This window comes from Notamacropus eugenii, chromosome 5 (assembly GCF_028372415.1).
Source record: "Notamacropus eugenii isolate mMacEug1 chromosome 5, mMacEug1.pri_v2, whole genome shotgun sequence".
Taxonomy (NCBI): domain Eukaryota; kingdom Metazoa; phylum Chordata; class Mammalia; order Diprotodontia; family Macropodidae; genus Notamacropus; species Notamacropus eugenii.
Genome location: NC_092876.1, coordinates 297,937,749 through 298,081,927, shown reverse-complemented (window position 1 = coordinate 298,081,927; position 144,179 = coordinate 297,937,749). Strand labels below are relative to the sequence as shown.

Below are 144,179 nucleotides of genomic sequence, written 5' to 3'. Positions count from 1 at the left end.
ACTCTACAGGATTTTGCATTTCTCCTGCCCCAAAATCTTCACTCGCCCCACACCCTCACGCTACAGCTTCTTTTTATGCGTTGGCTTTCTCCATTAGATGTTGAGCTCCTTGAGGGCTGTCCTATGCACTTAACACAATGTCTGGCTTGCAGTAAGTGCTTAAATGTTTGTTGACTAGTCAGTCAATAAACTGAGGAGTCAATAAACAGTAAACTTTGTTGCTTCACAGGTAGGAGTTGATTGAGATGAAACTTCCCTCTATTCAGAGAATTCTCACTGGTTCAGACCCAATGTAATTTATAGAGCCCATCCAGTTACATTTCCCAGATCACTGTTGGATCTTATGTAGAATGAGGGTCTGGGATCAAAGATATTAAGACAGTTTTTGCCCAGGGGCTGATTCTGTGGGTGTTTTCTATACTATTTAGCTACTGAAAGACAAGACTAAATCCCTTCCAAGGTGTGGAATTCTGTCCTTGGGAGCTGAAAGGACCTAATCTTTAAGTTTCTTTGTTTCTATCTTTGCCCCTTTCGACCATCTACTTTGTAAAGTTTAACTTTGTATCCTCTGTGTATTTGGTAGTGTTTCATCGATCCATCTTTGTACTTTCCCCTCCCAAATCACTGTCCCTACTGGCCAGCTCTCTTCAAATAGAAACCCTTCCTTGTAATGCATCAAAACAATGGCCAAGTCTGGAAATTTATGTCTTACTCCACAGGTATAGTCCATCAACTCTCTGCCAAGAAGTCTTTTAAAGTCATGACTGGTCATTACATTGTCTGCACACACATTTTTTTTTTTTATCAGAAAACTTCTGTCAGATTTCTGCTTATAGCCTTTTCCTTCCTCTTGCAGCTCAATACACTTACTAATCCCACTTGTTCAATCTATTGTCAAATTTTATAATTTCTGCATTCACATCTCTCATCATCCTAATTCAGGCCCTTATCACCTCCGATCTATCAACCAACAATCAATCAATATTAATTTATCAAATTTATCAAATTAAATTTATCAAATTTATTCTATGTGCTAGGGCTGAAAGGATAAAACCCATTTGAAATGAGATTATATTAATAACAACAAATATAATTTATATAGCCCTTTAAGGTTTGCACAGCACTTTATAACTATTGTCTCATTTTATCCTCACAACAACCCTAGGAGGCAGGTACTATTATTATCCCCATTTGATAGATGAAGTGAGGAAACTGAGGCAGACAGAGGTTGAGTGACTTGTCCAGGGTTGTACATCTACTAAGTGTCCAAAACAGGCTTTGGACTTAGGTCTTCTTGACTTCAAGCCCAGCGCTCTATCCACTGCACACTCTACCTACCTCTATACTCTAACAGGGGAGACAATTACCTATTAAATATATGTAGCATAAATAGAAAATGAACAAATCCAAATGTAAATAACCTCCAAGAAATTAAGTCACCCAGTTATTAAGTGGAAGGCCCTAGTGCTGAAACTCAGTTCTACTGGCTCTTCCCATGACATCATTCTGCTATGTGTAAACTGTCAACTTCCATAGATCAGAGACCAGGTCTATTTAATTCTCTTCAGAGTCTGACACACATTTTGGGTAGCCAGGAGCTTGAATAAGTGATCTTTGATGAGCAAGACAACAATATAGCTCTCTATTTACTTATTTCATTGTCAGATATTTATTCTTCATTAGTACCCCGGGGGAACACTAATACTCCAGAAGCAATATTGGAGGAAAGCTTGTTATCCTAACAAGGATCCCCAGATTCCTGCAAGATGCTGTGTAGGCTTATCCTTTGTTGTGGTTTGGCCTGAAAAAGCCCAGATTCTGCTTTACAAGCAGGGCATTGATCCAATTCTGTGATTCAGGAGTCATTGTGACAGAACAAAGAATAATTGAAATATCAAGTGAATAATTTTTTTCTTAAATAACTTTAAAAAAATTATTCTCAAAAGTCAAGTGAAGAACTCTCATGTCTCATTGAAAGTTAGACTTGGTCACAAAAATTCCTTCTTTTCTAGTGGGTCTGTCATCTCTATTAAAAACTAAAAATCATAACAATAATAACCCTACTGATGTTAATTTTTAAAATTTTGAATTTGGCAAGTTTATATCATTCTTTGTTATACTTCTGCATATTCTATATTTTAATGGCTTTTTAATTTCCACTTTATGCATTTCCACGTCCAACATTCGTATAGAAATTTTAAGTTTTTTAAAGTAATTCAATAGTCTTATATGGGATCTTATTCTTTTTCTTGTTTGAATCTTTGAGATTAAAGTTTGCAATAAACTTTTTTTAGATGTCAAGGACTTTTCCCCTAGTCTTGGTTTCCCTTTCCTTCTCTCCTCCCTATTTTGAATCAATAACTACTGATTCTTCAAGGCTGCTGCTCTTCAGGAACCTTTCATTGGACATGATGTCCTTCCAGTCCATTCTTCTTTCCTCTCCTCTCAGGGTCTATGATTTATTGATGTATGAGACTTCCCAACTTCAGTCCATTAACCTCACCATCTATGTGACAGAGAATTCTCCCCCTGAAATCTTTTATTCTCAGTGTCTGGAGATGTCTCCCTGTATGTTGTAGCACCTGAAAAAAACTCTTAGACATAGTTGCTAGTCAACAGACGTTTTTACTTGCAAAGCAATGATGATACATTCAAATACACCTGAATATAACTCAATCAGATTTTGCTATAAGGCTTTAAAAAAATGAAAAGCAATAAGATGATAGGAAATGCTTGCTCTGTTCTGATTGGCTACACTAACAAAAGTGAAGTAATGCATGTGAGTCTAGAAAAAAAAAGCGTAGTGAAGACCTGCTTTTAAAAAGATAGAAGTGACATGTAATAGAGACTATTAGTTAATAATAATCAGCGAGACATCTATACAAACAGGATATAGGTGATATCTTGTATAGGGAAATTAACTGCAGAAAAGAAATATCTCTTGGAAAAGGATAAACGGTATTTTTCAGGTACACATTGTTATGTATTGTACTTATTCTGCAAACCACGGCAGTTCTGTCATTGTTTAAAACTAAGATGCAGTTACTTAGATTCACATAGTTAGTTAAAACACCATTTCAAGAGACCTAACTGAAGTCCCCAATGAATTGCCTAAATGTTCATAGGTGTCCTTGAAAAGAAACATTTATTATTTTTCTAGATTTGGATAATTTCTTTAAAGGAATCAAGGACAATTCCTTCTGAGTACTCTCTCATCACAGAGGGCCTTTTATTCCCACATCAACTCCCATTGGACTTTTATCTTGGCAAACTGGTGACAGGAACCTTCTACAGACCCAGTCCTTACTGAGTTAAGCAAGTTGCGTTGCCAAGACAACCATCGTAATCAGGAACTGTTAAGCCTGTTATAAAACTTGGCTTTGTTTCTTCAAAGGAGCTTATGTCTTTTTAACTTACATAGTAGAATAGGTATTGAGTGGATGATGAAGCAAATTTACAAGTTTTCTCCCACAGAAGGCTTCCTGGTCAATTCTCACCATTATATGCTTGGGCAATTCTTACCACAAGGCCAAGTTGTTTTTTATTTTTATAATTGTACTTCAATGTAACTGATTTCCTTTGTAATCTAATGTATTTTATTTTATGCAGTAAGAAACATTATTCTAAGGAGGAGTTCATAGGTTTCATAAGATTGCCACAGAGGTGCATATGACAAAAAAAAAAGATTAAGAATTTCTGATTTGGGAGGAATCTGGGAGATTTCTTTTATCCAAAGACTGTCTCTGATATTACAAGACTTTTCCCTGAAATTTTTTAGTTTAAATTTTATTTTTCTCAGTCAATAAAAATTTATTTCTCTCCCTCTCACCTCCCCTAGCCCCAGTAAAAACAAAAACAAAATCCTTGGAATAAATGTGCATAGACAAATGAAACAAATTTCTGAAATAGTCTCATCCTATTTTATCCCAAGTCCATCACCTGACAGGAAGTCTTTCCCCTAAATTATTGCTCTAGTGTGTCATGCATTACACTGATATTTTAAAGAAAATAAGACCCTGAAGGGCAGGGCAGGGACTATGTCTCAATTACCTTTGTGTAGGTCTCAGTGCTTGCCACAATGTCATGTATATTATATATAGTCAGTAAAAAGTTATTCGTTGAATTTCTCAAAGGGTAGACCACACAGCTGCCATTTATTACACTCAATTCCCTGATGCTCTCCATATTCTTACCCCAAAGTTAGTAGATCAATCAACAAGCATTTATTCAGCTCTCACAATATGCCAGACACAAAAATCCAGCTTTTGTGGAGCTTACTGTTTAAATTCTTCACAATTTAAACCTCCTCCCCTCTATTCCCCTCCCCCCCACCATAGGTATCTGGCTTGGCCACTTCACATAATGGAAAACCACAACAGTTCAGGGAGTAATTTCTTCTGCCAAGACACACAAGAGCATTGTAAATGTTCTCATCTAGTTCCTGTCAGTTGACCTAGGAGGGGCAAGAATATTTTTATCTAATACTGATGAAGAATCAGCACATGAGAGTCTTGGGATCTGTCCTGAAAGAATTCACTTAGACTGTCTCCAAATTAATAAAGGCAATTATTGGGGTGCCATGATCTGTGGGCTCTGTTCCTTATGGGAAGCCAAAGCACCCTGAAGGACCAGCTCAGGGTGGAAGAAAAGCACTGAGTCAGGTTAAGTGTCTGATCTATATACAGTTTAACGAAATGGGGGCTGGGGGGAGCTACTACAGTTTAAGAAAATGTAAGGGGGAACAGGAGAGTGGAGGGGGAGCGCTGCTCCAGAATGCCATATAGTCCATACAGATAAGCAAAGGGAACAGGAAAGGGGAGGGAACGAGCTGTTCTGGAATGTCAGGTAGTGTGTGGTGGGGTATGCTTTGTGAAGATACACAGGTAAGTCCATAGTGGGGGGTTTCAATGTATAGTCTTCTTAAGCACTTTCTGGCTGGTCACATCCTGCATCCTGTTTTCTCATCTGCCTCATCAATACAGTTTTGTAGAGGTAATTTTGCATGGTGGGTAGAGTGTTGATCATGTCCAGAGACAGACTTGGGTTAAAATCCCACCTCCGGTTCTTAATTTACAAGCTGAGTCACCCTAGGAAGTCTCTTCACCTTTGTGGCTCCAATAACTCCTAGGATTTATTTGGTAAGTATCCTTTAGTGGAGGACTTTCCCCAAACTGATTAAATAACAGCCCCTTGGTGTTCTTACTTAAAAATTGCAACATCATTATAATGTTAACTTTTTTGTGGGGGGAGGGGTCTGGGCCTGTAACTTCTTCCCTAGAGAGAGTCAAGTGAGGAAATTCCTTTTAGCCATGCAAATTTGCCACTGTTCTGCCATTTATAAAGCCTTAGAAAATTGTTTAGGGCTGAGGTCTCCAAGGAAGGTCTTGAGGGAAGGGAAAGAAAAAGTGTGGTGACGCCTTTCCCCTCCAAGTAGTATGTAATCAATCAATTATAGGACATGAAGACAAAATAGTATCTCGTCCTCAATTTGATAATCAGTCATTGCATTTGTCTCCCACGCACCTACCCCTCTCCCCAATATTCTCAGACTTCAGCCCCTCTGTTGGCTGTGCAAATCCTAATCTCCCGCACTTCTATGCCGGTCATTGGCCCATTAACCCTTCAAGGATTTCAATCAGCTGCAAAAGTGTAATTAAAAAATATTCTGCTCCCACCTTAGCCCCTAGAATCAGGGGTGGAGAACCTTTGGTCTCAAGGCTTCACATAACCCGCTAGATCTTCAAGTGCAGTCCTTTGAATCTAAACTTCACAGAACAGATCCCCTTCATAAAAGGATTTGTTCTCCAAAACTTGGACTCAGTCACGAGGCTGCACCTAAGGACCTAGAAGGCCACATATCATCTCAAAGCCACAGGTTCCCCATCCCTTCCAGCCTAGAAGATCTGATGGTGGGAGTAGGCGTTGAATTAGGGAGGTGTGTGATAAGAGGGGATATAAACCAGTGAATAAGAACCCTTCCTTTTTTTCATCTTGTTCACTGCACAGAATGAGCAGGCATGGGTGGGTTATGACTGCATCAAGTCAAGTTAGCAAGCATTTTTTAAGCACCTACTATGTGCCAGGCATTGCGTTGAGGGCTGGAGCATCACAATGCTGATTTCACTATATGACCTTTTCTACCAAACCCACTGTCAGAGACACCATCATCCTTCCAGGTATTCATATCCTCACAAACTCTGTGTTATCTTTAGAACTCTTCACCTTCTCCTCCAACCCACATAAACGACCATTTACTAAAACTTGTCAGCTCTACCTCCACAAGCCCTCTTCTCTCTGTTCATACAGTTCAGGCCCTTATCCTCTCTCTCACCTGGACCACCACAATTGCCTCCTTTATTGGTTTCCCAGTTTTCATTTTTCTCTCCCCTCTGATTTATCCTCTACACAGTTGCCAAAGTGATTTTCCTGAAGAGCAGGTCTGACCATATCACTCCTCCATTCAAAATCCTTTGGATTTCTATTGTCAATGAGTTAATACTCCCTTTTTATAGTGGTCTTTAAGGTACTCCACTCTGACCCCCATTTCAAAATCTAGCTCAAATCCTACCTCCTCCACTGACTTCCCCTGAAAGGTGTGGTCTCTCTATCTTTTCTACTCCTCCAGCAAAATATTTTGGACCCTCCTGGCTCAGAGTGAAAGTCAATAGTAACTATTTCTCTTTTCATCAGTAACCTTGAGAGTCTTCCCCTCTCAGTTTGATTTTTTGTTGTTGTTGTTGTTTTAAATTAAAGGGGTAATCCCTTGATTCACTTCTTAAAGAGGCCTATTCACTCAATGGTTGTTACCTCACTCTAAGTCAGAACCTGAAAAAACTTTACCCTAAAAAGGTCTCCTGTTGCATCCTGGGCCATCTCCAGTTGTCCTGATGAATATCTGGTCACTGGATCCAGAAGGCTAAGGAGGAGAAAGTGAGGCTGGTGACCTTGCACAGCCCTCCCTCACTCAAATCAACTGCAAGTCATGTCATCATCTCCCTGATGTCATGGTCCTCTTTGAAAACGAAGGACAAACCACACACAACAACCACCTATGCTATACCTATAGCACTTTAAATTTATCATGTGTTATAGTTAATTGTGTTATTGCTATTGTGTTAACTGTGTCATAATTAATATAGTTATTGCTCCTACTTGATTACAAACTTCTGGAAGGAAGGGACGATATTTTTATATTTCTTCATATTTCTTTTCTCTTCTTTAGCACATAGAACAGAGGAAGCAGTCAAATATATGTTGAATGAATAAATGACTCTGCTTTTTATGGATTAAGACATTTTCATAAAAGTAGTCTTAATTATGTTAGCAAACATCAGACTAGGTTATAAAGGTTCTTTTTCAAAAATTTGCCTATTTTACAGGTGAGGGATATCTGTAAAAATGGGTACCAGATAAAAGGAACTAGCTCTCTGGAGAGTGGAGATAGAGTGGGCTAAGTAATTTAACCAGAAGAGATTTAAATGAGGGGACTGGAGAACATTTGCTCTTTTAATTTAAATACTATTTCTTCCAAATAAAACATATTTCGGGAATGCTTTCTCCTTCAGCCTGGAACACTATCTCTATGTGAATAGTTGGCTCTCTTACAACAAAGATCTTTGCCAATCTTTATGTGACGCTCCATGGATTCTATTGACTTCATCAAAGGTGGCAATGGCAAGTCAATTGAGCAAACGTATATGAAGCTATTGCTCTATGAAAGTCATTCTGTTATATGCTGGTGATACAAAGATAAAAAAATGAATTCTTGTGTTTTTTAAAATGTATTTATTTATTTTGTTTTCAACAATCATTTCCACAAAATTTTGAGTTCCAAATTTTCTCCCCATCTCTCCCCTCCCCCCACCCCAAAACACCAAGCATTACCCCACCACCAATCTGCCCTTCCTTTTAACATCCCTCCCTTCCCTTATCCCCATCTTCTCTTTTGTCCTGTAGGGCAAGATAAATTTCTATACCCCATTACCTGTTTTTCTTATTTCCCAGTTGTATGCTAGAACTATACTCAACAGTTATTCCTAAAACTTTGAGTTCCAACTTCTCTTCCTTCCTCCCTCCCCACCCAACCCCATTGGAAAGGCAAGCAATTCAATATAGGCTATATATGTGTAGTTTTGCAAATGGCTTGCATAATAGTCATGTTGTGTAAGACTACCTATATTTCCCTCCATCCTATCCTGCCCCCCATTTCTTCTATTCTCTCTTTTGATCCTGTCCCTCCCCAAGAGTGTTGACTTCTAATTGTTCCCTCTTCCCATTGCCCTCCCTTCCATCATCCTCCCCACCCTGCTTATCTCCTTCTCCCCCACTTTCCTGTATTGTAAGATAGGTTTTCATACCAAAATGAGTGTGCATTTTATTCCTTCCTTGAATCAAATGTGATGAGAGTAAGCTTCATGTTTTCCCTCTCACTTTCCCTTTTTCCCTCCATTGAAAAGTCTTTTTCTTGCCTCTTTTATGAGAGATAATTTGCCCCATTCCATTTCTCCCTTTCTCCTCCCAATATATTCCCCCCTCATTCCTTAATTTTATTTTTTTAAGACATGATCCCTTCCTATTCAGCTCACCCGATGCTCTCTCTCTCTCTCTCTCTCTAAATATATGTGTGTGAGTGTGTGTGTGTTTGTGTGTGTGTATGTGTGTGTGTGTGTGTGTGTGTGTGTATAATTCCACCAACTACCCAGATACTGAAAAAATTTTCAAGAGTTACAAATATGGTCTTTCCATGGAGGAATGTAAACAGTTCAACTTTAGTAAGTCCCTTATGATTTCTCTTTCCTGTTTACCTTTTCATGCTTCTCTTGATTCTTGTGTGTGAAAGTCAAATTTTCATTTCAAGTCTGGTCTTTTCATCAAGAAAGCTTGAAAATCCATTTTTCCCCCTGAAATATTATACTCAGTTTTGCTGGGTAGGTGATTCTTCATTTTAATCCTAGTTCCTTTGACTTCTGGAATATCATATTCCAAGACCTTTGATCCCTTAATGTAGAAGCTGCTAAATCTTGTGTTATCCTGATTGTATTTCCACAATACTTGAATTGTTTCTAGCTGCTTGCAATATTTTCTCCTTGACCTGGGAACCCTGGGATTTAGCTACAGTATTCCTAGAAGTTTCTCTTTCTTGGATGTCTTTCAGGAGGTGATCAGTGGATTTTTCAATATTTATTTTGCCCTCTGGTTCTGGAATATCAGGGCAGTTTTCCTTGATAATTTCATGAAAAATGATGTCTAGGCTCTTTTTTTGATCATGGGTTTCAGGTAGTCCCATAATTTTTAAATTGTCTCTCCTGGATCTATTTTCCAGGTCAGTTATTTTTCCAAAGAGATATTTCACATAATCTTCCATTTTTTCATTCTTTTGGTTTTGTTTTGTAATTTCTTGGTTTCTCATAGTCATCAGCTTCCCTATGTTGTATTCTAATTTTTAAAGAACTGTCTTCTTCAGTGAGCTTTTGAACCTCCTTTTCCTTTGGGCTAATTCTGCTTTTTAAAGCATTCTTCTCCTCATTGGTTTTTTGGACCTTTTTTGCCAATTGAGTTAGCCTATCTTTCAAGGTGTTGTTTTCTTCAGCATTTTTTTTGGATCTCCTTTAGCAAGATGTTAACTCACTTTTTGTGATTTTCTTGCATCTCTCTCATTTCTCTTCCCAATTTTTCCTCCACCTCTCTTACTTGATTTTCCAAATCCTTTTTAATCTCTTCCATGGCCTGAGACCATTGACTGTTTATTTTAGATGTTTGGGATGCAGAAGCCTTGACTTTTATGTCTTTCCCTGATGGTAAACATTGTTCTTCCTCATCCAAAAGGATGGGAGAAGATATTTGTTCACCAAGAAAGTAACCTTCTATAGTCTTATTTTTTTTCCCCTTTTTTGGGCATTTTCCCAACCAGTTACTTGACTTTTGGGTCCTTTGTCAATAGTAGGGTATACTCTGGGGATTTGTAAGATCTCAGTTCCTCCAAGGTGGCACAATGAAGTGTGTACACTGGTCTAGGAGCAACAAGAAACTTTTGTGCCCAGAATCTGTGAGTAGTAGTTTCCTCTCCACAACCACTTGGCATCCAGTTCCACCAAGCCAGCACTGGGCACTGAGATTCAGATAAGCTGCTCAATTCCCCTGGGCCTTTAGGCAGGGGCAGGACTGCCATTCAGTGTGAGATAAAGATCAGCTGCTCAATTCCCCCTGGAACATTAGGTGGGGGCAGGGCCGCCACATAGGGCTGAGGTATGGATCAGATACTCAGATTCCCCAGGGGCTTTACAATCCAGCAATGGATGTGGGCTGACGTGGGAGCTGCTGCTGCCTCATGTGACCTGTACCACCCCTGCCTGAGGCTGGAGCTATGGGAAGACCTTGCTCCCTTCTCCGTCAGCAGAAAAAACCCTCTCACTGACCTTTGGCCCTGTGGGTTGAGGAATCTACAAACCCACTGCTACTGCTGCTGGGGAATCCACCCCTGAGATCTGCTTGGGTCCTCCTCCTGGCACCATGCCACTCAGCCAAGGCTGGGCTAGGCTCTGTTCCATGTCCAGTGAGACAGACCTTTCCCATTGACCTTTCAGGTCACCCTGGCCTGGAAATCTCCTCCACTCCATTGTTCTGTGGCTTCTGCTGCTCTAGAATTTGTTGGGAGTTTTTCTCTACAGGTATTTTATGGGCTATGGGGGAAGAGTTAGTGTATGTGTGTCTTTCTACTCCTCCATCTTGGCTGTAAATTCTTGTTTTTAGTGAAGAGAAAACGTCTTTACTCGCATAGTTAATTGAGGGTCATGATACATGATCACAGATAAATAGAAGTTCCAAGGGGGAATGAGAATTAATAATTGAGAAGATACACACAACTTTGGATGAAGTTAGAGCTTAGGCATCATCTGTGTACTGTTTGGCTTCAGATGAAAATGCTCTTCCTTGTGAGGCCCCTGGAGTCTGACAACCTGAATCCACCATGTCTAGTTCAACTTCTTACCTACTACTCATGACTGAGCCTTTGCAGACTGAGAGCTGGGTCTTGTCTCCTGAAATTTGTTGTGGATTTTTGCTCTGTGGGGATCCAGGGCCCTCCTCTGCTCAGCTCCATAAGCAGGGGCTGACAGCCATTGCTTTACCCTAGAACCTGATGTCCCCACTTAGCCACAGCTTAAGACTTACCCTGAGTCTACTGTTTCTCTCATAGAGCATAAGCTGCTTGGGGGAAGGGACTGCTTCACTTTTTTTCTCTGAATCCCTAGTATGTAACAGCACATACAAATGTCTGCTCTCAGTGGTTACCTCACATTCTTTTCTTAGTATTCCATTCTCAAGAATAGACTCTGAGGGACCATAATGCCCATCTATCTAATTTTCTACTTCCACTCCACGGATAATTCAATACCTAACAAACAGATCCTCAGTCCTCTGCTAAATGATAATCCCCTGTGTGAAGAAAAGGCTTCTAGACAATCTTTTTTAGCCTAGGGTGTGGGTGGGGTTTTTTTTTGTTTTAATGTTTTGTTTTTGAGGGGGATAATGAATGATGGCAGACAGCTGTACAAAAATTATGTAAGGTAGTACTACACTTTCAGTGTGTCACTGCTCTTTCTCCAAAACTTGGAATTCTAGTAAGGAAGATTTCATTAGCCCTAAGAGCCCTGTTCAACTTCTGTCTTTGCCAGTCCATAGCTTAGGGTCTTCCAAGAAACATGTAGTAGAGTACTGGAAAGCACAGTCTTCCCATAGGTCTTTTCTTTTGAAGAAGCTGATAAACTTCAGAAGCAGTAGCTGGAGTATGTACTCTCTATGGCTGACAACAATTCTGCTGAAGAAACTAGCCATGGCTATAATTACAATGGCTCTGATCAAGGTGTCTATGATGCATAAAGTTATTGCCTAACTTGGGAGTTTAATTAGATGCCCAATGAGGGGAGTAAAAAGCATTTGGAGAAATTCTGCCAGATTAGGAATTTTCCCAAGTTTATTACTCAACTGGAACTTTGGAAGTTCTACTCTGAGCATACAAGATTGTTTTGATACCCACTCAGCCACACCCTACCTGACAGGTCAGAAATTTCTGAGAGTTTCTTGCTGGAACCATGGGAGATTTTCAATAGCCACCCACTTCCTGCTGAAACTGCTGCTTAATAGCCAAACCAGCTCCAAGAGGGGAGGAAAGCAGCACTGTGGAATACTATACACCAGTGCCTTCTGGATGCTGGTTTAGGACATTTGATGAAATTGGCTCAGCTCTAGGAGACCAGTTTGTAAAGGGACTGGAAGATCTGGTTTGGGATGAACTATAGAGCTAGCAGATAGGCCTAAAATTGAGGAGTATGCTTCAGTCAAGACCCACCTTAATACCAAGCTGGGTATTACAGTATAGTAATTGACAAAGACTCCTCAGAGCCACAATGAATTCCCTCTCCCAAGTCCTTCCAATATTTTCCATCCCGAGACCTTGTACCTTTGGAGAAGAATGGCCTAACTGGACACCACTGCAACAGTTTGGATACATCACAGAGGGGATTTTTTTTTTTGTCCTGTACCCAGCCAAAGACCTGAGGAGGCTACCAGGGGAACCATATCCTCCATTTATCTATACCTGAAAGTCTGTCCCTGTCCTTTCCCTTAGTACTGCTACTAGGAAGATAGCTAGTTGGGCTATCTACTCTGAACTGGTTTGAGTTCCTTCTCAAACTACAAACCTATGTCAACCTGAAATAAAGAAGACCCAGCAAAAACTGGGGTGTTTAAATTGTCAAGGGAATTATGATTCACGGTGCTGCATGATACCAAGTACTGGAGTGCCCAAGAGAAGTGGAGGGGGCAGGGTTTAAATAACAAGAGGGAGGGAGTGTGGGAAAGGGACAAATGAGATGTCCAGGGTTCCCTCCCATCCTCCACGAGACCACTCAAGGACAGTTAGTATATGTACATGTTATTTGTAATGCATGAAACTCATGGAGTTTTCTTTAAAACATTTTACAAACTTGGTCTTTCTTCTGAGTTGACAGTAGGAGAGGCTTCTGAAATTATTTATGCCAAAGCATCCAATCAGTGCATCATCCCCTTGACAATAGCAGCAGCAGCCTTTCAGTAACTGGGTCCTAAATCCTAATTGTAAAACTGGAGAATTTTCTCATCTGTAAAAATAAAGGGTTAGACTAGATCAGGGCTTCCTAATCTTTTATGGTCTCCATTCCCCTTGACTTTCTGTAAACCTGTGTATTCCTTGGTTTCTCAGTTGTTTCTGACTCTGGACTCCATGGGCCATAGCACACCAAGCCCTTCACTTGTCCCCTATCTCCCCAAGTCTATCCAAGCTCCTATTCATTGCTTCCATGACACTATCTATCCATGTCATTCTCTGCTGTCCTCTTCCCCTTTTGCTTTCAATCTTTCCCAACACCAGCGTCTTTCTCAATGAGTCCCTTCTTCTCATTACATGGCCAAAGTATCTAAGCTTCAGCTTCAATATTTGACCTTCTAGGGAAGTGTATTCCACATTCAATATGAAAGGAAAAATTCTAGAGTTTCCCAAGTGCATATGCATGAGAAATAGATTAGAGAATTTGGTACATCACTGTATCAAAATTTGTTAAACTTTTATCATAACAGTCAAATTTCCTGTACCTTCAGTCATAATTCACATTGGAAACCCCTGGACGAGATGATCTCTAAAGATCTAACTCTATGATTCTATAAGAGGTCAGCAGAAAACTCTAGAACACAGATAGACCACTAGCTGGGTTGAGCATATGATGAAATTTATAGACTGGAATATATTCAAAAAAGCTGGAAAATCAAGCAAGAGGACTTTTCCTTATACAGTTGTAGTTTAGCAATTGTAGCTCTCTTTAAAAATGTTTTTTCAATTAAGAAGAATCTATTTTCTCTCCCCCATTTCAATTCACCACTGAAACAAAGAAAAACAAAACATCTGCAACAAGCATAGTCAATTAAAACAAAGTCTCTTGGCCATGTCCAAAAAATGTGTTTTATTTTGCATGTTAAGTCAGCAAATAGGCAGTATTCTTTACCATCAGTCCTCTGGAATAGTATCTGATCATAGCATTGATCATAGTTTGTAAGTCTTTCAACTGAGCTTTTACAATTGTATAAATTGTTCTCATTCTGCTTACTTTCTTCTGCATTATTAGTTCATACACCTTTCCAGGATTTTTTTTGTTTTGAAATGGTTTTCTTTCTTATAGTACATTACAGTACTGAATTTTCAATTGTTTGCCTCCACAAAAAACTTCTATAAATATTTTTGTACATATGGAAACTTTTCATCTTTCTATAATCTCTTTGGGGTATATATAATGATAATATTTCTGGTTCTAAGGATGTGCACAGTTTAATAATTTTTTGGTCATCATTCCAAATTCCTTTCCAGAATAGCTAAACCAGTTCACAGATCCACCAACAGCCTGGTTTCCTCAGGTACATTACCTCTTTGATATTTGTCATTTTTGTCAGTCTGATAGTATGACCCACAAACCTCAGAAGGCGAGCTCAGAGGCTAGCCTTAGGATGAGGAAGGAGGTCTGGCTCCAGCCTTATACTTGGAGCAATTGAGTTTTTACAGACTTATAACTTGACCCCTCTCCTGCTTTTGCAGTCCTCACCTTACTCCCCTCAATATACTGAATGATTCAATGGCCGCTTATTTATTCCTATTGGTCAGTTTAAAAACAATTATTACTTGTAATAAATTACTTGACCTAGTATGTGCCAAGTACTGTGCTCATTGCTGGGAATATAAAAAAAGGTAAAAGACAGACCCTGTTCTCTGGGAGCTCATGGTCTAATATGGGGAGACAACATATAAACCATGTACAAATAAGATATATACAAGATAAAGGGGAGATTATTACAGAGGCAAAGCATTAGCATTAAGAGGGAGTTAGGAAAGTTTTGTTTTTTTTTTTTTTTTGTAGAATGTAGGGATCTCAGCTAGGACTTGAAGGAAGCTGAGGAAGGAGATGAGGAAGGAGAAAATGCCATGCATGAAAATGCCCAGGGTTGGAAGACAGTATCTTGTGAGGGCAATGGTAAAGAGGTCAAAGTCACTGGATCTCGGTATGTAGGGGTGAAGAAGGTGTAGGTGGGAAAGAGTCAGGTTATGAAAAGCTTTGAATTCCAAACAAAGGATTTAATATTTGATCCTAGAGGTGATAGGGAGCCACTGGAGTTTACTGATTAGGAATATACAAGGTCAGACTTGTATTTTAGGAAGATCAATTTCTCAGCTGATTGGAAGATGGAAGGAGGAGGGGAGAGATGTAAAGCAGAGAAAACAATCAGCAGCCTATTGCAATAACCTAGACGTGAGGTGATGAGGACCAGGAGAGTGGCAAGTGTCAGCGGAAAAAAGAGGCGTAACGAGAGATGTTCCTCATGAGACACTATCTTTTTCTCATCTACAACCCCTACCCTTGCATCTCACCAGATGTCCCCCATTCCTGGAATTTGTCCCCATCTCTGCTGTCTCCCAGATTCCTCCAAGACTCTAGCCAAATCCTACTCGCTTCATGAGGCCTTTCCCAGTCCACCTAGCTACTATTGCTCTCTCTCCTAAGATTACCCACCATCCAGTCTGCACATATCTAGTTACTTACATGTTGTCGTCCTCCTTCCCTGGAAGAGCTGTAATTCTGACCCCTGGGGTAAGTTCAGAGTTGAGGGTGATGAGAGACCTTCTTGGGACCTAATGTCATGTTGGGGGTGTGGGGACGAGACCCCAGGACACCCTGAAACTGCTACTGGGGGAGGAAATGGTCTTGAATAAAAAGGAGTTTGTCTACATTGCTAGAAGTCCTTAGGATCCTACCTCAGCTGACATGTACATCTTCACTGTGCCCAGGGTGCCAAATTCAGTACTCTTTTATCAGGTGGAGCCTGGCAGGGGTGGGGAGGAGCCATTTCTTCCAGAGAACCTAACCTGGCCCCACAGACCCCTTAACCTCTGGAAGGACAAAATGATGGTGTGGTAGAGAGTGAGTTTAACAGTAGAGGAAAGCACTTTATCCATTCTCTCCCTCAACCCAGGATGTGAGAACAAGTTATAATGTGAAAGGCTGCCTGCCAGGCTCCAGGAGAGGTATAGAGCTTTGACAGAACTCTCTAGGGGTGACTGCCATCTTGTATACACAGTATGATCATTCAGTGCACTGCTAGCAAAAGACCACAAGAAGTGGGGGAGAAAATACCCACTGTGTCAGGTACCCAGAAGTAAGGCCCTGATTGTCCTACCTTAGTTATAACTCTGATTAGAATCTACAACAGCCCTCTCCACTTTACCCCCTCCCACCCTGTGTATTTATTAAAGGTGGATGTCCAACATGGATCAAATAAAGCTGGATCCTCCCTGAGCTAAGCATCATCAAACTAGCATACCTTTTGTACTTACTCAGTAGTTCCTGGCTCCATGTAAAACATTACAATTTTGGAACTTAGTTATTACTTTCCTATACCCTCTAAGGGAAATTTAGTTGATTGTAGACTAATCTCACCCTGTTTATTCTTATAGTCAACTCTGTGTAGCTCTGCTGAGCCCCCAAGTTATGTGATATATCCTGGAAAATATGATATAAAAATAGGTTAACTCATTTCTACAAATCTTCCAAAATTTCCCCTGAATAAAATACTTCACCTATTCAGGACCAGCCTAGGGCAAAACTGCAAAGTAGTAGCAAGTTTATCTTTCTCTCACTCTTTGCAGTGTTGCCTTCCTTTCTTGGTGCCAACCAACTTGAATTCTCAATTCTCCCTCTTCTAAGTATTAATAGCTAATGCTTATCTGGCCCTTTTAAGGTTTACAGAGTACTTTGCATATATTACGTCATTTGATTATCACAACAATCCTTATGTGATACAGCTGTTATCTCAATTTTAGAGATGAGGAAACTGTGGCAGAAGGGTAAAATGATTATCCAGGTCAGACAGTAAGTGTCTAAGGCAGCATTGGAACCTAGATCTTTATGACTTGAAGCTTGGGACTCTAGCTACTTTATCACCTATTTTCCTTTTTGAATTTTTGAAGGGTCTTTTCTTAGGCAGCTATTAGGATTAGAAAGTGATTTGATTAACAGAATCACTAGGGTGTTGCTTTCTTAGGGAAATAAAAAAGTTCTGTCTTGCATTATTTGCTTTCTTGAACCATCTGCTCCAACCACAGTGTTCTGACCCTGTCTCCCCACACTTGATAATGACTGGCATTTATATAATGTTTTATATCTATTATCTTACTTAAGCCTTATGGCAACCCCTTGAAGAGGTTTTATGGATATTGTTTTTCTCGTTTCCCAAATTAAAGAGCAAAAGTTCAGAGATTTACCATGGTTCCACAACTAAAAAGTGTTGAAGGTAAGATTTGAACATAAATCTTTCTAAGTCTGGGTCCAGGACTCTAATCTCTGTACCATGCTGCCTCATACTGTCCATCAATCAATCAAGCATTTATTAAGTGCCTACAATGGACCAGCCGTGGTACTAGGTGCTGGAGACAGACAAAATTGAAAACAAGAGAAATAATTATTAAATAACCAATTATTGGTGAGACCCAGGATTTTTTCCCTTCCTATCCCCTCATTCTCTACTGGATCAAGTTGGCATCTGAAGGACATTACTGATAATGAGATTGGATTAGCATTTTCCTCAATCTTTGTTCATACTCCACTCAAGTGGGGAAGTCCATTGTGTTCTAGTCAGACTTGGGGGTGCTTGGGGTTGGTTGGGGGAGTAGAAGGAAAAGGGGAGAGGACTGAGGGTGGGTATAAGGCAACCGCTATGGCAGTGTACTGAAGATTCTTTGTCTAGATTGCCTCCAGGTTGGGATTGGTCTGGGGGTGAGAGTGATTACATTCACTCCCCCAACCCCTCATTAACCCACTTTTGCAAGGGTAATATAAGCATTGAGTGGGTTCCATGAGGGGTCTTTGGCATCTGAGAGTGCCAGTGACCCCTTTTATTATCTGCTAGTATAATTAATAAAATGATTACACAGAAATTATGTCTCTCAAACTTTTTATACATCACAAAAACATTTCTTGTCCTCAAGGAGCTTTATAATCTCTTTGGAGACAAACTCATGTAGAAAGAAGTCTGACACAGTGGCTAGTTAGGTACTTGAGGCCACAGGGCTGGAGACCTGTGCCAATCCCTACCCTTTACCTGATATTACAGTTTGCCTAGGGTTGGGGCTGGGGGAGCTCAACCTCTAGTCAGAGAAAGTAGCATCCCTAATTCTCACATTCATTGGTTCACCTTCACTTCGGTTTCCTGAGCAAAGATGCTAACTACTTCAATAAAGTGACTTTTGAGTCTAGTCTTAGGATTTTCTTAAAGAAGTGGATGAAGTTAAAAGATAATCAGTGTACAAATATAAATCGTTTATTTCCCTATGAAAGGGATTGCTAAGCATAGAAAAGTCACAGAACTTTAAAGAATAATCTAATCATCACTCCTAGTACCATCCTTTGTGAGGCTCGTTGTGACACAAATTTTACAAGGCTACTGCTTAGGCCGTTTTCATTTCACCTTCAAGCAGAATCTTCTCCCTGATGTTGACTCTTTCTTTGTGGCCAGTTTACTCCTAACTTCACTTATGCTTGCTCTCCTTGGTTCCAGCCCACTCCTGTCTCTGTTGCCCCTAAGGGAGAAGGAACAGGAGTGCAAAGAGGGAGACAAATGCCACCAGTTCTCCCAACCCTAAAGACCCATGAGCCAGGAATAGAGAGAGGACCTCTATCTTTCTTTGATGTTACAAATTGTCATCTGGGAAATTGAGGCCAAAGAGGACTGCCAGTCAGAAATCTCTCAGTTTAACATAGGAAGTGGTCTTCCTGCCTTCTGCGCCACAGAGTAGGGGATGACACAAGTACCTCTCAGGGTCTATCGTGTCATTCCTAAGCACCAAAAAATCCTTTCAGAATTGGGCCATTACATGACCAATAACAACCAGGAAGTTCATCATCCCCAAAGGCCCAAGGAAATTTCTAGGGGACCTCTGGGCACATACTCCTTGAAGTATCTTCTATAGACTTATTCATCAGTATACATGTACGTACAAACTATATACAAGATAAACATTAGATAATTTTGGAGTGAAGATACCCATAGGTGGACAGGTCAGGAAAGCCTATATGAAGAAAATGTTGCTGGAACTGAGTCTTCCAGGAAAATAGGATTCTAATCAATGGAGGAAAGAGGGATTCCATCCAGGCACAGAAGTACAAGATGGAAAGTCATATGAGGAACAGAAAGAAGGTTATTGTGAATGGAGGATTAATTAGAATGGAGAGAGACTTGAGGTAAGGAAAACAATTAGAAGTCTATTGCAAGATCCCAAGTTAAAGGTGATGGTGAGTGTGTGAGTAGAAAGAAGGGGATGGTTGGCCAATGATTATGTATATGAGGAGGTAAGAATGGGAGGACAGAGTGACCATGGCAGAAATGATAACTTCCAAAGAGAAATTTGAGGGCAAAGATAATGTGTTCTGTTTTGAGATACCTCTGGGACATCTACTGTCAATTAGGCACTTGGTGATGTGAAATTGGAGTTCATGAAAGAAGCTAAGACTGGTTATATAGATCTGAGAATAGACCTACATGTATATATGTATGTATGTCATATATATACATAGAGATAAGTAAATCAGTAAAAATAAATAAGTAAATCAGTAGGCACTGATGTGGTCACCAAGTGAAAGAATGCAGAGGGCCTGAGATAGAGGCTGGACAATACCCACAATTAGGAGGCATGATATAGAACTCTGGTGGGGAACCTCTGACCTCGAGGCCACATTTGACCCTTTAGGTCTTCAAGGGTAGCCCTTTGAATCTAAACTTCACAAAACAAATCCCTTATTAAAAGAATTTCCCCACCCCTGATACAGGTGATCATCCAGTAAAGAAGACTAAGAAGGAGTGGCCAGGTAGGTAGGAGGAGAGGTGAGAGCAAAGGAAGAGACAGAACCTAGGAGAAGACAGTCCAGAGGTATTTCTATCCAGAAGGGGTGTGCATGCGTGTGTGCAATAGTATCATATACTTCAGAAAGGTTAAGGATGGAAAACACTGTTTCTAACAGCATGGAAAGTAAATGTATAAATTGGTGAAATATGCATATTCTTTACTCTCTTTCTTTTGGGGAAATCATTCCCAGTTTTTCGGTGTTAAAATTGCATTGTTTGTGGTTGAATCATTTTAGTCGTATCTGACCGTGACCCCATTTGGGGTTTTTTTGTCAAAGATCCCAGAGCAGCTTGCCATTCCTTTTCCAGTTTATTTGGCAGATGAAGAAAATGAAACCAATAAAGTTGTGTCTAGCCCTAGAGGAGTCTTTCTGATTCCAAGTCCAGTGCTCTATCCCCTGCACCACCCAGCTGCATTTAAGTTCAGAAAGAAATAAATTAACTGCAATTTAAAGCAGCATGGTCCAACCCTGTCTGAATACTGCCACCAAGGGCTCAGATGGTGCTTTAAACATCTGCAAAGCATCTCTGGAGCAGGCTAGCTCTTTGTGAGTAGATTTTTTAATTATGAGAAAAATATTGACAAGTGTGTTGGTTAGACTGGGGGGGGGGCATGGTTTGGGTGGCTTCTGTGACATTATCTTTCTTTTTTTTTTGGACATTTTCTTTCTTTATGTTCATTTTCACTGGAGTGCACAAATGTAATTCTTCAGTGCATTTTCATTCTTTAATTTTAAAAAATCATCTCTCTTTCTTTGACTTCTCAGCAGGCTCTTCTCCCAACTTGTAAGTGTGGGTATTCCCCAAACTTCTGTCTTTTGTCGTATTCTCTTGATTAAAAATTACTGATGCCTTTTATGTTTAATGCCATAATTATCCCCTTGTGCCACCATATCCTCTTCGCCTTTTACTATGCACTTATCAATTTTCATTTTACCACTTTTTTGATTGTGCATTATGGTGATTTGTGTGTAGCAATGTGATAGACCTATTTTCTCAGAGCAAAGTTAGCTCATCTTCCTTTCAGGGCTCTAGAGGGTACTCCTGAGGGGTAGAGGCATTTTTTTAGCCCCCCTGCTCTATGTGCATGTATCTTACATACCCTGTTAGACTGTAAGCACCTTGTTCTTTTCTATGTCTTGCCCATAGTTAGTTGCAATGCACACTTGTTGAGTGGATTTTGCCAGAACTGTGTAAGTAGTCCAAGTGCACTAAGCATTAATTTTATGCTCTTAATTCTTAAAAAAATGCATCATTACAGTGAATGATAAAGAAGAAAACTTATCTTTTGTAGGCTGAATAAATAATTATTGCCCATATATAGCTATTTTTCAAATATATGGAATTATTATTATGGCTAAACATACAAATTTAGTAGCATTCCTGAATTCATTGTAGTTTCTAGTCATCACAATTCTTTTAAAATCTTATTTTATAATATAATAAATTTCCCTTCCCACACCCTCCCAATTGAAAATGAAAGAAAAATAAAACTCTTCTTCTTATAAACATGTATAATCAAATTTCCACATTGAATATGTCCAAAAAACCCATCACATTCTGTACTCTGTATCCTTCATCTATTTATTTAAGTCTTCCCAGGTTGCTCTGAAATCCTATTCATCAGAGTCATCAAATTCTCACCAGAGGGCAGTGCAAACCAGATTAAAATGTAACTGACAAATGTTTAATAAAAATACAACGCAATATAGACAATAATAATTTACAGTTTTCTAAGTATGCATCCTGTAGGGATCCATTTATATTTTTCAATTTGACACTAAGGTCTTTCATTATTTCTTATAGCACTATAGCATTTCATCACATTTATATACCAGAGTAGCTTTTTCAGCCATTCCTGAGTTGATAGGAAGGAACCCCTTCAAATTCCCAATTTTTTTTTGCCATTCAAAAAATATTTCTTAACTCTTTTGAAAAAAAAAAACATGCTTGCTTTGTCTCTTCAATGAGTGCTAGTTGAATCTGTGACTAAGCTGTTTTTCTTTTGAGCTTTTTTACTTGTAGAGATTTTGGAGTCATTCTCTTCTGGATTTGTATACCCAGACATCTCTGTCACATAATAGCTTTTTATGGTGAGATTCTTCTTCCCCTTCCCCTTTTTCTTTTCCTCCTCCTCCTCTCCTCCTTTCTCCTCCTCCTTTTCCTTCTCCTCTTCTTCTCATCTCAGCCAATTTCCTAACTTCTGATTTGAGGTCAGGGCTGGGCTTTGCTCACTCCTGGGCTGGTCCTGTGCTGCTTTCTTAGGGGGTATTGAGTGTTGACTTGTTCCAGGATCTCAGGGGGGGTCAATTCAGGCTGGGGACCTGCTAACTTTTAGCACTCCCCAAATGATCTGATACAGGGCAAAGTCTGATTGCTGTCTCCCTGAGCTCCGCAAGTTCCTGACTTGGATTTAGGTCTGAGCACTGATAGACTGCTGCTGGACTCATCTACTATCAGCCAGCTGGGAAGTTCTGCTGGTTCAGAAGGACAGAACCGTAGGCTCTCTTTTGATCTGGAAATCTGATCTAGATAAAACGCTGCCTTAAACCCATATACACCCCTATATATAGGTATGTACACATATATAGTATGTGTGTGTATATATATATACATATACACATGTATACATGTATTTACAAATTTTATATATTATATATATATATATGTATGTACATATCTTTAAAATTTGCAAATCACTTTACCTTATCTTCTTTGAGTTCACAATAACCCTGTTAGGTAGGTAATGAAAGTGTTATCTTTGTCTTACATATAAGAAAACTAAGGCTGAGAGATTAATTGATTTGCTCAAGAGCACATTGTGTCAGAAGTGGATTTTGAACTCATGTTTTACTGACTCCAAGTCCAGCATTCTAGATGAATTCTAGAATTTTTGCTTTTCAGCTAGCAATTAGGGCAGGGTGATTCTGGGCAGTACAGCTGTCCTTGGGGCCCTTGGTGTTGCTGCCAGGTAGGTGGTTCAGCCTGGTGTTCATTGACTTTTGTGAAGAACACAGCTTGATTGAAGAGTTCTACATTATCTCTTAATAGTAAGTATCAACCAGGTAAATTGTTTCCACTGTAGTTTAGAGTCCAATAATTACCCAATGTTTCACAGAGAGATAAAACCCATCTTCCTGACTTGAGATTGAAAAAGAATATTTCACACTCCATTTTCCAAGACATAAAAGAGATACTTATTCTTCATGTGCAGTTGCATCAGGCTGTGCAGACATCACAGGTTGACCATCGCATCTTTTATCAGTCCCAGGGGACTCATTACAGGCTCAGCAGATTGGCATGTTGACAGTCATCTCAGAAAGAGATGCATTTATAAGCAACTCAGGTGGAACTGAGAGATACCTTTATTTCTGATTTGGATGCAAGACCACTAAGTTATCCTGAGGCAGTGGAAAAAAAAGAGACGGAGAAAAAAAAGGCTTTCTGTTCTCAGCAGTTAGAGAGCATTGTCTGGATGACATTGAGCAGCTTTTAGTAAGCAATTCACCGTACAATATAACATAGCATAGGAGCCAAGGACAGATTCCACCTGTGATTTAGCCTGATACTAGCTCTGTGGCCAAAGGACTTGAAAAAAAATTAACAGAAATAAGAGATTGCAGTGTTCCACTCTGATTTTTGACTCATGACCTAATAATTCTTAGTATATAGATTAAATCAGTCAACAACACATTTTTGTGGCTCTTAGGAATGGAGTTCTAGGTATTTTGTGGGTCAGATGATCCCTCCATTGATAAATTTATTGGTTAGTTTTAGTTCAAAGGAAAGCATTTAATAAAATAGCATAGTAATAAAAATAATATAACCTTCTCCTACAGATTTGGAACATACTATCTCACCAACACACTTTCACTATGGAGTGTACATATTTAGGGATCACATGTGATCATACACATGTGGTCAAGCCACACATGTTAAGCACCTAAAAGTTATCCCAGGAGTGCTGGGAGTGGTAGCATCCTTCCTTGTCTCCTAGACCACCCATCTTGTTTCAAACCCAACCCCCACAGCTATTATCCAGGGAAGCAACTCCTGTGGAGAAGGGAAGCAAGCAAGTTGTACCAGGAAGTTAAATTATGACCAATACCATTTGGACCACCATCTGTCCTAAGACCCTGATGGAGACAGCCTAGGACCCTGAACCCAAGAGCCTTGGGAATAGTGCTCCCCAAATCACCAGACTTGCTTCCAGCTTAGCCCAAACTGCCACTGATGATGGAAGAAATCATTATGGAAGAGGCTACTTTCAAATAAAGTATTTGTCAAATGCTTAGCCTTGTGCCTGCCACATAGTAGGTGCTTATTTATTCCCTCCTTTACCCTCCCTTATCCCCATCAGCAACAACTGCCGATTAACTGAGTGGCAGCACCCCCTAACCATCAGTCCTGAGTCTACCATAGGTTCCCAGTGTGGGCAATACTACTCCCTGGGGAGCACTAGAATGATTAGGGTGAGACTCAGGTACAGTTGGGGAGTATCGAATAAAAATGAGGACAGTGGAAACATAAGGAAAGAAGAGATAAAAATTTTGAAAAACCATTCATACATGTTTCATCTGTTGTGTAACAGAGTTAGTTATAGTAATTACATTATTTTCCAAATAAACACACAAAATGCAAGTTATAATCGTTTAGTAGTCAAGTTCACTGACAGATCTTGACAAGCAAGTGTTGGCAGGTGAGCACATAGCACATTACTGGAAAGTCCAGCATGCATGGGCAAGAATATGTGCATGCAGTGACTTGTTTACAATATGATACTATGGTTACATTATGCAATATTACATCATCAAAATTTCAAAGCAGGAAACTCCCCCACAAATTTACAATAGATTATTTAATTTAAGATGCCTCATTTAAAAAAAATTATATTTTTAAATGATGTAAATTAAAAAAAAAACAATAAAGGATTAAAGAAAGTACATTTTCAGGTATACACTGAGTAATTTTTAAAAAGGGGGCAGTAGGTCAAATAAGTTTGGAAACCTCTGGTCTAGCCCATCCCTCACAGGCATCATCTGGGGAAGCAACTCCTGTGGAGAAGGGGTCAGCCACCCCCACCAACTACCATAAGAGCTATTACCATCTGTTTTGTCATTACTTAAGGGTCATGGGACTTTTCCATCTGGATTGTAGTGGAAATCTTATAGCTGAAATCTAGTGTTGTCTCACTCATCAGAATGTGAGCTACAGAGATGATAATGTCTGTTGGTCATTCTATTCTCTTCCAGCATAACAAGATAATAAGGAAAATCCTCTCATGCACACCAGGGTACTCTCTCTCTCTCTCTCTCTCACCCTCTCTCTCTCACCCCCCCCCCCCCAAAAGTTGTCTTGATGTGTTTTGTTTTCTTCCATTATAAATACTTTCAGATTATTCCCAGGCTGTGAGAGCTCTCTTGTAACATAATTAAGCAAAACTAAAAATATAATGGCCTCATTTGAACGTGCATGTAATATTCTTCCTCGTTAGCACCCCAACCTCTCCATTTTTAAGGTGTTTTAAAGAAATTAACAAATTTTATTTCCTTCCACTTCCTATCCTTTAAAAAAGAAAACAGACTTCTTTCCACAAACGTGCATAGTTAAGCAAACACATTTCCTTACTGGCCATGTGCAAAACTATGTCTTATTGTGCGCTCTAAATCTCTGATATTTGTCAGGAGGCAGATGTCAATTTCCATCGCTGGTTCTCCGGAATCATGGATTTGTCCCTGTATTGATCATTATTCTTACAGCTTTCAAAGCTGTCTGTCTTTACGGTGTTATTGTTTAAGATGTTCTCCTGGTTCTGCTCAATGCATCTTTCGAGTTTTCAAAATTGATGTTATGGTGTAAATTGTACTATGATATAAATTAGTTCTTCTGGCTCTGTTTACTTCACTCAGCATCATTTCATATGTTTTTCCATATCTCTTTGAAATCACTAGTTTTTCATTTCTTATAGCACAGTAGTACTTTATCACTTTTGTATACCACAATTTATTCAACTATTCCTCAGCTGGTGGCATTTTCTTTTCTATTTTTTTTTGCCATCACAAAATAAACATACTCATATATAAGATTTCTCATATATGTGTGTGTGTGTGTGTGTGTGTGTGTGTGTGTAGATGTATACATATAATTTGTTGTTCAATCGTTTTGGTCATGTCCAAATCTTTGTGATTCCATTTGGAGCTTTCTCAGCAAAGATACTAGAATGGTTTGCCATTTTCTTCTCCAACTCAATTTACAGATGAGAAAAGTGAGGCAAACTACATTACATGACTTACCCAGGCACACACACACACACACACACACACACACACACACTGTCCATCTGTGCATGTCTATCTCTTCCACAAATCTTATACCACCCACGGGGGAGCAACCATGAGTAGTCAGGGCTCCTGTATGAAAGTGGGCTTATAGTTAGAGTAACTATCACTCCTAGGGTTATATTCCAACTAGAATGTTGGGGTTTTTTTTCTTCTCTGTACTAGATACTTTGGGGAAATCCTCTGCTGAGATATTTTTCTCTTCTCTGCTGCCATCTGCTGGTTTTATAGTGAGTTTCAGCTTCTACATAGCTCATTCTTCAAAGAGGGGGAAAGCTCACTCAGCTTTAAAATCCTTTAGGCTCTACAGCTATTTCAGTTCTTTTGTGAGTCAAACCCATAGCTACAGCCATCCATCCAATGAAAGTCCTAGTCTTAGTTTGAATTTGTCTTTTGAATTTCTATGCTTCTGCCTCAAAAGCCATGAATGGAACCTGCTATTTGACTTTGAGTCTGGTTCATTTCCATCCCATACAGTACATTTGCCCAATCAAAGAATGTAAATTCAATATAGAACATTTCCAATAACAGTCACAGTCTTTCTGGTTTCCTTTCATGGTATATTTTAGTGCAAAGCACGAGGAAGGCTAAATGTTTTCTTATCTATAGAAGCATTTTATTCTTATGACCTTGTGATCAACATGTTTAGATTTTATATAAAAAGGAAATGGAAACAGGGTCCCTCCTAATTATAGTTATGAACCTATTATAAAAACATGGTATATTTTCTCTTGAACTTTTTGAAATTAGGATAGTTTGACACAAATTTCTATAAAACAAAATGGTTCTTCCCAAAAAGCACAAAATGATAGTATACAGAAACCTACCAAGAAATTTGTAATGATAGGTTTGCCTTTTTCCTCTAAAATTTTGATTTATCAGAAATTGGAAAAGAATTCATTACTTTGCAAATTCTGTAGCAAAAATCAAATGTTATCTAAAGTGATCACTTGAAATTTTCTTGAGGGAAAAATGTTCTCTTGGTTTCTCTTTTCTTCCTCCTTATGTAGCAATATTTAAAGAAATAAAGATCGTAAAAAGTGTTTATACATGGATTATCTGGAAATATAAAATATCAGTAAGATATTTACTACCTTCATTTTAATATTAGTAAATGTGTTGCCCGTTCAAAAAAATTTTAACTGAAAAATTAAATTACATCTATCATTAAAGTACTTGTGTATAAAATTTAAAGAAAAAATAAGGGAATGTTTGATTTCCATAAAAACCTCAGATGTTTACAAATCAAAGGCATTACTATGAGCCATGCATGAAAACTAACTAGAATTTTATACTATTTTTAGTACAATGAAACTTTCATTACACTAGAAAATCAGTTGGACATGAACTGATATGAGGACAAGTCCTCGTATTTAGCAGACTTAAGCTCCTTTGTGTTTTAATAGATTGTTCTTAGCATACATTTTCTGGAGAAAATTTTGAAATAATACATACAACCTGGATGAAAGTCTTGCCAAATAAAATGAAACTATGATAGAACTTCTTTGTCAAATAACAGCACTAGCTGAGATATTCCCTCAAGGTGTTGACTGCCTAAAGCTTCTAGTCTTTAAGGGAAAACAAATTTTGCATTATTTTGTTTTTAAATATAGTAGAATGAGACCTCCAGGGGTGGGGAATCTGCAGCCTCAAGGCCACATGTGGTCTTCTAGGTCCTTGGGTGAAGCCTTTCTACTGAGTTCAAGTTTTACAGAACAAATCCTTTTATTAAGGAGATTTGTTCCATGAAGTTTGGATTCAAAGGTCCAAGCATGAGGGCCTAGAGGACCACATGAGTCCTTAAGGCTACAGGTTCTCTGCTATAGACCAAGTGTAAGACAAAAGGTAAGACAAAATATGATTTAGGCAGAGTCAGGTTAATTTCATAGCTGCTTCAAAGTGCAGGAGGAGGCAATAGCCTTAGAAACATGTAGTCAGATGGCTATTAATTGAGTTAGAAAACAGCAGTAATAATTGAAAATTTATGAAAATATTTTTTTCTTTATAAAACCATTTAGAACCATTAGTGGTTCTAATACCAATTAAAAGTCTTTCCATACAAACAAGCTCCAAACCTTTCCGTACATCACTGGAACTTATCAGACAAGAGACTTAGATCTTGGCCTTTGGTTTTATTTCCTTTAAGTGAATTAAAAGTGTTTAACTTATGAATTTTCTTATGCTTTTCCACATTCATTGCATCTGTGAAAAGAAAAATTTTTTGTGACTTCAATGCCAACATCAGCTACTTCATATTTTTTGTTGGGAGAGTTAAAAGTTCCATCCTTTGCTTTGCTTCGTCCCTTGGAGGACCTCTTTTTGTCACTTTATTTAGAACAAAATCAATGAGCTTTTTTTATATCTCTGATCTCTAAACTGACTGTGATTTTCCCAAGATAGCCTTGATGATTTTTTGTGAACCACAGTTATGTGCCTCATATCACGTCTCCACTGCGTTTCAAAAGTGCAAAGCAGACATTTCTACAATTTAACATAAATGTTATTTCCATCTGTGTGCAGCTCAATGTGTTTAGCCAAGCTCTGTTTGGAAGTAAATTGGCTTTTACAAGGTTTACAGTAAAGATACTTGAAGTCCAAACCAGTTGAAAGTTTTGGTTTTCTGGTTTTTGCTGGCCACCTGCAGCAGGACTCCTTGAGTTAAGGCTGTCTGAGTCTTGCTTAACTTTATTTTTCTGAGCTGCTGGGGTGTTCTTTTTCTCATTTGAATGATTTGTTCCCTTTAATTCATTTTGTGGAGAATGTGTAATACAAAAGGGTGAAGATTCTACAGTCTGATGGTTCAACTTTTACATTTATTTCTATGTTGTTGACAGTATTATTAGGGCCTTTTTCTCCTTTAGAGTTTATTCCAGTAAGTTATCTTGTGGACAATTTGCTTATGTCTTTTAAGCATTATTTGTGAATTACAGTTAAATCGTATTCAGCTTTTGAATAAGACTTTTGTTTCCAAGTCTTAGATTTTTTGGGAGAAACAGTATACAGGAACAAAGGCTGCTCTGGCTATATATAGCTACATCAGGAGTAATTAAATCTCTCCTCAGTCCTCTATGAACGTCATCAAAATGCATCCTTATATTTGATTTTGTAGTAAATGATTTATAAGATACTGAACTACTCCTACTCAGTGTTATTAGAACATTCTTTTCTCTCTCTTTTTTTTTTTGAGGGGAGAATTGGGGTTAAGTGACTTGCCCAAGGTTACATAGCTAGTAAGTGTCAAGTTTCTGAGGCCGAATTTGAACTCAGGTCCTCCTGACTCTAGGGCCCGTGTTCCATTCACTGCACCACCTAGCTGCCCCCAGAACATTCTTTTTTTTTTTTTTAAATTATTTTATTTGTTTTCAGTGTTCTACAATCACTTCCATGTATCTTAGATTTTTCTTCCTCACTCTCCCCTCCCTCCCTGAGACTGTGTGTTGTCTTATATAGGTTCTACAGATATATTTCTATTAAATACATTTTCACCTTAGTCATGTTGCATAGAAGAATTAAAATGAATGGGAGAAATCATAAAACAAACCAAAACATAATACAAAAGAAAATGATCTGCTTCATTCTGCGATCCAATTCCATAGTTCTTTCTCTGGCTGTGGAAGGCGTTTTGTCTCAAGAATCCATTGGGAATTTTTTAGGTCCTTGTATTGCTATGAAGGACTAAGTCTACCAGAAAAATTCCTCACACACTGTGGTTGTTGCTGTGTACAAAGTTCTCCCGGCTCTGCTCGTTTCACTCAGCATCAGTTCATATAAATCCTTCCAGGCCTCTCTGAAGTCTTCCTGTTCATCATTTCTTATGGCACAATAGTATTCCATTGCATTCATATACCACTTGTTCAGCCACTCCCCCATTGATGGGCATCCCCTTGATTTCTAGTTTTTGGCCACCACAAAGATAGCAGCTATAAATATTTTGGTCCATGTGGGACCCTTTCCCATTTCTATGATCTCTTTGGGATAGAGTCCCAGAAGCGATATTACTGGATCAAAGGGTATGCACATTTTTGTAGCCCTTTGGGCATAGTTCCAAATTGCTCTTCAGAATGTTTGGATCAGCTCACAGCTCCACCAACAATGAATTAGTGTTCCAACTCTTCTAATTCTTCTCCAACATTTATCATCTTCTTGTTTTGTCATGTTAGCCAATCTGATAGGTGTGATATGGTAACTCAGAGTTGTTTTGATTTGCATCTCTCTAATCAATAATGATTTAGAGCATTTTATCATATGACTATAGATAGCTTTAACTCTCAGAACATTCTTCTTGCACACTTTAGTAGAGGACTAGTTCAGATTCTTTAGTGTTTCAATATACTTCTTTAGTTCTTCCATCTTTTTTGTGTGTGTACTTTTCCAAAGTGCCAACGAACACAGCATCTGGAGTTGAATTCTTTTCTACAAAGACAGCAAATCAACTGGTGGCCAAAATTAGAATTCTCAGGAGTTTCCAAGCCACTGCAAGATTCCTAAGGCTGTTCATCAGAAATGTCGTTTCATTTGCAATTGTTTCTGCAGGACAGAGCTCTACGATTTCTGTTCCTGTATCTGTAACTAGAATTGTTTAGGACTGTTCAATGTTAGGTTCTTGCTTGAGTTTGAATCAGGAAAATCACTTGACTTGACCTCAGCTGGATTATTAGTCCTCAAAACATACTGAAACACTGCATTTTGACTAGTTTCTCTGGATTCTAGCCTAATAATATATTTTCTCTTGTCCACACTTAGATAAGTGGCTTCTAGGATATCATTCATAGCTTGGCTTTGTTTATCATTTACCTCAGAAAGGTTGTCAGCCATCTGGAGACTTGGAGGGCAGTAGGATTTTTTATGAGTAATCGAATTTGGTAATCCTGTGAAGAGACTGTGACATAATTTACACTCAATTGAGTCCACATCTCTTAATAAAATGTTTTAGTTGTTTAGTTCCCTAATAGTAGGTTCTATTCTTTAAAGTGGTGAAAATCTCTTGAAAGTTGAATCTGCAAACCTAAACTGATGGAAAGCATTCAATAATTTGTTGAATGCCAGATTTGGAAGTCTGCGGTGGTTGTTGAAACAAAGAAGGATCTCCAGGTTCCAGAATATACACTGGTTCATGACATCCATGATGATGGTGGTCAGTCTGACACCACTTGTCCCTCAGAGGCATTTTCAGTGGGTATGACCTACTTTACTTCTACACTTCCTCATTGTGGCTTTTCTGTCAGCTCCTGGGGCCAGCCTAGAGTAGGAAGTGAAGACTGCATTTGGGACAGAGCCCCAGCCCACCCCCAGGGGCATAGTTCCCTAGCCTGGCAGCCCACTCCCTTGGGCCACTCCACAATGCACTGCATTCCCAAAGAATCCCCAGCCTAGACACAGAAGCGGAGGTGCAGCTTACCCCATCTTTTCACCAGCAGGGAAGCGGCAGCCAGAATCTGCTATTTGAATTCGGGTGAGTACAATCCTTTCAATGCCTGCCACATCTCTAGTCACTTGCCTGTGTTGATGCAAATAATCTTGGGATCTTCATTTAAACCAAAGGTGCTGAGTAGAGCAGAAGATCTTTGTCTTACCTTCCTGCAGGCAATAAAACCACTGTTCCTGCTACATTAACAAATTTCCCTTTGACCTAGATCTTTTCCTATCACATTCTTTTGCCCTCATTTCCTTGAAACCGGGATTGACTTCACCACTTGACTAAAATTTGGTTGTCCAAGATAGTAAATGATCTTTCAACTGCTAAATCTAGTTTTAGATTTCATCCTCCTTGACCTTTCTGCAATTTTTGTCGCTGAAATATTTCTACTGAATATTCTCTTCTCCCTTGGTTCTCAAGATATCACTCTTTCCTAGTTTTCCACCTATCCTCAGTCCTTTTTGCTCGGTTATTATTTATTTTCCTCCCTCTAAACATATGTGTTCCTGAAAGTTCTGTCCAGGGTACATTTTTTTTCTTCATACATTTTCCCTTTATGATCTGTTCATTTCCCATGGGTTCAATGATCATCTTTATGTAGATAACTTCCTGTAATGTTAATTATGTTAATGAGAGTTAAAGATCTTCCCCACCCATTAATGGGCCTGCCCATTGAAGGAATCTTGATTGGGGAGATTTGTTTTGTAGGAAGGTCCATACCTTTTGTTAATTTCTAATGAGGCACTGGTTCTCAAGGGTTGTGATGCTCTCTGATTCGGGAAAAGTGTATATATATACTCTGAGATGAGGGGTTTTGTTTTGGGACTTACTCATTGGAAGTATTTGTTTGGCCAGAAGAGACTCTGCGTAGCCACTAAGGAGCATCCCAGCTTTGAAAGCCCTGATGTTGGTGCTTTTCTCTCTGGTAACTATGTATGTATGTAATGGCTAGACAACTGGATCTGTCTGTTGATCTGTGATATGTATTGCTTATGATCAGACAGTTGGAAGCCCTGTCTGTTGGTCTTTATTTCTCTGTTTGTATTTTCTCTGAAGTTCAGGCTGTTGACTTTTTCCCCTGAACTAAGTGAATGATGTATGTGCTTGAGTAGATTGTTGACCTCTCAAAAGTTGCTTTCCTTTTAGAAAAGCAGATCTAAGAACCTGTGCAGCAGACCCTCCTGTGTATGTTGGGGTCCTTGCTGTTATACTCCCACATTTATACATCCAGTCTTAATATCTCTATTGAGCTCCAGTCCCTTATCACTAACTGCCTGAAGGACATTTTCACCTGGATGTCCTATTGGTATCTAAAACTCAACATGTCCAAAAGTAACCCAAGAGTCTTGGGAATAGCAGTGTCCCCAAGACCACCAGACATGCTTCCAACCCAGGCTGAAGGGACATTCATATTACTGTGGAGAAGGAGCCCTCCTTCCTCACTACCACCAGTAACAGTTGTCGAGCAACTGCCACCAATAGGCAGATAAACATAAAAGTCTTGGGAGTGATCATATGCCCTAGCCCTACCCCAACCACCAGTCTTACCTCCATCACAACCCTCACAGCCATCATCTGGGGAAGCAATTACCATGGAGCAGCCAGCCATCTCCACTAATTGCTAACTAACTGTCTCACATAGGGCAGGCAAGTCAGCCTGGTACCCTTCAGCAAGGAATCCTAAGGAAAAGATAGGAAGCAGCATGTGTTAGGCAGTAATAATAGCTAGCATTTATATATTACCTGCTATGTGCCAAGCACTGTGCTAAGTGCTTTACAAAATTTATTTGATCCTCTCAACAATCCAGAGAGGTGGGTGCTATTATTATCCCCATTTTACAGTTGAGGAAACTGAGGCAAATAGGTTTTATTTCAAAGTGATTTACCAAAGGTCATACAGTTAATGAGTGTCTGAAGCTGGGTTTGAACTTAAATCTTCCTGACTCTATCCACCATGCCACCTAGTTGCTCCATTATTAATTTGACCATCATTTCCCCTCTGAATACAGGGAGACAGACCAGAACCCCTGAATATAAAAGCCTTTGATATAGAAATACTTCCAACACAGACCCCATATCTATCAACCTGGAAAGCAACCTCTGTGGAGATGTCACCTGCTCATATAGGTCCTATACCACATCTATTGAAGACCTAGAATAGAAAATTCTTGCCACTGAAGTCCTTGGAGCTATCAAGTGGTTCAACATTAGAAATCAATACAATTTAATCAGTGGAAATAACATTTAGAAAAGAGGCATCGCCATCTGCTTTTCTATCACACCTCAAGGACTGTGAGGCTTTTCTAGGTGATTTGTAGCTGAAATCTTCCCTATGGGTTGTCTTCCCCATTAGCAGGTGAGCTTCTTAAGAAAGGGTAACAGCACAGAATTTTGTATATATTAAGTGCTTGGTAAATATTTTTTTCATTTTCATTCATGGAACTAAGTATCTTCCCCTATAAACTTTTCCAGTCTTTTGTCACCCAGTTTTACTAGCTTGAGTCATTTTTCACTGTTCACTCTCCTTACCCAGCCCTCTACCCTACCCCGCAAAAGAAAGCACAAACCAAGAATCAAAGGAAACATCGAATAAAAAAACCCGGACTGTGAAATCTTGTGAGTTATACGTATTAAGTAATTATTGTCAGTTTAGGTGAGCTGTTAATCTTACTTCCTAGACACGTATCATATCTCTCCCCTCCTCTCACATAGCCATCATCACACTATCTCAATATTCTCCTAATTAGTCTTCCTGCTTCTAGCCTCTCCCCTCTTAAGTCTCTCCCTTCTCTGCAAAGCCCCTTTGTTCTAAATACACACTTATAGGTTGGATTTAGTGCTGGGAACTTGCCCTGAGTGTCAGGACCTCAAGTTGATTCTAGGGATCCTTGAATCACATAACGAATTTAGCTGGAGGTCTGGACCAAGTCTCCAGGTATCCCTTCTACGTGGAGTACTTCAATAGATCTCTGCCACTACAAGGGCAACCTGTCCAGTCTTTAAAACCCAACTGTAATACTACTTTACCCTCCCCTTTTTCCATACTGGACATCCCATAGTCCTTTGCACCTTTCATATCCATTTAAGCATTATTTTGTGTGACAATTATTTGTGTTTTTAGCTTGTCCTCCTAACAGCTACATAAAGGTAGAGATGACAGATAAGGCATTACCAAAATCGATTAACATCCCCAGACTTTGCACAATGCTCTTATATGTAATAGGCATTTAATAATTCAACTCAACAAGCATTTATTAAGAGCTTCCAAGACACTGCAAGGAGCTGGTGCTATAAAAAAATGAAAACAGTCCCTGCCTCTTGGTGTTTATATGCTTCAGGGCAGTAATAAAACATACCCAAGTAAATAAAGTCCAGGTAGTTTGAGGAGGAAGATAATTCCACCAAGAGAATCAGGAAAAGCTGAGGAGCCAAACCTTGAAGATAAATGAGGATTCTGAGTGGGAGCTATGAGGAGGGATTACAGGCCAGGAGGTGGAAGGTGTTTCTTATTTGTTCAAGTGAATTAACTTATTACCTCAACATCTGTTAAGGCAAAGGCAAGGAAAATCCACTGAACAGATCTCCTTTTATGATCCCCTAATGCTACATGGACTCTTTGAAATTCTCAAGAAATATTTCAACTTGACACCATCTAAATAAGAAATGCGCTCAACAGGGATCAAAGCCCTCAGCCCTTTTAATGCTGAAGTCCCATTTTCCTAATGTGTAAGTCTGGCCTCACCCTGTGTTTGCTTACTTGGTTACATATGCTGGTTACGGTAATAAGACAACCAAAGAACTTGAGTATTAGCATTTTTATGCTTCCTACAACTGGAAAATTCAATTAAGTCTGGAGCTAGAAGAAGTAAATGGCTGCAGATGTGGAGGCAATGACAAATCTGCCTTCAGAGCACGAGCAGCAGCGTTTTGTGTCAAAGGTTTTCCTGCCAATTGAAATGTTAGTGAGAGGACTAAAAGGTAATCCACTACTGCCTGGGTTAGTTAGCGTATGAAGGAAGTTCAGCGTCACTCTGCTTACTAAGTCAGACCAAGCCTCATCTCACTGACTACTAGAAAATCTGCTCTACTAGGAAATTCTGAACTCGAAATATTGTATAGACCATGACTCCCATTTGTTGAAATAGGTTTCCAAGAAAGACTCATCCGGAGGCATTATTGGCTAAATGATGAAGAAAGGGTAGTCATTGAATTTAATTAATTCCATGTCAAAATGAACTGAATTAGGAGCCTAAGTGATTATTTTGAAACTTGGATATTTGCAATGTTTACAATCTATTTGTTCTTAAAGGCAGGAGGTGAGAGATCACTTCAAATAGCATATTATTTACAGGGAGAGCTCTCTAATACAGTAATCAACCTTCTAAGGACGTGAATAATGCACCTGGCTTTTGGCAATATGGATACAAACTCCTGGGAAAAGGTAGCAACAAAGAGATCCACTTTGTGAGCAGCCAATGAGGTAGCTCACTTTATTTTATTTATTTATTTACCATCTATTTATTTATATTATATATTTATATATTATATGTATTATACATATTTTTTATTTATACCTTTTGTTTTCATATTATGATCACTTTTTGGATAAGCCCTTCTTCTGACCTCTCTCCCATGCAACAAGCCTTCCCTTGAAACAAAGGAAAAAAAGTAAAATCACTGAAATACTGTGTTTCACAGAATATGCAACATTATTCCACACCTGTAATTCTGCCCGCGCCTCCCCCCCCCCATACAGACCTCCTTCCTATGAAAGAATAGTGGTACATTTCTTTCATCCTTTTTTCTGTGGCTAGCATTGAGTATTATAGAATGGTAAGTTTCATTTTTACTTTTATAGTTTATATTGTCGTCATTTTATAGATTGTTTTTCTGGTTCTTTACTTCATTTTCATTAGTTCATATAAATTTTCCTAGATTTCTCTGAATTCCTCATATTCAGTTTCTTATAATGTTAAGAATATTCTATTATTGTCAGGTATCACAGTTTGTTCAGACATTTCTCAATCCATGGGTTCCCATTGTTTCCAGTTCTTTGGTTAGGTGGTTTAGTTTAACTAAGCAAAAGTTGCTATTACATATAGCAATAGAGAGGAGAGACATCAAAGAATTTGAGTTGGTATACTTTGGGTTGCCTCTTTTAACCAGAGGATTATTGTCCTATCTCACTTAGAACTCTCCACTGATTCCATAAGAACATGATATTAGGAGAAATGATGTTGAGGGATTATGGAAGAAGCTCAGTTATTTTCATAGCAGTAATGTTATAAAAGGGTGATTAAATAATAAATAAATAATAAAAATAATAAATAAATGATATGGTGAGGATTTTATGAGGTTTGGTTATAAGACATTAATGTTCATAGGATCAATGATCTAGAGCTTCTTTTCCTTAGATGCATCTACTCTAATCCCCTCATAAGAAAATTTTGAGAACAAAGCAAGGTACATTGGAAAGACCTGAATTTGGAGACACGGCAAAGGAGTCCAGATCTTACCTCTGTTACTGTGGGCAAATCACTTTACCTAATTAATTGTTCTGTGGATGTTTGATAAAATTAGCTTGTGAATCCATCTGGTTCAGCATTATTTTCAGCATTATTTATTCTTTAATTTTCAAGATTTCTATTTTGGTGTTTAGCTGGAGTTTTAAAATTTGTTGGATTCCTAATATTTTTAGTTGAATTCCCAATTCATTGATATTTTCTCATTTTTTGTTAAGTGTTTACAGATAAACATTTCCCACTTTGGCTTCACTTGAACATTTGGGAGTGTTGTCTCACTGTCGTAATTACCTTTAATTAAATTACCCATTGTTTCAATTTGTTCTTTGAATCAATACTTCTTTAGGATTGTTATCTACTTTCAGTTTATTTTTAATACTTTTTCAGTAGTCCTTTAATATAAATTTGTTGCATTGTGATCAGTAAAGGAGATACATAATAATTCTGTCTTTTTGCATTTATTTGTGAGGTTTTTATGTCCAAAAACATGTTTACATTCTAATGGATAGGGAGGATTGTAAAAGAGTTCTTTTAGAATCCTAATGTCACATGGCATCTTAGAGGAAGTCAGTTGAAACAGAAGATCTACATATAGTTTTGTTATGTTTTGAAGATGTAAGGAAAAAAAGGTGGGGGGAGAATATAAGAAGAGAAAATAGAAGATAAGTTAGAAAGTTAGAAAAACTTTTTAAGACATAATCAGGTTGTGTAAGTAGAACCATAACCAAACACAGAAGGGGAAAGATGGTATCATTTTGAATGGGATGAAAACTTCTCAGGAATATGGAGTCTTCTCGCTGGAGTGGAGGAGACCTTGGGCCCAGGTTTCCATTCCTCCAGAGTTGGGTGATTTCCATATAAGGCTATGTATTGCTTTAGGATCAGTGATTGGATATGACTTACTAACTCCTCAATGCCTAATTTGCATATAATGAGTGTATTTTTGCAGGCTTTGTAACGTCTAGGAGCAGGGAAATTTGAACCGGGTTTCATAGGGGATTGGTTAGATTTCATACCTAGAATGTAAGACCTTGCTTCTCAGCCAATAAGAATAATGGTCAGTGGTGGGAGGGGGATTTTTGTGTCAGGGTCTATATAAATTGCCATTCTGCTTCTATAAGGCGCCTCCCTACTCCAGCTTTACTGGTGAAGGGACCTCCCGGTTTCTCTCCAGAACCGAAAAAAAAAAGGAGATTTTCTGTTTTTACCTTGAGATGTCTCTGAGCAGTCAATTTGAGTAAGGGGGTTCATGCTTCTCCCCTTCCCCAAATATGAATTTGAACTTCATATTCATCTAAACTGGTCAAAAGAACACAGAACACCCATACAGAGTTTGGCATAGAAACACATTCAAGTTAAGTACTATCTAGATAGGAAGAGGAAAAGGGGGAACAGAGAGAGGCAGATTTAGGAAAGCATTAGTCATCAGCAAAACAAATCTTAAGCTTGGAGAGAGAATTGTGAAGAGAAGATTAAAGAAAAATAAGGGAAAGGGAATAAAGAGGAATATAGAAAAGAAAAAGTATGAGAATAGAATGGAAGGAAATAAAAAATTAACTATCATAACTGTGATGAATTTACCCATAAAAAGGAAGAGTCAGTAGAATGGATTAGAAAATGAAATCCAACAATGTTTTTTACAAGAAACACACTTGAAATATAGATTCACAAAAAGTTGAAATAAGGGTTCAGCAAAATCTATTATGCTTCAGATGAACACAAAAAAGGCATAGGAATTATGATTTCAGATAGGCAACAACAAAAATAGACTTAAAAGAGATATAAGAAGGAAACTACAATTTGTTGAAAGGTAACAAAGACAATGAATTAACATATATATATATATATATATGTAAGGTAACGTAACGTCTAAATACTTGAAGGATAAATTAATTACAAGGAAAAAGACCATAAAATTATAACAATAACCTCAATTTACCCCTATCAGTCCTAGATCAAAAGAGAAGTTAAAAACAAAAAAGAAAGAAGTTAAAGACTTGAATAGAATTTAAGAAAAATTAGATATGATAGATTTCTCTTTGGTGATTATTGAATAGAAATAGAAAGGAGAATACATGTTTCTCAGCTATGCATGGTACTTTATCAGTTTGGGACCATGTTTTTCAGTCTGTAAAATGAGGGCATTAGAAGCTCCCTTCCAATTCTAGCTTTATGATCCAATGTTATTGCAAAATGTTAGGGCAACCTTATAAGGAATATGTTTATAAAAGAAAGGTCATGAAATGGTCTTTCAGTCAACAGTTCACAAAGGTAAACATTATATACTTTTGATATATTAAATGAAACATATACTTTTTTTACATGTGTGGGTTGTCTTTTTTTTTCTGGGAGCCAGGGGAGTGGGTGGTCTGGACCTACCTGGGATTCCAATGGTGTGGGGGGTTTCCAGTCTTCTACCAATGCATGTTAGCAGTTTGTCTAAAACTTGTTTCAGACGGTTATCTGAGATCACTAAGAAATTGTTTTGACTTGCCCACAGTCATACAATTAATAGTCCCAAAGTCAGAACTTGAACCTAGGTCTTTTTTAATTCAAGGCTATCTATCCACTATAAGACACTATCTTCTGATGGTAAGTATATGAATGTAAGAAAAGAAATTTAAATTCTAAATAGCTTTCTCCTGTTTCATTGTCAAAGTCTTCCTTGAGTACCTGGAAAATAAGAAACTAATTCAAATAATTTTCTTCTTTCCCTGACTCCTTGGCAACATGTAAATCTCTCCTCTCAATTAGCCTCTTTGTGAACCCTGTGAATGTAATCTGTAAATTGACTTAGTTTGCCTACAAAGTCTGTTTAACTATATTTGTTTATGTATGAGATTATGATTGTTTAAGTTTGTTCAACTTTTATAACATTGGAGAACGCATGGGATTATGGAGCTGTCTTTTCTCTAACTTCTATGTCCTAAGAGGAATGGACAAGATTGCAATATGGAAAAGAATTATTTCTCTATCACTTGGACATAATTTTCCTATTAAGAGGCCTTGTTAAAATCCTAATGATTGTTCAGATTTATTGTTTTCTCTGAGGTCTGAACCTATGCTTGTGCATAATAATAAAATGTAAGTTTTTACCTTTATGACTTCTGCATTATGGTAAATATATTTCAGCCAGTTATTCATCCATGAACTCAGAAAAGAGCTATTTCTCTCATAACGTTATATTGGCATTCCTATTCTCCAGGGGCAAAGTTTCTGATTAGGGAAGGGGCCATTTGGTTCCAATATCCTTATCATAAGTAGTTTGTAAACCTTAAATGAATGGCCATCTATATGTGAATATTCTCCAGTGTCCCTTTCTGGTCTTGTTTCCACACCTGTAAAATGAGGGATAATTACATTTATACTACCTATATCACAGGGTTGTGGTGAAAGCACATTATAAAATGCTATAAAAGTGGCTCTCCATTATCTGAGATGGCACGAACACCTGAGACTGGAAAAACCTTCCACATTCTAGCCCTAACCTTATTTTGCCAACGTCATTTCACACTCCTATTCTTCATACACTCAAGGTTTTAGCTATTTGGATCCCTGGCCATTCTTTAGTCTTCCCACTTCCTTGCCTTACATGTTTTCTCTCATGCCTAGGTTCTGAATAACCCTCCACATCTGCAACTGCAAAAAAATCCTTCCTCTAGGCCAGGGATTCTTAAGAATTGGGTTTTTTTTTTTAATGTCACAGGCCTCTTTGGCAGTCTGATGCATATGGATGCCTTCTTAAAAAGTATTTGAAAAATCGAAAGAATTGTAAATTTTAGGGGTTACTGAAAATAAAAGATGCATTTTTCCCCCATGCAAGTTCATGGACTTGCTAAAATCCAACCAAGTCCATGGATTCCAGGTTAAGAATTCCTGCTTTATCCACTATTCAACACTATTTCTGAATGGAATGTTAAGATGATATTAAAATGAGAAAAATGGAAATATACAAGGACATATGGAAAGACCTATGTGAGATGTGGCAATTAAAGGTTCTCCTTCAATTGCCAAAACTGTATATATATGCTATACAATTGACTTTAAAAACAAAAAAGCAAGGTAGGAAAACAGGTCCAGGAGTATCAGAATTTCAAAAAAGCCTAGAAGGGACATATCTATAGTACCTAACATAGTGCCTGGCACATTCATCAACAAAAGAACAGAACAGTGAATTGAACATGTAAAAGATAACTATAAAAGCAAAATTTTCCCATAACTAAAGAGAAAATCTGAAAATCAAAGAAATATAGATGATAAAATGGAATTAAAACAAAAACTAGGTGGTTTTTTTTTCCATTTTATTTTTAAATTAAGAAATAATTCCTCTTTCACCTCACTGAGGTAGAGGCCTGGTTGTGGCACTGAGAAAAAGCATAGGCACATTTTAGTGGCTTTTAGCTCCCTAAACTGCTGAATCAATTCACAGCTTCACCAGTGGTGCATTTATGTGCCTATTTGCTTGCAAGTTCTTCCAAAATTTTTCATTTTTGCCACTTCCAGGGTGATTGATATAAAATGAAACTTAAGAGTTACTTTAAACCATTTTTTCTAATGATTGGGTGATTTTAATCTCTTTTCCCCTTCTTATTACAGTTATTGATAACTTGGATGTCTTCCTGTGAGAGCTGCCTGTTCATATCCATTGACCACTTATCAATTGAGAATAGGGGGCTTTCTTTTCATAAAGGCAAAAACAAGTCTAATTAAAAAAAAGACAAAATGTTAGCTAATCTGATTTTTAAGGGAGGAAGACAAATGACTAAAATTAAAAATGAAATAACATAAACGTGAAATGAAATTGTTAGGAACTATTGCCCGATTATATATAAATAAAATGATAAATAGATGAATACTTATCTCCAAAAAACAAATAAAAATAAAGAATTTAATTAATTCTACCTGATATCAGAAAAAAAATATTGAACAAGCTATAAATGACCTCCCACAGGGGTCCCCCAGTTCCAAATGGATTTATAATTCTACATTTACAATTAGGTCAAAGAACAATTCTAACATTACATATTTTTTACAAAAATAGAAACACCTATAACTTACTAAAATTATAATTCCTAAGTTTACGAAACACCTGTAAAAGAAACATGATTTTCACACACAAAACAGAGGAGAAATAGAGAAAACTATAGATTAATATCTTTAATAATTACCAGTACAAAAAGACTGAGTAGGATATTGACAGAGACTTAAAGGACCTATTAAAAAGACCATAACTATGACTAAGTTGTATTTAATTATACTGTGAATGCAGTGTTATTTCAACATTAAGCATACTATAAACATAACAGACAACATTAATAAGATTCATAATCAGCAGAATCAGAAAAAGCTATTTAAAAATTTATTCTAAATTTATGGAATAAAAGAAGCATTCTCATAATAGTATAATAAAGATGATTACATATTATTAAATAAAACTGCAAATCTATTAAGTACAACTTGCTATTCCCTTTAAATATATAATGAAATTATTATGTAAATTTTTTTCCTTCCCTCCCTTTCCCCTCATCCATGAAATGACTACCATTAGACACAAATAGGTATAGATATGTAAATTTATTCTTTACACACCTCTACTTATCAGTTCTTTCTCTGGATGCCGACAGTATCTTTCTTCATATGTTCTTTAATTTGTATATTTATAATATTCAAAATGACTTATTCACTCAGTTGTTCTTAAAACAATATTGATGTAACTGTACAATTTTCTCTTGGCTCTGCTCTTTTTGCTCTTCATTATTTCATGCAAGTTTTTATGTTTTTCTAAGACTGAGCTCATAATTTCTTACAGCAGAGTAATAATCCATCACAATCATATATCACAACTTGCAATTTCCAGTTCTTTGCCACCACATTCACATTCAAAGTTATAATATTTGTGAATTTGTCTTATTTTTACTATTTTCATCCTCAGCCTCTTTTACCCTATCCCTGTTGCCTTATCTTCTCCCCTTACTCTATTCCTTATTCCACGCCCCCCACCCCAAAGAGTTCTGACAAAGTGTAACACCCATTTATGTTAAAAGGCAAATCCCCACTAAAAAAGCATAGGAATAAATAGGCTTTTCCTTAATATGGTAGACACAATTCCATCTAAAACGAAGAAGTAGCATTACTTATAATGGAGAAACAATAGAAGTTTTTCTAAAAAGATCCCTTGCTTTAAAAGTATCACTGTCATTTGATACAGTTCTAAAAATGTTAGCTATTTTAAAAAAAATAAAGAATGAGATCACTGTTGTCAAGAGATGATGGTTTAGAGAACTCACTAGACTTAATTAAAAATTGATATGACTTCAGTAAGGTAGCAAGATGTAAAATAAACACACAAAAATCATCAACCTTTTTGTCTATTGCCAACAAAACCCAGCGGCAAGATTAAAAAAAAAAAATCTGTTAAAAATGGAATGGACTAAGGAGTCCATCTAAGTCACTCCCAGGATTTATAGGCTACTAATTAAAACACTCTCTAGAAATAAAAGACAAATAATTGGAGATGAATTGGGTCTTGATGATAAAAATCATGTCAAAATTAATTTATAGATTTAGTGCCATGTCAAACTGTAAAGGGGGTTACCTTATTCTTTTAAATTTTATTTTTCAGTTTACAAAAAACAGCTCTCTTCCCCTCACTGCCTTGACAACTGGAATAACAAAACCCTAGCTACAAACATGCAGTCAAGCAAAACAAATTCCCATATTGGCTGCATCTAAAAATACCTTATTTTGTACTTCATGTCCTTCACCTTTCTGTCAGGATACAGACTCAGCAATGATCTTCTGGAATCATGGTTCGTCATTGCATTGATCAGGTGTTTGTTTTTACAGTGTTGTCATTGTATAAATTGTTAAGCTCACTTTACTCTGCATTAGTTCATACGAGACTTCCCAGATTTCAATGGAACTATCCATTTCACCATTTCTTAGGGCACAATAGTATTCCTTTATGTTCACGTATTATAACTTGTTCAGTCATTCTCTAATTAATAGGTAATCTGTAAGTTTCTAGGTATTATAAGAACTGTATTTTTGCACATATGGGTCCTTTTCCTCTGTCTGAGCTCTTTGTAGTCCTAGCCTGCAGTGGTATTATTGCTGGTTCAAAGAGTAAGAATAGTTTGGCGATTTTTAGGGCATAGTACCATGTTTCCTTCCAGAATGGCTGGATCAAGTTCTCAACTCCACCAACAATTCATTCCTGTGTCTTTTTCCCGCCTACCTTCTTCAACATGTATCATTTTCCTTTCTTTTTTTTGTTGTTGTTAACTTGTCCAATCTATTGGGTATAAAATGAAACCTCAAAGTAACTTTTAATTGTATTTGTCAAGTTATTGGTGATTTGGAGCAGATTTTTGAACTACCTATTCATATCTTTTTACTATTAATTGGGGAATGGTTCATGAACTTACAAATTTGAATCAGTACTTCATATTCTTAGAAATGAGGCCAAAGGATTACTTTACAGCACTAGATAAATTAAGAAAATTCATCTTTTGGGTGAAGGTCAATAATAGTAAGAGAAATAATAGGGGAAAAGGTAGAAATTAAGGCTACCTAGCAGAATTTGATCACAAACTGTACCTTTAAGTTAAGAAAGCATCAAACTATATGGTAACAGTTTAAAAAATAAAAGACACCAGAAAAATTGATCAATAGAACTGATTAGTTAAACATGATCCAGAAGCAAGTGAACATATTATAAGCACTGCTGGGGAGTAAGAATTCTATTTTTCAAAAAACTGCTGTGAAAACTGGAAAGCTGTTTGGCACTAATTAGGTTTAAGCGAACATATTACACCATGTTCTATTTTAAGTTCCAAATGGACACATGATCTAAATAAACAAATGACATAAACATCATGAATACATTAGAAAAAGAAATTTTTTTTATATCCATGGCTATGAGTAAATTTTTAATAAGGGATAAAGATGACAATAGCAGATAAAATGGACAATTTCAAGTACCTAAAATGGAAAAGCACAACCATATCAATGCATTTGGTATTAGAAAATTAACTGGGTAAAAATATTTGTGGTCTATTTCCTTGATAAAGTCTGAAATCCAAGATATGCAGGAAATTGATAGAAATCTATGAACAAGGAATCCAACAGGTAAAGGACATGAACAAGGAAGTTGTCACTAACCATATGAAAAATTCTCTGACCAATTTTTTGACCAATAGTAATAAGGTCCTTGAGAGGAGGGATTGTTTCATTCTCTGCCTCTCTAGTGCCTATTTCCTGGCACATTGTACGTTCTTCCTAAGTGCTTTTTAAGGGAAAATGCAAATTCAAACAACACTTAGGTTCTCCTTCAGATTGGTAAAAGAGGAAAATAGCAATTGTTTGAGGAAGTATGAGAGGACAGACACACTAATGTACCATTGGTAGGGCTGTGAATTGATCTAACCATTCTGGAAACCAAAAGGGAACTGTCCTTCAAAAACCCAGATATAAAAGTGGTCAAAGACATAAGTTAAGGATTGATTTGTATAATAACATTTATAGTAGGTCCTTTCGTTATTTTTTCTGGTAGCAAAGAATTAGGAACAAGGTGGTGCCTATCACCTAGGGAATGGCTAGATGAATTATGGGATATGAAATTAATGGCATATTAGTTGCCTTAAGAAATGATGACACTGGGGTGGAACCAAGATGGTGGAGTAGAAAGGTGCACATACTCTAGCTCTTCCCCCACATCCTATAAAATAACTGTAAAGAAAGACTCTCAACAAATTCTAGAGCAGCAGAAGCCACAGAACAACAAAGTAGAGATTTCCAGCCCAGGGTGACCTGGAAGGCTGACCAAAAAGGTCTGTCACATTGGATGTGGAGCAGAGCACAGCTCAGCCTTGGCCGCACTGGGAGGAACAGGGCTGGAGAGGGCCTCGGGAGTGGAGTCCCCAGGAACAGCAGCAGTGGTTTGTGGATCCCTCAACCCACAGGTAACAAGGACACTTCAGGGGTCAGTGAGAGGGCTTTATCACCTTTGTGATGGGGGAGCAGGGTCTTCCCGTAGCCAGCAGGCAGCAGCCTGCTTCCACTGTTGAAGCCTCAGTTTAAAACCCCTGGGGGAATTGAGCAGCTGATCTGAATCTCAGCCAGGAGCCCGGCCAGGAAGTAAACTCCTCTCCCTTGATTATGCCACCTTGGAGGAACTGAGTGCCCAGAGTATACCCTACTTTTGACAAAGGACCCAAAAGTCAAGTAACTGGTTAGAAAAATGCCCAAAAAAGGGGAAAAAAAATAAGACTATAGAAGGTTACTTCCTTGGTGAATAGGTATTCTCTCCCATCCTTTTGGATGAGGAAGAACAATGTTTACCAGCAGGGGAAGACATAAAAGTCAAGGTTTCTGCATCCAAAACCTCCAAAATAAATATGCAGTGGTCCCAGGCCATGGAAGAGCTCAAAAAGGATTTTCAAAATCAAATAAGAGAGGTGGAGGAAAAATTGGGAAGAGATGCAAGAGAGAGATGCAAGAAAATCACAAAAAGTGAGTTAACATCTTGCTAAAGGAGACCCAAAAAAATGCTGAAGAAAATAACACCTTTAAAAATAGGCTAACTCAACTGGCAAAAGAGGTGCAAAAAGTCAACGAGGAGAAGAATTCTTTAAAAAGCAGAATTAGCCCAATGGAAAAGGAGGTTCAAAAGCTCACTGAAGAAAACAGTTCTTTAAAAATTAGAATACAACATAGGGAAGCTGATGACTTTATGAGAAACCAAAAAATTACAAAACAAAACCAAAAGAATGAAAAAATGGAAGATTATGTGAAATATCTCTTTGGAAAAATAACTGACCTGGAAAATAGATCCAGGAAACACAATTTAAAAATTATGGGACTACCTGAAAGCCATGATCAAAAAAAGAGCCTAGACATCATTTTTCATGAAATTATCAAGGAAAACCACCCTGATATTCCAGAACCAGAGGGCAAAATAAATATTGAAAAATCCACTGATCACCTCCTGAAAGACATCCAAGAAAGAGAAACTTCTAGGAATACTGTAGCTAAATCCCAGGGTTCCCAGGTCAAGGAGAAAATATTGCAAGCAGCTAGAAACAATTCAAGTATTATGGAAATACAATCAGGATAACACAAGACCTAGAACCTTCTACATTAAGGGATCGAAGGGCTTGGAATATGATATTCCAGAAGTCAAAGGAACTAGGATTAAAATGAAGAATCACCTACCCAGCAAAACTGAGTATAATATTTCAGGGGAAAAAATGGACTTTCAAGCTTTCTTGATGAAAAGACCAGACTTGAAGTGAAAATTTGACTTTCACACACAAGAATCAAGAGAAGCATGAAAAGGTAAACAGGAAAGAGAAATCATAAGGGACTTACTAAAGTTGAACTGTTTACATTCCTACATGGAAAGATATTTGTAACTCTTGAAACTTTTCTCAGTATCTGGGTAGTTGGAGGGATTACACACACACACACAAAGTACAGGGTGAGTTGAATAGGAAGGGATCATATCTAAAAAAATAAAATTAAGGGATGAGAGAGGAATATATTGGGAGAAGAAAGGGAGAAATGGAATGGGGCAAATTATCTCTCATAGAAGAGGCAAGAAAAAGCTTTTCCAATGGAGGGGAAAAGGGGGGAGGTGAGAGGGAAGAAGTGAAGCTTACTCTCATCACATTTGGCTCAAGGAAGGAACAACATACACACTCAATTTGGTATGAAAATCTATCTTACACTACAGGAAAGTAGGGGATAAGGGGATAAGCAGGGTGGGGGGGATGATGGGAGGGTAATGGGAGGAGGGAGCAATTAGAAGTCAACATTCCTGGGGAGGGACAAGGTCAAAAGAGTGAATAGAAGAAATGGGCAGGATAGGATGGAGGGAAATATAGTTAGTCTTATACAACATGACTATTATGGAAGTCATTTGCAAACCTACAAATATATAGCCTATACTGAATTGCTTGCCTTCTCAGTGGGGATGGGTGGGGAGGGAGGAAGAGAAGTTGGAACTCAAGAGTTTCAGGAACAAATGTTGAGAATTGTTTTTGCGTAAAACTGGGAAATAAGAAATATAGGTAATAGGATATAGAAATTTATCTTGCCCTATAGGACGAGAGAAGGTGGGGATAAGGGAAGGGAGGAGTGCTAGATGGGAGGGCACAATGGTGGAAGGGGCAATCGCACAGCGTTTTGGGGGGGAGGGGAGAGATGGGGAGAAAATTTGGAACTCAAAATTTTGTGGAAATGAATATTGAAAAAATGAATCTAAAAAAAAGAAAAAAAAATGACAACACTTTTAGGGAAATCCAGGATGACTTACACAAACTGATGGAGAATTAAAACAAATGTACACAATGACCATAATGACATAACTCTGAAAGACTTCAGAATTCTGATCAATGTATTGACCAATCAGGACTCCATCAGAATGATTAAAAAAAAAATTTGGCTTCTCTTTTGAAAGAAAAGTAGATACCCTGGGTATGAGACAGATTTTTAGTTATGTCCAACGTTTTGATTGCCTATACTTACTTATTACAAAGAAGAGCTGGGGGGAATGCTGAAAATTATCAGGTAGGAATAGTAATGCCAAAAAACACCAAACTATTAATGAAATTTTGAAAACATGGAAAAGAACAAGTTTAAAAGTGACACGTAGCAGTTTTGTTACTATCATGTTGAATTTAATATATCTTAAGAAACCAGATGAAGTAGTCTCATTTATGATCCTTTTTTGTTCTTTGCATATTGAAATGTTCATGTTTACTGATGTTTAAGCTCATAAATTTTACTTTGCAACATCTCACGTACCTCTTCTCACCCTCTATAATGGTAGTTTAAATGGGAAGGCCCATATGACCTGCTTAAATCACATGGAAGCCTAAGGTGCATGTGGTAGGAGGAGCTTGCTGAACAGGTGGAACAGAACTGGGAGGAAGTTGGTGATAGCAGTTAGAGCTGAGGGGGGAGAGGACACAGCAAGCACACCTAGCAGACAGCTGGGCAGATGTTTGTTTATGGGAAAGGGGCTGGGGGAGGGAGAGGAGGCTTAGAAATGTCTTTGTCCCCTGCAGTGCTAAGGTGTATTGGCTTCTTGGTTACTATGGCAGATTTGGCTTTCTGGTGTTTGAACAAATGTTTTTCTTTTACCTTCCTGTTATACTTAATACGATTCAGAACTATGCCGGCATATTCATAATCACCTTTGGTGCTGTGAATATTGCCTTGGCACACCCTCTGGTGCAGGCCCTCATCACCTCATACCTTCATTACTAAACAGCAGGTTCAAATCCAAAATACATTCCAAGTCTTCATAATCTACTCCACCAACTCTTTGCTCTAGTGACAACACTGGCCTCCACGACACTCGTGTCCACATTTTTTCTGACTGTCCCTTATGCCTAGAATGTTCTCCTTCTTTAACTCTATAATTCCCTGGCTTTCTTTTCTTTTCTTCTCATGAAGGGAGAAAGCATGCAAACAAATATATACTGGAAAAATAGGAAATAAAAGGAGGCACTGGAATTAAGAGGGTGGTGGTGGTAGGGAAGGCTTCCTATATAGAAGGTGGGATTTAGTTAGGACTTGAAGGAAGCCCTGGCTTCCTTTGAGTCCAAAGTAAAATCCCACCTTACACAGAAAGCTTTTGCCAATGCCTCTTAATTCTAGTATCCTCCCTTTGTATATAACTTGCATGTTGTCTCCATTAGGTTATAAGCATCTTGAGGACAGGAACTATCTTGACTCTTTTTTTATCTTGCCAGTGTTTAGCACAGTGCCTGTCACAAGTGTAGGTGTTTAATAAATGTTTATTGACTGATAATAAAAAGTAACATTTTAAAAACAGAATTGGATAGCTAATAAAGAGACTTGGAATCCAAGTTTAAGCCACGCCAGCACCTGTGTGACCTTAATCAAAGTACCAATACTCCTGGGCCCGAAGCGTAAAAATAAATGGACTGGACAAAATGATCCCTAGAACCTTCCAGCTCTACCAATCGTTGAATTATTGAGAACTGTGACAAAACCAGTCAGAAGGCTCCTTAACTTCCTCTGCTGCCAAACACACAATACACTCTTTATATTTATTATATTGTACTTTGACAATTCAAGTAAAAAATAAGTATTATTTGTTTCTATTTTTAAAAACTAGAAAAAAGATGATCATCATGTAAATCAGTTATATTAGGATATATCCTTCCTGTGAAAACACAAAATGATATCAGAGCTGTTAAATTCAAGTTCCCACAAAATCCCCCCCCAATAAAAAAGACAATTAAGACCAATTTTAGAATTTTATTGCAACTCAGTTAGAATTTTGACAATTCAATACAATACTTCATTAATATTTTGCTTTTCTACCAGCATTTCCACCTGCTTTACATGATATCTAAGCATAATTTTTTAAAAATTAGAAAGTTACTATTTCCTACTTTTCCCCATGATACTCCAGTTAGAATATTCCACAATATTTTTCTAAGACTGTCTTTGAACATTGTCACAATTGTTAAAAATTGGCTGAAATACTGAATTTTAAGATACAATTTTATGGCCCTTGTAAGACAGGATACAAAAAAAGTTTATTGCACAACTGTAAAGTTTTAAAATGTTAACTGCTTAGAAATTTGATAAAATTTGGGATAACAGAATATGAATGAACATAAATATGAAATCCTCATACAAAATATTTAAGCACTTCCTATCAGAGAATGTCCAAGACAGTTAAAATCACCTCTAAACTGCAGTTAATGAGTCAAAAAAAACTGTGGCACTTCAGAAGATATTTATTCTATTGCATATTCTGAGCACTCAAATAGCCTGATCAACAGCAGGTTACTGGACAGAATAAAAAAAGCAATTATCCCTAAGGTGTTAATCTTTTGGGATCACGGGGAAACATGGATGTCTGACGAACATTGTGTAATCCCAGGTACAGCATGGTAACTCGCTCCAACCCTGCAAAAATAAGATATTTTATCAATCTTTTCTTTTTCCAAAATCTTCTCAGGATCTCACTCACTTAAAATGATCAATACTAATATATTTGTTCAACTGAAATAGACCCCACAGTTGTTTTTCAGTAAGAAAAACAAAACAATTATTTTGAGCTATTGGCACGTTACTTGTCAATTCAGAAATGGAGATTATGCTAAGGTGCTGGATCAGATGATTTTAAAAATCTTCTCCACCAGGTATTCTGTAATAAATTGACCACTAGTGCCCAAAGCCAAGTTACCTTAACAAATGTGACCGTTTCAAAAAAAAAAATATGCTAAGGATAATGAATGAATTCTCTTTTGGTGTACAGAATTTTTTAAAATTTCAAATTAATACCTGAAACTAATTCATTACAGTATAGAATTCAATAAAAATTATGTCACTAGCATCATCTGAGGTCCTTTTTATCATATTCAGACTGCAAGATGGTCTCAGATTAGAAGAATACTTCTTCAAAGTAAGATCTCTCTTTTTTCAATATGACCAAATCAAACATCACATCCTTCACAAAGCATTCTTGACTCTTCTTCCCAATGACACTTTCTTTCTTTGGACCAAATGCACAATACCACCTTTGTAAATGTATTTTATTTTGTAATACATACATAGTTATTGTGTATGTGCCACATTCTCCTAACTACAGTGTAAGATCCATGGATTGAATCCAACATTTATTGATAAAGGACCTAACATCTAAATTTTGTATTTCCTCTAGTAACTAGTAGTGTTGTACATGTTAAAGATGCTTAATAAATATTTAATGAAATGAGTATATGAAGTAGGACTATAAAATATACTTTTCTGTGCAATTCAGAAAAGCAGTTTCATTTCTTTCTTTCGATCCACTGGGAATATTTGTTAAGATAAATGACCAAATAGCAAAGTTGATTGAAAAAAATTAGCAAACTGCTTAATTATTCTTTTTAAGACAATCAAACTAAAAGACTATTGATTATATGTTGTAAGTGAACCTTATGAATAAAATAAGCTTACGTGTAAAAAGTATGCTTCAATTTCCCTAATTTTACATTTTATATAAAAGTGGCAAAGGGATCTCATTTGTGATTCCAATCCATCCTGGATTGGACATTCCTTATACATGGCTATTTGACCTCACCTTGAAAATTTCCATGGAAGTTTTCAACCACTATTCCACCCCAAAGAGCCCAGTCTGTTGTTGGATAGCTCTCATTGTGTTTTTTTAAAATTCCTCAGACCTGGCCCCAAATCTGCTCCTGTAATCTCCAACTGTTCCCGTGTTTAAATTTAAAGCTTTCCAATACTAGAAGACTTCTCCTGTCTCTTATAAATCTTTTTTTCAATTCCCAGTTCTTTCAACTGATCAGTATGTGGGCCCATGTAGTCCATGGTTCTCTATCCTGGTTGCTTGATGCTGGAGATGTTCTAGGCTGCCCAATGTCCTCACTAAAAGCCCACAACAGTACAATAAGGGCTATAACCTTAGAATACTTGTACTTCCTTACTGGAGGGGTTTCTTTCTTTCTTTTTTTTTGGTGGTCATTTCAGTTGATTCATTTGGAGCCTGCAGTTGACCAAAACAGTCAGATCTTGTACATACAACATTTCTTCAGCTGCTTTTTTATGTCTATGATGTAAGACTTTGTGTTTATTTTTATTAAATTTCATCTTATTAGATAAAGGTCCCTTCTAGCTCTAACTCCATGATATTATGATATTTAAAATTAGTTTAACCTTCCCTACACAAAACAGACAAGACAGAGACAACTATGAACAAGTGATCATGGTGGGGGATAAACAAGTAACTCAACTTTCCCCAACTTTCTTCCAAATGTTAATGGGGGGAAAAAAAACAAATCTTACTTTAAACAATTCTTAGTTAAAACAAAGTCAGCAAACCCAATCATAAGCTACAACCCAATAAAATACATTAAATACGTTAAATCCTGTGAAAGTAGTAAAGCAAAACTATTTTTTCTTCCACATTCTGAAAACTGTACTTTATTTTCAATAAAATTCTAAATTTCAACTAAACTCTATTTATCAATATCACAAGGGCTGAATTAAGAATCTTCAAGGACTGGGAAGGAAAACTGGATATTCAATTTATTAAGTACATCCAGTATTTTGAACTTCATTATGAATAAGATAAAATCACTACCTGCTACTCCTCATTTTAGAGCACTGAAAACATAAGAATTTCAGAACACAGTCCAAAAAACTACAGTGAATCAATCTGTAAGATTTACAAATTTTTGAAATTGATCATTATCTGAATTTCTTGTTTAAGCCTTACCAAAACACCTTTTGAAATCCAGTTACAATGTAATTTATATGGGACTGATCATTTCCTCAAATAAAATTCCAATTGTAACCAGGTACAACAAAATAAGAAAAATAAGAAAGAAAATATTACCAATGCCACCACCCGCATGAGGAGGGGCTCCAAAACGGAAGGAATCGATGTAAGCCTTTATTTTCTCCAAGTCTATAAAAAGGGGAAAAAAAAACCAGGCATAATTTTGAATTCATTCAATTGAAAGGTGATCTCCTATGTGATTACTGACATCCCACTATAGAAATGTGTAAATTTGTTTATTTAAAATGAACTCTGCCTTCCCTCTTCCCCAGATACATTTAAGGGAGTTACCAATTCCATGATGTAAAGCCCTCTCCGTTAGCAGCTGAGGATCATGAATTCTCTGCGCTCCAGACAGGATTTCTTCCCCTCTCATGAACATGTCATAAGAGTTGGATTGTTTCTAGAAAAAGCAAAAGTGGCTTTATTATGAATTATTTATCTATTATAATTGTATCTATTACATGGATCTTTCATTAGTATTTACAGCTGTAGAGAGGGTGACAGCCTGCACTGGTTGACTGAGTGTCCTCACCAGGGGATTACCTACACCACTCACATCCTAAGTACAATCCCTGTTCCTATTCACAGTCATGTGACCTATTAACACAAACACAGTCTGGACTCGTGCTTTGAATGGTGAATGTAACTCCTGACAAGGAAACTTAATCACCCCAGAATGGCAATGTTCTGTAACCTACGAACTTGGAGAGCTGTCTAACGTACTGAGAATTAAATGACTTGCCCATTATCACAAAACCTGAGTGCCAGAGATAGAACTTCAGTTCTGGTCTTATCTGCACCAAGGAAGGATATCTATGCACTATATAGTGCTTAAATCTTTTATTAAAAAAAAGAGAAAAAAAAGCCCTACATCTCTACTTAAATATGAGGATAAGAAAATTGCGGTTGGTGAACACTACAGTTCCTAAGGAGCATCTCGATTTCTATGACAAATTAATGGTACAAATATTAGATTATTTTGCCTTAGTGAGTGAACCTTAATTATATTACTGTCAACACTGCTCCCCAACCCCTCAACCATTCCCCAAGCCTGACACTATAGTTGATTCCAGGGAGTAACTAAATATGTGATACTTACCTGAATTTATTTTATCATCAGATATTTTTCTCCCTGTTTGATTATACTACCCTGATCTCAACAGAATACTTTTAGGCTATTATACTTGAGTAAAATATCAATCTGATTCAAAGACTTAAAAAAACAATGATAAAATAATTTTGAATTTTGATATATGTTAATTTATTCATTATCAGATTAGCTGACAGTAACAGGATAATGTAACCTTCTAAAAATAATTCATGTAATAAATTCTATAAAATAATAACTATTTTATATTTGTGTGATCATTATGAATAAAACATAGCCTATCATGTTAATGGTATTAGTATTAAGTTGCATGACAGAAAACTGAAGAAATAACACCCAGATTTCAAGCATTATGAGACCTGCTATTGCAGGCAGACATAATAGCAACAATATATATAACTGCTGTCATTCAAATGAAATAAAGTAATGAAAAGTAATTTTCCCAAAAAGAAAGCAAATTCTTCTCCCAACACTAATTAAAACTAATTAAAACAAAAGTACTTACAGGATTTTTTGGGTCAGGCATAGTATAGAAAGGTCTTACAGCCAAAGGATATTTGTCAAGAATATAAAAATCAGTATCATACTTTAAAGAGAAGAAATATTTTTGAGTGTTAATAAGAAATATATTTAATGGCAATAACATGAAATGAGACCACAATTTTCCCTCTAGAATAAAAAAAATTCAATAAAATAGTTTACTTGCTGTAACACTTTCGTTTAAACAGAGTTTTCCATTTCTGGTTTTTTTTCTGTGAAATGAGATTGTATAAGTTTTTTTATATGGCAGAAACAAAACTACTCAACTCCAATGACTTAATTTTTTTATTTCCAGAAATGTGTCTTGCTTCTAAGCCTGTTTTGTGCTTGTGAACAGCCAGGAGGAGGAGCTCATGGACTGCTTTTAATTGCATTAGATTCTCCCTTCCCAAGTTTGTATTTATGTTAGCACAAAATTAAAACTGTAACTTCTAGCTTTAAATTTCCTTTCTCAAGACATCAAAGAATTAGGTAGAAGACTATGAATGAATTGTTATTTCACAGAGGGCTCTTTCTTTTAAAGACACACAAAAGAAGTTTCAAGGCTGCTAAAGAAACATTATTTCAAATGAATCCCCCAAATTTTAAGATCCTTTTTATATATGCTTAAAATTCTTTAAATTCTTAATTATTTAAAGTAAAGAAGCTAATATTTGGCAGGGGTATCATCTCTGGAAAATCATTTTGTATACCTCTGAATATACTAGTCAACTGCTTAACTCTAAAAGCTAATATCTCTAAAACCAGAATTACCACATTCTGCTAAACAACATCTTCTTAGAAATTTATTCTATTATTCTTATCTTGCTATTAGACACATCTGGAGCAATGCAGTACTAATAATGATTTGTTTACCCTGGACTCTATCTTGTTAGCATCGGAATGCAGAAACATTTTGGTCTTTTGAAAATTCCAAGAAAGAAATTAAATAATAAACGTTACCTTTTCTTTTACCAGACGACCCAAGAGCTTCTCATTTGGTGTACTGAAATAGAAATTTGAAATGTTACTCAAGGTTGAAATACTAAAGGAAAGACCCATTTTAAAAATGACTATGTTGGAACTTCTCTACCTAGCTTCAAATTTAGAGCAGAAAGGAACCTCAGACATTACATAATCCAACTCCCTTACTTTTATAGTCCACAAGCATTTTCTATTTTTAAATTTTGAGTTCCAAATTCCCTCCAAGTCCTTTTTCCCCCCACCCATGGAGAGGGTGAGCAATAATACCCACTGTGAATGTGAAATCATGCAAAACGTTTTTCTGTGATAGCCATGTTGGAAAAAGAGTCAAGAAAAATAGAGAAAATTATACTTCAACTTGTACTCAGAGTTCATTAGTCCCCTGGAGGTGGACAGCAATTTTCATCATTAGCCCTTTGGAACCATCTTGGATCACTGTACTGCTCAGAGCAGTCTTTTCACAGTTGATCATCACTACAATATAGCTGTTATTGTATACAATGATGTGGTTCTGCTCACTTCATTTTGTATCAGCTCATATAAATCTTCCCGGGATTAACCAAGCCCCCTTGTCATACTATAACTTGTCCAGTTATTCTCTAATTGATGAACATCCCCTCAATTTTCATTTCTCTGACACTACAAAAAGCTGCTATAAATATTTTTTGTACACACAGGTTTTTTTCCCCCTTTTTTTGATCTCTTTGGGATATAGACCTAATACTGGTATTGATGGGTCAAAAGGTATGCAGTTTTATAGCCCTTTAGGCATAGTTTCAAATTGTTCTCCAGAATGGTTAGACCAATTTACAAATCTACTAACAATGCCACATCTCTTCCAGCATTTGTCACTTCTGATAGGTGGGTGTAAGGTGGTTCCTCAGATATGTTTTAATTCTACTTCTCTAATCAATAGTGATTTAGAGCATTTTTTCATATGACTACAGACAGCTTGGATTTCTTCTGAAAACTGCCTGTTCACACCCCTTGACCATTTATCAATTTGGGAATGGCTCTTATTTTTCTCAATTTGACTTAGTTCCCTATACATTTGAGAAATAATCCCTTTATCAGATAAACTTTGTGAACAAGCATTTATTGAGGGCCTAGTATGTGTGAGGTACAAAGGGATACATCAAAGGACCAAAAAGGTCTCTGCTGTCAAGAATCTCACAGTCTAACAAGGAAGACAAAATACAGTTAATGAACAAATGAAATATACACAGGTTAAATTGGAGATAACCTCAAAGGGAAGGCACTAAGGCTAAAAGGGACCAGGAAGAGCCTTTTTTTTCTTCCCTAAGGGTACTTTTTTCTTTAAAAAATGTTGCAACAAAGCATCCTTTTGAATACTTCCCCCATCATGAGATTGATATTCTAGTACTTTTTGGCCATTTGTAACATAATAGGGCTTAGCAAATGCAATGGATTCATATTAGTGTTCCATAAATATGAATAGCAACACTTTACCCTGAATGGTCTAGAGAAATGAAGGCCTACTTCTACAGAACAAAGAACTCTCCAGACAGCTCACGTAATTATGTGAGTCTTTCTTTTAAGAGTTTAGGGTGGTTGGCTGTCTTAATTCCCACATCCAAATTACTGGATGTCTTGTAACTTCAGCTTGGGCCAGATATTATTCACAATGAAGAAACTGTCCAAGAACCAAGGAAAAATATTCTCTTTGGAAACCCATTTCTTCAGGAAGGATTTCTTGCATAAGGTAGGACTTTAAGTTTAGAAGTCTGTAGGTGAAGATGACAAGGGCAGATGGACAGACAGAGAGACGTTTATGAAAATGCACAGTGACAGGAAATGAAGTATCTTGTGTGAATAATAACAAGGAGACCAGTGTCACAGGATCACAGTGTATGTGGAAGGGAGTAAGGTATAAAAAGACTGGAAAGGCAGGAAGGGACCAGGTAATGAAGAATTTTAAGAGCTGAGCAGAGGATTCTGCATTTGACTGGAAGGTAATATGGAGCTACTGGAGCAGACTAAACGGCAGGTGGTGGTATGTGGAACATGGTCAGACCCGTACTTTAAGGAAGGTCAAATCTGATAGCTGAGTGGATTGGAATAGGGAGAGACTTGAAGCAGGGAGAACAATCAATGGGTTTTTTCAATAGTCTAGCCATGAGGCAATGAGAGCCTATACTAGGATGCTGGAAGTGAGAGAAAAGAATCATACATCAGAGATTTTACAAATATAGCATTGATACGATTTAGCAAATGACTGGGACAACTAGCTGGTGAAGAGCTTTGGGCTTAGAATCAGGAAGACTCATCTTCATGAGTTCAAATCTGGCCTGACACTTAATAGTTGTGTGACCCTGGGCAAGTCATTTAACCCTGCCTGCCTCAGTACCTAATAGGAAATGGCAAACCTCTCCAGTATCTTTGCTAAGGAAACACCAAAATGGGGTCACGAAGAGTCGGGCACCATGGAAATGACCAAACAACAACAGTAAAAACAACTGACTGGATATGGCAAAGCAGGAGGGAATGAGGAGTCAAGAATGACACCTGGGGTCCAAGTCAGGATAGAGGGAAGTTAGAAAGAAGAGGTGGGGACTAAAGGACACTTAGTTTGAGACATCTGTTAGGAAGCTGGAGATGTAAGACTGGAGATTGGGAAGAGATGAAGAAACTGAGGCCTAGAGAGATCAAAATCACACAGGTTTCAGGTAGCTGAGGCAGGATTTGAACCCAGGTTCTTTGATTCAAATTAAATACCTTCTTCCTTTTGAACCACACAGAGTCAAAACCTTGCTCATTTCCAACAACAATAGAGTACTTATCTTGCCCTTCAACAATAGGAGTACAAAGAGGTTCTACATATTTTTAGTCTCAGAACTGATTATACTATGGAGAATGGCAAGTTTATAGAAAGTCTGATTTGTGAATAAATGAATAATACTACTGTACAAAAGGAAATAAGCTTTAAAATTTTATGGCAAAGATGGCACATTGTTTTGCCTTAAAATAACAGCTGAGCAATAAAAATGACAAGATACCGTCTTGCAACTTTATATAAACTTAAAATTGAAAAGGAAAAACAGGGTTCTTTGGCAGTTTTATTTCCTGAAGGAATTCCAAGGAATAAAGGGAATTAAAATCAAAGTTCCCTTTATCTATGTTTTATTACCTAATGGGCATGGAGTGCCTAAGGAAACTGGCTATCATTTGTTTCTACTTCCTTTTCACTACCAGGCTGGAGCAGACAAGACTACTTAGCAATCACTATTGCATCTCCTTTCCATACATAAGGACAAAACTGGCTACCTACGTAACCATTTTAGGAAAAGTATGCAAGAAAAGCACCTTGTTGAGACATTCTTTATAATCTGTAAGACTAAAATTATAGAAATGCAAATTAAAGGAAATCTGAGGTTCTTTCTCACACACATCAAATTGGCAAAGATGATCAAAAAGAAAAGTAGTAATTGTTGGAGTGGGAAAATGAGCATATTACTCTAGGGTTGGTGAAGTTGTGAACTGGTCTGGCCATTCTGAACAGTCCTTCTGAACTACATCCCTCTCTTCAGATCATTAAACTGCCCCATATCTTTTGACCCAGTGCTACCATAGCAAGGCTGGTACCTCAAAGACATCAAAGGAAGAGGAAGAAGTAACATACATACACAAATATTAATAGCATCCCTGTAGAAGCAATGAACTGGAAACTAGGGAGGGGGTATCCATTCGTAAGGGTTGATTAAGCAACTTATGATATATGAATGTGATGGAATATTATTGTGGTTTAAGAAATGAGTGGATAGTTTCAGAGAAAGCTGGGGAAGACCTTTATGAACTGATGAAAATTGAAGTGAGAACTCAAAGAAAAATGTTTACAATAACAACTTTCAAAGAAAAACAAAAACAACTTTTAGGAGGGAATAACATATACACTCAGGTGGATAGAGAATTTATCTTACTCTACAGGAAAAGTAGGAGGGGAATAGAACAACAGAACGGGGATGGGATGAAGGGGGAGAGCACCTGTTAGAAGAGAAGGCAGATTGCAGTGAGAAGCAAAACACTTTGGAGGATGGACAGGGTTAAAAGAGAGAGAGTAGGATAAATAGGGGGAAAATAGAATGGAAAGAAATACACAGTATTTATAACAGTGAAAAATTTTTTACAGGAAATTTCTCTGATTTTTCAAATATATATATAGAGAGAACTGAGTCAAATTTACAAGAAAATAAGCCATTCTTCAATTGATCAAAGGATATGAAGGTCAAAGGATATGAACAGTTTTCAGAAGAAACCGGAACAATTCATATTCATATGAAAAATGCTCTAAATCATTACTGACTAGAAAAATGTAAATTAAAAGAACTCTGAGGTACTAGCCCACACCTATCAGAATGGTTAATATGACTGAAAAGGAAAAATGATAAATACTGGAGGGAAAAATGAGACATTAGCGCCCTGTTGGTAGAACTGTGAACTGATCCAAACCATTCTGGAAAGCAATTTAGAACTATGCCCACGGGGCTATAAAACTGCATGCTCTTTGATCAGTAATATCACTACTAGATCTATAAACCAAAGAAATAAAAAACAAATAGGAAAGGGACCTATATGTACAAAAATATTTATAGCAGCTCTTTTTGTGGTAGCAAAAAATTAAAAACGGAGTGGATGCCCATCAATTGGAGAATGGCTGAACAAGTTGTGGTATATGACTGTGATGGAATACTACTGTGCTACAAGAAATAATGAGCAGAATGTTCTCAGAAAAATCTGGAAAGACTTAAATAAAATGATGCAAAGTAAAATAAGTAGAACTAAGAGAACATTGTACAGTAACAGACAAAGAAGAATTGTGAATGACTTAGCTATTCTCAGCAGTACCATGATCTAAGACAATTCTGAAGCACTTATGATGAAAAATGTTATTTACTTTCAGAGAAGGAACTGGTGGAGTCTTGAGTGCAGATCAAGGCATACTTTATTAAACTTTGTTTTTCTTGCTTTTTTTCTTTTTTGGTCTGTGAATGCACACACATAACCTATCAAATTGTATGCCTTCTCTATGAGAAAGCAAGGGAAGGAGATAGGGAGAGAATTTGGAACTCTAAATAAAAAAAAATGTTAAAAATTGTACATGTAATTGGGAAAAACTAGAATATTAAAAAAACCAAAATATTAAAAAAATAAAACTTTTGAACTCTAATCAATGCAATAATAAACTATTATTCCAGAGGATTAAAGATGAAGTATGAGACCTATTTCCTGAATGATAAATGCAAGAAATAAAATGTGACATACATTTTTGTATGTGGCCAACATGTAAATGTGCTTTGCTTAACTGTATATTTAATACAAGGGTTTGTGTTTCTTTTCTTTTTCCTGATGAGAGGCAGGCAAAAAAAAATGCAAAATACAATTTTTTTTAAAGTTAAAAAAATTAAAGGTTATGCAAAATAGTACTAGGACAATTATTTACCTATAAGATGACATATCCAATATCTTTTAAAAATCAACAATTTTCAGTATTTATTTTGTTTACAAATACAGAGATATACAAGGTAGAAAGGAGTTTGGTTTGACTACCTGTGTGACCCTGGCTAAATTCGTCCTCAAAAAGTCGAGTAAGTAGTAATGAGAAGAACTGTTACCCTGCATGTGATTCTGACCAAAAAGGAGGTGGTTGCTTAAGTAGAAAAAATGGTAAATTCTAGGGACACGTGTCAAACCATCTTAAGATACGTGACAGAAAAGAGTAAAGAGAAGATGGGAAGGAAGGAAACTGTCTCAGCCTGTTGTTTATGAATCTGACTAAAATGATAAAGTGACGACATGAGTCAACAGACTTTCTTGTCTGTTTGCTTTAAATGAAGAAGATCTAGGAAAACAACAAGATTTTGGACAGAGATCAATATGAAGTTAACTATGGCAGAGTTAAGCATTTAGAGAAATGGCAAGGAGGATCCCGTGACTTAAAATCACCAAAAGAAGTTTACTAAGGGGTACACAGAAAGCTCCCAAGATGAAATTCTGAAGATGCCAAGAGGAACAACTCCAGCGAGGGAGAAGAGGTGCTAGAGACAGATGTAGATACACACAGAATGCACTGGTTAACAGTTTTAAAATACAGAAGATGAAAGCAAAGGCAGTTAAGGAGGTGGCATGGTCCTACAAGAATAACGTGAGCAAGACTAACATCCAAAATGAACCCAGAAGGACAACTAAAGTGAGTTTTATAAAAAGAGAAGGATCAAAGAAAGATGAATATAATGTTCAAGGCAGTTAGGATGATGAAAATGAATGATGAAGGAGGGCAGAGGCACCAACCCTTGTTCTGCTTTTTTGCTGCCAAGAATGGCCCTTACACTGGAAAATTCAGAATGAAAATGGCCAATAGGTAGCTGACACCTGAGAAAAGTGATGAGACAGCAAAGAACATCAAGAACTTGCCTTTGAGTATTGTTTCTGACATCACTGACTGAGCCTCAGTTTTTTCATTTGTGAAAACTGGCATAATAAGATTGTATTACTCCCTCACAGGGGTATTTTGAGTTGAGTTTTCTGCAAACTCCAATTCTTCATATATAGCAAAAATACATACCTTAGATTAAAAGCTGCTGATTTAGGAGAAAAGTAACATATTAGTCAATAAATTCATACTACAGGAGTTTGCACAAAGTCCTTGCAAATTGTTAAACTTTAATAACTTGGAATATAGGTAAGATAAAATGTTTACTGTAAACTGTATTCTATGACTAGCAGATGTGAAGTCCACATCTACTAGTCAAAGAAAACTCCTAAGAATTCTGTCAAACTCGGCTGTTAAAAGTTTATAGTTTTTAAAATTGTAAGGTATTAATGAGGACCCTTCTCATTTTCCAAAGCACAAACCTCAAATCTTCTTCATCTCCCATCTCCACTCCAGCTTCCCTGAGCAAAGCCAAAGCCTCACAATACTCTAGTCTCAAGGTTGGCTCCAAAAACTTGAAAGGTTCGCATGGGAACTGCTTGTTTACTGTTTGAATCTCAGTTTGAAACCTATGAAGAAAAAATATTTTAATAATAAGGCTTAGATGAACATTAATTTTCTCCCCACAAGATGCCACTGTTGCAATACACAAAATCATATTCTGAATCAGAGTACAGACCAAGAATGTTATGGACAAAAAGTTATCTAAGTTAATATAAAACTTAATACAAATACTTTATGTTAAATTTTTAATGGAATTTCTCACACTTAAATCATTTGTCGTCATGACCACAGCAACAACTTTACAATTAAGATTTCTTTACAACCAACACCCAATACTGGTTCTTTTCAGAGTAAAAGTGTGTGGGCTTTCAGCTACCTTAGGACTTGATCAGGAAGCATCCTAACTAGTAAAACTGGTATATCGATGGTAAAACAACCATTTCAAAAATTTTGAAGTTCTACTCTGTCAATACCAACTGGAAAAAACAACTAAGAATTTAAGAACATGAATTTTTCTAATCCAGCTGTTAAGAAGCAGAATTTTTTCCGGAGAGGTATAAAACCTCATTCTTTCGTTATAAATATAGCTACAAAAGGTATATAATTTGACAAACATTATCTCATCAATAGCCCACTGGAACTTTTGCAGAAACACAGATGCTAAGCCAAATGATTAGTTTCAATAATTAAGTTCTTCAAACTGGATTCAAGGTATGAATGTTATATCAAAAGTCCGCATATCAGCTATTGTCCATCAAAAATAAGTCAGTTGATTAATCTAGGTTACCTGATTTTCCAATTTATAATGCTGACAGAAATTTAAAATTATTGTATGGCTTATCTAAATCAGGCTTTTATTTTAAATGGCCACTACAGGTTAACAAATGGTAAGTATATATAATGAAGACAAGTTAAATATTACAAATTTATTATATGATGAATATGTATCCTTTTTTGGGGGGGGGAGAGAGATAAACTAAAGGAGGGCAATGATAATGGTAGCTAGTTATTTTCTAATTTGTAAATGGTTCTTTAATCGTTGATTGATTCAAATCAGATTTATTAAGGAAAAAAAACATGATGAGCTGGGAAAATACCAAAGCAAATTGCTCCCTACACTGCCCCCTCCAAACCCAGAAGCTTAAATGGTTAAGGTACCAATTCTACAATTTTAGAATACAAATTTTTGACTTGCAAAAGTGAAAAGGCTCTTCAATAACGGTAGATCTCTTAACTATAGCTAGAAAAGGGGCATTATGAGTTGTACTGAATTCTAAAACAAAGACTTAAAAATAAAACACGTAAGTATTTGGCAGTATGGGAGTAAAGGTGAGTTGGGGGATAGGGGATAGGGAATAGGGGTAGGATATGAGATCATTCTATAATAAGGCAATGAAGACTGCTGGAAAATATCTGTGCCTATGCTAAGTGAATAGCTATCCTAGATCAATAATTCATTTCTGAGCCCTTGAAATTACTTGCTTAGGTTCTCCTGAGAACAGTCATAGAAACTCATTAACACTTTTGTTGCCCCCTCCCATTCTTACAAGTTCCCTGCACTTAGATATGAGGGAAAAGGGGAAATAATTAATTTAAAGATGAAGGACTTTACAGTGAGATCCCTATCCATAATCCACATTGGACACAGGGAGCCTCTCAGTGTGTGTAAATGAGTTGGGATGTACCTTCTTTCTCTTGGAGCACCAACACCAGAGTTATCGGGCACAGCCTTCTCTACAATGTGGATAATGCGGAAGCCAATGCTAATATTTATATTGGGGAGACCAGCTATATTTAAGCTTTGCCTATGGTTAATGAGAATGTGATTGTAAACAGAATCACTTAGGGTTTTATACAAGGAAGATTTGGGGACAAAAGTGAGGCCTATATTCAGATTATATGGTATTTAGTATAGCCCTCTTCACTGATTAAATCTAACTATCGAAACTTCATTTACACCATTTGATAGTGGTAGCTTAAGTATCTTTTATGTCAAGAGAGCCCTTCTTTTTCTGAGACACTTATACTAAGAAATTAAGGAGGTACAGAGAAACATAAAATACTTACCTTTCCTGAAGTCCTTTAAATATTTGTACCAATGTGTCGGCAATTTCATCTACTACTTCATGGTAATGGTAATTAAAAACCATTTCAATATCCAAACCAACAAATTCTGTCAGATGTCTATGTGTATTAGAATCTTCAGCTCTGAATACTGTAACATTAAACAAGGGTTATACTATAAAAGGTGCCCCCAAATTTGAGGAAGATGACTAACAGTAAATATATTTTATCTGTAAAGGGGTCTAATGGCTTCCACCAAAAATTTTATCTACGTAGGGGCTTAGCCTTGAAGGAATGATTTTACCTAATAGCAAAAAACATGACTTCCAGAGGAACATGTGAACATGGTGAGGCAACTGGAGCCCTGACTCTTCTACCTCCCAGCACCTAAACAGAAAATCCTGTTCCTCGACTAGACTGGTATCTTCTCACTCCTAGACTTGGATTCCAAGCTTAATTTTGTCTCTGTCTTTTCTCATGTTATTTACTTGAACACTCTTCCCACTTCTTTCTTCATATCCTACCCAATCTTCTACACTGAGCCCAAACACCATCTCTACTTCTCAAATGACTCTTGCCTGTAAGTATGATACGTATTTCATCATAGTCTGGATCACCATTTGTAATGCAGTATGAGAATTTATTCCCAGGATTCATGATTTTGGGAGAGGCTGGACTAAATTTCCTGCCTGTCTGTCATTTAAGCCCTTTTTTTGTTCAATATGTTGTCCTGATCAGTGAAAGGATGCTTCTAATACCCAAAGCATACTATTACTTTGGTTAAATACATTTCTAAACTATAATTTTTTTGTTCTTCAGTCGCTTCAATCATGTCCAATTCCTCATGATCCCATTTGAGGATTTCATGGCAAAGATAGTGGAATGGTTTGAGATTTCCTTCTCCAGATCATTTTATAGACGAGGAATTGAAGTAAACAGAGTTGAGGGACTTATTCAGGTTCACACAGCTAGTAAGGCTAGCTGTGGCCAGATTTGAACTCTGGAAGATGAGTATTCCTGATTCTAGGCCCAGCACTCTACCCATTGTGAAATCTAGCTGCCCCCAAATTATAAACATATATACAGTGCTAATCAAATAAAATCAAGCTGGTCAAAATCTTACCTGGTCCAATACAGAAAACCTTTTCAAAATCAGCACAAATACACATCTGTTTATATAACTGTGGGGACTGAGCCAGGTAGGCATTGCTTTTAAAATACGATACAGTAAATACATTGGCTCCTCCTTCACTGGCAGCTGAAAAAAGTACAATATTCACATTACAATAATAGGGCATAAACAAACTAAAGAATAACACATATGTAGCCTCACAAGAAAAACAATTTAAACTTAAATTTTAAACTTAAATTATTTACCGTTGCATGTATTTACAGATACATGCAAAAGTCAGGACTTCTTTTTAACATAAAGCAATCATTTAAGCAACCATTTTCAAAAGTATAATTAAAGTATTAAAGTATGAGAATTTTATGAGATTTCCCTGTTTGTTGTATTTAGTAATTTTATGAAATAGTATTTACTCAAACAAATAGGATGGCTGCAACACCAGTTTTGAAAGAAACCCAAGTAATGAAAATAGTTCTTGATGCAATTTACTTGCTGCTTTGTGGAATATGCAATAATGCTTCACTTTAAAACTACTTTATATCACATAAAACTTCTTAAAATAAGGGGAATGAGTTAAATTTGGTGGAAACACATTGGTGTTTCAATGATAAAAAATATTATGGAGAACAGACTTCTCAAAAACATAAAATAAGAAAAGTGAAATAATAATACTAAGTTTGAATTACCTTAGCCAACATCCTACCACCTCATTTATATCCTCATAATTGAACCCTGGGAGGTAGGTGTTATCATTATCCCATGAGGAGACAGAGGTAGAGAGATGTAAAATGACTTGCCCAGGGCTCCAAAGCTTATTAAGTGTCTTAAGGTTAGATTTAAACTCAAGTCTTCCTGACTGTAGGGCCAGCATTCTATCCCCTATACAACCTCAACTTTGGGGCACTGCAATTTCAATTTTGCAAATTTAAAGAAATACCTGAAATGATTTTGGGGGTTTGAATTTCTACAAACCCTTTGTGAATTAGTGTTTCACGGAAGAGGTGGCAAATGCCAGACTGGAGACGGAAGATTGCTTGACTGGTTGATGTCTATAAGAGAAGTAAATAATGAATTTTAAAACAATTTAATGGATAAATTGTATTTTGTCTGTTAAATCAATAAAATAAGACTGAAGCACAAAGAAATCATTACGGGTAAAATCAAACTATAAGAGGTTTCAGGAAAGTAATATAATTTTCAGCAATTAATAAAGCACCCATTCCATGCTGATGATGTCTTGAATTTAGAAGCATACAACTACTTCTATTTCAAGTAAAGGATGAAAATGCTAATTCAATAAGTAGGATGTAGCACTGACCTGTGCATCACCTGATAAAAAGCCAGCTTAAGAAAAGCAGATTCTTAAAATTTTCTTCTTTAAGAAATTAAAATTTATACTTTAGAAAAATTGCACATTCTTCCTTCACTGAAAAATTTTCATGTATCCAAATAAAAACAAAACCACCAGTACACATTCATCCCATTTATTACCAGCATAGATACTGCTACTTTTGCACAGTCAAGGCCAAAAGGAAATTGTTTTGCTTCCAAGTTATTTTGTATAGTTAAATTTAAAAAGTGAAGATGGCTGCATGTGAAAAGATTAAATAACTTATGATAAAGCTATGAATGGCAATTTTAGTAACTACTGGTGACACTCTATCATACTTGGAAAAAAAAGAACAACACTAAGTTGCCCCTCCCTCCCCCTCGATACCTTTTACTTTCTTATGCCTCTACTCTAAAATGAACATTAACGCATTAACTAGCTCTGTTGATACATTCAGGGCTAAAGAGGTCAATGCCATCTGCACTGCAATTTCTGTATGTTTCTGGCTCACAGGTAGTTCAGTTGTATGACGAGTTTTCACAGCCAAAAGCATGCCAGGACCAATGGTAATGGTCTACATCTTAGGGCTTTAGCCACATATATGACCATTAATCCAACCAGGCCAGTCACGTGAATGGGATGTAGCAGCAAACCTGAAGGGATTTTACTTTAATTCTGTGATCTCATTAGAAGGAACTTGAGAACTGGCTCATTTACAACACTCTAAACTTACAGTCTCAAATGTTTTTCAAACAGTTAATGAAGGGCTATACTGCAGTTATTCCATCTTCAAACTCAAATATGCTACTAATGCTACAATTTTTCATAACCATTTAGTATCTGAGTGAATGTACATATGTATTACTTATTCACATTCTAAAGATATGCTTAAATGCACTTACTAGATAATTTTTCACACAAATGAGGAACAGTTTAAAAAGATTTGCGTCACTCATCACAATGTTTACTTGTTCATTTTCAAGGTATATGCATTTTCAGTAAGAGAGAGACACTTGTGGTTTTCACTTTATATGTGGTTTTGTGACATTCTTTTTATCCAATCAAAACAAACTACATAATCTTGAATTCAGAAAGTTCAGTAACCCATTTAAAACAAAAAGCTGGTTTCACCTTCACTGAAAAAAGAAACATCTTTACCACTTAATTAGATATAAACCATGTAAAATTCATGGGCATTTTACTGCCACACTTTCTTTTATTTAGTTAGCCTAACTAAATTCATTTTGGCCTCTTGCCAAATGGAAGAAGTAAGGAGAGGCAGCATGGCACAATGGAAACACCACTGTATTTGGAGTCAGAAAACTTGGGTGCGGAGTCCTCGTCCTGTCAGCTGTAGAAGCTTGGACAAATCATTTCACTTTTGTGGGATTAAGTTTCCTTACCTGTAAAGTAAACTCTAAGGTCCCTATTCTACGATTCTGGTAAGTCAGCTGTGACTCCTCTTAGTATTGATATTTCACTAACTGTGTTTCTACAACATCAACAGTCTACATTCTTTAACTGGAATATATTAAAAAAAAATTTGAGTTAATGGGAACAATGGAGATGTCAGAGTAACTTCTTCCTTGTTTTTCCTTGGTTATACAGTAGTTAGGCTATTCTACTTTCTGTCAAATATTTAAAAGATGAAGAAAATCCTGTGACTGATTTTGGGAATTTTCATTGCTTTCCTTGCTGCCTGGGGCCAAAATGGCAACCACTTGTCTCCCACTGCCATTCAGAAATCACTATCTGCTTTGGACTCACCCAGCTCTATAGTCCCTTCATGGCCAAGGGTCCAGGTAGGTGGCAGCTACCAATGACAAGGAAAAAGCAGGTACTCCACCAACTAACTACGTTGCTGGCTTGGGCCACATAAAAAATACCAAATTCAAGAGAACACAAATGGTTCTTTTCACAGAAGTTTTTTTCCCATTTTGAGTGACTAACAACTAATTTTTTTCCCATTACAGTTGGAGAATGTGACCGTTAAAACATCAAAATGATGCAATTTCATACTGCAGTATAAAATGAATTTGTAAAAGAAAGTGCTTTTAAGCAATGCAACTGTACATGTAAGCCTGGTCTTTAAAAAAGTTTGCCATTTTATCATGGTGCTAAGAAGTCAGAATCTGATTTTTGTTTTTAGCTGGTAAGATGAAGCACAATTACCTTAGATACCTAATTTCACAACACCACACAGGTTTCAACTTAACAGTAAATAAAAAAGGTAAACACATTATAATTGTATTAATATTTATATGTTAACTTTTAGAGAGTTAATTTCACACATCTACAATTTTTTCAACTTTCTACTAAACATAAAGGCATACTAAACAAAAAGGGTACTTTGGTATTACAGGGAAAATGTCATGTTTTACACAAAGGCACACAGCCTTTGGGAACAGACATTTCTAGTTACTTACTGTCTTATCACAAATAGAGAATAAGTTTGGGATTTAAAAATGTCATAAGGTAAAAAATACGCAGTTATTTAACTAAATGAGGAATATACTCCTTAAAGCTTAATAAGAGTTCTATGATTAAATACTGGATATGTTTCAGGAGGTACTTGTGTGTGTTCGTCCTTTGCTGCCAAAAAAGACTATGCCATGAGAGAAATAATGACATGACTTGCACTTGACTTTGTACTGAGTGAGAGAGGGCTATGCAGGTCACCAGTCTCACTTCTCCTCCAGAGTCATCTGAATCCTGTGACCAGATATTCATCAGGATGACTGGAGATGACCCAGGATGAGGCAATTGGGGTTAAGTGACTTGCCCAAGGCCACACAGCTAGTGAATGTCAAGTGTCTCAGGTGAGATTTGAACTCAGGGCCTCCTGACTCTTGCATTGGTGCTCTATCCACTGTACTACCTAGCTGCCCCCTTCAGGAGGTATACTATAGATAACTGGAAGCAGGGAACTTGTTTTCTTTACTTTTTTTTTTTTTTTTAAGGGGTCAGGTAGGTAATTTTTTTACTTTAAAGATCCCCTTTCTCTGAAATTGGTTCTGTAAGATGCCTACCATTCCTTATAGACAGGAGACCATTTTTCTATTTTACAGCAAAATTTCCTAAAATATGGGCCTTTTTTCCTCCACTAGCGATTTATTAAAGTAATGTTATTAAAATTATATTGGCATTCTGAGTGAATCACAGACAAATCTTAAGAAAAGGAAGGGCAAGTATTTGATATTCAGTATAATGTATTTCCCTGAGGACTTGTGCAACTATTTGAAGATATAAAAAAAGGGGACAATCTTCTGGTTTTTCAAGAGCTCTAAAAGGAGACAGGAAAATGAAAACAATTTCAATCTTTATTACTCAGTCTCTAGTTCTACTAAAATCATTATACTCCCCACAGCCTATTACTTTTATGTTGAGGGAATCTTGATGCTCTAAAAAACATTTATAGTTTGCCATCTTAACTATACTCACCATAGCTTTTGTTTGATACTGTCACACAAAACTTCCTGTCAGTTTAGGGTTAAATGCTGCACTAGATCCTATAATTTTTTAAAGTCATATGGCATAAAGGAAATGGGAAAAGGGCAAAATAATTTTGAATTAATATCTGAAATGTATTTCAAGAAGCTCCTGAAGATCAAAGTGATATGGAAATTTGTTAGGCATCAAACCTAAGACACTATAAGCTAAGGCAGTTTTTAGCAGGAAAGTGTTTCAATTGCTTTTTGTTTTTGTTTTGCTATTGTGTAACTGTAAAGAGAAGTCCTATAACACTCTAGGAACGTATGTGCCCCAACACTCCAACATATGCCTAATTCTAACGGATGAAAGGGAAACAGTAAATTACAGATAAAAGTATATGACTGTTACGTACATGCATGCTAATACACACTAGTTTTTTCTGGCATCATGAAACAATTTCTATTGGTTGGTTTGGTTTCTATGAACAAGTCTCACCTGCCTTCCTCAACTACTCTAGGCCATAATTGTCTCCTCCCTATCTCTTAACATCTGTAACATTTCTCCATTCAATAAAATTTACCATATGATTATAGGCTCGCTGACATTATTCTCAATTGTTGTATGAGTTTACATTTTGTGTCCATCACAAAATCATGAGTTTTTTGAAAGCAGGGACATCATCTTCCGTATCTTGTTCTGTAGTGTTTGGAATATTATGAGACACATATACCTGTTGACTAAATAAGACTATTCCCAGAAAATGAAAACCTAAGCAGAAATGTCCTGTTGTGGTTTTGGACACATGAACTAGATGTGGCCTGTGAGATTTTGCTGAGCAAAAACCAAACACAGTGGCAATTTTTATTCATATTTGCTCAGTAGCAAAAAAATTTGTCTTAATATTTTTTCCCAGGTCAATTTTATGTCAGTTCACTGAAGATGAGAGCCAAAGAGAAAGAAAAGGTAAGGACAGATGAGACAAATGATAATTTTCTTTTCTTGTTTTTATCTTATCTCTATAAAATCTTGTTTAAAATTTTTTATTTAAGTTTTCAACATTCATTTCCATAAAATTTTGGGTTCCAAATTTTCTCCCCATCTCTTCCCTCCTGCCACTCCAAAACACCTTGCATTCTGATTGCCCCTTCCACCAATGTGCCCTCCCTTCCTTTATCCCCATCTCCTCTCCTGTCCTGCAGAGCAACATAAATTTCTATACCCCATTACTTGTATTTCTTATTTCCCAGTTGCACGCAAAAATAATTCTCACATTTGTTCTTAAAACTCTGAGTTCCAACTTCTCTTCCTTCCTCCCTCCCCACCCATTCCCACTGGGAAGGCAAGCAATTCAATACAGGCTATATATGTGTAGTTTTGCAAATGACTTCCATAATAGTCATGTTGTGAAAGACTATCTATATTTCCCTCCATCTTATCCTACCCATTTCTTCTATTCACTCTTTTGACCCTGTCCCTCCCCAAGAGTGCTGACTTGTAATTGCTCCCTCCTCCCATTGCCCTCCTTTCTATCATCCCCCCCCACCCTGCTTATCCCCTTTCTCCCCTACTTTCCTGTAGCGTAAGACAGGTTTTCATACCAAATTGAGTGTGCATGTTTTTCTTTCCTTGAGCCAAATGTGATGAGAGTAAGCTTCATTTCTTCCCTCTCACCTACCCCCTTTTCCCCACCACTGGAAAAGCTTTTTCTTGCCTCTTCTATGAGAGATAATTTGCCCCATTCCATTTCTCCCTTTCTCCTCCCAATATTTTTATTTTATTTTTTTTAGATATGATCCCTTCCTATTCAACTCACCCTGTGCTCTGTGTGTGTGTGTGTGTGTGTGTGTGTGTGTGTGTGTAATCCCTCCAACTGCCCAGATACTGAGAAAAGTTTCAAGAGTTACAAATATTATCTTTCCATGTAGGAATGCAAACAGTTCAACTTTAGTAAGTCCCTTGTGTTTTTTCTTTCCTGTTTACCTTTTCATGCTTCTCTTGATTCTTGTGTGTAAAAGTCAAATTTTCTTTTTTGGTCTGGTCTTTTCATCAAGAATGCTTGAAAGTTTCATTTCATTGAAAGACCATTTTTTCCCCTGAAGTATTATACTCAGTTTTGCTGGGTAGGTGATTCTTGGTTTTAATCCTAGTTCCTTTGACTTCTGGAATATCATATTCCAAACCCTTTGATCCCTTAATGTAGAAGCTGCTAGTTCTTGTGTTATCCTGATTGTATTTCCACAATACTTGAATTGTTTCTTTTCTGGCTGCTTGCAATATTTTCTCCTTCTCATTGGCTTTCTGGACCTCTTTTGCCAATTGAGTTAGCCTATTTTTAAAGGTGTTATTTTCTTCAGCATTTTTTTGGGTCTCCTTTAGCAAGATGTTAGCTCACTTTTTGTGATTTTCTTGCATCTCTCTCTTGCATCTCTTCCCAATTTTTCCTCCACCTCTCTTACTTGATTTTCAAAATCCTTTTTGAGTTCTTCCATGGCCTGGGATCATTGCATATTTATTTTGGAGGTTTTGGATGCAGAAACCTTGACTTCTATGTCTTCCCCTGCTGGTAAACATTGTTCTTCCTCATCCAAAAGGATGGGAGAGAATACCTGTTCACCAAGGAAGTAACCTTCTATAGTCTAATTTTTTTTTCCCTTTTTTTGGCATTTTTCTAACCAGTTACTTGACTTTTGGGTCCTTTGTCAAAAGTAGGGTGTACTCTGGGCACCTGTAAGATCTCAGTTCCTCCAAGGTGGCATAATCAAAGGAGAAGAGTTTACTTCCTGGCCAGGTTCCTGGCTGAGATTCAGATCAGCTGCTCAATTCCCCCAAGGGCTTTAAGCTGAGTGCTTCAACAATGGAGGCTGGCTGTTGCCTGCTGGGCAGCACCACAGCTGCTGCTACTGCCAGCCTGCCACTGCTGCCACCTGGGGCTGAGGCTAGGCGAGGACCTTGCTCCCTTTTCACGGAAGTGAAAAAGCTCTCTCACTGATCTTTGAAGTGTCATTGGCGCCTGTGGGTTGAGGGATCCGTGAACCTCTGCTGCTGCTGGTGATTCTGCCCCCGAAGCCTGCTCTGGCCAAGGCTGGGTTGTGCTCCACTCTGCCTCCAGTGCAACAGACCTTTCTGGTCGGCCTTCCAGGTCACTCTGGGCTGGAAATCCCCTCTACTCTGTCGTTCTCTGGCTTCTGCTGCTCTGTAATTTGTTGAGAGTCTTTCTTTACAGGTATTTTATGGGCTGTGGGGGAAGAGCTTGAGTATGTGCATCTTTCTACTCTGCCATCTTGCATGGTAACAATTTTCAACTTAGGAAGGCCCCAAATTGGAATCTGTAATATTCTTCCTACATTTCCCAGGATTTCATGATTCCAGGAATCATAGTTAAGTCAGAAATAAACTGTTTTTTTCAAAATTTTTCAAAATTTTCATGTTTCCAAGTCAATGCTTACAAAGATTAGTTGGATCTGATTTTAACTCATCAGTGGTTTAGTGATATGCACTGGAATGATACTATCACATAATAATGCTTACCTAAAACTAGAGAATTACATAATAAAGTGTCTTGAAGCATAAATGAAGAAAAGTATGTACAAACAAAACACAATATATGGCTACCAAAGCAAAAATACCTGATAGCTGGGCTTGGGGTTTTTTGGAAAAGGAAAATTGGTCACATGATTACTACTAAGGCTCTTAACAAATGTAAAAAGTGACATAAAAAAGAGAAGAGAACAAAACAAGAGACTAAAGAGTCAAATAGGAGCAGATCTGATTATAAGGATGCAAGAAAGGAAAATAATTACAAAGGGTTTTTAAAGGTAAAAAAAACCAGGTAGAATAAATGATGAAACACAATAACAAATTCCAAAAGGAGGAAGATGTGGTTAGGATATTAAGAAAGAAAGATGACACTGATTTTACATCAATGATGAAACCACTGAACTTTTCATTTGCAAACCAAACCAGAATCTGAAGGGAAAAAGAAGACCAATAAGACTACTGCAAAAAACCACTAGCACCAACTACTTTTGCCATGTTAAATTATTGAGTCCAGTATTTCATGGTCTAGCCAACATCAAAAAAACTTTTAATATCAATTTAGCACGTCCATTTTAAAACTGGGTCACAACTTCCTTTATGAAAATTTATTAATAAATAAAAACAAGAATTACTTCTCAATTCATCTTAACATTAAACTACATGGAAGACAATATTGATATGATAAACTGAAACTCAAGGAAACTTACAATCTAGTAAGAGATAGAAAACACATACACAAACTTTAATACAACTCAGAATATAGTGAAAAGAGGAATTCCAAAAAAATTGGTGAGAGAAATCACCAAATCACTAGATTTGGTGAAAGAAGAAAGGTTTCATGGAGAGGGTACCTTAGCAAGGTCATTATAAAGAGAAGTATAAGTATGATAACAAATAAAGATGATAGGGTTTGGTGAATTGAATTTAACGGTGTTGATGGGGGGAGGAAGAATCCTAGGCATGGATGAAAGTGTGAACTTCGGCAAAAGAGTATATGAAGATATCAAGAATGAGTAAATTAATTTGGTGAAAATGTAGAGCATGCCAAAGAAATCACCGTGATAAAGTTGGAAATGCAGATTAACATTAAATTACAGAAAAACTTGAATGTCACGCCACAAGAGTTTCCACTGTATTTTGTAGAGAACAGGAAGGGAATGAAAGATTTTTGAGTGGTGGCAGCCAGAATGAAGGATACAGATTCAAGAGACAGAATTAATAGAACTGAAAGGACATGATAACTGACAATGTGAAGATGAAGGAGAGGGAAAAGTCAGATGACTTAAATTTCCAGGCTGAGTAACTGGAAGGACAGCAGGGTCTCCAAAAGCCAAAGGAAGAAAAAAGGACAGGGAGGAAGTTTAGATAATAGGTTGTACTAGATGACCTCTAACTTTCCTCTCAATTCTAAGATGTCTTGACTGGGGATGCAAGATTGGTTTTGAACATTTGACACTGAAGTGTTGCTAAGACATAAAGTGAAAATGAGAGGCTGAGAACGTACATTTGGGACTGGAAGTCATTTACATAAAAATGATCCTTAAAGTCCTTTGAGTAGCTAAGACTGGTAAGGAAAGAGTGTGTACATGTATATGTATAAAAAAAGAGGGCCAAGAACAGGACTGTCATATTTATAAGTTAGGGAAAGGATAGACATTTTAGTAAAATCAAGGAAGCCAAAGGAAGGAGGGTGAAGACTGAAGAAAAAAAAAGTCACTCTATTTGAAGACTCTTTCAATGGTGGTACAGGGGAAGCCACACAGCAAGGTTCTGTGCAATGAGTAAATAGTGCAGAAGAGCTGAGTTTAGATCAATCTTTCTTGAAGTCTGCCAGTGAAAGAAGTTAAGTAGATAGAGAGTTTACAGATGGTCAAGGGAAAGTCCTTTTAAAGCATTGGGGAGACATTCCTTATCAGTTATGTTCATTAGAAAATATAAGATAGCTGCTTGACTGGAGTAGGTGTCAAAAAGAAGTGTGTACCTTGATTAGTTCTGTTTAGCTTCATGTCCCTTGGGGGGAAAAATATCTCTATTTCCACATTTTCTGACACCTTCAGATTTTATCTGGATAAAGAGGCAGCAAAAAAGTAAGCTTGATGTATTACCTTATTCATCTATAAGTAAATGTCTAACCAGCTAATATCCCAAAATACCTGTTCCTTATGCCTTTATCTTTTATGTACTTGCTAGTATACGGGGTCACCAATCTTGGCTCTCGCATGGCTTTGCCCAGTTAATAAAAATTCAACAATATGGAAAAAAAAAAGAATCTTACCCTAAGATCGATGACTCTGTTATCTAGTCTTGTATCTTGATTAACAGTAGCTCTTCCTTCCTAAAAACAGATCAATAAAAATTTTCTTGAATTAAGACAAAAAATTTAATTAGAATTATCAGAGTCTTTTATATTTTATTAACTTTCCCCAACAGCTTACAGACTAGTTATTTTTTTTTAAAAGGGCAGTTTGGAAGTATAAAATCAGAAGCACAGAATAGTTGTGCTATAGCCATTGGAACAGAACAAAAACAAAAATGATGATGATGATGATTTGCTAAGATGACTGAAAGCATGCCACATCAATTGCCAAATGGAATGACACTCAATTTCTTTGGGAGGTACAATTGATGGCAATGGAACCTCCTTCATCAGTACAGAGCTAGAGTTAGAATAAAGGGAGTATAATGACATTGCTATTTCCAGACCCTAAATTCAGAATTACTTCCATTTTTATTCAATGTACTGGACTTCCTCACCCAAAAGAATGGCAATACCTGGGGAGGAGGACCAGAGAAAGGCTAGTGATGAAAAGGGACAGGGCAGGAAGAGAAATGAGAAAAAAAGACTTGCAAAGTTAAAAAGGAGAAATGACACTGAACATGTGGTTACAGATTCCTTTTTATAGGCCCTTTTCTATTTCATGGAGTTATTTGTCATTCATAATGAATTTCCCTTTTTTGGATGTAGTAACTCCACATTTCTCTGGTAAGAGCTAGGTTCCAAGGACTACAATGACCTCAATGGTTTGGGCAGCACCAGGAGATTAAAAAAAGGTAGCACATGACATGAAAAAAGTTTAAGATAAATACAGGCTGATCTTAATGTTATAATAAAGTATCATGCCTTCAAATTGTTTCTAACTAAAAATACAGGCTAAAGTCAGTTATTTCTAAGACACATTTTTTTTACCTCTTCTCCCTCTATTTCAGGTCGAATTGCATCATCCAGCTGTAAGGGTAGGCGGGGTTCAGCCAAACTAATTACATAAATCTGAAATTGAGATAATACCACAATGAAGGACAGAGAAATATAGCATATTATGTAGAAAACAGCCTACAGATGGTAAAATATGAAACACTATTTGCATAAATCTTTAACTGAAACTGAGGAAATCTAACTGAGCAGTGTTCGAACTCTAAGCTACTTATCTCCACTTTAAAGGACCAATTTAGCTCAGCTACATTATTTCTCCTATTTCCACTAAAATTCATATGCTTTCCCCAAGTCTCCTTTATTTCCCTTCTACTACATCTTATGTTCTACACAAGGTAACTGCTATTGTCCTTTTCATTCTAAAACCAGTCTCTGCCACGTCCCCAATTTTTTAACACTCTATTGACGATTCATTATCTGAAAAACAAAAACTAAACCCAAGTATTTTTAACTTCTCTTGAACACATGGTAAAACAAAGCTCTTCTGGTTAACTCAAGGAAAAGAAGTTCCAAACTTGGCACTGTTAGCTTTGACAATTCAATAATAGAACAGAATAGAACACCAACAAAGGATTTTTCTTCTACTGTTTTGACTGGTCTAAATAGCTATACTTCAAAATGTCTAACATTCTATAAATGGTATGTTGATAGAGTACTACTGTTCACTCCACACGTAGAGAATTAGATGGTGACAGTTTTTAATTTAAAAATAAATCTAAGTTGAGAATCACAGAACATCAAGTCCAATCTTCTCCCCAATAAGAATGCTCTCTATAACATGATTCCCAAAGGTAGTTATAATGCCTTTGCCTCAAGTCCTCTATTGGGCAGAAGAAGATGGGTGAGATGGCTCTAATTTTTAGGAAGTTTTTTGTTACACCAGGCCTAAATCCACCTCTTTGCAGTTTTTACCTACTATTCTTAGTTCTGTCCTCTCAAATAAAACAGAAAAAGTCTAATTCTTCTTAAAGAAATCAGGCCCCCAAATCAAATCCCTCAAATCTCTTAAGTCTTCCCTTTCCCAGTTCTTTCAACTGATCCTGTATCTCATGATTACAAGGTAATTCGGCATCCTAGTAGCCCTCTTCTGGATGCTCATTCCTAAAAAGTAAATTTGTCATTTGTCATTCCTAAAAAGTAAATCCCAGAACTGAATATAATAGTTCAGATGTGTTATAAACAGAGAAGAGTACAGTGAGACTAGCATCTCTTAAGACCTTACAATAATATTAGCCTCTTTTAATACAACCTAAAACACATTTGCTTTTTTTTGGTTGCTGAGTCATATTGAGCCTGTTTTACACAAAGCTTCAGACCTCTTTCAGGTGAAACGCAGTATTAACCAAGTCACTTTTAATTAAGACTTGTGAGGCTAATGTTTTAAACCCAAGAATGAGATTTTATATCTATTAAATTTCAATGGATTAGTTTTGGCCCAACATCGTACTCCGTCAACATATTTTTGGATCTTAACTGTCATCTTATGTGGTAGTTATCTCTTTTACCTTTGTATCATTTATAAATCTGATAAGCATGCAAATTATAGATTTACATAAATAAAGTGACCAACATGTTACATAGCACAGGGTGCCACACAAATCCTCAGGCCACTTTGCAAAAAGCCCTCTTTATAAATTGACATTAAACATCGTTATAACTGTTTTTTGAGTCAGACCATTCAAACAGTTCTGTCAATCTACCTAGCTGTCAAACTGTTTGGTACACAATGATTCATCTTTTCCAAAACAGGATGAAACTTTATCATTTGATTTTTATCTAGTAACATGTCAAGAAAACAGAAAGGGAAATAAGGTTTGTCTGGCATGACTCATTCTTGCTCTTGGTGATCCTTACTTCCTTTTCCCCGACTAGCCTTTTAATAATGCTTCAGGATTTAACCAGGAATAGAAGTCAATCTCACTAACTTAACAGTCTGTGAATTCTACTCTCTTGTCTCTCTTTTTTATTTTTCAGGGAAATCAGGATAACAGCTACCCTTCTCCAATGGCATAGCAACTCGTTCATATTGCAGTTTTTCAAATATCACTGACTGATTAAGCGATCAAATATGTCACTTCTTTCAGTACCTCTAAACATAGCTTACCTGGGTCAAATGCTCTTTCTACTGCTTTTCCCTATGGATTTTGTTTCAACTCCCCATTAGTCACATATTATTCTGCCCTTTACTGTTCAAAAAACCATTCTCTTTGGCAGAATACATGAAAGAAAAGTAAGAATTCAGCAGTCCTATCTTCTTTCTGTTATCATCATACCTTCTATCCTAACAATCATCCTAATATACCTCATTGCAGTCCTTAGCTTTTCTTGCCAGGCTGAGTTTTAGTGCTCAGTACTACTCTTAAAAAGTCATGCCATGATTTTATATTCAGTCTCTATCTGTCATTCCATTCCCAGTGACTCTCTTTTAAAAATTTAAGCTGGGTAGATTAATTATCTGCTGTTTGCATCCACATCAGTCTTTTAGACAATTTTCTCTTTTTCTGCCCTTTGAACGAGTTTCTTTGTGTCTTCACAAATATGCTTTGAGTTTTTCCAAATATCCTAAACTGACTTATTCCTGTTGAATCTTAAGATCCTACCCATCTCCATTTCCTGAACCCTTTCAAATCAGTTTTTCCAAAAACTAAATTCTTAGCTTTTCTCTCCTCTAGCACAAGCTCTAAGAAAGAAGAGTCACTCTCCCTAAGGTTACCATTACTTCTTCCTTGTTGGTAAGGACCTAATCCACATTTAGAATTTCCCTCTGCTGGTTTCTCTACCTTTTAAAGGATGGAATTCTCATTAAAGTTAAGAAATAATTAGCACCTGTCCTTTTGGTAAAGGGTTCTAGCAAATGTCTAGATAACTGAAATATTCCACCACTACTATATCATTCCTCTGTGGCAGGTTTTGATCCATTTCCCAAACTCCTTACTAATTTCCTTTCTGTAGCATACTCTAATAACAATATTGCTTTTGTTTGTACTTTTTTTAAAAATTCAAATACGCTTTACCATAGCTCTCTTCCTCAGTGCCTGAACTTCCACAAGCATATGTGATACAATATGATACTATTCTGTCCCATTCTTTTACCTACTTGTTCCTTGTAAAAAGATATTTCAAACAGATTCTATCCCACAATATCTCAGTGATGTCAAATTTCCCTCTATATTGATACCTGTACTTTGCTCATTTGTATTTAGACTTCATATACCACAGGCTTTATTACTGGATCCTTTTTAGATTTTTATCTCCTATGAATTTTGGGGCATACCTACAGCTAGTCATCTTTTCAGTTTAGGTTTTGGGTGTTTTTTTATCTTGGTGGATGGAAATTGCTTTCACTGCATTTTCAATAATAGAAGTGATTTATTTTAAATGCCTAATACATATGAATTCATGTTTTGCAATAACTTTTCAAGGTATCCTTTTATCATTCTCTAATGTCCTATTCTGGTGCATCACTTGGGGCTTTGAAGTGACCTGATTTTTTTGAAGACTATATCAACTGAGTGCAAACCTGATAGGTCAGTCCCTAGATAGCTAAAAAGTTTTCCAAGTGTAAAACTGACGATATTCCAGGTATTTGTATCAGGATTAAGTGTAGCTAGGTTCAGAAAGGCTCATTATCAAGTGGGTCAACAGATTCTGAATAATTCTGGTCATAGAAACTAACTGAATCATCTCTTATGTAATAGTGTTCTGTATCAGTAGAGAGAATCATGCAGATGAAAATTTTATATCCATGCAATTCTGCAATTTAGATAATCCTGCATGTTATATAATGTATAAATATTGTAACATGCAAATATATTATTCTGTAATTGTATGAAGGTTACTATGGAAAATATTAAATATGTTTCCAAGAAGCTTATACTTTAAAAACATTAAATATGGCAAATATAATATTGTAGAAGGTGGGCTATCTTGGACTGGATATGTAGACCTATGCACTACTTTTCTTTTTGGCTAATTTAAAGTTAACTCAGTTATAAATTTCTTTTAGAAAAAAAAAAATGAGATTTAACCAAAAGGAGATAATCAATGAGCTAGGTTCTAATCACATACAAGAATTTATAAGAGCAAGGCATTAGAATTAATTCTGCTCATACAGCCCATTCCACTGCCAAAACAACGTCATATCTGGGGACCACTGGGAGGTGGGGGAAGGATTAATTAATAACAAGCACTTTATTTCTAAAATGATCTTCATTTGAAAGACTCCCTAGTTTAGTTCTGTAGTCTTCTTGCTCTATAATGAACATCTACATGGAGTCCATTTACAGAAACCAATCATTATATATCCCTTTGAATTTTTATGATCCAAAAATGTTTTTGTTCTCGTGCTATCTTTTTTTCTGTTGTGTTCAACTCTTCATGACATCATTAGATGTTTTACTGGCAAAGATACTAGAGTGATCTGAGAGTCCCTTCTTCAGATTATTTTACAGATAAGGAAACCGAGGCAAACAGGGGTTTAAGTGACTTACTTAGGGTCACACAGCTAGTAAATGTCTGAGACCTGATTTGAACTCAATAAGATGAGTTTTCCTGACTCCAGGTCCAGCATTCTGTCTGCTGAACTACCTAGCTGCCCTCAAAAAGTTAGAGGATGATTCAATTAAATTTAGTAAGTCTTAAAATGTAATAAGATGAACTAAATTTTGTCTAATTTTTTCTAAATTTTAATTGGTCAGAATTAGTTATTAAGTCTTGGTACAAACCATTAACCCACAACACTATATCACTGCTTGGGAAAGCAAAAATTAAAAATATGTTTTGTTCATGTTAATAATAAAAAACTGGATTTTATTTTTTTCTATGATGAGAAAAAACTGTAGAATCATACCATTGTATATTGATTTTTTAAAAAACATACATCTGATGTGAGAAACTATTAATAAAAATTACTTAAATTTATTTCAGTGTACAATCTTAATTTTTTAAAAAAACATTACCCTTTGAACATGAAGCTCGACATCTTGCTGTGTACAGCTTCCAATTTTCTGATTCACTTTCCTCACAACACCTTCTACATCCACGATGCTCTCTTTGTTAATGCTGTCAATAAAACAGTAAACTTTAAATTCTCATCAGGTGTTAGTACACATTTGGACTCCTACCCTCAGAAAAAAGTACTTAATTTCAGAGATGTCATAATTTAGTGACTGTGAGATTCTGGAACATAAGAAAAAAACAACTAAAAACATGTAATTTTGAGAATGGGGAAAGCTTTTCTGTCAATGACCTGTTCTTAGATGGCTGACTTAATACTAAAATCAGAATTATCTGCAAAAATACAAAAGACCACATAATATATGGAAAATTAATTTTATAATTGTGAAATTAAATATACACATATGTGTGTGTATATATAAATATAGTCTATCTCTGGAAGCTTATTTTGGCATTTGGTTGTTGAGAGGTATTCAGCTGAAATTATTTTAAGGTGGTCCTATTCCCACTGTCTTTTTTCCCTTCATCCCAAAACATTCCCTCCTAATTGTTACCCCTTTCCCTTTGAGGTTTTACTCACTAGTTCCTTTTTCTTTCTTTTTTCCATCTGGTTATATAATTCTTCCCCCATTTTTTCCCTCTCAGTTAAATAGATGTTCCCTTTCCTCTCATCCCCTTCAACAAGTCCTGTTCATTATTTAAAAATTCATTTTTTCACACCCTTTCCCAGAGAGGATTTCTTTATTACTTTTCTCTTCATTATGCATCCTTTCTATCTATTCAAGACCCTCATTCTCGGGTTCATGACCTCTATAATTATTTAGTCTCTCTCCATTCTCTGTATTTCTCATGTAATTAAAACTTCCAAGGTGCCCATTCTGCAATCTCCTCCCTAGGGAGTTTCTTCCATTGCTTCTCCTCCACCGTGCCTCACTAGAACAATGCCAATTCTTTTTTTTTTAAACTTATTTAGTATTTTATTTTTCCTGTTACATATAAAAACAATTTTAAACATTTGTTTTTAAAACTCTTGAATTCCAAATTCTCTCCCTTCCTCTCTCTTCCCTGCCCCTCCCTCCCACTGAGAAGGCAAGTAATTGGACACAGGTTATATATGTATGTAGTCATACAAAACACTTCTGCAAAATAAAACATAGACCCCCCCCCCCCCAAAAAAAAATCCTCAAGGAAAACAAAGAATGTAAAAAAAGTATGCTTCAAGCTGTGTTCAGACACTATCAGTTCTTTTTCTGGAAATGGATAGTATTTTTTCATCTTAAGTCCTTCAGAGTTGTTACTGAGAATTGCTAAGTCATTCATAGCTGATCATCTCACAAAATTGTTGTTACTTTATACACACTACATTTCACTTTGCATCAGTTTATGTAAGTTTTTTCAGGTTTTTCTGAGAACATTCTGCTCATCATTTCTTACAGCACAATAGCATTCCATCACAAATACATACTACAATTTGTTCAGCTGTTTCCCAAATGATGGGCATCCTCTCAATTTCCAATTCTTCGTCACCAGAAAAGAGCTGCTATAAATACTTTTGTATGTATGTGTCCTTTTCCTTTTTTATCTCTTTTTGGATACAGGCCCCAATAGTGGTACTGCTAGGTCAAAGAATATGCATGGTTTTATAGCCCTATAGGTAATATCCAAATTGTTCTACAGAATGACTGAATCAGTTCACAGTTCCACCAACAGTGCATTACTGTCTCATTTTCCCCACATCTCCAACATTTGTCATTTTTCTTATTAGCCAATCTAATAAGGTATAAGGCAGAACTGTTTTAATTTACACATCTTCCATCAACAGTGAGTTGAAACATTTTTTCATATGGCTATAGATAGCTTTGATTACTTCATCTGAAAACTTTGTATCTTTTGATCATTTATCAATTGGGGAATGGCTCTATTTCACCCTGTCACTCCTCAAAAGTGTTGCGCTTCTGACTACCTTCTCCCACAATCTGCCTTTCTATCAGTGCACCTCTCCACCACTCCTATTTTCCTGTAGGGTAAAAGAGATTTCTATACCCAATTGAGTGTGTATCTTATTCCCTCTTCGAGTCAATTCTGACAGCCTCAAAAACTCCTCCCTGGATCCATGTCCTCCCATGCCCCTAAGTGTTACAATTCCTTCCTTTCCCAAATTAGAATGGGTGGTCTTTTCAAGTACCAAATCCCTGAAACAACAACCAGCACAAGGTCCCTACCTCCCCCGACAGAACATGTCTTTTCATCTGTGGGAGCTCCTACCACCAAAGCAAAGCCTCCTTCTTCCACTTCCGCCTTCAACCTTTTTCATTTCCTTCTCATCTACTCCCCCTGCAGACTCCTTTCTTCCTGCAACCACAAGGGTCATTTTCCCTTTGTTGCTAGCCCTTGATTTGAGGGGGCACCTCATCTTTCCTTTTATCTCCTGTTCCTCTCCCTCTCTTTCATGTGCCCCCCCACTTTGCTGTAGTCCCACCAAAACCAAACCAAACCCTATTCACCCACAGACCAGGCGCTGTGAGATGCTGTCCTTAATGTTGCAGGCAGCAGCATCTTCACTGTTACCTCCAGCTGACTTATGCCTTCACCCATGTCTTCTTGTATCCATTTAGAAAAAGGTCTCACTGGTTTTTCTGCTGTCATTCTGCTGCTCTTATTTCCTTGGGAGCTTCATTTATTCACCCCTTTTGCATTTCTGTTGTCTGGGGTGTTCAGGAAGCAAATAATCTCTGTAGGGCTGATTTTCTTTCTAAGAATGCTTCAAATACCTCATATGTATTGAATAGCCATCTTTTCTCATTTATAGTTAAGCTCAAATTTGCCAAGCAGTTAGGTCATTCTGGACTCTATCCTGAGCTGCATTGCTTTTCAGAAGAATACATCATGATGTTCACACCTACATTTTCTGGTAAGTGCAATGTTTGAATGTCTTTTCCTTTGTATTTGAAAGACTTTCTCCTGATTACTCACAGAACTTGATATTTTTTAAATTTAATTGTTAAATATAACCATTATATATCTTGGAGTCTGCAATTATGTTTTTTTTTTCCTGGAGGCAATCTATGAATTCTTTCAATTGGTTATTTCATTTTCAATGTTTAGAAGTTCTAGGGTGTTCTCTTGTATTATTTCCTGCACTTTGCTGTTTTTATCTTGCTCTATTCTTCTGGGAGCCCCATGACCCATAGGCTGTTTCTATGCATCCTATCCTTAAGAGTAGGATGTTTTGCTTGCATAGTGAGCACGTTGTATTTTAGTGTTGCTGTTTTTTTGCTTCTTTTCTTCTAAATTGGTTTTTACTTCTGTGTATATGCATTTTTATTCCAACATTCCCTTTTGTTTCTCTGATGAGACTTGACATCACTGACCCTAGTTTTCCTATTCTGCCCATTATTATCATTTCTCTCGAACCACTGAGGAACATCATGTTGTGATTCCATATTGTCCTCTTTTTCCTTTGTTTTACAGCATTTCTTCATAGATGCCTGAACACATTTGCTAAATTTGGATGCCATATTTTCATCTGCTGTTAATATTTCTCCTGTTTATTTATCTGCTTATGTTCAAGGTCTTCTGAGTTTTCTTCTTCTTGAGATCTTTGGTAATTTCAGTGAAGCCCCATTTCCCCCTATTGTTCACTTTCTGACTCCCTTCCCTATAATGGCAGTTTCCTTGGGGGCTGGATTTCAAGTGTCTCAGCTTCCTCCCAATGGGCAATTCATGGTTTATCAATCTAAGTCTCTGCCAAATACCTTCTGGAAGGACAGAATTGGCCCCAATGGATGCTGAGCTCCTTCCCTGTGGAATGCTACATTATGCTTGCCCATTCCCTAGAGTCCTAACCCAGTCTCCTGTCCTGCTCCCTCTGTTCCTCAATTTTCTGGCCTGGCACTCCCAGTTTAGAGAGCTGATGTGCTGGTGCTACAGGGTTGATTTCTGTAATTTGGCTCACTGAGGTTCTGGGAGGAGGTGGAAGTGGAGTTCGAGGCTGAGGTCTATTTCAAGTCCAGACATGTGTCCTGCCCTTTTCTCTCTGACCCTCTGTTCTTCTGCAGAAATTTTCTGCAGCACAAAACGCTGCCCACTGTGGTGCTGTGGCCTACAGCTGGAATATTCACAGCACTGAGGTTGGTGGTAGTGAAGAATTGAGGTGTGGGGTTGGGTTTTGAGTCCTTAGTCACCCTGAGTTAAGCCTCTTGGTCACAGTTGTTCTTTCTACCCTAACTCCTATATTTATTCTAAGAGTCTTGAACATACAAGACAAAGTTCCCTCAAATATGTTTTCTCTTCACTCAATTCCCATTATATATTCTTGTACTCCAGCTATATGCTACACAAAGGGATGGTCATATCCTCGATCTTGCCAGCACCCATAAGATTCTACTCCCTACCTTTTGTCCTGACTGTAATGTCCAATACTTCAGTACCTTTCTAGGCCACTATCCCCTCAATCCTTCCTTCAAAGTCTCAATCCCTTGGTGAATCAGTTCAACTCCACGTACTATTTTTTACTCTTGAATTCTTTGCTCTCTTGTCATATTACCATGTCTTGTCAAACTCCAGCCTAGATTTCTCTCACTATTACCTTCAAGCCTAATCACATGCTGTTGAATGGAGTGGGAGCAGATCCTGAAACCATGATGAATAGTTACACTACAAACTTGTGCCAGCAAATCACAAATGGGTCCTTATCAGGGTAAAGTAATCCCTTTCCTCCTGAGCTGATTCCCTATTCCACCTGCCACAGTATGTGTTCTTAACGTTTTCTTCCCCTTCCAACCTCCCACATTCCACTCCCTTCCCCCTCAGATGAGTTTTGCCTCACTCTTCACCTCAAAAATAGGGTAATTCACGAAGACCTTCTCACTATGCCACTCTTTCACCCCAGTCCCTGACGATGAGGTGGCCTTTTGCTTTCTGTAACTAAGTGATCAATCTTCTCTTTAGCCCATCCTCTATCTTCTCCATCTGACTGCCCCCACTATCATTACCGTTTCTCTTATCTTTCATCTTGTTCTGATAGATTCCTTCTCTGCTGCCAACTAGCCTACTCAAATATTTACTGTCCTTCAAAAAAATACTCATTAGCTCTTATTAGTACTCACAGAATTTCATAATATATGCTAGTGAGATAAAAGGCAAAGTTGCCTTGGCTTTGTGTAGTTTAAAACACACACTCTACAAAGAATACAAGTTTCACAGTGACCTGACTGGAGCATCTTCTAGATGTACAGATTGAAGATTATAATTAAAAAAACCATTTCTCTTGATAGTTATTCAGACAAAAGCTTCTAGTTTACTTAAGAAAGTGAAAGAAAAAAAGAAAGTGAAAGAAAATGGAAACGAAATAGGTGGTAAAGAAACTTTTACCGTGTATTGGTTGGTTCAACAGTTTTAAAAACCAAGCCCAACTGCATAACATTAAAGATACAGACAAAGTAGCTAAATATAGTGAAATTTTGAAGAGAATAATCAAAGATGGTGGAAAAGTAAGCACAGAAAATTACTGAGATGTAATGATGATGATGATGATGATAGTTTGGGATATGTTGAAAATTGTTAGACCAGAGATGAGATAGCATGTTTGGAGAAAAAAAACATTCTACAGAGAAAAAGCAACAGTTATTTCTATATCCTTATGATTATACTGAATAGAAAACCCTACTAGCCACAAATGTGTCTTTTCAGTAACATACATATGAACACAAAGTTTTATCCCAGAATGTGAAGGATTTAATTAAACAGCTATTTACTAAAAATCTGCTATGGGCAAGGCACCTACTGAATATAAAAAATGAACATGTAGTTGCCCTATGAAAGCTTACTATCTAGTGAAGAGAAGCTGACACCATAACTATGATAAAACAGAGATAACTGACACATATTTACGCTCTGGATGTTTTGTATACATTATCTTATTTGAACATCACAACAATCCTGTGAGGTAAAATGAGACTAAAATAACATTAGTATTTATTTACATAGCACTCACTATGTAGTAGATATTGTGTTAAACAATTTATAAATATTAACTCCTTAGATCCTCAGAACAATCCTGCAGAGTACATACTATCATCCCCATTTTATAGTTGAGAGAACAGGCTGACAGAAATTAAGCAGTGACTGATCACATGCTGTTGAAACATGACCCATTTCCTGAGAGAGAAGTAGTGGCATCATGGTGTAGAATGAGGCATACGTTTTTAGATATAGCCAATGAGGCTGCAAGGTAGCACAGTAGGTAGTGTTGGGCCTGGAGACAGGAAGACCTGAGTTCACATGTAGTCTCAGAGTTCACATGTAGTCTCAGATACTTCCTAGCTGTGTGATCTTGGGCAAGTCACTCAACTTCTATGCACCTGAATTTCCTCAACTACAAAATAGGGATAACAACAGTACCCACATCCCACGAGAGTTATAAGGCTCAAATGAGGCAATATTTGCAAAGCACTTAGCAGAGTGCCTGGAACATTTTAAGTGTTATGAACAGTAATGCTATTTTAGTCTCACTTTACCTCACAGCACTCTAGTTACTGAAAAGACATTTGCAGTCAGTAGGCTTTTCTATTTAATATAACCATAAGGATATAGAGACAGTTGTTACTTTTTCTCTACTAAATGCCTTTTTTTCTCATCTCTGATGTAACAATTTTCAGCATTCTAAAATGTATCAATCTAAGCGTCCTATTGATATTTATTTATTAATCTCAATTTTTACCCAGAAAGGGTTTTAGATAATTGCTTTATTCCAGATCACCATTCCTGATATAGCTTGTCATATCATGTTAAACTGTTTTCTAGAGAATGTCAAATAAAAGCACATAGTTTGCCCAGGGAAGACAACAGTTAGCCTCAGCATTTTGAACCTAGCACTTATAATAGCAAGAGGTGATGGCTGGGGGCTCTCAGTGTGAAATACTTATTTTGCTGTTCTACACCACCCTTCCTGATGCCTCTTGCTCCCTCTTGCTCTCTTACTCTTTGTTATAAGGAATGGATGTGAGAGAGTGACAGAGGGTGTGAGTATGTGAGTGTGTGCGCATGTGTGGAGAGATTATAAAATTAAAGATTATAAAAAATAAAAGTTATCAGTAAAAAAAATTAACTATTCCATTAAGATGAAATTAGTAATCTCTCTAAGAGATTCCCCATTTAAAAGCCAGTATAAGAATTTGAAAGGAATACTCAACTTTAAGAATACCACAAAAGAACCAAGCTGCATTAAATGACCCAGTGCAATTTTTTTACAAGGCAAAGAAAATAAATTATAGTAGGATAGAAATTATTTCAAGGTAAAATTATAATGTCAATTTCCCTGGTTCTTTCAATGTTAAGATGACTAACTGATAGAATATTTAATTTAAAAGGGAAGTTTTAGAGACAAAGGAAATCAAAGAAAAAGTAACATAAGCAATCATTATAAAGCGAGAAACACTTGTGATTCTTCAGCTTTTAAAGCTAACACAATCTTAATAACCGACTACAGTAATTAATATAATAAAGACAAAGAAATCTAAACTAAGGGAAAAAATACCTAATAAGCCCTGATTGCCAGAGCCAAAAAAAAAAAGACAAAAACAAAAAAACCTCTAGACTTTAGAAAATTATTCTAGAAAAAAAGGCCAGATAAGATAGAAAGGTTCGAAGGATTATCTTCTAAAACTTGATACTTAAATAACTTTTAACTACCACATACTGCCATGTTGTTAATTTTGTAGATAATACTCAAAGCTAGTTTGATAAAGGAAAATAGGGAAAACAATGATACATCAACAAGAACTGTCAAAAGAATATCAGTATAAGGCAGAACAACAAATACCAGTTTGGGAAGAAAACTCTATTTCCTGTTCCTACACAGCCTTACTCTATAGACCTCTAAACCTTTAAACTATGTGGATAAATAAAGCAAAAGCAAAAAGTAAAAAGACCAGCATATGTGGATAAACATTCTATTCTTTAAAATCCCAAGTAAATCATATTATTTCTCCTTAGTAATTTACTCAATTGTTTCGTATTTATATGCTCACTCAATTACATAAAAATGAACCTTTCAGACTTACATGGCCTGATACGAAGTGAAATGAGCAGAAGCAAAACATTGTACTTAGCAACAGCAACAATCTACTATGAATAACTTAGCTATTCTCAGCAATATAATGACTTAAGACAATTTTGTAGGATTTATAATGAAAGATACTGTCCATCTCCAGAGAAAGAACTGGGAGAGCCTGAATGTAGATCAAAGATACTTTTTCTTTATTTTTCTTGGGTTTTTTTTGCCTGTTTTCTTTCACAGAATGACTTACATGTAAATGTGTTTCGCATGACTACACATGTATAAGCTATATAAAACTGCTTGCCTTCACAAGGAGGGGGTAGAGGGGAGCAAGGAAGAGAATTTGGACCTCAAAATTTGAAAAAAAAAAACGTTCAAGTTGTTTTTCCATGTAATTGGGAAAACTAAAGTATTAAATAAGATTTTTAAAAATGGACTTTTCAGAAAATTGGATCAGAAAGTGGAAATGGGAACAGTCTTCAAAGCACAAAGTTAGTGAAGTATACTTTTTTCCATTCACATATTATTCAATTGGATTAAAAATTATTTGCAAAAAAAAGTTAAAGCTGACTTCATGTTGAGATTGAATGTAGCTTCATGGAAAAATTCTCAAATATTGAAAATTCTAACATGATATTCTTTCTGAGGTCAATCTTGTCAATAAGGTATGTTGTCCACAAATAAAAGGTAAAGGTACACTTAGATCAGTTGTAGTAACCTACTTATATTTTTAAAATAATTTTACCTTTTAGATGATTTAGATTTAGATTAAATTTAGAAGATTTAGAAACTCTAGCTGGAAATATACATCTTAATAGTCTCAATAATGGTTATAGTCAATGAATACAGATAGGGCCTGACAGCTTACCATATATTTTTTGCTGTAAACATGTTTTGAATATGAAATTCATACTTGCAACAGTATTTACAATGAAAGTTTCTAAAAGGTAGAAATGTATACAAAATTACCTAGCACTGCATATTTAAAATGTTTATAATCATAACAGACCTAAGATAGGATGAAAATTTAACAGGAGCTAGAAATGGGAAGTTCTTCCCATTTGTTAGACCTTTCATAAGAACATATTTCTAGGTTTAATATTTCCTGAACCACAGGCTCTGATGGATTGGTTAGCTGGGCCACTAAGTTGTTTCCCAAATAGTAGGTAGTTAAATATGCATCTAAAAGGTTTATCTTAGTTTAGTGGTATTTGAATCAAAATTCAAGTCAAGATAAGAGTTTCATATTGGTAGCAGAAACTACAGTTATCCCTGCCACATTGTGAGAGGTGGGTGGGTGTGTTAGGGATACAGAGCGCCTGTAATCTGGAAAACCTGTGTAAAATTTTTTGGCCCTCCTTTTGCACCAGAGAAGATGTCTGAAATTTTTCTTTTTCTTTTATGGGTTGTTTACAATACCTTATTGTAAAATTTGGGTTAAGTATTTAGTCATAGGTTCTATGTCATCTGCAGCTTCCCCAAAACTCCCCCCCAAAAAAACCATTTAATTTCTTATGCTAACCTGTAACATATCAAAACTGAGATGTGTAAGTTACAAAATGGAAGGGATAATTGTACCATTTTTTGGAACCCCTCCTCCTCCATGGTAAGGACAGAAAGCATTAGAGAGAACAGAATTTGATATATGTGAATGCTATTTTCACAATGTGATACTTCTTATTCTTATAATTTATATTTGGATTAAAATCTGTATTTGTCTTACCATAAAGTAAGATTCCCAGCATTGTAAATTTTGCCTTATGTGCCTTATTACTTTTTTTATTAAACAATTTTCAGGGTTGTATTTGATCTTTGTGAATATGTATACATACAGATCACAACCATTACAAAGGACTTAATTTGATTACTCAGAGACAGAAAAACTTACTTTGTTCTCCAGATTTTTAACCTTTCTCAGCCAGAAACAGGGTGGTTGGGTCACTTTTGCTTGCACAGCAAGCTAAATGCTTGGGGCTGACCATTCCTATGTTCATACTCTGGAAAACAGACTCTAAGAATGTAAAACTTTAAACCCCCCAATCTCAATTTCTACTTTCAAGTAATTCTCAAATGAAGTCTCTTCACAATTATCATCATGTATTTCTGCTTTGCTTTATATACCTGGGCCTTTGAGAACTCCTATTTTCTTTCTCCACATTCTCTTCATAATGGTCCTAAGTTCCATGAATGCAACTATCATCTCTATGCAGATGACTTCCAAACAGACACATCAGTCAGTCAATATGCATATGCATACGTTAAGGCTTACTACGTGCCAGGTACCATGTAACTGCTGAGAATACAAAGGAAAGCAAAAGTAGTTTCTGCTCTCAAGATGCTTGTGTTCCAATGGGTAGAGATGGTACATGTAAGATTCATATACAAAGTAGATGGGAGACAATCTAAGTGGAAAAGTCATAAGCAACAACATATGGAAAGTAAAAACTGAGGATGACAACACAGTTTGAAGCTGTCATTTAATATCTTCCTAACTGGTGCTAGAAGGTTAAAAATATAAACACTGGCAAGGGTTAATACTAACATTAGCTGTGAAAATATTTGTGTGGGTGAAGGATTTGAGAAGTTGGTTAAAAGAGAGAAAGGGTTAAGAAAGCAAAAACCTGAGGGAAGAACTTTGTTTTAGTTCAGTTTTTTCATTCATGTCTGACTCTGACCCCATTTGGGCTTTTTTTTTTTTTTTTTGGCAAAGACATTCGAGTGATTTGTCTTCTCCAGCTCATTTCACAGACGCGGAAATGGAGGCAAACAGAGTTAAGTTACTTGCCCAGGGTCACAGAACTACTATCTGAGGCTGGATTTGAACTTGGGTCTTCCTGACTCCAGACTCAGAGCTCAATCTACTGTACCACCTAGCTGCCCCTGAGGGAGGAGAGAGGGAAGGTAAAAGAGAGATGGTTTCCAAGGAAAGGAAGGGTAGAGAAATGGGAAAATTGGGACACAGATAGCAGATTCTGTCTACTTTAAAATGAAAGTTTCTAAATAAAACAGCTTTTTCTAAATCCTGGTGAAGGGTGCTTTGTCAGGTGATACAACAAATTCTCTATTAAAAAAATTGCACAAAAAATTAAGAGCATATATTTAGAGCTATTAGAGATCTCAGAGTTCCCAATCCCCTCATTTTGTAGGTATCAGGGTGTGGAGAAATGGAGAGGGAAAAGGTAGATAATCTGCCCAAGGTTATGCAGGTAATTATATTCCCACTTTCTGTCCATTATCTTTCATGTTCTCTCCAGCCTCATCTCCCTAAAATATATCAACTATCTAAATTAACAGGAGCTTAAGTGCTTCACTCAAGATTATTGAGATTAGATTTAATACAATTCAGAAAACACTCATTAAGTTCTTTCTATAAACTTGGAAGGATGACAAGATTAAGGTAATGATATATACATAAAACTGGCTATTTTCTTCTACTAATTTTGCCAGTGGTAGTGTGGTCCATTGGTAAGTACGATCAAAACATCAGAGTTTTTAGTTTTGATTGTCACTTCCTAACCCCCGTGACCGTAACTTCTTCTAATCTCATTTTACTTATAATTTCCAAGGAAACTCCCGGGTTAATATTCTAAGATTTTACATCTTTTTTTTTTTTTTTTTTTTACAATTTCACTAGAGAGGCCAGATAGAAAACTTTTCTCCTGCTCACTAGGAAATGCAAATACTAAAGTGGTTATTTATAATAAAATTTATCACAATAAAATAGTTTGGACATTGTAGGGGATTTTTTTTTACAAACAAAATTCCTTTAATATATAATTTTTAAAAATCACATTCCCAGCATTCAGAGGAAAGGGATTAATAAGATCTGTACCCAGTCTGGTAAGAGGTAGCAAACATACTTACTGGGTGTTGTTCTGACACTGCAAGTACAGGAATCAGTAAGATCAAAAAAGTGAAGGAGCAAGGGAAGTATCTTTCTAGGGAATAAGGAAGAATACATCTGGCTGAAGCATTGTATACAGTATGTGGAGGGAAAAAGTATGAGATAAGGTTAGATAGATAAGGTATCTGACTGTGTAGGACCTTCAAAGCTTGGCTAGAGTTTGAATATTATTCATTAGCCATTAGGAAGTCACTTAAGCATTTAGACCATGTGCACCAAGAACAAAACTGGACATAGGGAAGAATATGTCAAAAGTACATAGGACTGGTTAAGATGAGGGTGGAGGTAAAAGGGTGAAAGTCCAAGTAGGAGGTTTTTGTAATAATTTAGATAGGTGGTAGGTAACAGTGGGATGAAAAGAAAGGTAACAGAGTTAATAGGACTTGACCTACTCTCATCAGACTTCATCTAAGGTGATGGTTGCAGACTGCATAATGATTTGGAAAATTGTAAATTAATATTATCTACATTTGTATTGCATTTTCAGTTTTTTTGTTAGATATTTTCCTGGAGTAATGCAGCTGCGATGACCCTAACCCTAAATTCTAACCCTAATTTGTGCAAGCTTCAAGTTGGACAACTATAATCCTAGGATACTATGTTTATTCAGAACGTAACAGTTTAAGAAGGACATTGAAAAACCGGAGAGTGCCTAGAGGAGGGCAACTAGGATGATTAAAAATCTTTAGTCCCTATCATGAGATCAGTTAAAGGAACTATGCATATTCAGCCTAGAGAAGAGAAGACTCAGAACTGTCTTCAAGTATCTAAAGGGCTGTCGTACACGGAGAAGAGGTCAGACCTGTTCTGTCTGGCTCTGCAGGAGAGAACCAAGAATAATGAAGAGAAGTTGCAAAGAAGCCAATTTTGGCTTGATGTCAGGAAAAATTTCTTAATAATAAGAGTGGCTCAAAAATGGAATGGGTTGCCTTGAGAGGTGGTGGAAATAATGTAGGAGCACATTCTTGTCACAGGGGAACAGACAGTGCTTAGATCTGACCATCTGACTCCCCTACTCAATCAACTCCAGTGAGTCCCTATTGATTTTAGGATAAAGTATCAACTTTTTTGATTAGCTATTAAAGCTCTTCACAATCTGGCTCCAACCTATCTTTCCAGCCTCACTAAACATTACTCCCTCTCATATACACAAAGCAGATTTTTAATAACTGCTTGGTGGGCTGGATATATAAAAAGGAAACTGTTAATAGTGCCAATAATCAAGGACTTTTATTCGAATGGAAAATTCAGCAAGAAAAAGCAAGGCCAAAGATCACACTAAAATGGCTAAGTTCTGCATTGTTATTTAATTTAAAATAACCCCCTAAAAACAGATTTGTCTTAACACATATAACGGGTTAGTTTGAAAGACCTTCTAAAAGTTAAGATATTATCACTGGTATGACACCTGAATAACACATAACAACAACCTGGCATTCTAAATTTGAAAAGTAAATTTATTAAAACACAATAACTATTTCTATAATAAAAATATTAAAAACATGGCAGGGACTTGCACAAATATTCAGACTATAACAATGAGTGGTAGTGGCAATGCATACATTCCTTAAAACAATCCTTTTTAGGGGTGTTCAGACTAATATAAACTAGTAACTGTTTAACTTTCTATTTTACAGCCTACTTTATTAGGAGCTTGGGGTGTGTGGGGAGATACATAAAGATGTCTAAGACAAGAGTCCTTTCTTCCAGGAACTCAATCAAACAGAAAGAAAGAAAGAACTGATAGTAGTGTACAGGACAATGTTTGGTGTTGTTGATCTTATCTGGATCAATTAATTTGTCATATAGAGGGGAAAAAAAAAATCTGATTCACTTTCCCTACAAACTTGACCAGTTATCTTACAGAATGTCACTGAATATATACTACAGAACAATGGATAGAGAATCACCAATGTTGGGAGGAGAAATACCAGCCCAAAGTGAGTATGAGTATTATAATGACAGCAATATTTTCTTAAGGCAATGTTGTTTTTTAAAATTTATACTCCATTGTAGTATATATATTTAGACTTAAGTATTTTAAAATGCTTCTATAATATCCAATTTTTTCAATAACATTTTAAATACACAGAAAAAACAATATTATTGGTCTTTTACATTTGGTATCCTGCCAAACTGAAATTTGTTATCAGTGATAGTAAAGGGGTAGAAGCCTAAAATTAAATTTGGATTGCATTCAAATTTCATTTTCATAATTACTCCTTTATCCATTTACTGCAGAAAACAGAATCAAAATAGTGTTTTTTCTGTCATACATGTAGCTATATTTACCAAAACAAAAATGGATACAGAAATTATTGCTTAACATTAACAAAATGGACAGCAAATGAAATGGGATTTTAAAAGTGTGGCTGTGGACTTTTAAATTTAACACCTTGCACTCTCACAGTTTTTTTTAGCAGAAAAAGCAAATCTACCAAATAGATTTTTGTAGTTACACAAGTATCAAAATGAATCCAAACATACTATTAAATATCAGTGGTTTAGGACAAAAATAATAACACTTGTTAGAGGTATCTGTAACAATTCACATCCAAATAAAAAAATTCTAATTCTTAAAGAATCGGCAAAGCTGTAGAGTTGAAAATAAGTTTGGTTCAGTAAGGTGCTATGTTACTTATTTATTTGCAAAACGCATGGACAAAGCTGCTTCAATAAGTGGAGATTATATGAACAATTCTGTAAATTAAAAGTTCAGTAGTTCAGACTGTAAACCCTAAAACATCAGATTCCTTGTCCTTTCTCATAATAAGCTAAGGTATTTAAAGCACAGTAAAAAAAAAAAAAACACACAACCAAAAAACCCAAAATTGCATACTAACACACTCAGACCACAATAGGTTATGAAAGTTCTCGTTTTTCATGTATTAATACTAAAAAGAGGAACTTCTACTGTTTACTGTTTCTGAAGATTTTGATTAAAATCCTTTATCATAGATCCTTGTCCTTCGAAGCATTAACTCAACAGATGTTTATAACTACAACTATATATTGTATATAGACACATATATGACAGAGGATAAGCCAATGAAAGTTCCTATCTTTTACTTCCCTAATTTAGATTTGGAACAGATATATTTTCATAGAATGAAGGTGGCTAGGTGGCAGAGAGGACAGATCATTGGATCTGTAGTCAGGAAGATCTGTGTTCAAATCATTTAATCTTTCTGTCACTGGTTCATTTCTAAAAATGGGGATAATAGTATCTTCAATTTCCTTGGGTGGTTGTGAGGATAAAACGAGGTAACATATGTAAAGTGCTTTGTAAGCCTTAAAATACTATATAAATGCAATCCAGGCCATCCCAAAAGTCTTACCAAAATTTTTAAGCTTTTATAGAGTAAAACTGTACTAAATCTCTTAGAAAAACCATATGTATGAAGAAAAATTATTAACTACTAACTACCTGGAAAGCACTGTGCCAGGCATGGGAACATAAAGAGAAAAATAAAACGGTCCCTGCTGTCAAGGAGTTCACATTCTAACAGAGGAAGAGGTTTCAGTTATAAGTCACATGGAAAGATCCCATGGTCCCTAGGGGACAGTGGCAAAGCAGATGGTCATGCATCTTTGTTAATGTTATTTACACTGAAAAGCCCACATCCATTTTTGAGGCTGAATCATTTGACAGTGCTATGGAGTTCAGAGGAAAGACTTTTCTTTTCTGAATCTTCAGCACCTGTTTCTACTGAGAAGTCAGGCACTCCAACACCTGCAGAAGCAGTTACTGGGTCATGTCTCTAAGAAGGTTGATTCCTCAGATGCTGGCTATTAAGGACTAGGCTGAAAGGTTGGCTGGTGGTTACTGGGTTGTTTTAAGTTCAAGTTAGGGTTTAGGTCTAGGTCTTCAGCAGGTAATCCTTATGAACAAGATTTTTTATAGAATTTCACAACTTTAAAGCTGGAGTAATTTTAGAAATGAGCAAGTCCAATCTGATTTTACAGAGGACAACAAGGCCCAGGGAGGTTAAGGGATTGCAGGAGGTCACACAGGAAAGAAGCAAGAAACTTGGGACTAGATCAGTAGATCAGTTCAATGATTTCTCTGTATTTTTTGAACATTGTTCTCTCTGTGTGAGCTACTCTAACACCTGTATAAAAGCAGAGCTCCTTAGAGAACACTACTACTTTACTAACACCAATAAAGGAGTTGGGACAAATCTGGCCCCACTTTCCCCTGTGAAAAATAATGTTCTCTTTTACTCTAACCCTTTGTCATGAAGCTATGGGCATCGACTTATTTTTCCAAGAGACCTAAGGATTTGTAGTTTTCTACCTGCCTGTGGTCTCTACCTGTAACCTCTTCTGACCAATGACAAACATTGTCAGCTGTCTGGCGTGGGACAGAGACGTAATTTGAAGCCACATAAAAGAGCCAATTTAACTGGTCCAGGTAATGATTTCTCACTGTTAACACAAATTTCTAAAATCACAGGTAGCATATATCAGGTTAATTTCCCTTTAAGGTATCAAAAAACCATTAACATGCTTACAGTTAGTAACAGCCTGATCACAGTCACAGAGAATAATCAGCAAGCATTTATTAAGTGCCTACAATGGAACAGGCACTGTGCTGGGCAGTGATCATAAAAATATAAAAATGAACCTCTCTCTTCCCCAAAGGAGCTCAAGAACTAAACAACTAGCTCAAATGCCACATTAAACTTACCATGCAAAAATGACTCCACAAAGCTCTGTGTAACCAGTTCAAGTCTTTGTTACTTTGCCATAGGTCTGCTAGGAAGCCCCCTTTCTCTCACCTACTCAAATGTCTGTGATCTCACACCAAAACTTCTATTCGAAGACACAGGCCCACTCATCTGTGCTCATTCTCATCGACGTACTCCTAATGTACTCCAATGCAGGGGACAAACACAAACATACTAGAAGGCTGTGGGTTTGTTTTTTTTTGTTTTTTGTTTTTGCTTATAGTGAGGGTACTGGTAGAGTAGGTAGGTAGATAGGTAAGTCAGTGGATAGACTTCTGGACCTGGACTTAGGAAGATTCATCTTCCTGAGTTCAAATCTGGCCTCAGACACTAACTGTGTGACCTTGGGCAAGTCACTTAGCCCTAGTTATCTTACTCTCCTGATTTCTAAAGTGAACTGGAGAAGGAGACGGAAAACCACTCCAGCATCTCTTCCAAGAAAACCCTTAATGGGGTCACAAAGAGTTGGGACACAACTGAACAACTGGTAGAGCACTCTGACTTTCCACCTATCACTCCTTGTTCTTGTCAAGTGACCATCTTCTCTTTAATTCCTTGATGACATTCTTTACTTCACACTCACTATGTGCCTTTCCACTGTCCTCTGTGATATGCATCTTTAGTTCTTCAGAAAAGGTGGTGTTCCAGGGCTGGCTGCTATATAGCAACACAAGTATCGAAAAGATGAGCCTTCACTGTTATGGGAAGCTCAGGTTTAGTAAATGTATGGCTCAGTATTTTTGCAGTTTCCAAAAGCAATCTTTTTTTAATCTGAGACCAGTTCATTATCTATCCGTATTGCCTATCTTAGATATATTTTGTTGTATAAGTGTTATGTTGGGTGTCCAAATAGACAGATACATGTTGAAATCTGGAAAACAGACTCCATCCATTTTTTCTTTCCCATGTGACTGGACACACCCAATTCCTTTGGGTAATTACAGAACCTGGTGGTTCTATATCATAGGAGAATGCAATTAACACAATGCTAGCTGCAAACAGCAGCATTTAAAGTATCATTCATAGGGAATCTCTCCTTCTCCTGGACCCTGCACTGGATCTCTTCTATCTCAGTGGCAAATACTTTTGGAAAGCAAACATCTGTTTCAAACTTTGTTCAAAGGGTTAGTAATTACACATTCTAAAGAATCCTGAATGCTTGATGTAGCAATGTAACACACCTCATACAAGAGCACATCAAGGGAAATTTTTTTCTACTAAGTTAAATGCTTTTTCCAAATTGATCACTAAGCACAATGATGTTTCAAATTTTCTACACATTTTAGCCAGTTGTGAGATGGTAAAGATATAATATGTTGTTGAATAATACCATTTGCAAAAACCTACTTGTTCATTGACGATGCCCTTAATTCATGGGTAAGATAACCCTCAAAACTTTGCTACAGATGGAAGAGTAGGTATATAAGTTAATAGTTCCTGATGTTCTCTTGGTTACCTCTTTTTTTGGTATTGATAAAGTATGGGACTATTTTCCCCCAAGCCACTGGTATCTTTCCCTCCTTAGAGATTATAAGTTGGTCTCTCAATGCCTTCATAACTGCATCACCTCTAACAGAAATCTCCTTTCTCTATCTGAAACAATTTGGCTGCCCTTCCCATCTTTGCTTTTTTAAGTGTCATTTCCGAGTTCTCTTTAAAGCATCTCAGAGACTGTGATGTTAAGGTTCAAGTGTGGTATATAGTGGGGCCACTATCCTTGATAGAGAAAAAAGTTTGTTTTAATAATTTTTGCAAATACTTTCCATTTTCCTTTTGTCTGCAGTTGTCGTTTTCATTTTTATCCTTGAATGCCCCTGAGGTGCCTTTGCTCAGTACTATCCCCCAACTACCTGTAACTACGTGGTATTTATTCTCTATATAATTATACACATCCTTGTTTTCATTATTTCACCACTCGTATTTGTATACCTTATGCCAAAGTCCTGTTCACATAAGGGGCTTAATAAATGCTTAATGAATGACTGACATCTTGTCAAACTTTCTTTAGATAGCTTTACCGTCCACTGCTTCTCTCTGCTTTATGAGATGGCACTATTCACTATCATATACTATCCTTCTTAAGATGTTACAAATGAGTTTAAATTCTAACCCAATACTGCTTTTGGCAACTACATTTACCCTTTTGTCAAGGAAGTCAAATGCTGGTTGACTACAGGTACTTTCTGGGCTATTTCGAATTTCTTGTTGTAACAGTTAATTTACATTAGTTTAACTTCTAAACAAAACAGTTGCAGTTAGAGCTGCTGCTATTTGTGTTGTCTATTTCCCATTTCTTGTTTCCAACAGCTTGCTTAAATAACTTAGAGTTAACTCTTAATTGTATACCATATATTTTCCCATGACTATTTCTTCTTCTTCATTATAAATACTGACTATACCTATGATCAGTAGTTTGTTATAAATACTGATGAGCTGATGGCCTGAATGTATACAGACACATGATCTGGGGATAATTCTCATGTCCCTTAAAATGTAGTCTATGTCATTTTTATGTTATTTGGTGCTTGTTATGTACCTACCAAATATAATTTTTTTTAAAAAAGGAAATGTTCATGGTAACATGTGTTAAGCTTTTGTATAATCTATTAAATCTTCAGCCTCTTTTCTTTTTCCTGTACCATACTTTCCAACCCATTTTTCTCTATCCTCACCTTTCCCCATTTTTTAAATGAAGCTACCAAGTATCACAGACAGTGCCTATCTCATAATAGGCATTTAATTAATGCTTTCTGATTATTCTCGGTGGCTGTGATCAGGTCCAGTTATTAACTATAAGCCTGTTAATGATTTGATTTGGAAGGCTTTCTGAAATACCCAATATTACTGTATAAAACAAATTCAAAATTATTACAAACCTTTTTTCAAATGCTTAGCCTTAACATAAAAGCCAAACTGCAAATGCACTGTTAAGCTTACACTATGACAAAGTTTAAATTCAAAACAAAGAATTATAGAATCTAGGTAGATTAGGTATAGAATGTTAAAAGATTATCTAATTCATCTCCTGGCCTTAAGGCAGTACCACACTTACAATATATATATGTATACTTTACAATAGATAAAGGCCTATTGAACTGGGAAAGACTACAAAAGAAACAACTACCATAGTCTAATAAGTCATGCCAATGTTTAACAAAAATCACTCTCAGGAAATATTTCCATATATATATAAATAAATTCCTCATGCTACAAGTTAGAGTGATTTTTAATAAGGGTCTTAATAGCAATCTTTACATCCTCCTTTACATGCTGAACTCAGCATTTCACAAACTATCAGCACACATACTAAAGGTTTTCTAAATGGTCCAAAGTCTACTTATTGTTGGACAAACATCTAGCACAGTCATTATGTTTGCTTAATCAAGTCCCTTGTAGAGTTACATCAAAATTTCATCAAAGTAACCTTGCATTATGTGAACACACATTTTTAATGAGTCTGTAAAGCATCATGTGGCATGACTATCTAATTTATATTTCACCAACAGCAAAATGTCTTTCAAAATAATGTTAAGATTCTTGAATGTATTTCCTTGCTGTACCTTCAAATTCAAATATTTTCTGTGGGAATGTATTACTGAAACTGTGATAGTCTGCATGATCTCACATAGATGAATGCCATCACATTGCTTACCTTCTCAAAGGATGGGAGAAGGACTGGAGGGAGGGAGAGAATTTGGAATTCAAAAATCTTTTAAATGAATACTAAAAATAAATTCAAAATTTTGGGGGGGGAACGAAAATCAAGGAAATATGACGTTCTTTTAAAAACATTTTAGGGGCATTCGTTCATACCACTTTTGCATTAGATAAGAGGTCCAAGCTAAGTCCTGTTCTATTTCAAGTATAAGTAAATTAATTCATTGGTTATCTTCTCCAGCATTTTTCTAGGTACTGAATGAAAAGTAAACAAATATATACATGTATATATGTATGTATATACACGTATGCACATGATAATACATACATATAAAGACATGTTTACATATGCATTTTCTGCTTTGTTTCTGTCTACGGACCTGTAATTTTCTGAATCTAAAGAGTTTCTGGTGAGGAACTTTGTTTAGAGTAGATCAGCACCTCTGCAACTCTGACCTGGATTTACTACCTCACTGAGAGATTTTGCCCAGGGTCACTCACCCAGTGTATGACTTGAATCCAGGTCCCTCCTGACTTCTTGACTCCTGACAGGCTTTAATTTACTACTCCACGCTGCCATGTGTCTGTGTGTCTGTGTGCGCCCATGTGTGTGCGTGCGTATCTCTGTGTAAAAATGTTTATGTGCATGTACACAGAAATACTGCTTTTATGGTCATCCCTTTTAGGTGTGCTATAAACTGTACAAACAGTTCTCAAGGATTCAAAATATACCCATACCATATCAAGACTAATGGTCCACTAGTCTGTTAGAGTCAAGATCTTTTTTTTAGGGGGTGGAGTGGAGAATCCAATCTAATTAAAAGTTCTTTGAGGGTAGGACTTTGTCCTGAGATGCAATATAAAAACCAAAACCAATGCTTCCTTACATAGTAGGTGCTTAATAAATGTTTGCTGTATTGAACCTGTCCTCATAAGCACAAACTGGCTACAGATTAAAAAAGGATGCTTTCACATGAAAAATATCCTGCCTGTGAGAGGGAAAAGCTAAGAAAGGCCCATCTACCATTATACACAAATTCTCCAACTTAACATGAACATAAGCACATATAAAACAATGTAGCTATGGTTCATAATCACAAACGAAATCTCATTTCTTACTTGTAATCACAATTAAACAAGGCTATGAAACATATTTCTAAATGAACTGTAGGTTAGATGTCCTAAGTTTAACAAAAATGTGTGTGCATAAAAACAAAGGAAAATATTTCTCCTCTTTAAAAAAATATAGATGTATGTGTACACTCCCTCCTCCACCACTTAGTTTTCTTCCTTTGAAAAATCTTTAGTCTTCCATGAGCTGGAAAAAGAAAATATAAACTATGATGGCAAAGTTAAAATTAATGAGATTTGTAGTACTATTTTTATTTTCTTCTAACTCGGGAAACTGCTTACAGTATTTCTTCCTTTCAAAGTAATATTGTTTTTGTTATTAATTTAGCTTGAAAAACCTGTTGATCAACTATAAAGTTCATGATTAAAAAAAAAAAAAAGACATCCAAATGTTAGAGAATGAAGTTGTCCTGTGATGCTGGAGCTGCCAGACTTTTTGTTACTCAGTCTCAAAGTCAGTGTGGGCTGTCTCTGGAAAGACTGCTACTTCAGCACTTCCAAATGAATTTCAAGTCTATGCTTTATTTTATCTTTTGTAAGTTTAATGTATTCAGCAATAGTGAACTGACAATTTAAATAACTACATTTAAAAACAAACGAAGCATTGATGTTAATGTGTGAAAATGGTCCCAACCCCTGGGAGTCTCAGTTCCCACCATTGTTTACTCTGACAACAGGATATAATTGCTTACTTACTTGGCAGCAAATTTTACCATCTGCTTGCTTGCATGGTCTCCCACAGCCACAAGAGCTTGGACATTAAATTGCTGCTGACGTAGTACCAAGAAACACTGCTTCCCTGAATAAAGAAATAGAAACAATGCAGGAATATTAGGATAAAAACCACTTTTTTTAAACAAAGAGGGAAAATGTTTCTCCACTTTAACATAAGGCTAAAATTCCACAACCAAATGATTCTAGTTTTTTCATGAATATGGAAACCTCTTTTCCCTCTTAAAAAAAAAGCCTCTTACTCAGTTATCTGCCATTAATAAGTAATTCAAAATATTTATACAAATTACAGAAATTAAATAAGAACAACATGGTAAAAACAAAACTTTTAGCAAAATATATAGTCTTTTAGGAAAAATGATTTTTTCTTGCATTATGAACTGTTAGTATTAAAGTTAACTTCAAGTCACTTCTAACAAAGAGCAACATAGTAAATAGTAAAAAGTTCATGTTCTTGGTTTCCTTTACTTTCCCAACTAAAATTACCCAATTTTTTCCCATTATTTTCTATCACATATTTTCTAGATATCCACTTAAACTTTTTCCTTTAAAAGAATTTTCTCTTCACACTTCTCAAGTCTTGCCTCTTTCCTATTCAAAATCATACACTTTTAAAGATAGAAGGGAGCACAGATCTGGAGCTGAAAGGCCCTAAGAGCTCATTTAGTTCCATCTACTCATTTTCCAGATGATAAAACAGGCAAAGAGCAGTTAAGATTACATAGTAGTAGTATGCTTCAGCAGGAGAATTTGAATCCAGGTCTTCTGACTCCAACACCTCTTTCCACCACACCACAATGCATCCCATGACTAACTAATCCACTACCTGCATTTTACAGGTAAGAAAACAGACTAAAAAGTTTAATGACTGCCTCGAAATTTTAAGAGCAGCAACTAGAATCCAGGTCTCTTACATTATAATTTTTTGGTTTTTTCTACACTCCTTTCTTTTCCCCTTTTATATAAAAATGTCATCTCCTCGAAGTACAATGGAATTGGAATTAGAAATCATAGGATCATGGATCGAGAGCTGGGAGATACTTCAAAAATGTCATCTAGACTAACCCTTTATATCATATATATATGAGGGAACTAAGGCCCAGGGAGGCAGACTTGCCCAAGGTCACACAGGTAGTCTTAAGAGTCTTAGGTTTGACTCCAGGCTTTTACCAAGTACATGAACTCTAGAATGTAATTTAAACTTTCTCAACCTGTTTCCTACTCTGTGAAATAATGAAGATACTACCCCTTAATCTTCACTCTTCCAAGGCATACTCTGGAGGAGCTTCCAAATCAAACTTTGGGAATAAGTTTTCTCACATGGTATTTAAATCTAATTCGGGATTTATAACTGCTGTTGTCATTATACACTCCTAGAGCTTTAACAAAGAAAAGAAAATCTCCCCATAGAATATAAGCTCCTTGGGGGAATGGGTTATATAATTTTTTATCTCTATATTCCCATTACCTGGCAAATAGTAGGGTCTAAAGAGATGCTTAGTTGATTATATTTAGCATATCAAAACATTATTTGTTGAGTCTTCTAAAAGGATGTCAATCTCCAGTTAAACATAAAAACGGTCTCAATTACAGACATAATCTACTTAAACTGTCAAACACACATTTGGTTAACTGAAATATTTGTACCATTTCTTTACTCCAAGCCACAATTCTAGGTTTTCCAATCTATATGCTAAAATAATTTTAAAAAATCATACAATGGGAAAACACTTTGTGTCATGGCCTCAAGATGGTAGTTTATTACCACAAGAGAGACTGTAGATACATAAAAACAATGTTCATCTTTAAGCGTTGCCTTGAACTAACTCCAGATTGTTATTTTTAAAAAAAGAAGAAAAAAGAAAGAAAAGGGTGAGACACAGAAGAAAGTACATTTACCATCACCTTACTCTAATGACTTCTGCTGGATCTGGAGAACAGCCTTCTAGAATTCGCATCTATCAGCGAATTCAGAAATGCAACCCTGAACTCTAAGGCTCTGGAAACAAAATAAGACTGAGCAACAAGTAATAAAGAAAACTTCCAAGAAGAGCTGAGGGTTATCCCCATTGTGTGGTTTCTTGTCATGCTGCAGACCAGAGGGACAGGGACATCTGGACTGGCTGACAAAGTCTATAAAAAGGCCAGAAGTTTCTCTAGAAAGCTGAGATGCATGGGAGAAGTAACATGAGACAGAAGAGATAACTAGCGAGAAGAGAATGACAGAGATTAGAATTGGGAGCAGCTGGAGTACAGTACTGGGAATAACAGATACTGATATGAACATGAAAGCAAAAAAGAAAAAGAGAAGATAGAACAGTGCTATCATCTGGGATGAGGAGGAGCAACATCTAACCTTAACAATTTTAAAAAATCACTACTGATATCTTGAGCTTCATTTTTCACATGAGCTTCATTTCTGAAAATATCCTCACCTCCTCTATTCAGCAAGTCATCTCTTGTAACAAAGATTTAAAAAAGAGAAAAAAAGTTATCCAGCAAAATAAAAACTAGTTTGACAATATTTTGCACCCATAATCCTCTGGCTCCAGTCCCTCTCAAAGGATCCTCCTCTCTGGGCCAAACTTAGTCATGATAATTACACAGGGTTCAGTTTTGCAATATTCAACTCAGTAGGCTTTGAAGATACAGCTCTAACCTGTGTCAAGAGGAAAGGATGGAGGGAGAGATAGACAGCAACACACAGAGACCTGGGAGTCAGAAGACCTGCTCTGTCACTAACCATCTTTGGGGAAGCCACCTGACCTCTCCAATTCTTAATCTTTTCACCTGTTAAGTGAAAACATGGACTACTTGATCCTTAAGGTTTCTTCTAACTCCTTAAATATGATTCTGTGACAATAAATACAATTCTGCAGTTTAGGAGTGTACAAAGGAGTGGCAAGATTAACTTACTGTTTTCCTGAATACAACCAGTAAAACAAATCTATATGTTATTATTTGGATTATAAATTTCCTCTAGTGAAAAGCAAAAAGCAGAATTTTAAGAAAATTTTCCTAAAATCGAAAGAGAAAATAATAATCTGCACATGCTCTAGAAAACATGACTATCACAGTGGCTCTTCCAAATCTTTTCATTTCTCCCCAAACCTCCCATGGTGTCCTCTCCCCCAACCACTTTTTCAGTTGAAAATTTTTGTCTATTTTACTGAAAATATTGAGGCTATTTGCTGAGAGTTCCCTTATCTTCAATCACTTAGATCTCTTCTGCCACTATGTCCTCCTTCATCTGTCACACATGGCAAGGAGTATCTTCATCTTCTCTACTTGTTCAACCCATTCCAATCCATCCTGTCTCTTCCAACAGACTGCCTCATCTGTCATCTCCCTTCCATCACTTTTTGTTTTCCATCTCTCCCCCTCTACTGGCTCATTCCCTATTGTTTACAAACATGCTCATGTCTCATCCACACTCAAAAAACCCTTCCTTCATCTTCCACCCCTGCTAACTCTCATCCATTTCTTCTGCCTGTTGTAGCTCAACTTCTTCTACAATAGGCACCTCTAGTTCCTCTCACTTTTTTTAACCTTTTACAATTAGGCTTGACCTTATCATTCCACCCAAAATGCTCTAAAGTTAACAATGGTTTCTTAGTTGCCAAATCCAACAAACTTTTCCAAATACTCATTCCCCTCTTCCCTCTCTGCAGCATTTGACACTGCTGACATTATCTTCCCTCTAGTTTTTTTGGGACATCACTCTCTTCCCTCTCTAACTATTCAATCTCCTTCACTGCATCCTCATTCAAATCACATCCTCTAACCATAGGTGTTCCATAAGGTTCTGTACTAGGTCCTCTTCTCTTTCTCCCTTTGGTGCCATTTGATGGCATCAAACCGATTTTATCAGTTCTATGGATTTAATTATCATCTCTATGCTAACAATTTTAAAAATTAACCTATCCTGCTCTCAGTTGACCTCTGCTGACCTCGAATCTCAAATCTCCACCTGTCTTCAGACATCTTGAACTGGATATCCATTATGTATCTTTAACAGAACATGTCCAAAATGGAATTTCTTTTCCTCTAAACCCTCCCCACCTCCTACCTTCCTTCTCTCTTATTGCAAAGTACACCACTATCTTCTCGGTTATCCAGGTCTACCACCTGGTTGTCATCTTCAATTCCTCATCATCTCTCACCCCCTGCTCCCTCTATTCAATCTTTTTCTTTTTAAACCATTGCAGTATCTCATGAATACACCCTTTTATCTTTTGACACTACCACCACTCTGGTGAAGACCCTCTTCACCTCGTGCTTGGACTATCGCAACAGTTTGCTGATGGGTTTGCCTGCCTCAAGTCTCTCCCCACTCCAATTCATCCTTCATCCAGCAACCAAAATGATTTTCCTAAAGCACAGGTCTGACCATGTCACTCCCCATTAAATGAATTCCAATGGCTCCCATCTTCAGGATCAAATAAAAATACTGTCTGGCATTCAAAGTCCTTCACAACCTACACCCTCCTTTTCCCTTTCCAGTTTTCTTACATCTTATTCCCTGCCATACATTCTCGTTGATCCAATGACACTGGTCTCCTGGCTGTTCCATGAACAAAACACCCCGTCTTTCAACTCCAGTCATTTTCTCTGGCTATCTCTCATGCCTAGATTGCTTTCCTTCCTCATCTCTGCCTACTGGCTTCCATTTTCTACAAGAAGCCTTTCCAAATCCCCTCTTAATTTTAATGCTTTCCCTCTCTTAATTATTTCCTATTTATCCTATAGCAGGAATACCTGAGTTCCAATCCTACTTCCAATACTTACCTTTTATATGACCCTGGACAAGTCAGCCTCTCAGTTTCAATTTCCTCAACTGTAAAATGGGGATAATAATAAAATCTGTTCCACAATGGTGGTTGTGAGGCTCAAATAAGATAATGTATGTAAAGCACTTTGAAAATGCTACCTATCATTAGTTATTCTAATGATACTATCTGGCTATAAATCATGAAATGTCACTATCTCTGAAGAATCAAGACAGTGCATGACTCAGGGCAACAGAGAAACATATGGTGGGTGTAATTATGCTGCAACTTATTATCAATGACAACTTACACTCAAGAATATATTACCCAGGAGGTATATGATCAGAAAATTAGGTAGACTGGTAATGCACTGAGAATGAAAGATAACAGATGGACAGCTTGTGTGTTGCATTATGTAATGTTAAAAAAAAAATTAAGAAGGACCTACTCTCCCCTCCACCCTTTAGTATGTTAGGTGGGCTCCTATGAAGAATTTTTTCAAGGACACAGATACAAAGTACATGTGATGAAAATATGTAGATGGACTGACATCAATAACTTTGTGAAGAGGTTCTAACACTGATATCACAAATTCAATAAAAACACTAAATAATGGTAGCTTAAGACAGTAGCACAATGTACTAGACAGAGGTCTGGCTTTATAGTCAGGAAGCCCTGGGTACAAATCACACCTCTGAAACATAACTGTTTTTACCTGTGTGACGCTGGGCAAGTCACTGAACTACTTAGTGCCCAAACCACTCATTAAGACTAGAAGGTAGATCTGTTTTTGTAGAGGGACTTCTTCACACCGGTGAGGTTTAGTCCAAGGGAAAAAAGCCAGCAGCTTACTATCGCACCCTATGATCACACGGTTCTTTCACACACTTTACCAGATTTGATTTTTACAACAAACTATTATGTAACAATAATTTTAGTCTGAAAAATGTTTTACTTTGCAAGTTACATTTGCTACTTTATTTGATTCCTACAACAACTCTTTTTCTGTTATTCCTCATTTTTCACAACTGAAGCTCTGAGAAGTCACAGAGCTTTTAAGAGCCAGGGTTGGATTTATTCTGATTGTACAGAATTGTTTCATACTGAAATTCTGTGGATTTCTCTCATTCTCTGACCGTCAATATAGGTGACCATTGAGCAACAACTTTTCCCATGCCACTTATTTGAGATTTGGAAAACTGGGCAAGTAATCATGTCTGAATAAATAACTGAGAAATATCAATAAACCCTGTCTGAACTTTAGAATGGGAAATCCAGGAACTCACAGATACCTTTTGGTGAATGCAAGTGATCCTATTTATACTCCCCCACCCCATACTTTTTTGATTCCTAAGGAACTTCCTGAACAAACCCACTTTATATAATGTGTATGTTTCACTCCCCAATTTTAGTATTCTCATTCCTCTGTTTTTAAGTTAACATTCAGATTCTCAGAAGATTTCTCTGTCCTGTGTACAAAAGAGAACTAGGAAAAACATACTTTTTAAAGACCCAATCTAATAGCTGAGATATGCTAATCTGCGGAAATTATCAAAGGACTTAGTGCCTTGCAGATACATATATCAAAAGAATTCACAGAACTATAAGTTTAGCACAACTGAGCAAATTCAGAAGATATTACTCATTTCAGAAACATAGACAGGAAGAGCTACCAATATAATTTTAAAGTGACACATTTCTATTTGTCATTTTCCCCGAAACTGCCTTCTTTATTTGAATGATGCAGGCTTCAGTTGTATTCTAACTTTCAGTATAAGAGTCCTAAGTTATGTGCCTATGTATATAAAGAAAAGTTACCTAAGGAAATAGGAAGAGAAGAAGCAAAAAGCATTGGAGGGGCAAACCGTTGTACCATCTTGAATAGAAACTGAGAAGTTCATACTCTCTCCTTGGACAATGGTAAATCACTGAAGATTTTTGAGCAGATGATAAAAGCAGTGTTTAATGAATAATCTGGTGTGACTGCATAAGAAATTTTTGCAGCATGAAAAACCACTGGGAGACTATGGACAGAGTTTAGGAAGGAGTTGGTCTAGGAACTGGACTCGTGATTTCACTGGTATGGGAACTCCCTGATGAGGAAATTTCTGCCACTAACCCAGGTTGGCACCTTTCATTTAACTTAGAAGTTGAGAGACATAATAATGACGATAACAGATAACATTTGCATAGTGCTTATTTGTGTCAGGCACTGTGTGCTAAGTGCTATACAATTATTATCTCTTTTAATCCTCACAGCAATACTGAGAGGTAGGGTCTTCTGTTATCCCCATTTAGCAGATGAGTAAACTGACAGAAACAGAGGTTAAGCAACTTGCCCAGGATCACACAGCTAGTAAATGTCTGAGGTTAGACTTGAACTTAGGTCTTCCTAGTTCTAGGTACAGGGCTTCATCCAATGTGTTACCAGGTGCCTCTCACAACTGCTGACAACAGTGAGAGGTTGATTGATTTGCTCAAGATCATGCCACCAGTACGTGTCAGATGTGGGACTCGAATCCAAGTCTTTCCAACTCCAATTGCAGCTCTCTAGCCACTAGTTTCTGCCTCTTAGGAATGAGGAAAAGGAGTGAATAGCGAGGCAGACAAAGAAAAGGAGTGAAAGATCTGAAGTAATAAGAAGGAAAAAATCACTCATATTTAATGACTAGGAGAACAATGGTTACATGAAAAGAAACAGAAGATCAAAAGAAAGAATTTGTTCTAGAAAACAGATAAATTCAGTTTTACAGAATTTGCTAACCAACAACCCTTAAATTGCTTACTTTATATTAGAGCAGAGGTTCTTAACCATTTTTGCCTCATGGATTCCCTTTGGCAATTTGGTAAAGACTTTTCAATAGAAGATTCCTTGAATCCCTTCTCAAAATGTTTGTTTTGCAGATTAGTTAAAATGCAGATATATAATTTTTTTCTATTCAAGTTCATGTGCCCCACAATCTTCTTGTGGACTCCAAGTTAAAAACTTCTGCTTTAGAGGGATCAGAAAGGTGGTAATCGAATTTAGTAACAGTTCTGAAGTAGCAGTGGAATCATTTAAGTAGTAATTTTTTATTTTCCACTTTCTCCCCCAAGAAATGTGTGGTATTCATGCTGTCAATGACTGAATCTATGATTAGGTAGTGAGCTTTGCAAATAAATATGTCATTCCCACATGACATTATTGTGTACCTGTACAATACAGAGTATAGGATGTTCAATTAAATATTAATTTAATTCGAGTGCAGCTTCAATAGCAGAAAAATATAGGATATGCTGCATCACCCCAAATAAATGAACATAAAGTACAATGGAAAATTTGTGTGACTTTCATTAGGCACATAGAAAAAGGAAACTGCAAATTAATAGAGCTTTGCAATTTTAATAAATCTCAAGAATCTCTACAAGTTTTAAAACATCCTCTACCTATAAAAACACAAATGTCCCTTGAAAGACATATTATTCAACAGAATTTCTGTCATTGCTTTTAGAGTAATTAGTTATTTTGAAGAGTTTATAAGCAGTGTATTAAGAATATTTCTGCCTAGAAACTTTCTATCACTGATATTTCAAATCCTCCTACAACTTTTTTTGGGAAGTGGGAGGGAAGAAAGGGACAATTTCCTTCACTGGAAGGAAACTGTGGGAGCTCAGAAAAACCTCTAGTTTCCTAGGCCTAAACCTTCTGACCCTGCTCTGACTCTTCTGGAATCTACTGGGAACCTACTTCCTTGGAAGCTTTCAAATTCATAACTAAATGACACCAATGTGTCTACTGCATTAGCAAACCAATCTGACATAACTGAATGAGGCTCCACCTATATAAAGACTCTTGGCTATCTTCTGCATAGAAGAACAACTCTGTCCTGTGGACCAGTCTAGGTGTCCAATCAAAGACATGATATAACCTCAGAGGCAAAAGTAGAATGGCATCTTTCACCTAGACCTCCTCCTTCTTCGGGGTCTAAAGATCATTATATCCAAGGTGAGGATACTATGTGTCATCTCCCTTCTAGAGATTCGGGTTTAATCTCTGTGATCCTGATATATCTTCTTCCTCCTCCTCTCTTCCTCTGCCCCTTTCTCATCCTCTCCCCTCCAGGTATCTCAAGTTAAATAACTTCTTTCCTTTTTGTGAAAATAAAACTTGGACATAATAAGGGGCTTATTCCTTTTTGTAGCACTGATTTTGTTTCTTCTTTAGAAATCTTTTGGAAATACATCTGTGCATGCTTCGTGAGAATGGAGATTGTGTTATTCTTTTATTTGTACCCAAAGCACTTGGCATATAGTAGGAATGTAATAAAGGCTTGTTGATTGTGATTTACTCCAGTAACGTAAATTTTGACCTATCCTGGGCAACTCTTTTCTACATAATATTACCCCCTGATTTCTCTTCATATCTTGAAACAGTGGAGTTCTTGGACTGTTTACCTATCATCCTAGGCCATCTTTTTCTATTATACATTTCCCATAAATCTACCCTTGATTTTTATCAAAGTTTCTCACTATTTAGATGATGCAGCCTGCTCATATGCATTATACGCCTTTCCGTTTGCCCTCTGTGTAATAGTTATTTTCAATTCTTCAGAAACTGTTGTGGTACACATTGGACAGCTATACATCAACACCAGTACAGTAGTACAAAGGAGCTTGAAGACATTAAAGAACTTTGCAATTTCCTATAATTAATTCAGTCTACTCTCCTCCTGTTAGCCCTCATTCTTTTCAACCTGTCTGCTGATTCTGGCCCTGTTGACCACTCTCCTCTTGGATATTCTCTCCTCTTTGAGTTTTCAGGACTACTCATGATTGGTTCTTCTTCTACTTCTCTAATAGCTCCTTTTCTTCTAAGGGTTATATCTTTGGCCCTCTTTTCTCTCTACACCAAGGGTTCTTAGCCTTTTGTGCATCATACCTTTGGAAACCTATGGACCCCTTCTCAGAAAAATGTTTTTAAATTTATAAAATACATAGTGTTAGAATGGAAACAAATTATAGTGAAATACAATTATCAAAAATTTTTTTTAAAGTGGACCAATATTTTAAAAAAACAATTGGACCCTAGGTTAAGAAGCCCTGCTCTACACAGACACTCTGGTTGGCATCATTTGCTCCCAGGTGATTCATTATCAGTAAAATTCCTCCCTCCACTCAAAACTGATATAGTTTTATTGGTGGAAATGGCATTAAAGAAGAAGCATTACCTTCTGTTTTGTCACTGCTCCCTAAAGACCTTAGGACCTTTCCATTTGACTTACAGCCGAAATCTTCCATATATATATATTGGCTCTCTCATTAGAAGCTAGGGCAAGGTCTGTCTTTCTTTTCTTCTTTTTTAATACATTATTTATAGTTTTCAACATTCACTTCCATAACAATATGAGTTCTAAATTTTCTCCTTTTCTCTCTCCTTCCCCCTCCCCAAGACAGTGTGCAATCTGACACAGGCTCTACATGTACATTTGTGTTAAACATTTTCACATTAGTTGTATTATCATTAAGATTCTCGAGCATAGGAATTTTTGTATCTCAATGTCTAGCAAAGGAGCACAACAGGCACTTAACAAATTCTAGACTGACCAATGTCTATGTAGATCTCACACACACACACACACACACACACACACACACACACACACACACACTCTCTCTCTCTCTCTCAGCCCCAGTGTTTCCCTTGAGCTTCAGTCTAACATCACTAACAGACACTGCAAATCAGACATCCCAGGGAATATTGCAAACTCAACCTGTCCAAACAGAACTCAATTATCTTTCCTCTCATATCTAGCCCTGGTTCAAAATTAATAATTTCTGTTGAAGGCACTACTATTTTTCTAGGCTCCCAGATTGGTAACTATGGTGTTATCCTTGACTCTGCCCTCTGTCTCACACTACATATCTAATTTACTGTCAAATCATTCCATTTCTACCTCCATAACATCTCCTGAATCTCACTCCTCTCTGCACACATAGCAGCCACCTTAGTTCAGGACCTCATCACTTCTCCCCTAGATTATTCTAACAGTCTCCTAATTGGTCTTGCTACCTCAAGCCTCTCATCACTCCAATGTATACAATATTACTGCCAAGGTGATTTTCCTCAAATGCAAATTTGACCATAACACTGCCCTACTTAATTAACTCCAGTGGCTCCCTATTGCCCTTAGGACAAAATATAGACTCCTATGTTTCGCTTTTAAATTTCTTCACAATGTGGCAGCAACCTATTTTTCCAATCTCAACATACAATACTCTTCTCTCCTGCATTTTGCATTGTAGACAACTAGCTTTCTCTCTCTGTTCCTTTCACATGACACTCCATCTCCAATCTCCAAGCCTTTGCACTAGCTGTCCCTACAGACCAGAACATGCTCTCACCTCAGCTCTGCCTCTTGGAATCCTGTCTAACTACCTCTAAAAAAGTATTTGTTATTTCACCCCACAGAATGTACCTCCTTTAAGGAGGATTGTTTCATTTCTATATTAATTATCTCCAGTGCCTGGCATGTTTATTGTTGTTGTAATTATAGGGATCAATAAATATGCACAAGGAACTTTCTGATAAATCCAAATTTTTTAAAATCACACATAAAAGATGGTAGCAAGTATAAACATGAAAGAATAAAACAATTTTGCAAGAATAGCACCTGGAACACTCAGAGTGAGCTGTATATGGAGAAAATTCTTTTCACCAAATTTAGGGGCAAAGGGAAGATCAAACTAAGGATTAGATTGATACTTGGGCTGGATGACATGATACAGGGAGAAGGTCAAACTAACCAACTCTTATTGTGCTTGTTTTTCTTGCAAAAGAGAATAATCACTCAATTAGGAAGGAAAAAAACAGAGAGTGGAAATATAATAAAGAAGATGGAAAGAGCACCTAGCCACCCTCATTGAGTGCAAGTCACAGGCCTAGACGAAAAAATTCCCTACAGTATTGGAAAAATGGCCAGTTTCGGATCTCTATCAATGATACTGGAGGCACACTGAAATAACTTGACCAACAAGTACTTATTAACACACTCCCTCTCTTTCAAGATGCAGCTCAACACTCACCTTTCATATGCAGCCTTTGCTGACCCCTCTGCTGCTAATACACTTCCTCCCTAACCCTAATCACCTTAGAGTTATTCCACATATATTGTTACATGTACCTGTTGTCTTCCTCTTTAGAACTTAAGAAATTTGGGGCTATTTCATTCTCTGTATTTCTATCTCCAGTACCTAGCACAGTACTTGACATATCACAGGCATTCAAGAAATGCCTAACTGGTTAAGTGCTTACTATGCTAGGCACTATATAAACTTAAGTATATACTAATATATAAAATGAATGAAGGTAGTTTTGGCAGGAGATGCACTAGCAGCTGGGTGACTAGGAAAGACTTCATGTAGAAGGTGAAGTCTTATGAGGTCAGCTTCATGTGAAACTGAGTCTTGAAGGAAATTCCTTTAGAAGGAATTCCAAAAGGCAGGGATAAGGAGGGAATGCCTGGGAACAAACAGTATAAAAGCAGAGATGGAAGATGGAGTATTGTTCATGCTAAACAATGGGTAGAGGACAGTATAGGTGGATTGCAGAAAATGAGGGCGAGAAAATATGAAGGGGCCAGAATGTGAAAAAGATTTCAAAGCCAAAAAGAATTTTATAGAGTAAGAAAGGTACATGCATGTGTGTGTATGTGTACCTACATCTGTGTGTGGTGATCATATCTTCATTTTAGGAAAATCAACTTAGTTGCTGTATAAAGAACGGACTAAAATGTGGAGAAGCTTGAGGCAGGGAGATCAAGTAAGAAGATCATTGTAGCAATCGAGGCAAAAAGCAAAGAGACCCCTGAACTAAAGTGATGACTGTGCAAATGAAGAAGAGATAAATGACAGTACAGATTTAGAAAAAAAAAAAGGAAGAGGGCAAAATTCTCAACTATAGGCTAGTAAGCATGACTTCAGTTTGACAAAATTCAAGAAAATATTACATTAAAAGATTAGGTTATGTGGTATTTATGCAAATATAGTCAATAAGAACTAGCATGACTTCATTAAGACTAATGATCCTATGATATCATAGGGAGGGCATTCCAGGAATGGGGAGTGATCAATGCAAAGGTAAAAAGACCAGGCAGTGGAATATCTATGTGAGACATACAGAGAAGACTTGATTGGCTAGATCATAGCCTTTTGAAGGGGGATTAATAACCCAAAGAGCTGGATATGTTGAGGCCAGGTTGTGAAAGGCTTTAAAAGTAAACATGAGTTTATATTTTATTTCAGCTGTTTTTCAATTGTGTCTGACTCATCATGACCCCATTTCTTGGTAAAGACACTGGAGTGATTTGCCATTTTCTTCTTCACCTCATTTTACAGATGAGGAAACTGAGGCAAATGGGTTAAGTGATTTGCCCAGGATCTTACAGTTAGCGTCTGAAGCCAGATTCGAACTCAGGAAGAGAAATCTTCCTGAATCTTGGCCCAGCACTCTACCCACTACACCATCTAGCTACTTTTATATTTTACGCTAGAGGCAATAGGGATCTACTAGAATTAGCTGAATATAATATGGTCACATCCATGTTTAAGGAAAATTATTTGGCAGTGGTGTATCATATGGAATACATCTTAAGAGACTTAAAATTAGGAGGGTCTGAACTGGAGTAGTAGCTATGTAAATGACCAGAAGGAATTAGATAGGAGAGATGCAAGGTAGAAACAGCAAGATTTGTCAGCTGGTTGGAGATAAATTTGCAGATTGAGTGAAACTGAGAGTTAAAGGTAATCAATCAGATGAATCAGATGATTGGCCAGGACACTAAAAGATGCCAACAAGTTTGAATGATGGCCCAAATTAAATAAGGTAAAATTTCAATTGTACATTTAGTTCACTGTCCCCCCCCACCCCTGCCCCAACCTTATAAGCTAGAGAAAGACTGGCCAAATAATAATTTGGTGGAAAAAGAACTACTGGACTGAAGCTTTAAACAAGTGTGACATGGTAAATCATTGCTATCCTCTACTGCAGAGCCAGTATCCACAGAAAGAGTGCTGATAATTCTGTTACCATCTGCCCTGGTCAGATGACCTCTATGGTAATGTATTCAGTTCTAGTCACTGTACTTCAGGAAGGAAACTGACAAACTGGTCAGAAGAATGCAACTGGAAACCACACTACTAAAGGACTGGCTAAAAAAATCAGGAAATATTTAATTTGAAGAAAAGAAGATTTGAAGAGGACATTATAGCTTCAAGTATCTTAAAAGAGGCTGTATGAAATACAGATAGATGCATTCTTCTTGGCTTCATACGGCAGAAATAGGAACAATGAGTAGAAATTTCAGAGAAGCAGATTTAGGCTTAATGTAAGGAAAAACTTTCTGATAACTAGAGCTACTCAAAAGTGAAAGGACTTGTTTTGAGAGACAGTAGACAAGAAAATGTAAAAATTTAGGGCATTATGTGATAACAAGAAGTCTGAATAACCAAGAAAGGCCAAATTAAATTTCAATGATTTAACTTCTAAGGGATGCTAGTAAAGCACTGAATTTGTACAAGGTTCTCAGTAGTATCAATGTTAGAATGCAAGCTCCTTGAGAGTAGAGATTGTTTCATTCCTTGTATTTGTATCCTCACCACCTCGAACAGTGTAGAAGGCCATTAATAAATGTCTGACTGATTTAAACTCTAGTCCTTAGATTATTATGGTCCTTTGGAAAAAGGGAAAATATCTTATGCAATTAGTCACGGGCAAATATTTTAAATTAAATACAAGTAAAAATGTTCATGAATTTTTATATGAGAAACTAGAGTAATAAATTCAAATAAGGTACTCACAAATAATTAAAAACACACCAATAACCTCACCTTTAGCTCTGCTTGTATGAATTCTGGCACGAACCCAAACTACTTCATCAGCTTTTTGTACCGTCAGGTCTTTAACTCGAATTAAAATTCGATCTGCATGAAACAAGTTAAGCAAGTTAACAAGTTTGAACAAGTAAATCTAAAGTCTAAACCAAGTCAATGTAACCCCACCCCAATCCTATTTCAGTGTAACTATTAGCTTCCATAAATGGCATACAACCATGCTAATAGCTGTCATCTCTTGAAAGCTTCTACAATTTTCTATTTTTTTTTAATCATTACTCTAAGAAAAACCAAGTAGAACAAGATTTCAGTGATGGCAACAAGGGGAAAATGACTATGTCTTTTTTTTCCTACTTAAAAATGTTAACGTCTACAGTTGAAATTAGGGAAGGAATACAGAGAAACGTACAAAGGAATAATTAAGGGTGATGCTGGGTATGATGGGGAGCAAAAATGGTTACCAAGAAAAGAGACCAGTTTATTTTATATGTTGAAAAATAAAAAGGTTTGCCTAGTGATCTACATTTTAAGATAGTGACTAAAAGTAGAGGTTCTTAATCTGGGATCTGTGAATCTGTTTTGTAAAATATTTCAATAACTATATTTAAACACAATTTTCCCCCTTGTAATCCTACGTATTTTATTCACTTAAAAACCTGAAGTGATCCATAGGCTTCACAAGGTTCTCAAAGGATTCTATGACACAAAAAAAGGTAACTCTTGGCAGATAAAACTGTCTGTGGCAAAAATGATGGTGGCTACTGGATCAATGTACTTAGTAAGATGCACAAAAGGGTTAAGTAGGATTAAGATAAAATAATGGTTTTTATCTGTGGACTTTGCAATAGTGTACAGTACTGTATGGATACACAACTGTATATGATCTAATCTCTACCAGACTGACCAAGGGGGTTCATGACATAAAAAAGGTCAAGAATCCCTATATTAGACAGTGATAGCTAGCACAATCTCAGTTTGGGATGGTCTTAGATGAAGAATTGATTTATCCTACATTATTACAGTCTGTACACTGACTAACCTAAGTATTATGAAAACATGAGTTAAGTTATTATGCCACGTATTAGACCTATTAGGAAAGCCAATTGAGAACCAGAAAATTCATCTGGTATGAACTAGAGGACCCTCACAGGAACTGCAATACACACATATAGATCAATTCACATAAATGATCAGATACCTCAAGCCTATGTTGGTTTTTTGGTGTGGACCTGTTACTTCCCCACAAAAGGGAGCTCACTCTAGCAATTAAAATTTTTAACTTGTCTAGAGCTTGTGTTGTTATACTAAAACTAGGTTAATAATCTAGATGCTTGTTTAACCTCTTACATTTCAAATAAAAAATTATTTCAATTTATGTATGAGGTGTTTCTGATTTAAAAAAGAAGTCTAAATGCACTAAAGGAACTGAGTTAATGGGAATTTGTGAATCACTTTATAAAATAAAAACTTCTGGAAGGCAACAAGAAGATCCTAACTTGTTTTTTTTTTTGGAGGGGTTTGGGGGAGAGCTCAGGCGAGGTCTGCCTTTATTCTGCCATCTTGGTTCTGCCCTGACTTTTTTTTTTTGTAAACTCTATCATTTTCTGAAAATCAGGCCCAAATATACACTCACATACACACTCAAAACCACCTGCCAACCCCACTTCATTTTCAGTTTTTATATAATTTCTTTTTTCCAACTGTTGGCAGAGAAAACAAATTCATATTAATCTAGAAAAAGAAAACAAAAGTAGGAAGACAGGGATAATAACCTTTGACTCATACAAATCATACTTATAACTGTGAAGAAGCTCCTTATTCCCAAAGGTTGATTACATTGCCTAAGAGAAACAGAGCAGTTAACTGTAATTACAGTACCCATGCTAACACAGAGTACATAAGCACAAATCTCCTATTTTGGTGTAAATATTCTTCGTTAAAATTTCTTTTCTCTTTTGAAGATCATAAGATCCCTGGATTTGGCATGAGCAGAACTGTGTTCCACTACGGTCTCTGCCACTTATCATTTAACCTTTCTAGGCTGGTTTCCCTATCTGCAAAATAAAGGAATTGGATTAGCTGTCCTCTAAGATCCCTTCAAGATCTAAGCACAATACTATGATCCTCCTACACAAGTACTCACATATGCAAGAGGCAGAAAAGAGGTAATTTCTTGAGAGCCGAAAGTAAAAAAAAAAGAACAGACTGATGAATCAAAACAATTTCTTTTTTTGCAACTAGAGCTTCCTAGGCTTGAGATCAAATCTACTGAGATCTATTTCCAATTGGACTAAATCATTATTTCTCCTTTGTGTAGATTCAGTCAATAGGAGGCAAAAAAGGCAAAACAGTATAATCTCTTACTAGAAAAATTTATGTAATTCAAAAGGAAAAAAATTACAAGGCCAAGGTTGGAAGAGTAAAGAGTAGGAAGCCAGAAAGATGAGGTGTAATGCCAAAGCAATACAGAATGAATTCACTAGGAGAGAATTTGAATAACTGACTGTTTAGTTGAAGTTCTGGAGACTGTAAAGTCCCAGGAGGTTTAAGATTTAGGTTTAGTCCAAACCTAAGATTATATGATTCTACAATTTTAGAAAATATAAAACTAGCATAGGAAATGATTTCATTAATTGACTATATCAGGCACACTGTGGGATTAAGTAAATTTGTAACATAAAGCAAATTTGTGAGGAGAGAATAGAGTAAGTTCAAAAGGACGTAAATAGAACTATGAATATAACTATATCCTAAAAGCACAAAATTCTTGAGCAGTTCTCTTATTTGAAGCATTCAGCTGTCTAAAGATTTAGCAGCAGTTTTAGTTTCACAAATATATTTAAAGATATAAATCCACGTATCAGGCAAAAAGTAATTAATAAAAAATCAAATTATTAATAAAGAGGAAGGAAAATAGTTTTTTTTAAATTCAAGCTTTTTATTGGGCAAAAAGTTAGAGAAGAAGCAGAATTCAAATGAGAAGATCAGATTTCAAAGGAAATAATCAAGAATCAGCATCAATTTTTAATAGCAAGCTAGACTAAAAAACGAAAAAAATCTCAAGATAACAATTTTACAAAGGTTACCAAGGTATACATTTAAAGTATTAACATCATCCCCAAATATTTTGAATTAAACAAAATGAGAACATGGGAAAGATTTAGTAAATTCGAAGTAGGCAGAAATAATCATAATTGTATCTAAAGAGATATGTGCCTAGAGTAGGCAAAGCTTTGTTAAGAATCCGAAGTAAATGGATTTGAGGAAGTTAATCTTAAAATATCAACATTCCTACCAAATATCTACTACTTCTCTTCCATTCAATAATGCTAAGTTCTTATTTGAAACACCATATGCTTCTTCCAGTCTATTTTACTATCTTATTTTAAATCAAAGATCCTACAAAGATGGGATTGTGAATATATTTGAATCTTTTTAATACGATATAACACAGTATGATTCACATTTTCCAATCAGGCCTTTTATTGCTCTTAGGATGATAATTTTGTACACCAACCACTAGAAGGAACCTTATGAGGGATTACCTATTCCAGAGATGTCATACCTACCACACTTCTGAATGCTACCCAAACCAGATTAAAATGTAACATGGAAATATTTAACAAAATAAAAAAAATACAACGAAGCAGATATGGTTTTCTAAGTCAATATGTGCCGGCAGGGATCTGTATGTATGGTTTAGTAAGGCAGTTTCCATTTGAATTTAACAACAATGATTTAGTCCAACTTTTTTTCCCTTCCTTTAAAAAAGATGAGGAAATTGAGGGCCAGAGAAGGAAAGTGACTTTCCCAAATCACACAACTAGTGACAGAGTAAGGATTTGAACTTAGGTTTTGTGACTGTAAATTCAGCATTCTTTTCATTGCATCACTGAATTTGAAACACGTTTTCTTGGTATTACTCAGGAAAAAAAGATCTAATCTTTACAAAAAATAGTAACTAACCTGGTTTCTCTTGTGACTGTATCATTGAAGATATTCCATATCTTTCTTTAGCATAATCCTAAATTAAAAAAAAAAGATTTTGTATGCCTTTATATTGAAAATACTAGATCATACAGTAAGTCAATATATCCGAAAGATAAATATAAAAATAGATTTAACATTTAGTACCACTTTGATCCAAATATTCAGAATCCTAACGGAACTGAGATGTATAAAAAAAGGCTAAACCTACATATACCCTTTTTAGAAAGGGTCATGGCATGTCTTTTTACCAACAGAACCTAAATATCATCTAATACTAAAAACACATTTATTAACAATAGCCAGCATTCACACCCGTTTTATAGTCTGCAAATCACTTTATATATTTTTTGGAGGATCCTGACAACAATCTTGTGAGGTACTTTTATTCTCATTTTAGAGATAAATTAAGATTAAGAGATTAAATGCCTTGCCTAGAGCCACAAAGCTACTGTTTGAGGCAGGATTTGAAATCAAGTCTTCTTGACTCCAACTCCAATTCTTGATCCACTGTGCCAAGTATAAACTTACATACTTTAATGTTTTCTCCAAAATGTGTCAGATTGTTTCAAAGTAGTGAAATAAATTCCTATATGCTAGGAGGAAGACAAATAGTACAGATTAGTCTGGCTAGATTACATTATTAGCTTCTTATTCCAGGAATAAGTATTTAAAGACTTACAACAAATTTTGGAGCAAATTATTTTGAGTTCCAGATTACTACATAGGCTTGAGATCTAATATATTTAACATAATACTTATTCTTTTCTCTTTAAACATCAAAAATTGTCTCACCTCCTAATTTTTATTTAAAATGGCCCTTTCACCCTACACAAATTATTGCATACCATAAGATTCAAGGTTTTTGTGTGTTACTGGACTTCATGATCTCAACCTCATACCTAGACTTGCTGTATTTATAAAGCTGTATCATTAATTCAAAGGTTCATCATCTCAAAAATCAAAAGGAAATTTTCCTTAGTTTTGTGACAATAGTATTTCTAATGTAATTTGACAAGTTCTGTCTAGTCATTCTATGGATATTAGATAAAACATGGTTTATTATAGAAGTGAACCCCCCTTCCCCATCCACACAGAACCTTGAATTTTAAGGTTCTGGACCACATGTAAATATGCAACCACAATGCTTAAAAAGATAATACAAACCTTTCATTTTCACAAGCACTAAAACTACATCCATGTTGTAGCTGAATCTGCCTTAAGTAGCCACAGATACCTCTACGCAATGACAGGCCTCTGGGAATATATGTGAGCTGGATTAATAGTCAATCAAGAAATTACCATCTTCAATAGCAGCTCCCATTTCCATTAAGTTTACATTGCAAACTTTAAAGCACTCTCCTCACAATTATATCAGCTAGGTTGTGCAAATACTCATTTTATGCAGAGGGTTACCAAGCATCTCAGTCAAACAACTGAAGTCCAGCTTTCTTCATGGGGTCTTCCTATGCCTGTAATACCTTCATATTTTAAGAACTCTATTCCACACACGGATCAAGTTCGCAAGCATTTATTAAATGCTTAGTATATACTAGGCTCTGTGCAAGTGCTATACATATGGAACAATTATGCAACCTGAAAAGAGATTTAATAGTCAGTGCCTCTGATTCAAACTGAGAGGCGCAATACAGGAAAAGGTTAAGTCTGGGCAAATGTCCTGTTTAGAGCGGGACCTGGCATATTTCTTTACCATGAGAACATAAACATCTAATACTGTAAACACATTTATTAGTAATAGCCAGCATTTACATGTGGCTTAAGGTTTAACAAATCACATGTTACCTTTGATCCTGACCACAATCCTGTGAGGTAGAAAGTATTATCCTTGTTTTACAGATGAGAAAATCGAGGCTGAGAGACTAAACGTCTTGCCCAGAACCTCACAATTATGGTGCAGCTTTGTGAAAGGCACTTCACGCACTTTATTATCTAAGAATTCTTTATTACGAGTTAAGAAAAGATTAAGCTCCTCTAATATTAGCACAAAAATGCACAAGGGGTTGCCAGTCTCCTGCATATCTTTTCAGTTTTGCAAAAGGGGGATGGTGGTGTGTTTCTGCCATAGCAACCAACTTCAGAAAAAACATTTAATCTCAGTTCTTAATGCTTGAAAAATGAAATTAACACCTCTGGTAAGTCCTGGAGAAATTGCAATTATGGGTGTGAAAGTTAAATAATCACGGCTTTTTTTTTTTAAAGAACCAATGGTATTGAACACAGCTTGAAGGGCATTAGAGGGTACAGAAGTTACCTCCTTCACTGCCAACACTTCGGAGGGTCGGGGGTGGGGAGGGGGAGGGTGGACCTAACCCACAGAGGGATCAGTGGAGCACAGGGAGCCTTTTCCTTTTTATTATGAGGATATGGACGTGTGGGTTGGGGGTCGGGGTAAGGACCCCCCTGGGTGTTTGTGGGGGGGGAGGTAAAGATTCCAGCATGTGTTGGTGGGGTTAAGGTCTCCCGTGTGTACGTGGGGTATGTAAGGACCCTCTGGTATGTGACTGGCTAGGTAAGGACCCTTGTATATTGTGTTTGGGGGGTTAAGGATCCCCACGGACGGGGGTCACTGTATAGAGGCACACACACAGACGCTTAGGTCTAAGGCGGGTTCCTCCAGGGCCAGGGCCAGGGGTCACTGACACTCCGGACAGCGAGCAGGCCCCAAAGCCCGACTTGGCCTGGGCTTCACGGTGACCCTCTAGGGCAGGGCCCGAGCGCACCCTTCTCCCCCGCCCCTCAGAGCACATCCACCCGGACGACCTAGTCCTCCCGGCCCCAGGGAAGAAGGAAACCCACTTCCGCCGCCTCCATGCTCTCCCGCGGCTTCTCCTGACTCTGGCGGATGGCGCCGGGCATCGGGGACTACTGGACGGAGGCGAAGGGGGCCACGCTTCCTCGCCGGCTTCCGTAACTCGTGGACCAACCCCACCTGACCCCGCTCCCGCCCCCACGGCTCTTCAGACACGCAGCACACGCACTCACGTCGCCGTCGCCGCCGCCGCTGCGCGAGTCCGTCTGAAAAGCTCGCGAGAAGGACCTCTCGTGCTCACTCTCTCGAGATCTGGACGGGGCCGAGAACGGGAGGGAGGCGGGGCCGAGGCCTCCGGCTGCTGCGCCACCCCAGTCGGCTGGGGGGGGGGGGGGAAGGGAAGCGCCCGTGAATTGAGGCTTTCTCGCGGGATTTCCTTGAAAGGGCAGTGTTGGGGAATGGAAGTTACGGCACAGCCGTGGCTCCGTCACCTGGGTCCCAGGGTCCGAGGACCAGACGCTGTGTTCAGCACGTGGATCTCCCCGTTCATTCCTTACCCGCCGAACCCAGAGGTCTTCGGGAGTCCTCTCTCTTCTTTAGCCGCAGTTGGACACCGCGCACGGATCCTTTCTAGGGGTACCGCGGTGTGGTGGGGGTGGGGGAAGGGCTGGACCCCCACATCCTCCCTGCCGGGTGCTGGCTCCCGGCCTGTAACCCCGGGTGTCCCGAAGGCTCCGTCCCGACTGTGCCGCGTCGTCCTCCCGTGGGCTCTCCCCTCCTCCCAAAGCCTCAGTCACCGTGAGATGCACCGGCCCTCACCTCTCTCCTGAGCCCCTTTTCTTGGGCCTTTATCGCCCGAATAGGACGGAAGGCCGGGCCCAACCCCGGAGACGTCCCCCCTCCTGGCTCACTTCTCTGTGCGATCATTTCGCCTCCTCCACACGGTCAACAGATATCAAGCACCTGCTGCGTGCCAGGCCCTGCTCAGGGCTGGGGACAGTGGCTGAAGCCCCCCCCCAGGCTCTCATCACCTTCAAGCCTCTCCTCTGATTCACTTCCCAAAGGGCTGTCCCAGTGATAGTCCGCAGGTGTGATGGTGTCACCCAAGAATCTGGAGGCTCCCTGTTGGCTGCAGAATCCAACGCGAGCTCCTTTGGGAGAGCCCAGCCTGATTGCTGTGATAGTCAGCACCCCCACATGCACAGGGGATCCGCTATCACAGGTTCTCTAAAAAGAAAGGCAGCTTTTGGGGGGTTATCAGTCTCCTTTAATCGAGCACATATATCAGTCACCTGCTGGGTCATCTCCAGTCATCCTGAGGAATATCTGGTCACTGGATTCAGATGGCTCTGGAGGAGAGCTAAGGCTGGTGACCTACCCAGCCCTCTCTCACTCAAAACAAAGTCAAGTGCAGGTCATGTCATCATTTCTCTGATGGCAAGGTCTTCAAAAATAAAGGACGAACACAACCACCTATCATTCACTTAGTTCAGGAAATCCACAGACAGGGCTACCAAAGTGTCTGACGTAAGCAATACGTGTATCACAGATCAACAGACAGGTCCAACCGTCTGACCGTGGTTGCTAGAGAGCGAAGCACCAACATCTGGGTTTTCAAGGGGAAGAGGGTGGTGGGCTCCTTAGTGGCTTCCCAGAGTCTCCAGTGGCACGTAAAGCTTCCAAACACTAAGCCCCAAAGTAAAATCTCACCCTCAGAGTATTTATTATACCTTTGTTTAGAGCCAGAGGGCATCCCAACCCTTGAGTACTAGTGCCTCATTATCAAAAGGTATGGGCCTTCCTACAAATCTTCCATAATCAAACTAATGTTAATGGGCAGCCCCATTAACGCGTGGGGAAGATCTTTAATCACTTTAACAATACAAATATATATACAGTTTCTAGTTAAAGAAACTCATTTCTGTACTTTACTCCTGTGAAGACTCTATGCATTATACCTCTTGATTACACTAAAACAAAAACAGCAAAATATCTTATTTTGCTTGCCCTTACAATTTCAAACTACCTTTCCAGGTACAGTACTCCAATCCAAAACAAAAAATCTATTAAGTACTTACTTTTTGCTAGACAGAGTGCTAAGCACTGGGGATACAATTAATAGAGACAAACAAATGGCAGGAAAGTGGGAAAGGGGAAGAGGATTTCAGGGAGTACCAAATTGGGGAAGGGATACTGTTTCATGGAGTTGAAAACAGTACGCTCTTCTATTTGCTTTGTTCCAGGCAGACTGACAGTGTTTCTCAACAAGCTATTTGATCTCTTGTCTTCGTGCCTTTGCAGGGGGAAGATATCCCCCAAGTCTGATATGCGCTCCCTCTTCGCCTTTACTCTTTAGAATTCCTTGTTTTTTGTTCAATCTGGTCCTACTTTTCATCACCCCATTTGGGCTTTTCTTGGCAAAGATAATGGAATGATTTGCATTTTCTTCTCCAGTTATTTTTATAGGTGAGGAAACTGAGGCAAATAGGGTTAAGTGACTTGCCCAGGGTCACACAACTACTAAGTTGTGTCTGAGTCCAGATTTGAACTCAGGAAGATGAGTGTTCCTGACTCCTGTCCCAGCATTCTATTCACTGGGCCGCCAGCTACCCATTCTTAGAATTCCTAGTTTTCTTCCAAGTTAAGCTCAAATGCCACCAACTACTTGAGGCCTTTTTTGATGCTACCATGCCTTCTCCCTAAATTGCTTTGTGTTTATTCTTAGTATACTTACTTACACACCTGCATAACATCTCTTCCACAGAATTTAAGTTGATGGCAGAGACTGTTTCACTTTTGTCTTTGCATTTCCAACCTCTAAATAGTGCCAGGCACAGCAAACACTTAATAAATGTTTGTTAATTGATTTTTTACCATTATCTTCTATTAGTGTCTTTTTTCACGTGCTTTGCATAATCATGTGAGAAGGCACCAGGAAAGGGAGTAGAGAAAGAGAGAAAGTGTCAGTCTTTGAGACAGCCTGATGATTGAAAAATAGCATATCATTAAAAATACATAAATATTAGTAAGGTAGAACCATAAATGCAAATGGTTGCAGGATAAAAAAAAATTAGATGCTTTTATGCTACTTACAGTATATTTGGATTTGTTTGGGAGCCAGATGTGAAAAGTTGGGTGAAAAATGGATAGGAATCCCAAGAAAATCCTTAGAGAAGATTTTGTAAGTGTCATAAGCTGATCTATGCTGCAATAACCCTGGTAAGCACTCTGTGGTTACTTGTGTTGACTGGTTTAAGAGAAGAGGGTTAGACCAGATGTCAGAAGATCCCAGCTTCAGTAGTAACTCTGCCCCTCATTAGCCATATTATCATGCACATTAACCTTTTTTTTTAACTTGTTACCCTGGGATGCTGGAGTTTAGGAGTGAACTTAATGGAAGTGTCTGGGACCTTGGTTCCCATGTGACACTATGCTGCCTACAAAAACAGTTGATTCGTGTCAGGAGTGAGAAAAAGAGGAAGAAGTAGAAGCCAAGTCACACAGCAGAAACAGTAAGGGTCCTGAGTCATGGAGCCAATCAGTAACAAAAACTTGGATGATTGATCAAACACTTATCTGACAAATTTCATAAAAATATTTTTCTAGTTGACTGTATTACTTCTTATTCTAGATGCATTAATTTTGTTCATGCAAAAGTTTTTCAATCTTATGCATCTTTTACATATTTTATCTTTTGCCTTTATCCCTTATTTGATTAAGAACTCGCACACCAAGAATAACTGAGAAAAACATTTGATCTGCTTCTCTTCTAATTTTTTATAGGATGATTGTTAATATTCAGGTTCTTTATCAATTTTAAATTTATTGTGAAATATGGTACAAGATGTTGGTCTAAACTTGATCTCTGTCAGTCTGCTTCCAGGATTCACTTTAGTACCTATCAAATAGGGAGTTCTTTCCTAGGTGATTTATGTTTTCAAGTTTATTGAATACTTGAATATTGAACACTGGGATTTCTGATATTAGAAATATATAGTTTGAGGTCTGGAAGCACTATTTGGGTGAATCTTTCTAATAGTATTACCTCAACTCTCCATTCTAGTGTGTTATTCAGCAGTGTTTCCTGGCTCAGTATATTGTTTAATCAGTTAGCTTTTACAAAAGCTAATTTTTTTTAAGCTTTTTTTTTCAACAAAAAAATTTGTTGAAAAGATACAGCAGGGACTGAAGGGTCTGGGAGCTTTGCCCACTTTCTATATTCCATTTCCCAATCAACTCTGCAGCTACTATAATGTTCTTCTCTCCAGGACTCAACTATCACAGTACAATTGGTTCTGACCCTTGTACCACCCTGCCTCCATTCCATGTGTCACCTTTCCTAGTCATTTTGATGCCTTCTATGCTGATATGGACAAGCAGTGTGATGTAGTGGCTAGAGCTAGGAAGACCTGGCATCAAGTCTCGCCCCAGACATTGTCTGGCCAAGTCACAACCTCTCATTGTTCCAGGCAACACTCTTCCAGAGAAGATACTGTCCTGCTTCGGTAGAAGGAATTTCCTTACCTAGGAGTTCCCTATATTGAGAAAATCACTGGTTCAGCCACTATACCTTTGCTGACAATGAAAGGAAAAAAGATCTTTCTTATAGACATCACATACTTCCTTACTTCTAAAAATAGCATTCTGGGTTGTAATTACAAACATTTTAAAATTATCTGTTTGACCTAGGTCTTTAGTGCCTGTTTGCTCCTATGCTAAAAGGCCCCAGATTGTTGTGGGTTGGGGTGGAGTTTGTTTTTTTGTTTGTATTTCCTTTTTCTTTCTCTTTCTTTATTCTTAGTTATCACTTCTCATATGGTCAAAACCTTGTCTGTAATGTTCCCCAACTTGTTGCTTCTTATCTGACTAGTGTTTGAAAATCAAATAACCAAGTTTGTTAGCAGCATGTGAAAAATAAAAGTAAATGGCCTTTGATTAAGGGCCTAAGAAACTACTGTAAGTGAAATGCATGAATTTTGTGGCATCTCTTTTGGTGGTCTCACCTTTTTAGTAAGTCTTTACTTCTTGGTTGTCAACTGTGTTTTCAGTAGGTAAGATTGCTAATTAGCTTAACTGAACTGTAATTACTGCTAAAATCTCTCAAACAAAAAACTTTGCCAAAATGGAAATTATGTTCCTTGCAGTTTTTGAAAATAATATGCATTACAGTTTTTGTTGTGGTTAGCCTTCACAGTGACTTTTACTTCATTCTCTGTTAAGGTCTTGAACTATTTAGGACACAGAAAATTTTAATTATGATATATCTTTCTCTAGTATTTTAGGGTCCAAAAAGTGCTTTCTTCAAAAATCCCCCCTGAGATAACTATTACAAGTATCATTATTCCTTCTTTATAGAAAAGGAAACTTAAGTAACTTGCCTCAGATAATTTGGGTAGAAAGTGGTAGAGAGAAGTCTTAAAACAGGTCTCCTGGTTGAAGGCTAAAGTTTTTTTTTTTCTTTTTTTTTTGCTTAATACACTATTGTTGCCTATTGGTATAAAAGGAGCATTGGCTTGGCGACCTGTCTTCTAATTCTAACTCTTCTGACTTTTGACTGTGGACAAGTCACCTAATCTCCAGGAGCTTAGTTTCCTTATTTCTAAAATAAAATGATTGGACTAGATGTTCCCTGCAGTCTTTTCCAGCGTTAATTATATGACTTTTTAAAAAATACATTTGTTTTAATCATCCAAGTTCTGCCTTCTCATCCTCCCACCCCAAAACCCTACCCCCAATTGAGAATACAAGAAAAACAAGTATGGTCAAAGCAGATTTCCACATTGTCCGTGTCTAAAAATGTCCTTTATCCTATTCTGTACTGCATCTTTCACCTCTCTGTCAGGAGGTGGGTAGCATGTTTTATCATTAATTCTCTGGGATCTGGGTTGCTCATTATGCTGATAAGAGTTCAGCATAGTAATATCACATTTATATACTATATCGTGTTCATCAGTTCCCCAGTTTAAGGGTATCCCCTCAGATTCCCATTCTTTGCCATCTTCAGCAGGACTATAAATAATTCTGTACATCCTTTGAGTTTGTTGTGTTTAGGACCAATCCTCTCTCAGTCTACTTTCCCTTCACTGCCCTCTCCCTCCTTCTCCCCTTTCCTTCCTATTTCTCTGTTGAGTAAAATGGATTTCTGTATCCAACTCTGAGTGCATTCTTTCTTTTGATCAATTCAGATAAAAACAAAGTTCAAATAGCCATTCCTCCTTAGTTTCTCCTTGTTTGTGTAGAGGTATACTTGTACATTTTGATTATGTGAAATAATTTCCCTTAACATCTCTCCCCTTATCCCCACTGTTTATTCTTTTTTTGTTTTGCTTTATTTTTGAATTCCAAATTCTCTCCCTCCTTCTGTCCTTTTCCTACCCACTGAGAAGGCAAACTATATATTAATTATATATGTGAAATCATGCAAAACACATTTCCATATTAGCTATGTGGCAAAAAAGCAAGAAAAGTGGAGTAAAAAATTATACTTCAGTTTGCATTCAGAATTAAACGATCATCAAGACATAATGGAACCACTTCTAGATCTTATCTAGTTTAACTTCCTCTCTGAACTCTTGATGACCGAGTTTAGAGGAGATACATAACACATTTCGCTAGACTTGAATGCAAACAGTTTATTCTTATTTAGTCCTTTATCATTGTTCATTCACACCTTCTTGTATTTCTATTGATTCCTGTGTTTGCATTTCATAGTTGCTCTACTGCTCAGGTCTTTGCCTTGGGAATATTGGAAGTCCTCTATTTCATTAAAGAAAATTCCTCTGTAGCACTGTACTCAGTTTTGCTTGGTAAATTAGTCTTGGCTATAAGCTTGTATCTTTTTGCTTTCTGTAATGCATTTTCCAGGTTCTCTGCTCCTTTATAGTAGTGGCTCCTAACTCATATGTGTTCCTGACTGACTACTTGTGGTATTTTTTCTTTGACCTGAAAGCTCTAGATTTTGGCTATAATGTTCCTGAGAGTTTCCATTTTGTGGTGTTTTTTTTTCGGAGGTAATCAGTGGATTTTTTTCTATTTCCATTTTATCTTCTGGTTCTAAGAGTTTTCTTTTAAGATGTTTTTGAAATATTATGTCTAGAGTCCTTTTTTGGCCATGGTATTGAGATAGTTCAACGATTCTTGAACTTTTTTCTTCAGTTTTCAAGATCAGTTTTTGCTATGAAGTACCTTATATTTTCTTCTATTTTGCCAGCTTTTGACTTCATTTTAATATTTCTTGTTGCCTCATAAAGTTATTAACTTTTCTTTGGTCCATTCTGATATTCATGGAATGTGTTGCTTGGACAAGGTTTTGCACTTCTGGCACCAAGCTGTTAATTGCTTTTCCAGTCCTTTCTTCTACATATCTCATTTCTTTTTCAACTTTTCCCTCAAGTACTTTCATTTAATTTATAAAAAATATTTTTATTCTTTATTTAAACCTTTGCTTCATTTCTCCCAGGAATTCTATTTGTGCAAGATATGTTTTTTTCCCCCTGAGGTACTACTTGTAGATGTTTTGGAGTCATTTCCTTTTGCATTTGTGTCATGAGCATCCCTGCTACCATAACAGCTTAGTATGGTGTGATTCTTTTTTTTTTGTTTGTCTATTCTTCTAGCCTACTTTCTGATTTTGGACTTAGTATTAGGGCTGAGCTCTGCCATACTTTGAGAGAGAAGGTCTGGGTTGGTGCTATTGCTGCTTTCTTGGGAGTACTGAGGCTTGAGTTATTTTAGGATCTTAGGGACAAACTAGGGATTTGCAAGTTTTCAGTGGTCCCCAACTGGTCTGATTCAGGGCAAAGTTTGATTGCTGCCCACCCCCATTCCACCCTCCACTCCCCATTAGACCTGAGTAAGAGTAGTCTGCTACTAGACTTGGTCAGTTAGAAAGCTCTGTCATTCCAAAGTGTCAGAGGTGTAAGTTGCTCTTTGGTCTGGAATTCCTGCCCTGATTATTTCTCTGCACCCTGGACTAGAAGCCAGAAGCAAGACCCTGCTCTGAGCTTTGGGTCTGATTCATTCACTGCTACTAGTACTGGTTTTTGAATTTCTTTCTTTTACCATATACAGCTCAAGGACTCCATATACAGGATGCCACTCCCCTATGTAAGTCCCCTTCTCACTTCATCCCTGGAACTGGGTATTAAGTGATAAAGCTGCCAGTTGGCACCTGTCCCTATTGTGGTATCCCAGTATGTGTCTGGTGGAGCCCCAGTATGGTCTGGGACCTCTTCTTGCACAAGTCTGCAGCTTCTTCCAGGTTGCAGTAGTATACTATGTACAGCACGCTCCTAACCTGACCCTTCCCCAATGTCCAAAGACCTCTCTGTCTCTTTCCCTGTAGTAGGATGGGTTGGACAAATGGCTCACCATGACTTTTTCTTGATGCCTCCATTAAGATTCTGTTTGGTACATTTTCTAGTCCGAAGTCCTCTAGTTTGGACAGCATTATTCTTAAAACAAACATTGCTTCTTAAAACTCCACCATTTTGGCACCTACTCCTATGACTTTTACTATGATGCCTCTTTTTGTTGCAATGCTGCACTTTTCTCTCTATTTTTTTCTCATTAGATTCTTCTTTTAAAAATTTGGATAACTTCTTCTTGGTTCCTGACTAGTCATTTAGAGCAAGCTTTTCTCCCAGAAAGCTTTCTACCCCAGCGTTAAAGATAACTCATTTCTCATGCCTTTCCTATCACCTAAACAGATGATGCCCTTTCCGCTGGCCTTCTAGCCATAGACTTTCCCATGGTTTTACAGTGTGCAGCTGCTCCTAGATACTAACTACATTTCTGCTGAGTGAATTGCCTTCCCTTGTCTTGTTTCTGTATAGTTGATTGTCTTCAGTATTTTATGTGAGTTGTAAATACGCTGGGTAGAAACTGTATTCAATGAATGACAAGTAGTAAAATGAATAATAAAAATGTACTGCCTCATAAAGTAAAGATGAGTAGGGCTTCTGTCCTAAGGAAAAGTAAAAAAAATATATATTATGAAAATAAAAGTTGCTTCTTTTTGTCAAAATACTCCACTTTGAAACTCCAAAATCTTTGTCTTTTTTATCTTTCCTCCATTCTGTCCCATCAACAATCAAAACTTACACACTTGCATAGTTTCTATAGAAAGTAAAACTACTATGAAGTTGAGAAGTAGTGGGATGACTGGATCTTTTTTCTAGTGTGCTGTATTTAGAGGGCTCTTACAGGACCTATGTTTCTTCAGCAGCTTAGTTAGCAAGAATAATTCATAAAAAGCTATAGGAGCAACATGGTATTAGATAATCAGACAATGCAGAAAGGAATCAGAGCTGAATGATGAGTCTGGATGAGTCACCAAAAAAGCACTCCCTGCCCCCAAACCCCAACCCTTGAAAAATTTTCATTGCCAGCTTTAGAGTCGAGAATATCCAGATTTAAGCCCTCCTTCTGACACATACTCTCTGTGTGATCATGGGTAAGTCACTTATTAATGGCCCAAGAAACTCTCCAAGATAATTATAGGTAAGTTCTTGATCTGCATTGATGGAGGGAGTCACCATGCCAAGAGTTGCCTTCAGTACTCTTAATGGTCCAAAGGATGTGTTATCTCATCCTTGTGAGCCCTCTAACAATGCAAACCACAGCTCATCCATGTCTATTCATCTTGTAGTAGGGTTGGAGTACTAGATGCTGTCCTTGTATTCTGCATCTTTAAAGGAAATTTCCACATTGGGAGTCCCTCCCAGAGATAAAGGTTTGGCTTCCAAAAAAGGAAAGCTACCAGAGCTCTTCCCCTACCCTGTCCTTGTCTCTTCCACCTTAGGGGACTCCCAAACAGAGACCAATATCCTGGAGTCTCTGTCTTCTCCCCTGGTGTGCCATGGTATCTGTCTTCTTCCTACTCAACCCTATTAAACTAATGTGACCTTTTATGCAACAAGCATCAAGCAAAATTTGTATTATCTGCCTATGTATGAAAATTCCTAGTTAGATCTTTGTCCTAGTCATTCAAGCCAGGAATCTTGGAGTTACTTTGGGTTCTCCCCCACTTTTTTTGCCACATTCAATTAGTTACCAAGGTCTACCATTTTTTCCTCCACATTATTAGGATTTACATTTTGTAGTAACTAGGTTTTTCACCATTTTGGAAAGGATGCAAAAAACCACACAGGGTTCTACTCAGGTGCTATAACCTTCCAGTAGAATTGTAAACTCCTTGAGAGGAGGCACTATTTTCACTTTATCTTTATTGCCTATGCTGCTTTGCTCAAAGTAGGTGCTTCTAAACATTTCTGACTTCCGTATAATGTAGTAGGTACTTTACAAATTTTTTTGATTGAGTAATTGAACTAGCAGAGTTCATGGACAGGAATCTGGTTAAATATATGGCATTACATTTAGATATATGAGAAGTAGAGTAGCAGTAGTGGATAAACTACTGGACTTGGAGCCAGAAAGACCTGGGTTCAAATGTTTCTTGTGATACTGGCTGTTATGTGATCAAGGGCAAGTCACTTAATCTCCCTCAGTCTCACTTTGCTCATTGCTAACATGGGGAATACTACATCTGTAGAACCTATATAACAGTGCACGGAAAGTGCTTTAGAAATATATAAGCATCAGCCTTTATATTTTGTAAATGATTACCAGCCTTATTTTGGTTCAATGTCTTAAATCATTGCCTGAGGAGGAATGGAAAATTTTTAAAAATAGCTCAAAAGCAAATCATATGAACTCAATTTAATTTAAGAATGCATGTATTATTTATTAATCAAACAATAAGCATATCTTCAAAGACAAAACTGAAGCAGTCTCTGTCCCAAGGGGCTTATTCTCTAGCAAGAGAAGCAGCATGTATATATAAATATAAATCTAAATACATAAATATGTACAAAATTGTGAGGGAAGCCATATACTAAGATCTTACTCTAGCCAGGCTAGTTTTTCCTTAAAAGGAATTATAACTGGTCAGGCCATTAAGGCCTGGGTCATCATTGGTGTAGTTTCTGGTTATCTGAGTATAAAAACAGTTAAGACCTGAGGGGATGAGGTTCTTTCCTCAAGCTTTAGACTGCTAGACCCTCAGATGTGAGGAGGGAGTGCATTTCAACCACAGCTAACCTTGGTTCAAGAAGCGTAAATACAACATAATTTAGGCAAAGGGTTGGAATTGCTAGCTGGGAGGGTCAGGAAAGCTATTATGTAGGAAGTGACTCTTAAAGTGAATTTTGAAGGGAGTTAGGAATTCTAAGAGGCAAAAGTGAGGAGGGAGAACCTTCCAAGCATTGGGGATTTGTCAAGGGTATGCAACTGATCCCCTTTCTCATCACCAATGCTACTTCTTGCACTGTCAACACAAAACACAGCTGAGCCATTGGGGAAGGCATCCTATGGCATGTGGCCAGGCCTGATAAAAGGGGCAGAACTAGTACAGGGAAATAGATAGTGATCACTCATCCTATTTTGTTGGGGAAGGGAACTTCACAGTGACATGAAAAATGGTGAAGGGGCTGGAAGGTAGAAGCAGGTCAAAGCTCTTAGGTTCTTTTCTCCTTCATGACTACCATGAGAAGAAAGGAAAAATCTTTTTTCACCCACTGAGTGGGTATTATTGCTACCTACACAGAAACCATGCAGAATGGTTGAAATAAAAGGAATCTTGTTGCTTAAAGCAGTGAACTCACAGCAATCTAGAAAAATTGTAGAATCTTAATATTGAAAGAGCTCTTTTTAGAGGTGATCTAGTTCAACTCCAATTGAAATAAGAGACTTTGCAGCTTCCCTAACAAGCAGTCATCCAGCTTCTGCTTGAAGATATTCAGTGATGGAAAATTCACTAAATATAGAGGTAACTCATTCCATTTTTTAACAACTCATAATTGTTGGGAAGTATGAGAAATTAATTCTCTCATATTTAATAACTAATTATTGTATTAGGACCAAGGTTTTTCTCCTTTTCTACTTCCTTATCCAGAAACCAACCAGTGTAGAAAATCTCTCTTAAAGACTTACTCCAGGCTAAGATCTAGTCAGACAGCAGAAGAAATTCTAAGTTTGGGCTATATACTTGCTTACTGTATTTGATCAGACAGGTCTGGGGAAGTGTTGATTCTCCCTTTTGTCAAGACAGGTGATACGGAAATTGATGTCTCATTGACCAAGATTTGGGTGATCCAAGTCATGTACCCCAAGACCCTCATTTTATTATAACCCACCTTCCATTGTGTTAACCAGTCAGAGTTGATCACCACCCCTCAGGAATACCTTCTCTTTGAAGGGTGTATATACACTGTGAGCCCACCAACATTAGGAGTCTTTGGTCTAAGAGAGATGGCCAAACGGCCTTCCTTTTATTGATAACGTGTTGGCCTTATTAATAAAATGATTAAATTACCTGAAAACTATGTCTCTCAGAATTTTTAAATCTTCAGAGAAGATCTTCTTTACATTGAAGTGAAATCTGTCAAGCCATAAATTCCATTATTCATCCTAGTTCTTCCTTCTTTGGAACAAACAGAACAAGACAAATTCTTTGACTTAGGAATCCAGAACAATTCATTTTCTGAATTTCTCTATTGTTTGGGAATAAAACTAGGGTCTTTGTATTATTGCCCCAAGCACAGAAGTGATTGGTCTTGAACTTCTTGCTTTCCATTCAACAGAAACCTTTCCTTTATTCATTATTTAAAGCCCTTTGTGCGGTAGGCTTTCTCAGGTGATCAGATTTAACAACTGTCTCATCCCATATGTCCAAGAAAGATGCTGAAACCCATCATGAGTGAAATGTGTCATATCTTCTTAGAATTTAAGTTGCCAGATGATAAATTATGATTGTGTTTTCTGTGTCCTGTCACCAGAAAAAAATTCCTTAGTTGTCATCTGTCTTGGAGAGATAGCTCTCTTTATGAAAGCTCAGTGCTAGGTGGTATAGTAGATAGCTAGATGGTGCCAGTGGATAAAGTGCTGGGCCTGGAGTCAAAAAGACTGATTTCAAATCTGGTCTCAGTCTTACTAGCTATGTGACCCTGGGCAAGTCTCTTTACCTCAGGATTAGATGAGAAAATATTTGTAAAACACTTAGGGCCTGACACACGGTAGGAACTCTACAAATGCTTCCCCTTCTCTTTATGTCCCCCCTTTTCTGGGGGTGGTGGTGGTAAGGCAGTCAGGGTTAAGTGACTTGCCCAGGTTCACAGCTAGCAAGTGTCAAGTGTCTGAGGCACAGCTGATTACTCAAGTTCTCCTGACTCTAGGGCTGGTGCTATATCCATTGTGCCACCTATGTCCTTCCTTAAAAAATTTAATAGCATTTGTTTTTGCATTGTATTACTTTCTGAGTCTATTCATTCCCCTTTTCTTTACTTGGTAAGTCCCTCTCTCATAAAAAATAATTTTAAAAAAGGAAGAAATAAAAGGTAGTTCAGCAAAATCAACATATATATTAAAAAACTATGTACAAGACTATATACCCATTAATTTTCCACCTCTGCAAAATATAGGTAAACATACTTTTTCTCAAATTTTCTCTGGGTCTATGCTAGACATTTTAATTCCAAAGAGATCAGTTTAATTTCTTTTTGTTCTTTCCATTTTTACCCTTATAATCATTGTCTGTAGTTATCGTGGTTCTGTTCACTTCATTCATGCGTCTCTGAATTCTTAATATTCACCATTTCTTATGGTATAGTAATACTCCATTACATTTATATACCACAATTTGTTTAACCCTATTTATGTGTATCAGCTTTGTTTCTAGTTCTTTGTTACTACAAAATGTACTATGAATGTTTGATATATATTGGATGTTTCTGACTTTGAGCTCATTGGTACATATTTTGGCAGTAGAATCTTTGGTTCAAATGACATCAGGCCCTTAAACTTTTTTTTTTAGTGCTACATATACAAGGTAATATATTTTCTAGTTATGTAGTCAGTTTAGTTTAGAGGTAGCTACAATGGTGCAGTGGGTAGAGTACTAAGCCTGGGTTCAGGAAGCCCTGAGTTCAAATGCTGTGTCAGATACTTTCTAGTTGTGTGACACTTGGCAAGTCACTTAACTTCTGTCTGCTTTAGTTATCTCAACTGTATCATAGAGAAAAGAATAAACCCTCCCAGGGTTTGTGTGAAGATCAAATGAAAGAATATTTGTGCAGGACAGTTTAATAAATGCTTGTTCCATGCTCCTGCTTATGGACTATGACACTGATTGTTTAAGTATGAAAACATTATCTATACAAATCCAGAGATTTCTCCTCACTTTTCTTTTATAATTCCTTCCCACTTAAGGTAATTTTGATAATCTTCCCTGAATTAGAAGAAACCAAACTTAGGTTTCAAAGAGGATGAAAATTGATTCCATCTTTTAACTCATGACTATTCTGTTTTTCTCAGTGTGTGATTTAATAAGAGCAGGGAGGCTGGTTGTTCCCATTGGTTTACTAGGTACGTGGGTAAAGAGCACTTTTACCTACTCTAATTATAGTTAACAAACAAAAACCCAAATTTCATTGCCCCTTCTGTTACAGAAAAGTCACTTATGAAGACAGACATTTAATTGGCAATTGCTACCTGAAAAGATACTCAAAATGATAAATATATGAAATGTATGCCCTGGCACCTACCTGGGGACAAGTCACAGGAGAGAGCCACCATAAAGAGGATAATTAGTCTTTGTTCATTCAGCAGGGACTAATGAATGAAGATGACATCACTGCGAAGCTGCTGGTGAGGCAGATGTTCAAGACCTACATTTTGCTCATGCAATGGGGCCTGATAGACTTCAGTGATGCTAAATCATTTATGCCTGGGGCATACAGTCAAGTACAGAGCAGAGAGGTGAAAGCTATGACTGTGTCAGTATCTGGAGATTTAAAACTGGCTCTTCCCATCCTTTAAAAAGAAATTGATGAGGAAAATATAATTTCACTCAAAAAAAAGCCCCAATAGTGTATATACTAGTGAAGTGCTTGGAAGTATGGTTCTAGGAGGCAACTTGAAAAGAATTCATTCTGTATCTTTTCTTGATGGTCCGTAGCATTTTTTTTCTCCATGACCAATGATGATAATTCTCCTTTATTCACTGACATTTGGCCTTGTTTACATTTCTATCTATTTAAATAAACACATGTTTAAATCCACGTAAGAGAAATACATGTTTAAAGAAGTTATGAGTCCACCTGTTCCTAGTCACATCCCTGGAACATTTGAAATCATGCACAGGATGAACGTGTGTGAATGTCTGTGTAACAATAACAAAACAAAATTGTCATCTGGATTTCGGAAGTTTTTGGTGGGCAGGGAGCCATCCACAAACGGTTGTGTATTCTGATGCCCATTGACCAGGAAAGCAATTCTAAGGTTTTCAAATGACATTTTTTTCCTTCACAAAGCTGTTGTAAAATAAAGTACAAATCCTTCCTGAATTTTCCGCGCTTCACTTCCTTTAGGAAGTTTTAAGTTAGTGGGAAACAAAGCCTTATTCAGAGGATTAAAGTCACAGTCATTTTCTTTGTTTTAAAACTTCAATAATATCATTTTCTTCTTACAAACAAATTTCAATTCACAAATCTTCTCGAAAACAGGAAATTTGGGAAAGCACGTGCTTGTACAACAAACAAGGGATATGTCACTTGCCACAAAAAGTTTACACGAATAATAGATGCATCCTTTGTCATTTAAGAAGGACATAGTCCAATTTCTGAATGAACCTTAGAAAAATTATCCTTTAGAAGAAGACATCACATCTTATGGCCTATAGCAAAACTACATTAAACAGTGGTTTGGTTTTTAAGGGCGAAATATTAGTTATAATTGCATTCTGTTGTGCTATCCTTTTCCTTTTGTGCCTGTTGCTCATCCTTGAGTCTCTACAATAGTAACAATAGCATTTATGTAGCACTTTAATGTTTGCAAAGCACTCTGCATATGCTATCTCATTTGTTCTTTGAAATAACCCCTTTAACATAGGATCTGTTATCCCTGTTTTGTGGATGGGAAAATGAAACATGAGGGAAGTTTAAATGACGTAACGAGGAAGCGTCTGAGGCAAGATCCAAATTTAGTCCAAGTCAATTTGAATTGATTCCAAGTCCCACATTCTACAAACCTGGCTTCTCCATCCCACCATCCCAGCCCAACCTAGTCCAGTCCTCATTCTTTTTGGGGAAGGGTGAGAGATTTATAGTGAGACCATATAAAAAGGTAGCTGAAATCACCAGGAACTTGGCAGCAATCATAGGGGAACACCAAGGTTGGCAAGGTTGTGATGGTACCAGAGAGCCAGTATGTGGCAATGAGCAGGTGTCAGAAGTGCTAGAAGAATCTGTGTGAATTTTCTTTGTCTTGGGACCTCCAGGCACTGGTAATAAATTGCACTATAGCAAACTCACTTTGGAAAATTAGTCAGGCTCCTTCTAGATTAAATGTTGGTGACATGAGGCAGTGTGTTGGAGTAAACAGTAGAAGACCTGGTTCAAATCCCACCTCTGATATTTACTACTTGTACGATCTTGGGCAGGTTGATTAACATCCTGGACCTCATTTTTCTGAGGCCCCGTAGATCTGTGATCCTATGATATTGCTCTTTAAATGTATTCCATATTTGATAGTGAGATTTTTGACAAATGTTATCTGTTTTATTTGTCAAATAAAAAATTGCCCATTACAACAACACTTCTGTTATGTTAGTATTTTGTGGTAGGAATTTCTTTTGACAACTATTCCTGTAATTATTCTCATTCCCTTTGGTTTTAACCCACACCTCTTGGGCTAGAGAACCACCAGACTTGTCCTGAGCAGTGAGGTCACTCATGAACAACTGTTTTCCTGCTTGGCACTGTGTTCCAAGTTCTTGCCCCATGGGTACAGTGCATAGTGATAAATGGGGCCCAGATTTGTTCAAGACCAGACTCCATGCCTTCAGAGCATTTTTTATTGCATTGTTATATCATCTTATTTGATCTTCAGAGAATAAGAAATAGGAGGTTAAATTTCATTATTTCCATTTTCTAGAAAAGGAGATAGCCTCCAAGAGATTAAGTGACTTGCCCAGAGTCATGCAACAAGTAAGTAGAAGAATTGTAATGAAAATCTTTGTCTTATGACTTCTAACAGATTTTTAAAGATAGGAGTAGCTTCCTAATTTGACAGTTGAGGAAATTAAGTCCCATAGAGAAATGACTTGCTCAAGGTCACACAGGCAGAGATGGGCTTTAAATCCAGTTTCTTTGCTTCTACACCTACTGCCCCACCTATATTGCTGGAAAAAATTGGAAAAAATATTTCTTCAGGGAATAGTCATAGAGACAAAAATAGTAATGATTTTTAAGTAAAATAAATTGAATATCTAATTATGTAGCATCATGGGATTTAGAGTTTGGAAAGGATCTGAAAGAACATCTAGTCCAACTCCATTAAAAGTATGAGGAAAGGTCCCCTGCACAATTTCCCTCACAGGTTAAATGACTTGCCCAAGGCCGCAATGGTATTAAGTCTCAGAACTAGGATTTGATTCAAGCATAGACTTGTCTTCTAATATAAATCCAGTACTCTTTCCATTATATCATACTGCCACCCCAGTGCCTCCCCATTACCCTTGAAAATAATCTAGAACTAAGACCAGAATAGTAATAATAATAGCTAACATTTATATAGGGCTAAGCACTAAGCACTTTTTGCTAAGCACTTTGCAATTATTATCTCAGTTGATTTTCACAATAATCCTGTGAGGTAGGAGCTGTTATTATCCCCATTTTACAGATGAGGAAACTAAGGCAAACAGAAGTTAAGGG

At 37.0% G+C, this 144,179-nt stretch overlaps 1 protein-coding gene and 1 pseudogene across 1 annotated transcript; both read right to left on the bottom strand.

Moving 5' to 3' along the window:
* Nucleotides 1-28,395: 28,395 nt before the first annotated feature.
* Nucleotides 28,396-31,476, bottom strand: LOC140507885 (zinc finger protein 800-like; annotated as a pseudogene).
* Nucleotides 31,477-50,526: 19,050 nt separating this feature from the next.
* On the bottom strand, nucleotides 50,527-126,741 carry DARS1 (aspartyl-tRNA synthetase 1). Its single transcript, XM_072613208.1, has 16 exons — nucleotides 126,459-126,741; nucleotides 123,621-123,678; nucleotides 119,652-119,744; nucleotides 104,983-105,085; nucleotides 82,808-82,910; nucleotides 77,826-77,906; nucleotides 76,914-76,973; nucleotides 67,277-67,388; nucleotides 66,334-66,468; nucleotides 65,214-65,361; nucleotides 63,065-63,211; nucleotides 56,174-56,216; nucleotides 55,197-55,277; nucleotides 53,872-53,983; nucleotides 53,638-53,709; nucleotides 50,527-51,200 (listed from the first exon to the last, which is right to left on the bottom strand). Exons 1-16 carry the CDS (start codon nucleotides 126,516-126,518, stop codon nucleotides 51,109-51,111), a joined length of 1,500 nt encoding a protein of 499 aa, XP_072469309.1. The 5' UTR covers nucleotides 126,519-126,741; the 3' UTR covers nucleotides 50,527-51,108.
* Nucleotides 126,742-144,179: the final 17,438 nt, after the last annotated feature.

What these genes read in the sequence shown, in the direction of transcription:
- DARS1 (XM_072613208.1), bottom strand. Translation starts at nt 126,518, where the DNA reads ATGCCCGGCGCCATCCGCCAGAGTCAGGAGAAGCCGCGGGAGAGCATG. An exon ending in AGAGCATGGAGGCGGCGGAA is followed by an intron (nt 123,679 to 126,458) that starts GTGGGTTTCCTT and finishes TTTTTAATTTAG; the next exon opens with GATTATGCTAAAGAAAGATA. An exon ending in CTGAAATAGAGGGAGAAGAG is followed by an intron (nt 76,974 to 77,825) that starts GTAAAAAAAATG and finishes ATCTGTTTTTAG; the next exon opens with GAAGGAAGAGCTACTGTTAA.